Genomic DNA, 140,039 nt, shown 5'->3' on the forward strand with positions numbered 1-140,039 from the left:
GGCCAGCGGGGAGGGTGCCCAGGGCCAGCACTGACTTGGAGACCGGGGTTTTAAGCCTCCCACCCCTGAGCCATGAAACTTGCTGCATGGCTGGCCTACTGCGCAGAGTCGTTCTGAGCATAACTGCAGAGGAGGAGAACCAGGGAAGCTACTCTGAGGTCGCCAAAGGAACTGTGGAACAGAGCAAACTTTCTTGCACCAGGTCTTTGCTGTGCACTGGCAAGGCAATCTGGGGGAAAAGACAGAAATCTCATGTGCAAGGGCATTACTCTCCCATTCTGTAAAAACCCCGCTTGTGCCCTTGCTGTGGATCCTCTTTATCGGCACCAGAAGAACATGGTTGCCCCAAGAATGGCAGGAATGGTAGTATTCTCAGACTGAATTGATGTCCCAGTCTTTTAACACAACATGCACAAATATGACCTACCCTTCCAACGCTCTTCTGTTTTCCTCTCTGGAGGCATAGTGCCCTCCTTTACTGGGCAGAGCACAAGAGGCCTGCCATGCACCTAAACGAAGGCAAGCAAACAAAAGGGAGGTCTGCTGGAAAGGACCTGAGTGTGAGTGTGAGTGTGAGGGCGGTGGTGGGTGGCCCTCATTGTGGCCAGTGGGCTCATGGTATGCCAGTGCCAGCCGGCTGCACCCGAGCGTCCAGGCGTGCTTCCCATTTCTGGCCCTTTTAGGTCCGGGGCTGCCTCCCCCCTTCTGTTTTTCTTGGAGGATCTCTGTTCAGAAGAGGAGAACCTTTCCAAGGAATCCATCCCATTCAACCAGCCTCTCCTTGCTCACGCCCTGCTCTCTTACTCAGACGCCTCACCAGTTTTGACATGCCTCAACTGTGACTTCTTGCGTTGACACATATTCCTCCCCCCTCCTCCTTCTCTGGCTTTTCAGCCTGGGGGCATCTGTCTACCAGCTCTTTCTGTGCCCCAAATCCCTGTTACATAAAGAGCCCAGATCCGGCAACAGTAGCCGCCACCTCCGCCCGCCATGGGCTTGCCCAGCCTTGCCTCTGAGGCAAGGATCCAGGCAGTCCCTGGTGGCACAAAGAGGGGAGAAGGCAAAAAGTGGGTCAAGCTCCAGCCCATTCTTCTCATCAGGCCTTGGCAGTTTCCAGGGAAGCAGGGAAAGGGGAGAAGGGGGCAAAAGAGGCCTCTGGAAAACAACTCCAAGGGGATCTCTCATTTGGGTCTGTTGTGCTGAACACCCCCCACCTCAATCTACCCCCCCTTTGCCAGGGCACCCCACACTCTTCCCTCTCTCTTTCTCTCGCTCTGTACCCCAACTGCTTGAAGATCAGCCCCAAAGAGAGAATCAGCACATGGAGCTGCCTGGGGCCCTGTGAAGAAAATAGCCTCCCAAGTCTGCCTCCAGCCTTGTCATAGAATCATGGAATCATAGAGTTGGGAGAGACTGCAAGAGCCATCCTGTCCAACCTGCTTCTGCCATGTCTCTAAAGAAGTCTAGGGATTCTGGTTCCCAAAGAGAGCACTGCATGCTCTCAACAGAGTTTAGTTAATCAAAACCCATGTGTCCATTTAAAAAGGCCAAACGACTGAGGTGCACACCTCTTGACATCCATGAAGACTCCACAGCCTTGGAGCTCTGCTTTGTTGCTTTGGGCCTTCCAGTCCTTTCTGACTTATGGTGACGCTAAGCTAAGGTGATCTCATCATGGAGTTTTCTTGGCAAGAAGGCCTTTGCCATTGCCTTCCCTGAGGCTGAGAGCATGCGACATGCCCAAGGTCTCCCGGTGGGCTTTATGGCAGAGACACGCAAGCGGCTGCAGTGGCACAGGCTCAGGCGCAGAGGCACCCCTCCCTCGCTCAGTATTGCTACAAGAGCCATGGAGGCCTAAGCATCTCTGCCTTTAGCCCCAGGGAAACGGAAAGCCTTCTCCCCACCTGCTGGATCGGCTCATTCCTTCTCAGGACCTCATACAGACACCAGCACCAAGTCTGTTCCTCTCACCTCACTTTTGCCACACAAATAGACCTGGAGCGCTCACAAGCTCGCACCAAATCTGTGCCCAATAAAGGCGTCAGCCTGGTATAGCTTTGGAGATGCTTCTGGTGGAGCAAAGCAACACCCAGAGAGCATCTGAAAACCCATGAAGAAAAGGGCGACACATCTCAGGATGCTCAAAGAGGATGATGTCTCATAACTCAACAGCAAAAAGGCATTGCAGACCTCTTCTCTGCACCCCTTTGGCGGTGGGGACTTGTCTCTGAAGGGAAGGCACTGTTTGTGGAAGAGATGCCTGCGAAGGAAGCAGCCAGCAAGGCGTCTCTTGGGTGCTTGTCCTGCCCCAGTGGAGCCTTCCCCTTGCATGCATTTGGCTGCCCTTGCCTTGCAAGAACAGTAATGGCACTGCTCTTTGCCAGTCTCTGAGCAGCCAGCCCATTGACGCATGGGTCCTGACCCAGTGCACCCCTTTCCTTGGTTGCTCCTAGCAAATCCCCCTCTTTTTTGGGGAGACTCCCCACCCCAGCAGCCACAAGAGGACCACTTCTGTGCCAGTGCTGGGCAGTGGAAGAACCCACTGCCAGCCTGGCTGGAAGGGAAAGAGGGCTTCCCCCAGGGCCAACTTGGGAACACAAGGGCAGAGGGACGGGCATCCCTACCTGAGACGTGATATCGCAGTCTGCTTTGCGTAGCTTTAGGTAGACTGTGTAGCTACTCTGCAGAGAACCTCCCCCCCCGGACTGTTTGGGGATGCAGAGGTGCTGGGGCCGGTTGGGGAGACCCTCACCCTTCAGCAAAGGGGCTGCCCCATGTGCGGCTCCAGACAGTTCTGCTCCCACAAGATGAAGGGACCCCTGCCCCAATGGAGGTTGGGCTGTTGACCTCTATATCTTTTATTATTAACTGAAAGAGAGAAGTTGGCAGGATGAGCTTTCCTAGACTAAAATCTGCTTCCTCAGATGCATTTAGTCTCCAAGATCTCTCTCTCTTTGAATTCTATTTCCTCAGATGTATTTTATTATGTTTGTTGTTGTGTGCCTTTAAGTGGTTTCTGGAGAGGAGGAGCTACATTTAACCTTCTGTTCAGGAAGAAGGTCAAAATCTCCTGCATCCTGAGCATGACTGAGAAGCATGGATTTATATTAATGGTTTTTTGTAAATGTATTAATGTTTTTGGTATTTAGTTGGTCGTGTGGTCCATTTTTCTTGAATGTCCTACATTTTGTCCCAGTTTTGTGGAAGATTATGATGGGAACCCTAATTGTAGGGGAGAGAAATGGGGGAAGGCTACTGAGAGATGCCCTGCCCCCCCAACCACCTTCCTCTTCCTCTTCCTTCTCCTCCTCCTCTTCCTCTTCTCCTCCTCCTCCTCCTCCTCCTTTTCCTCCTCCTCCTCCTCTTCCTCCTCCTCCTCCTCTTCCTCCTTCTCCTCCTCCTCCTCTTCCTCCTCCTCCTTCTCCTCCTCCTCCTCCTCCTCCGTCACCTGGAGGTCCCTGTTCATCCCAGTGAAATTCCAGGGGCAGGCATGCAGGCCCTGTCTGGTCCTGGTTTCCTTCCTTGACTTGTCAAACAAGCTCCCTGGAAGAGAGGCTCCAGTCAGACTGGGTGTATCTCGTTCTATCATCCTCTCTAATTAATTAACTAATTAGGATTTTACTCTGGTGCCAATCTGTTCCCTCAGGCGCATTCTGGGAAAACATAAACATAAACCTCAAACTAAACATAAGTCAGCCTCAGCCTCTCCGAAAGGCCTGCCTGCCTCCTTTGCCCTGATCCAAAGAGCCTCTCTCCCTGCTTCCTGGCCCCTCCTGCGCCTGGCATCTGGGCATCTGCAGCAGGAGGCAGGGGCTGAGGGGCTATGCACCAAGTCCTTTGGGGGAACCCGAGGGGCCCCAGGCAGGCAAGAACTGTAGGGGCCACATGGAGGTTGTCCAGTCTCCCTCCTTGGAAAGAGGCACAGCTGTGTGTGGAAGCACAGCCCTTGGACGCTGCTTTAGGGTGCCTTGCAGGCCCTCTCTGGCCTCTGCTCCTGCCCTTCTCTTCCCTGGGAGGGTCGCCTGAGCCCCCTCCCTTAAAGCCACATGGAGGAGGGGGCTTCTGCTACTCCATGAGCCAGGCATTGAGGGGCTTCCTGAGTGGCACAGCCCCCTGACCCCAATTGGCGGCAGTGCTGTGGCACCCCTTGCTGGCCGTTCCTGGGTGGAATGGACAAAGGTCTCGCCATGCTTCCCTCTGCTCTCAGCTTTCTCTGCCTGGCATCCTCTGTCTTTCACTTTAAAGGCAGGCAGCACAAATGCATCAGGGATGCCTCCATGCCTGACCTTTGAAGCATCCTGGGAAAGATGCTGTTAGCAAGGCAGGTCATCCGAGGTCGTGGGTGTGTGGGGACACTGTTCTTCTTGGCATCAATGGCAAGAAATCAGCCCCCCGAAGAATCGCTGGAAGGGAGAAAGCTGGGCCCCATAGTGATCATGGTCTGGCTTACATGCCCTCTGGCCTCTCTTTTGCAACAATACACATGCCTCTGGCATTGTTGTGTACCCTTTGCTAAATTTCGCTTTCTTTTCCTTCCCACAAGGAGGAATCCTCGAAGGCATACGAAGGCAGTGTCCAGCATCCCCTTTTGCAATGAGTCCTGATGAATTGCTGCCACCACTGCTTTCTGCTTCATTTCCTTTTGCATTCAATACCTTACAGCCACTTGCTTATATGTGTGAGAGGAGCTATCACTACAGCAGGACTATGTGAGTAGTCCAAAGGGCTGTGTGTGTGTGTGTGTGTGTGTGTGTGTGTGTGTTGTATCCCTCCCCTCCCCATCCCGCCTCTTTTGCACTCCCAGCCTACATGCCCTGATCCTGGGCTTCCCCTTTCTTTGGAGCAGTCCAGAGTCTTGTCCTCTCCCTGGCAGCTTCTTGGTTTCTCTTCTGGTGCTGCATAAAAATAGCTGCTGAAGTTCCTCCAGAGGTGGATGCTCCTCAGGCCTTTCCAGGTGTGGCATCCTGATCTCCTCAGAAGTTTCTGGGATGCTTCTGTCTCCTCAGACCAAACTCCCCCCCCCCCAACAACTCTGATTTAATTTGGGGGTTGTGGGTCACAACTCGCCTGGCATGGCATAGACCACCTTGTGCCTTGGGGCTTTCCCCCCAGCCCTGCCTTTCCCCTTTCTTCTTTAGTCTCCATGTCAGCTGTTGAGGTGTGCTCTTGGGTGGAGATCTTTCTTGCTTTCCCTTTTGAGATTCTGCATTACTTTTCTTTCTTTCTTTCTTTCTTTCTTTCTTTCTTTCTAGCATGTTCTTATAGCACTATATATCTCTCAAACCACCAGAGCCCTTGAGGTGTTGGACATCAGGCAAAAATGTTACTTTAGGCATTAAATATGCAAATAACAACATTGCATAACAGACTGAAACGATTCCATTAAAAGAGTTCTGACCTGCAAACAATGATCCCCTGGAAAAGGTCAAAGGCTATTCTGCCTCTCCTGCCTTTCCCTGCTGGGAATCCCATGGGATCTCCCTCTTCCCCTGCTCCCTGCTGTTGGAGCCCTTGGGTCTCAGGGCAGAGCTTCCTCCATTTGGTCTTCCTGTCCTTTGAAACGCATGGCCATAAATACCTTTTGGGTACACAAGAAAGTGGGCCATGTGCCTGGGAAACCTCCTAGGGTCATTGGCCACAGAGTGCCCCACTGCCCCCTTCTCAGCCCCCCCGCTTTCCCATTTTTGTCTCCCTCGCCTTCCCTTCTCCATCAACAAGATCTGACTTAAAGCAACTTCTTTTGACCTAACCTTTTCATTAGCTACTCAGGATATGGGCTCTCCACAGGCATATATGTACATGTAAAAACCATTCATATTTCTTTTTCTACATTTTTACTTTGGAACTGCCTGTTTTTTTTAATTTTGAGTGAATTTCAGGGGAAGTCATGTCAGACTGAGGCATGTTTCATGTTTCTTGTTTTAGCTTTGATATTTTTTTCCCAAACTCTAACTTGCAACTCTCCCTTTCCTTTCCCCCTTCCCTTCTCCTCCTGTGTTTAGTCCTCTTCTTCTCTTTCTCCTCCATCGTGCCAAGAGGCAAAAGGGAGGCGATGCTAGGGCACTTCCCATAAACAGCCAGAGAAACCAGAAATGGAGGAATGCCTTCCTCCAGGGAGAAGCAAGAGCCACTTTGGTTTCCTGCAGCAGAGAGCGGCTGAAGCACCCTGATTTCCTTGCCATGGCTGCTTGCCAGCCGGCTGGCCATCGATAAGTCTGTGTCCAGACCGCCTGCCCACCCCTGGCCTAGCTTGGCTTCCCGAAGCCCCTCAGGAGAGGCTCAGCCATTACCCCAGTGTTTTTGGCAATGGGACCTAGAAGGCTTTTATTACAAATCTTAACAGGGCCTGGGGGGGGGATCTTCCTCAGGAGCTACTGCATCTGCATACCAGCCACAGGGGACTCTCAAAGTCTGGTGCCCACCGCCACTGCCATCAAAGTCTGGTGCCCACCACCACTTTGCCTGCTGCCACCAAATCTTTGAGTGGAGCTGCTGGAACTGCTCCAGAGGAGGCTCTCTTGGGCCCTCCAGGGAAGGCGGTGCAGCGTGGCGTGGCGTGGCGTGGCGTGGCGTGGCATGCCATGGCATGGTAGCCTGGGTCAGCCTGCCCTCCCCCCTCCAGGTGCCAGTCCTGCCTGAGGCCCCTTTGCTGCTGGTGGCCTCCGCGAGGTCTGAGGAGAAATAACTCACTGAGTAGGAGAGTTATCATCAAGTCTTAACATTTTTATTTCTTTACTGGGTTAAACAAGGAGTAGAGAAAACCCCTGGTCCAAAATACAACAGAACTGAAAGCATTACAGGTACAGAGACTATTGAAACACAGAGAGTAGGAGGATAATAGTTTAATACAACTGAATTATAGCATGGGGTTGTTGTTGTTGTTGTTGGGTTTTTTCTTCTTTTTTTGTCAAACCATCTTGGAAAATAAATGTAATAGGAACTAGTGCAAAAAAGTCCTAAACATGAAGCACAGTGTATAAAATGGCATAAGAAAACTGCCCCCTCAAAGGACACGGTCGCTTCCTTGTGACGGAAGGCAGGGAGGAGAAGAGGGGAAGAGAAGAAAGAGGGGAGAAAGAGGGAAAGAAACAGAAACCAGCGGTGGTGGGCTGGAGGGCGAGGGATAGAAAGGAGATGGAAAAGGCTGGCTCTGGCAATGGGCCCTCTGGCCTCCCCCTCACCACTGCTCCCCACTGCCCAGGAGGCCCCCACGAATCCTGGCCCCTGCATGCTCCAGTGTCCAGGGGGAACTGTCAGGCAAAGGCCATCGGATGTTTGTACCCCATGGAAGAAAGCTGGCGCCTCTGATACTGGGGGCGCCCGTGCCATGGCAGCATTGCGCAGGGCCATGCAAGGACCCCCTTGTGCCCATGAGGCCTTGGTCTCAAACGTCTCCCTCTCTGGACCATTAGTTTATGTCTTCAGACAGCATGGGAATGGGGGAGGTTTGCCCCATTGGAGTGGGGTCTGGTGGACTGAGCCCTAACCCTCCTCTATGGGGGGAAGAGGGGCTGGGGGGGGGCACCCACTCAGCAGAGGTGGGGGAACTGGGGCAGTGGGACTCCTGCTCTGAGACGCTGGGAAGAGGATCAGACCCCCCCCCCCATTCCCTCTGCTGTTCAGGTAATAACTGGCTTTAGATAAAGGCCTAAAACTGGACTTAGTTGGGCCTTAGCATCAGAGTCCAGGTCCAGGTCCATGGGGTGGGGCTCTGTGGGGATTTTCTTGTTCCTGTTTGCTGCTTAGGGGAGCCTGGGACTCTTCCTGAGCTCACAGGGGACTTCTCCTGCCATGGGGAGCAGTCAGAGGGGAAACGAAGTTTGGGTGCACAGAGCGTGGGTGGCCTTCTAACCTCTGACCCTCAAAACACTACAGAACCTGAGTGAACATGCCAAGCGCTGCTCAGGCCACTCCAGACATTGCAGACAGGCAAGCAAATAGGCCAGGCTGCAAACAGATGGGATCCCAGCAGCAGAAGCCCGGGGCCCCTGTGATCCTGGTGCAAAGGTGGGGACCCAGCTGCATTCGTGGAAGAGGTACAAGCTGTAACATGGTGGATGTAAAAATGGAGAAATGCCTGCTCTTTTTTGCAGAGGCAGTGTGTGTATGTATGTGTGTGTGCATATCAGTGTGCCCTATCCCTTCCTCTGCCCAACGGAAAAAGCTGGCCAAGATCTGCATCAAGTAACTTTATCCTCACCAAGTTATGGCTCAGTTGTGCAACACCACCTCATTACAAAGTTGTGTCACTACACAACCAAATACAGATTGCACATGGATGCACAATGTGCAAAGATGCACAACCATGAGCTCAATGGACATGCACAATGATGAACTCCAGCGCCATATGCATGACTCCACATTCATAACCTTCTATCAAATCTGGTTACAAGATGTCTGCATAGGGGAACTTTTGAACCCGCAAGGCATCAGCAGGAGGTGCTGGGCATGGAGTTCCAAAAATATATAAGTGCCAAACCAGAGGTAGGAGCTGCTCCCCACAATGAGACACCCTGCTCCTGCCTTACTACAGTCAAGCAGAGCAGATAAGCGGAAGGGCCTGATTTCTTCCAGGGTCACAGGCATCCCCTGCCAGGAACTGGAAAGGTCTGACCTGAACACCCCCCCAAGGCAACTGAGGACACCCCCACAAGGACTCAGCCTCAGCACAGCCTCCTTTCCATCACCACCACTATCACCAACGGGTGTGTATGTGGGCCCTTTGATGAAAAAGCAAAGGGGGGGGGGGAGGGAGAGGCTGGGGTGCAAACTGGTTTTTCCCCTGGGATCGTGACTGGGGGCCACTGGGCTGCCTGTGATGAGGATGGACCTCCTCAGCTCACAGCCTGCCTTTGAGACTTTGGGGACCTTTTCCCAAAGACCCCTGGGTTCACTGCCCACACATTCAGTGGCCTCTTTGGTCTGGAAAGGGTGAGGAGTGAAGGAGGCTGGGCATTTTGGGGAGGGGTAGTAGTGGGTAGGGCTCTGGGGATTTTACCTCTAGCCCAGCAAAATCACATACCACCTTCTGGGAAAAGTAACAAGGAGGCTCCTTCTGGGGCCTGAGGACATGCTTGGGTCAAGACTTTGCTGAACTCTGGCTGCATGACCTTTTGCTGAGGCTCAGGAAAGGCCACTGGCCCATCAGCCCCCAACCGCCCCCCTCTTGCTGTGCAAGTGGGCAATCTTTGTGCTCCTTTCCAGCCCCCCCCCTCACAGTCACCATGCACACAGCTGCATACTGGGCATGGGGACAGAACCATAGAGAGGCCAGGTCAGTTCTCCTGGAGCCATGGGGCATTGGGGGAAGGAGAAAAGGAGAGATGCACCTTATTCTACCTTTATGAAAAAGACCAAGCAAGTGGGGAGCTTTGCTGGCTGGGTGTGGGTTTTGTTGCCCAAGCCCTGGAACAAAGGAGGCATCTCCATGTCAGGAGGAGGGGGGCTGGTTGTCCGGGAGGGTGTGTCCCCTGGGTCCCTGCCAGGCTCTCCTTCTCCCAGGGGGGCTTACTGTCCCTGGGAAGCACTTAAGCACCACTTCCCCATGGATGCACATGCAAAGATGCACAACCATGAGCTCAGTGAACATGCACAATAACCCAAACTCTGCTCTGTCAGTTTTGCTGAGCAAGCGCCTCCCAGTTGGGGCAAAGGAATGGAAATGCCATTCAGAAGCATGTTGTTGTCAGCCCTGCCCCACTGCTTCTCAAGGACCCCATTGGTCTTCTGCTGTCCACTGATCTCAGCCAGCAGCTGCTGGGGAAGCAGGACCCCCTGTCCTAACTGAGACCCCCATAGAGTCACAGCAGCCAGTCAGGGGAGCTACAGCCACTAGGTAGTAGGAGAAAGAGCTACCTTGGCATCTCTCTCCCAGAGTCTTCATGCCAGGGACCTTTGCGCTTGTTCCTCCTTGAGGGGGAGGGTTGCTCTGAGGGTCAGTGCTGAAGGAGACCTGTGGCTCCCACCACACTCCAGGCATCTCAGTAAGGGGAGAAGGGCCTTGAAATGCCCTGGGGGGCTAGTGAGGAAGGTAGGACTAGGCAAAGGTGGAAGCTCACAGACACCCTCCAGGTAGGAACCAAACCAAACTGTCTAGAGAATCTGGGAGCACCTAGGATGCTCATCCAGAGAATTATGAAAATCTTGCAATATCACTTCATTAGTATTACGGGCCATACTGGACATCATGTCATAACCTTCCTTGCATTTAATGTGCACTTAAAAATGCAAATAGCAGCTGCAGGGGCAGGTGGGTGTCGGGGAAGATGGAGAGAGGGTTTTTAAAAACTCTGCTCCTGCAGCAGTCCTGGCAAACACTTCTTTGAAGCTGCTATTTGCACTGAAGGGAAAATTCCCCCAATGGCCAAGAATCTGTAAAGTGGGGTGAGGAACCAGGAACATAACCTAGAGTGAGCAGCAGAACCGAATCAGCTGCTTGCTGTCTGCTCAGGGGTTGGGGTGGGGTGGGGTGGGGTGGGTTGGGGGTCTCTCACACGGAGAGCCAACAGAGAAGACAGACTCCCTCTCTTCAGGAATTCAGCCCTTGGGGTAGCCAGGAGATCCAGGATGCCTAAGCCAGGTCTCAGAGCCCTTCTAGATCCTGACCCAGAGACTGGAGAGGCTGGTTCAGATATCTCAGTGAGGGAGGGTCCCCCTCAGGGCCTCAAATGTGGGGAGACAGAGAGTGATGGAGGGGCGGAGAGGAGGCGGAGAAGGAGAAGGGGCATTAAGTGGACTTGGTGGAGGGGAGGACACAAGAGAAGCCCCTCACTCCCTCCTTCCTGCCTTTTCTGTTGCCCCAAGGAAGGCAAGTCACCTGGTATGGGACTGCAGGTCATGGTTGCCCATAAAATCAAGCACAACAAGGAAAGCGGCCCTCCAGCTCATGTGCCACAGGCCACAGACTCTCCCAGAAGGCAGCCCCTCCTCTGCTGCCGTCGCCGCCACCGCGCTTCCCCTCCAGCCCCCTCCTCTTTGCCTTGGCCCCCTGGGCCCTTCCTGAGGCCGAGGGCTCTCCCAGGGCCCCTGTGGACCACAGCTCTTCGGTCCTTGCAAAGAGCTTTTTGGGGCCAGCCAGCCGGCCAGGTGGACTCCTGCTCCTGGCCTGGGCCGCCTCCCTCTGGAGATCTGGCACTTCGGCCCCCATGGGCCTCCCTGGCTGCATCTGGCACCATTGCCGCCACATTTTGGCGGGAGAAGAGCAGCAGGTGCCGCTGCTTGAGGATTTTCGCTGCCCCCTTGTGGGGGAGGACGCGTCTCTGTCACTCCTCTCGCACTCGGCTCTCCTCTGGGGCTGGCAGGGCCTCCAGGTTCAGTCCCCCGCTGGCTGCGGGCCCCCCGCCACCATGGATGCTTGAGAAGGACACCATGGTGTGCAGAAGCATCAGGACCAGGACACAGAGCCGGATCTTGCTGTGGCTGAGCCGGTACCCTGCGGAGACTGGCAGCAGGGAGGGGTGGGGGCTGTACTGGGGGTGGTGCTGCTGGGGGTGATGGTACAGGTGGTAGTGCTGCTGCTGCTGGTGGTGGCGGCGGTGAGGATGGCGGGGGATGTCCTGGCTTCCCTGGAAGGGCTCTGAGTCCATGGAGGATGCATTGTAGTCATGCGCCGGCTGGTGGCCACAGGAGTCCCATGGGATGTCGCAGCACCTGGCCTCCTGGTCGGGCACTTGGCTCTCCAGCAGCCCTGGGGCCAGGCAGCAGAGGAAACACAGGGGCAAAGGGATGGGGGTCAGAGCGTCAGATGGGGTGCTAGCCAGGGCCACAGCACACTTCCCCACAACCCCCCCCCAAAAGCCCCTGTCCCTTTGCTCATGGGCCTTGATCTTCTTCACTGCTCACTGAAGGGCTTAGGGGCTGCCCCAGTGGGTCATGCCCAGCCGGGCACAAATGGCTTCCTTTTCTGGGGGACAGCAGGACCAGGGGCCTTGCAGCTGGGTGTTCTTGGGACACTCCTTGTTGGGACAGCTGCCTGCTACTGAGGAAGGGAGGCCTGGCCCCACATTGGCAAGATCCCCCCTTTGGCCTCTGAGGCAGAAAGGCAGGCTGTCTGGCCCCAGGGGTGCAGCCCAGCTTCCTTGGTGGACTAGGACTGACAAAGCAGCTTTGTCCAAAGAGAGGCAGAGCGGGGTCCCATGGCTGCTGTGTTTTCCCCGTGCCCATGGGTGTGGGGCAGGTGGCACGTGCAGCCCTCCTGAAGTGCCCTCCTAGAGCCTGTTGTATTCCCATGAGGGCCCTCCAAGTACGTCCATCCCCCCCACCTGGCCCCCTCCCGCCTCCTGGGTCCTCACCTGTGCAGATGAAGCCCGGCAGCCCCCCGTAGATCAGCTCATCATTGTCGGGAAGGACGAAGGGGCACTTGGTCTGCACCTCCAGGCAGTATTGCTTGCAGGGAATCCGGCGAGGGCACTGCAGTTGTGTCACGTTAAAATACTCGGAGCACAGCCATGCCTTGTAGACAGCCTGGGAGAGAGGAGAAGACAGCAGTGCATCAGCAAACACCCCCAACAGTAGTAGCAATAGCAAGTACTTTTCTATACCGCTTATCAGTGCACTTAAGCACCCCTTAAGTGATTTACATGTGTAAGCTCATTGCCCCCAAGTTGGGTACTCATTTTAGTGTTCGCAGAAGGATGCCAATGATCCTGTGCCCCTGGCTGGTATTGAACTCACAACCTTGTGGTTTGTGAGTGTAGGCATTTAACCACTGCACCACCAGGGCTCCAAACTGACTCCTAGGCTGTTGCCATAGTGGAGCCCACCTTGCCAAAACTACAGCATGTCCAGTGACTTTTTTGGAATCACAGCATGAGCATTTGTACGCTGATGACACCCAAATATGCTTCTCTGTGTCTCCGACTGATGCAGCGACCAGGGATGGCATCTCTCCTCTAGATGCCTGTCTGGAGTCAGTAATGGGCTGTATGAGGGAAAACAGACTCAGACTGAATCCAAAGAAAACGGAAGTGCTTGTGATAGGTTCCCCGGGCCCAGGGATGGAGATTTGTCCACCTGTCCTGAATGGGGTCATGCTTCCCCTGAAGGACTCAGTTCGCAGTCTGGGGGTGCTTCTGGACTCGTCGCTCCACCTTACATCTCAGGTGGATGCGACAGTCAGGAACACCTGTTACCAGCTTCGGTTGATACGCCAGCTGCGACCCTTCCTGGGCCGGGGGGACCTTGAAACAGTGGTACACACTCTGGTAACCTCTCGGTTGGATTTCTGTAACGTGCTCTACATGGGGCAACCCTTGTACCACACCCGGAAGCTTCAATTAGTGCAGAACATGGCAGCCAGGCTGGTCACTGGATGTTCCAGGACCAGCCATATAACACCTGTTCTGCATGATCTACATTGGCTGCCTATTTGCTTCCGGGCGCAATACAACGTGTTGGTTATAACCTATAAAGCCCTAAATGGCTTGGGCCCAGGGTACTTGGAGGACCGCCTCTCCCCATATAATCCGCCCCCCACACTCAGGTCAGCCAGGAAGCAACTTTTGATGGTTCCACCTTCGAAACACTCTGTGACTGCACAGACGGCGTTTTCAATCTCAGCCCCGCAGTCATGGAACTTGCTTCCCAAAGAGCTCTGCTCGACCCCCTCCCTTGACCTTTTTAGGAAGAGACTCAAAACCTTTCTCTTCGAACTATCTTTCCCCCAATTGTTGTAATGCTTCCCTCCCCCCCCCCCCTTTGCACTTGCACTTTGGCTAGTTTTTGTATGGTTTTTAATTTGTGCTTTTAATTCTTGTTTTTTAATGTTGAATTGTTGTATATTGATGTTTATACTTATCGTTTGTTGTTATTAAGATGTTGATCTCAAGGAAAGGCGGGCTATAAATAAATGATTTATTAATTATTATTATTATTATTTGTGGCAAGAGCCAGGTGCTAAAATGTGAAAGCTCCTGCCTCCACTGATGGGTGGCTGCCTCAGGGGCCGCAGGCCCCGTATCACATGAAATCATGATGGAAATCCTGTGGTCTTGGTGTAAGCCCACACAACACAATGGCACTGACCCGGGTCAGCCTTTGCCAGAGTGTGCCCTCTCCCCCCCCCCCCCATGGGCCACATCCTGAAGAGGAAGGCTCTGGGCTAAGTCTACTGGGGCTTTCAGAGAGCTTTAAAGACATTTGCCTCCTGAGAAGCATCCAGTACTTTTAGAATTGCCCTTATCAAAGTCTGCCATGTGTTTTTGCTCAGAGGAAAAGGAACAGTGACAATCAATCAATGAAAATATTTTAATAACTACCAAATGCTTTCCCAGATGCCACCCCTAAGAGGCTGCCCAGGCACCAGGGGCAACAGGGCAGCGGTGCCCCTCCCACACTTGGGTTTTGGCGGATGTGGAAAACGCACACACAGACTCCCAAATGGTCATTTCTACACCCAAACTATTGACTGGTCAGTTGAGATGCTGGTCAGGAAGGGGCCTTCCCCACCGGACCCCCACCCCTTGTGCTCCATGGCTGGGGGGGGCAAGCATCACACATACCCCGACAGAGCAAGGAAGAGAGAGGGCGCTGCAGCCCCACACCAAGCCTGTTGGACCAGCTTGGGGTTTCTGCCAAGCCCCTCATTTCAGTGGCTGCCCTCACTCCTTGAGGAGAAACCTTGAGCGGCCCCTATCCTGCGTCCTGCTGCTGCAATTCCTGTGACAGAGTGACAGATTCATTTGCGGAAGAGGCTTTGGAAGATGAACCCCCAGCTTTAGAAAGTAAAGTGGAAGCTGCCCTCCGAGTACTTACTCACCAGGAACAGATGGCATGTCAAGAGAACTTTTTTACTCTACAGAGACAGAATCTACTCTAGTTCTGACTAAAACTGCCAACAGATGTGGAAAACAAAACAATGGCCCACAGATTGGCTGAATAGACATTGCAGTCCCCAAGAAAGGGGACACTGGGAACTGCAGTAACCCCAGGACCATTGCATTAATCTCCCATGCAAGCAAAGTGATGCTCAAAATTCTGCAACACATCTTTTCTCCCATATATGCAGCAAGAAGTGCCAGATGTCTAAGCTGGATTCAGGAAAGGAAAAGGCACTAGGGTCATGCAGCAAACATAGGTTGGATAACTAAAGAATTTCAAAAGAAAACCAGCCTGTAGCAAAGTCTTTGATTGTGCAGATCATGAAAAACGGTGGGTTGCTCTTAAAGACATGGATATGCCACAACATTCGATGGTCCCCATGTTCTAACCTGGAATGGTTACTGAAGAAAGTCACAGAAGAAAGTGCAAAGCCAGGTTTACAGTGGGGCATTAAGAAAACACAAATAATGACCAGAGATTACTTATGTAACTTTACATTAGACAACAGAGACCTTGAAATAGTTCAAGACCTTCCATATTCAGTCATTAGTCAGAATGCAGACTGCAGTTAAGAAATCAGGAAAAAACTAGGCCTGCCTGAATGTCCCTCCAAACTATCTGTACCAAGAACAGCAACATCTTATCAAATTGCAGCCCTATGACTAACGTAATTGATTCCGTGTATGAGTTTAACACCTTTACAAGATGAAGAAGCCAGTGGCATTTCGAAAGCTCGCAACATGTATTTTGTGCATTTGAGTGGCCCAATAAAGATATCACTGTTTTGTGGATTTTAGAAGTTATTACACTTTGCTCCCCGGCCGACACGGCTGCCTCTGGATATGTCCATTTGTATGGCTTCAGTATGGAACTGGTCATGTATGTGCAGGAAAGGGGGCAGGTGGCGAGGCTGGGGCTGGGGCAGAGCTTGCTAGGACCAGGCCCTGGGGGTGCTTTGCACCAGCAGACGGCCTCCAAATCCCGGGAGACTCTCCTGGATGGACATGACCCTCCCATCGGATAAAAGTGCTGGGGAAACTGCAACTAAAAAGGAAAACAACAACCGGTGTGTGTGTGTGTCAGTCACCTGCTGGTTACTCCTGGCATAGGGCTGTTCACCTGGGTGTCGGGTGCCACCGTGCGGCGGGTCTGCCCTAGGCTGCTGGCAATCGCTCAGGGAGAACCACCCCCAGGTTTGCAAAGCCTGAAACAATCACCTTCCTTTGTGGCCACAGGAGACACATCAGTCGGTGGGAAGAAGGTGTTTTTAAAAACAACACATCTCTTTCAACATCTTCATCAATGACTTGGATGACAAAATTGGGGGCATATTCATTTGCAGATGACACCAAATTAGGAGGAGTAGCTAATACTCCAGAGGAAAGGATCAACATTCAAAATGACTTGAATAGATTTGAAAGCTGGGCCAAAGCTAACAAAATGAAATTCAACACGGAGAAATATAAGGTACTGCACTTAGGGCAGAAAAATGAAATGCACAGATATAGTTTTATGGGGGACACCTGGCTGAATGAGACTAAATGTGAAAGGGATCTAGGAGTCCAAGTAGACCATAAGTTGAACATGAGTCAACAGTGCGATGCGGAAGCTAAAAAGGCCAATGCAATTTTAGGCTGCATCAATAGAAGTATAGGGTCTAGATCAAGAGAAGTAATAGTGCCACTGTATTCTGCTCTGGTCAGGCCCCACCTGGAATATTGTGTCCAGTTCTGGGCACCACAATTCAAAAAGGACGTTGAGAAACTGGAGCCATGTGTCCAAAGGAGGGCGACTGAAATGGTGAAAGGTCTGGAAACCATGAAATCCTATGAGGTACGACTCAGGGAGCTGGGGATGTTTAGCCTGGAGAAGAGAAGGCTAAGAGGTGATATGATGATAGCCCTGTTTAAATATTTGAAAGGATGTCATACTGAGGATGGAGCAAGCTTGTTTTCTGCTGCTCCAGAGACTAGGACCCAATGGAGTAATGGATGCAAGCTCCAGGAAAAGAGATTCCAGCTCAACATTCGGAGGAACTTCCTGAGAGTAAGGGCTCTTTGACAGAGGAATACACTCCTTCCTCAGAGATTATAGTGGAGTCTCCTTCCTTGGAGGTCTTCAAACGGAGGCTGGATGGCCATCTGTCAATGGGGATGCTTTGATTTGGATTTCCTGCATGGCAGAATGGGGTTGGACTGGATGGCCCTTGCGGTCTCTTCCAACTCTATGATTCTATGATTCCTAAACAATGCCCCATGCTGCTCCCAGTGTACTGGTAAAAACACACCAGCATAGTTCTACTGGATCTCACCATTGTGCAAGTGATGCTAAACTGCCCCCCCCCATTGCCTGATAGCCCTTTGCCCCCCAAGTCAAAAGTGAGGGGTGGGTGTGTGTGAGTGTCGGAGGGAAGAAAGGCTGCTCTGAGGAAGTATGCTTCCTTCCACAACTATCTTTACATCAGACTGGTGGCCCAGCAGGATCTGGACTGGTGGGCAACACAGGAACAGGATTGTGAATCCAGTTTGGGTCTGGGTCCACTCTGCCAAGGCACCGAGGGGGTCCAGGGCCTTGGCCCTCTTCCCTCACCCCCCATTTACTCATTGACTGTCCAGCTGTCAATGGCCGCTCTGAGGCCAGAGCACCAGGCTTCCACCACAAGGAAGAGCCGGTGGCCACAGGACCAGGCAGGTTGCCACAGTCACTCTGTTGGGGACGGGGGGGGGGGGGCTTTATGTTCCGTGTGGCTGGGGTCCCATGTGCATCTGGGCCGGGTTTTGGGTCATTGCACAAGACCTCATGCACAATCTATGATCGTATTTGTCCAGCTTGTAGGAAGAAAACATCATACAAAGAGCAGAAAAAACAGGAGCGAAGATATGAGGAAGAAACGTCAACAACTTAAGACATATGGACAGCACTGAAATACTAGCAGGAAACATCCAAGATCTGGAACACTATACTAAGGAAAGTCAAAGAAGAAAGTGCAAAGGCAGGCTTAATACTGAACAGAAAGAAAAGACAAAGAATGACCCCAGAGGATTCAATCTAGACAATGAGGAAACCGAAAGAGTAAAAGGATTCCTGTACCTTGGGTCAAACACAGATCAGAAAGAAGACTGCAGTCAAGAAATGAGAAGACTAGGGATGGGGAGGGCAGCAATGAAAGAACTAGAAAGACCCTAAAGCGTAAAGGCATACAATGGAGCCCTAAAGTCAGAAGCATCCAGGTACTCCCTTCGCCATCTGCGGATGTGAGAGCTGCAGAGTGAGGAAAGCGGATGGGAAGAAAACCAGTTCATTTGAGCCGAGAGGCTGGAGAAGAGGCTGAGGCAGAAAGAGGAGCAAATGGGCCCTTGAGCAGACCAAGCCCCAAACCTTCCTGGAGGCCAAGCTGGTGAAACGGAGGCTGTTGCACTTTGGCCACGTCAGGAGAAGGCATGAGTCCTTGGGGCTGTTCGACAGAGGAAGACTCTTCCTCCACCGAGAGTGGAGGAGCCTCCTTTCTTGGAGGGCCATCTCTCAATGGGATGCTTTGACTGAGAGTTCCTGCATGGCAGAAGGGGTTGGCCTGGGTCAGGGCTCTTCTTGGGGTCTCTTCCGACTCTATGATCCTATGACTCTACGAATAACGCTGGGAATTGTGGAGGGAAGTAGAAAGAGGGGCAGATGGACAGACTCCATCAGGGAGGCCATGGGCCTGAATTAGCAGGGCCTGAGCAGAGCAGCGGAGGACAAGGGCTTTTGGAGACGTTTCATGCCCAGGGTCTCTTTCCTTGAGCCAGGATCAACCGGAGGGCAGTCAACAACGACCAGGACCTCTCCAAGGTGCTGCTTTGCTAAGGGCTTTGGTCGCCTTGCGAGGCTTCCCTGGCAAAACCTGGGCTCACGGTCTGCAGGGGGCTTCCATGCTGGTCGCAGGGTTGGGAGGATGGGCAGGCGAGTGTGAACACTGGTGCAAACAGGGCCAGCCCCCCCCCCCCGGGGGCACACACGTCTCTTCAGTGCTTGCATCTCTGGTCAAGAGACACAGAGGCCTCTTGCAGGGGGCTGTCTTCCTCCTTCTGACACCCCTAGTAGTGGTAGTAGTAGTAGGAGGAGGAGCAGCAGCAGCGGATTCGTTGGAGTCAGAGGAGTGGCGGCAAGGACCCCCAGCCCCCCCCCCCCCCCCCACACACACCCCATAGGTTCCCACGCTTTCTGAACCAAGGCTCTGCCACACTAAGCCTTCCCTAGCTCAGAAAAGTATTCCCTCACCTGCCCTGACTTGGAAGGAAGCCCCATTGCCTACAAGTGCGGGGCTTTCTAGGCCGCGGGGTGGGAGGGGGTGTCCCAAGGGGCCCTCCCTCCTTCCCTGCTCCAGACTGCAGGGACACGCCTGAAGAGAGCCCCACGGAGCCCCCAGGACGCCCGCGCTTCCCGGCTGCTTAGCTGGGACCATTCCTGAGGGGCGCGGGGGAAGGGGGCGTTCAGCGGCGGCGGCGGCGGCTCTTCGGTCACTTCCTCTTCCCAGGGAACTCTGGGAGCTGTAGTTGGGGAGGGGGAGGATCGCCATGGCGCGGGAGGGGGCCGCGGAGGGGCTGAAGCAGGGGGCGCCTGCCTCGAGGGGGGAAGGCGGGGAAGGCGGGGTGGGGGGCGCCCCTTGCCCTCTCCTTGCTCCAAGGGGGAGGGTGGTCGTCGGGGGGGGGCAAGGCACGGGAGCCCCTGGTCCCCCCCTCTCTCTCTGTGCCCCTCTCCCCTTCTCCGTCCCTCCCTGGGGCCCTGCTTGCCTTGCACTGTCCGAGGCAGGAGCGGACGGAGTAGTCCTCGGCCTGCAGGTACTTGTCCAGGAGGAGCTCGAACTCGAGGTACTTCTCTCGGGCGTGTTGGTCCAGGCGCTGGAAGGCCTCCAGGCAGGAGCCGCAGGCCTCGCCGTGCCTGGCCGCCCAGTCCGCCCTCAGCCGCCCGAGACTGCAGTCCAGGCCCTCGGCCCCGGCCAGCCCCGCCACCAGGTCCCACAGCGAGTAGCCCCGGCAGAAGGGCAGCCGGAAGGCCGACAGGTGCTCCGAGGCCCAGGAGCCCCACGAGGAGGAAGAGGACCACGGGCCCAGCGCCACCGGACCCACCGCCGCCGCCGCCTCCGCCAGACCCCGACCCCCGCCGCCGCCGCCGCCGCACACCGCCTCGGCCTCCAGGGCGCCCGAGGGGGGCTCCCGGGGCTCCGGCCAGGGCCCAGCCAGGCTCCCGTTCCCTCCGGCCTCCTCCTGGCGATCCTCCCAGGCCCAGGCGGCCAGGGCCCTCCGCTTCCCTCTGGCCAGATGGGCTCCGGAGGCGGCGGCGGCGGGGCAGAGGTGGTCGGCCAGGAGGGCGGCGAGGAGGAGGAGGAGGAGGAAGAGGCGGCAGCGGGGCTCCTGGGAAGGGCTGGGCCGGGGGTCGGGGGGCATCTTCCTCCCGCTGCCTCCCCTCGGGCCCCCCTCGCCGGCAGGGTCACCTGCCCCCTCCGCCTCCCCTTCCTCTTCCTCGGCCTCTTCCTCTCCCTCCGGGCCGGAGGCGGAGGAGGCATGGCGGCGTCGGCCGGGGCCCGGGCCTGGGCCTGGGCCTGGGCAGCATGGCTCTCCCGGCGGGCCTCGGCGGGGTTTCCGCGTGGCCCGGGGCTGCCTCAGGGCCTGCTGGCCGCCCTCCTCCTCTTCCTCCTCCTCCTCCACCGCCGACCTTCCTCCGCAGGCGCTGGCGCCCAGCCTCCTCCTCCTCCTCGGCCTGCTCCCGCTCCTTCTGCTGCTGCTGCTGCTGCCTCGGCGGGGCTGCTAAGGGCTCCCGCTGTTATTGCTGCTGCTGCTGCTGCTGCTGCTGCTGCCTCCTCCTCCTCCGCCGAAGCCGGGCAGGGCATCGTGCTCCCCCGCCTCCGCCGCCGCCCCTCACCATGGCCGAGGGCCCAGGACAGGCCACGCCGCTCCCGCCACCATCCCCAGCTGGGCGGGCTCCTCCGGGGCGAGGGCGAGGGAGGCCTCGGCGGCCCTTCCTGCCTGCCTGCCTGCCTGTCTTCCTCCGGAGCCTGAGCCTGAGCCCCGGCGGAAGGGCAGCTGGGCCGAGCTCCGGCGCGCTCCCGACCCCCTCTCTGTCTCTGTCTCTCGGCGCAGCAAGGGCCGCTGGGCGCGCCTCTTCCTCCTCCTCTTCCTTCCTTCCTTCCTTCCTTCCTTCCTTCCTTCCTTCCTTCTTTCCTTCCTTCCTCCCTCCCTGGGCCTGAGGCCCTCCTCTTCCTGGAGGGGCCTCTGCGCGGCCAGAGGAGAAAGCGCGCCCCCGACCCTCCTCGCGCCCGGGAAGAGGAAGAGGAAGAGGAAGAGGAAGAGGAAGGAGCCCCGTCGGAGAGGAGGCCCGGCCAGGCCGGAGCAGGGCTGGGTGCTGAAGGACAGCTCCGGGAGGGTCCGGAGGAGCCTCGCTGGGCCCGGCTGCCCGCTGGCTCGCCTGCTGCTGGGCCCCCTCTGCCCTGCCCTGCCCTTCTCCCGCCCTGAGGCCGGAGGAAGGTTTAGGAAGAGCCCAAAGGCAGGGGGCGCCCCAAACCCCGGAGGCCCAGCGAGGCTCCCGAGGGGAAGCCGTGGGGCAGAGACCCAGAGGAAAGCTCCCGCGGCCCGGGCCCTTCCCCAGGGACTCTCGGCGGCTGCGAGGCCGCCCCTCTCCTCCGCAGAGGAAGGGCCGGGGCTTCCGGCGGAGCGGAGGGAGGGTCCGGGGGGGGCAGTGGCCGGAGTCCGGTCCCAGGGGCCTCAGGCGGAGGGCAGAACGACAGGGACCCGGCCCCGCCAGCCTCCCAAGCCCCAGAGTTGCAAGAGGGCCAAGGCCGCCCAGGCCAGCCCCTTCTGCCCCACCGAGGCCTCCCTCCTTCCCTGTCCCATCCCCATCATCCCTGAGGAAAGGGCAAGGGGACCAGCCCCCCCCCCCCCGACGCCTCCGGGCAGCGGGCAGCCTGCCAGCCTTCTCCGGGAAGCCTCCCAGGGACCCCCCTCGGTGGGCCGGTGAGGGGGGGCAGCTGGAGAAGGAGCGGGCGCGAGGGGGGCTTCCCTGCCCCCCTTCAGCCCTCCGGTTTCCCAGCTGGGCGACTCTATCCCGACGGGGGCGGGGGGGGGGCTTGGACTGAGTTGTCCTCTTCCAACCAGGTTTTATAACCATAAAGTATATTTCCCCAAAGGCCTTCCTGTTGATTTCCTCTTGTATCCTGCAATAGAGGCCATTTGACGCTAGAGGTCTTCAGATCCCATCAATGGATGGATGGATGGATGGATGGATGGAGAGTGACCTGAAGGCACTCCCTTGGGACCCTGGTGGCCTCCTCTGTGCCCTTGTCCGCCACCCAAACGGGGTTTAACCTCCATCCCAGACCTACAGAAGACTCAGCTGAGGCTGCAAGAGGCTCCTGCACGGTTGAGGAGCCCCTCAGCATTGCAGGGCATGCAGTTTGGCATTGCCAGGAAGGTCCTCATCCATGGGAAGGGGCAGCAGGAGGGAGGGGAGGGCTCTGGGCACGTTGCCTTGGAAAGGGACCAAGCGAAGGGGCACAAAGACCCTCCCCTTCTTGACCCACGACCCCCAGATCTCCCTCCAGTTCAACTACATGGATGGCCTCTGCTTAGGGGACATGAGGCAAAAAGGGGACCTGAAACAACTGTGGAGTTGGAGGAGGAGGAGGATGGCCTTTGCTATGGAAAATGGTTGATGGGACAGGGCTCTCCTTTTCCCAGCCAAGCCTTCTTGCTTCTACTTTAGAGGAGACTCTGGGGTTTCCATGTGGCCTGAGCTGCCCGGATGCCACTCTTCCTGAAAGGGAACTCAGACCAACCCCACCCTTAATTCTCTTAATTCTTTTTTTTTTCTCCTACAGATGTTTTCCTTTCATGGGGCATTTTTATTCTTACAGTGCCTTGAAGCATGGGAGAGCAGCCTGCAATTTGGGTCTCATTAAAAATGTTCATTATTATAACTTGGCCAGCATGGAAGAGGCCTTGAGAAATCCTTCCTGGAGGAGAATGAAAGTGCACAGACCTTGTCCTCATGCCTTGGCGATGGCACGTCCTCAGCCCTTTTGGCCAACACCTCCAAGAGGTAGCTTTTGGGTGGGTGGGTGGTGGCGAGGGGAGATGGCCACCCTGCTGTCAAGGGCCCATGCGGCACCCTTGCCATGAAGGCCTCTCTCGCTGTGTTTCTGTGTTTGTGGGGAGCAAAGGCCACTGGGCTTTTCAGACTCGGCTGGCTGTCCAATTGCTGCCCTCTTGGCCAAAGGACCTGAAGAGCTGGTCAAGGAAGGGTTTGGTTTTCCTGCTTATAAACAGTTGTCAGGCAACTGGAGCTGTTTGTGCGTCCCAGCCCCAGAGTTCGGCTGGAGGGAGTCCCCTCTGGAGTGGGGGTTGTGGGGAGAGGAAAGAGGACAGGCCCCGCGCCAAGGCTGACCGCTGAGTCAGGACCATTTCCAAACCCCACCGGTTCTTAAACACCCACACCCCTCCCACAGTCTTCAGCTGTGTTTGCAGAAGACCTGGGCGGCCTATAAACAATGGTTGCATGATGCAGGACGGAAGTGTAAACAGGACATCCGCAGCTGCGTGGTCCATGGGGGGGGGGCAGCTGGACCAGGCCCCAAAGGGCAGCCTTCTCGGGTGGTGCTCCTCTGAGCCAGGAAGGCCTTGTGGCCTCTCACAGGGAAATGGCAGCCAGGAGGAGGCAGAACTGTGTGGAGCTGAAGCTGACATGGTTAACTACCACCACCCCCCCCCCCCCCCCCAGTAATGAATACAGTAGATTCAAGGGAATGCCTAGAAAATATTTTTTCATCTTCTCTCTATTCATGCTCTTTCTTTTTCTGGCCAGAGGGAAAAATAAACAGTGCTAGAGGCAGGCCCACATTTTGTGGGGCTTGATCTGAAGGCCAGAGGCAGACCTGCCTCTCCATCACAGACTTTCCTCCTGGCCTGGATTCACCACCTGCGCCCGCAGACTGGCACCCATGGTCCTCTGAAGACTGAGCCAGCACCTGGCACTACTATGGCCAGTTCAGGGCAGCATAACCCAAGCCCTGCCCAGGACTTGAATTTGCCCTGGCATCAGGGTGGCCAGCTCTGGCCACAGAGTGCCCTCTCTGTCTGCCAAGGTGGGCCTGGAAGCCATTGGGCATGGAGGGGGGCAGGGGAGGCAGTACCAGGAAGGAGCCCCAGAGTAGGCTCAGGGCATTCATCAGACAGATGGGGGTTGCTTTAAGTGGCATCCTGATAAAAATGTCACTTGCAACATTGGCAACTGTGGCACAATAGTTTCAGGTCTCCTCCCCTTCTCCCTGGCATGCCCACAGATGCCATCCTGGTGCCACTTCCTCCACTCTCAGGCCATGTCTGCCCCCCCCCCCCCACCCAGACATGGGTGGCTTTGGGGCTTCTTGGTGAACTTTGGTGCACCTGGAAGGTCTTGAGCGGCCGGCCCTGGTGCTCCCAGCTGGGCAGGTGCTTTGAGGGGCTGGCCTGCCACCCCCCAGCAACTCACCCAGGTCCCACAACATCTGTGGGTGCCCAGACCCCATCCCAATGCAGGAACCCCACCAGTGTCATGGCTCTTTTGCTGCTTTGCTTGGCTGGTGCTGCTGTCGTTGGAGAGCTGGGTGTTGCTCTTGTTGTTGCTGAGAAAGAGATTGAGACAGGGAAAGAAAGGAGGAACCTCTGCCCATAAATCCACCCCCCAATGGCTCATCTGGAGAAATTTATTCTCTCAGAGAGGCCCTTTGCACTCTCTTATCCTTCCTTGTTAATACGAACCAGAGATTTTCTTTGGCTTAAGAAAGCTGGCTGCGTCCCCCTGCAAAGTTCTCTTTCCTGCTCACCCTGATTCTCCCTTTTTTGTGAGATGAGATAAAGGAAAGATTTATAAGGGAGAGGAGTGGGGTGCTGGGGAGCAGGGGGTCAAAGGCCTGCTTTTCCATTGGGGAGGGGGGCTGAGGGGGCCTTTGAAGATAAGTTTAGCTCCATCTTATCTATGGCTGGGAGGGGGGCCATCAGGAAAACCTTGACCTAGAGGAGGGGGTTTGCCCAGGGAGCAGAGACGGAGGCCTTAATCTTCTGTCTGGTCCAGCTCTGTCTCCCCCCCCCCCCAGCCCCCAGTCAGGCTGGGGAGAGTGGGTCATCGGTGCTTTGGCCAAGCAAGGGCCAGCAGCCCCTCCTGGGGAGTGGTTTTGGAGGCCCTTCTGCCTCCAGGCTGCTCTCATCCTCGAGAGGTGGGAGAAAGGGAGGGCCGTGGGGTGGGGGGTGGGAGGGCAGGCAGGGACCCCCCCCCCAAGGTAGGTATCCACAACTCCACCTGGGTGCCTTGCCCCTCACCTACCCACCTGGCAGCCGGCCAGGGCTCAGAGGGCCTTCTGTCTTGTCACAAATGGGCAGGAGGGCACCACAGATGATGCTCTGGTTGTTGAGAGAGTGGGCGAGGGTAGAATTAGTGGGTGGGGTGCCATGCCTGTGCCAGGCCCCTCTTGGTGGAGGTGTGTCCTTGCCCTGCATCACCTGCATCATCCATTCACCTGGGGTACTCCTGCTGCTGCTGCAAAACCCAAGGTGGCCTCCCTGGCAGGCAAGGCTGGTTCCCCTCCAGTCACCTGGCAAGGCTTCTCTGCCAGCCATGGGGCCAGAGCGTGGCACGGATCCTCATCTAGCCAGCCTTGGCCTCCCTTAGTTTATTCTCAGAGGGGAGAGCCATATATCAGCCAGAGGGCTATCTAGGAATTTCAGCCCAGCCTTGAATTTTTCCCTTATCTCTCTCTGCTGCTCTGAGCCCCTCTCCTCCTGGGAGCCTTGCTCCCTTCCAGCCCCCTCTTATCTTCAATGGAGCCACCCTCCTGGCACCACCAGACTCAGGCCCACAAGGCAATGGGTAGGGGTTGGTTGGTGAATGTCTTCATGGCAAGCCCAAATCCAAAGTGGCCTTTGAGCCCCCTCCTGCCTCTGTGTTTCCCCCACCCCCAGCCTCCCTCCTGCTGTTGGCATCACTCAGGCTGCCTGCGCATACACACACACACCCACTCTGCCCAAACCTCTGGGTCACCTCTGGATGATCTTCATAAGGGACTTGGGAGGAAGATGTGGGCAGGAGCATGGGGCGGGGGGATGTGGCCTTTCCTCCAGCAGAGCTCCTGGAGTTCCTGGCTAGGAGGGGCCAAGGGGTCCTGGATGAAACTAGGCCAAGGAGACCCCAGGCCAAGAGGAAAGTCAAAGGTCAGGAAGGGAGGCAGTGGGTTAAGGAAGGACAGAGGTTGGTTGGAAGAGTGGGGAGCCAAGAGCCAAGTGGGCAAGTGGACCTCCTTTTTCCCCCTGAGGCTATCAGAGATATGAAGCCTGAAAGATCACCAGCAGGAACTATCTGGGAAGCCAAGGAAGAGATAGAGGCTTTCCTCTCCTAGAGGATGCTGGGAAGGCTTCCCGACAGGTTCTGCTCTTTGCAGGTAATAAAAGTGCGCGGCTGTGATTGAGGCCAGGGAGATGAACCACCACAGGAAAGAAGACATCTTAGAGATAATTACACCTCGCCTGGGATTGCAGCCTTGGCCTAGAGGGGCTTAGGAGGGATTTAAGACAAAGCCCCTTGGCTGCAAGCAGATAGGATCTGTGGCTCTGAGCGCCTTTGCAGGCAGCTTCTGGCCAACAAGCCCCTGCCAGAGAGAGGCCTGGGTTGGCTAGGTCTGTCTGCCGGCGAGGCTGCCTCTTCCCTCCTCCAGACCCCTCCTGAAAACCCATCTTCTGAAAACACATCCCCAAGCCCCCCAAGGCGGCCCTTCCTCTGTCTGTGTCTTCATTCCTTTCCCTCCGAGGTTCCTCTGGAGCTAATTGTAGATTGTAAGCCCATTGGGGCAGGGACCATAAAGCACATGCGATGCACAGGTCCTTTGTGAAGGAACTGTATTCCTTCTGTGGGATTAAAAAAAAGCATTGGTGGGGATGCAACTGAGTGCAGAGCAAGGAGGGGGTTTGGCTGGCTTTGCACCATCAAACAGTCACAGCCCCAGAAAGGCAGGCAGGCACCCAGGGGAGGCAACATGGGGGAAGCATGGGAGGTGGAGAGGCAGAGGAAAGGAAAGTTGCAGTGGGTAGGGAAAGGTGGCACCTTTGTGCCTGCATTTAGCAATATCTGCACATGAAAGAAAGGTCCTCCAAATCTCACTGTATATATTTCTAAAATGTGCCCACACACACTGCAGTTAATGGGAGCATTAATGCATGCATTCAAAAAATGCATCTACAACCCCCCCCCCCCCCAGCACAGGATGGGCTTGGAAGTGGGGGAAGGAAGAAGTCTGTGGGGAAAAAAGGCTTGAGAGATCTGCCCATCCTTAGGTAACTCGCCATGTAAATATTTAACTATTGAGTAGACAGTGAAGAGCCAGAATGAAGGCACCACCTAACTTTTGCCTTGGAGAGTTTGGGGAGGCCCAGAGGATGGTTGCGGAAGGCAGTCTCTCGGCCTGATGGCTGCAAAGGGATTTGGGGCTGATCTGGAACAAGGCCTGGGACTTCCTCGTGTTCTGACTCTGCTGGGACTTTCGTGAGCAGAGTGGCCCTCACCCACCCCACTCACTTCATGCCTTTCAGGACACAAGACCCGGTGCCACGTGGCACTTTCTTCTCCCTGTGAGAGATCAGGTTGTCAGCAGGGCTAAATGCTGGTCTCTGGTAGGCGGCCCCTGGCTGGGCCCTCCAGATAGCCATCTTGCCATGGACAACAAGGAGGGATGAGGAAGGACAAGAAGAAGAAGAGGAGGAAGAGGAAGAATGGAAGAGAAAAGGCAGTCAGAGGAAAAGGATAAGGCAGGGAAGGAGCTCAAGCAGAATGGAGCTGGGTGAGAGGAAATGTGTGTGTGTGTGCGCACAGCCCCCAGGGACCCTAATCGGACTTTCCTCTGGTTCAGATTCATAGATGACCACAGAGGGCTGGGTCTCCCTGTGAGTGATGGGGCAGGGGTGGCAGTCTCTGGGCAAATGCCAGTAAAAACTGGAGGGTGCCCTGTTTGTGTGTGCCACCCGCCCGCCCTCCATGAGCTCAGGGAGGGAGATGTTTGCCCAGAGGCCAGACTGGAACCAGCCCAGCCCAGTTCAGTCCAGCCAGTGGTCAGGAGGCAAAGCGTCAGACCTCAGGAGGAGTAAGTACACAAAGCCCCTGAGATCACATCTCCCCTGCCAGAAATAAAGCCAAGCAATGCCTGGATGCGAGCCCCCCACTCCCACCATGTCTCCCCTCCCTCTCTGGAAGCCCCCTGCCCCACTCTGCCATCATCACAGTAGCCCCTTTCTTTGGGCTCCAGAGCAACGCAGGTGACCTCAGGATGGGTCCTGGCACCCCTGAAAGAAGAGCCCCCTGCCCAAATCTCCCCCCAATGGGGATAGGCATTTGGGAGGGTACTCTTTCCTCCAGATCCCAGCTTTTAAAAATGTTGAGCTTTCAAAACCCACACTCCCCAAACTCATCCATGGATTGAAATCATAGAATCCTAGAGTTGGAAGAGACCGCAAGGGCCATCCAGTCCTTGATTCCCTTTGGGGTCCTGAACCCCCAAGAGGTCTTGCCTGTCCTCCATGTCCTCCTCCGCCTCCTCCTGGGGTGCATTCCTCCCAAAGGGCAGGCGGGTAATTCTTTATGGCTCAGGTGCCCTTCCAGCCCTGCTCCCACCAGAGGTGCTTTATGTCTTTTCTTATCACTGTGGAAGATAACTCAGGCGCAGACATCCAACAACCGAGGAGGACATAAAGGACCAGCCAGATAAGCCTGGACTCCATTTGACATCTTCATCAGATCCATCCTTCTTCACATAATAAACTAGCCCTTCAGAGGCCACAAGAAGAGTTGTGTGTGGATTCCTCCTCTTCTGCATGGGGCATGATCTATTATTAGGCGTGGTATTCCCTTCCCTTTTCCCTGTTGAGTCTCTCATTTTCAGCTGCAAGGCCAGGTCTCACTCGGCCCCATTAGCCAAACCCCTTGGGTCCCACATGTTTGCAACCCAGCCTCCTGCGTCCTCCATGCTGCAACGTGGCTACTCCCAAGGGCCACATGCTCAACACATGCAGCACTTAGGCCACCTCGGCCTGTCCGTCTGTCTGTCTGTCCATCCTTGTATCCGTCCGTGATCTACCTCTAGCCTTTCTCCGAAGAGGGAGCCCAAGGCAGCTTGCAATGAAGTTAGATACAGTTAAAACCTGCTGATGCAAAAAATGGAGAGCCCAGGCCCTGCCCAGCCAAGGTCCAGTGTCCCAGCCACCAAGGCCAGCAAACCCGTTTGGAAGCCGGGCTGGGAAGGGCCTGAGGGGAGCAGGGGCAGTCCTGCCAGCCTCCCTCCCTCCCTCCCTCCCTCCCTCCCTCCCTCGAGCAGAACCAGGAGACCGGCTTCCCCGAGGGCTCCCGGGGCTGCGCCTTCTGCTGGGAGGCCCTTGGGGCAAAGGCCAGGAGGAGCTTCCCATCTCCAGTTTGCAGCTCCAGGAGAGGCTCAGGAGAGGGGCTGCTTTGGGCCAAGGAAGGCCTTGGGCTCCTGAGCATCAGCTGAGAGGGAGGGCCACCAAAATAAAGCTTCCTGGGAAGAAGCCGCTGCTTCCTTCCTAAGAGGAGGCCCAGAAGCAGAGGAGGAGCCCCCCACTGAGCAGGAGGGCTGCTGCCACCTGCCCTTCCCTCGCTCCCCTCCTGAGTTTGGGGGGCATTGGCTGGGCCCAGCACCCCCCCCCCCCGCCTCGGGAAGAGGGGACTGACTGGGCAAACCCTGGGCTTCCTTTGCCCTTCTCAGCAAGGCAGATGTTTTCACTCTGCAGGCTGACAAGCTGCTCCTTATCGGGGAGGCCACCTTTGGCGCACATTCACACCCACATCCCCCCCAATGTTTCCAGAGGAAAGCAGAGGAAACTTCATTAAGCTTCCCCCTGAGCCCTCCCTCCTCCCGGCCAGCTGGGGAAAGGGAAAGGCCTCCAACCAGCCCACGCTGCTGCCTCTCTCTCTGTCTGTCTGTCTGTCTGTCTGTCTGTGGGGCTGCGCTGCGGAATAGAAGGGGCCCTGATCCCAAGGTAAGCTTCCTCCAGTGTTTGCTGCAGGTCTTCCGGCAGGAGCCCCTTTCCTTTGCGGGCACTGCTTCCCAGCCAGGGCTCATCCTCTTCATCGTGATGGCAAGGGCATGGGCCTCCGCCGGGCGGGGAGCCAAGGGCAGCAGCCCCGCAGCCAGAGGCAGGCCTGGGGCGAGAGAGCCTCGGCTCCGCAGAGAACCCCAGGACCCTCCAGGGAGGAGGAGGAGGCGCTGCCGCGCCCGTTCTGGCCGGCAGGGGGCAGCATTGCACCGTCTTTGGTGCGAGGGAGAGAGAGAGGGCGGGGCGGGGCGGGGAAGGGGCGGGGAACAGAATAGACACGCCCAAAACGGGGAAAGGAGGAGCAGAAGGAGAAGAGTCTTTCCTCTTCCGGAGGCGTCCGCTGAGTCTCACCTGCGGAGACGAGGAGAAGGAGGAGGAGAAATGGGCGTGGCTACAGGCTCCGCCCACCCGTCGGGCGAGGACCCCTGTGTCTGCGCTGCCATTGGCCGCCGGGCCGGGGCTGTCCTGCGCGAACGCCTGCGCGGGGAGTAGAGGGCGCGCCGCCCCCGGAGGAGCCTCACTCGGAGCCCGGACGCCGCCGAGGAAGGAGCGGGAGCGGCGGGAGCGGCAGTGGCGGCGGCGGGAATCGGAGGCTGAGGAGGAAGGACGGACGGACGGAGGGAAACCCTGGGGATTGTCGGCCGGAGGAGGAGCGCGCCGAGGGCAGCGAGCGAGCGAGGGAGGCAGGCCCCGCGGGATGGGCGCCCCGTGAAGCGGCGGCGGCGGCGGCGGACGGAGCCCGGGACCGTGGCCGTGGATTAAGCGGGCGCGAGGGGCGCCTTCTTCGGGCGCCGGGCCCCGCCTTCTTCGCCTTCAGGAGCAGGAGGAGGATGGCGGCGGCGGCGGCGGAGGAGGCGGAGGCGGAGGCGTCGTGGTCGTGGTCGTGGTGGTGGTGGGCGTCCGGCCGCAGGGTCCCGGCCGTGCCTCCGTGCCGGCTGCTGCCGGTGCTGCTGGCCCTGTGCCGCCTGGCCACTCCGCTGGCGGCCAAGAGCCTGGAGCCCGTCGCCTGGAGCGCCAGCAACGCCAAGTACGTCCGCGGGAGCTGCTCTTCTCCCCGGGGCACCGAGGAGGAGGAGGAGGCCTCCCTGGCAGGGGCCCTCGGGGGAGGGAGGGAGGGGGCTCCTTTGGGGCGGCGGCCCCTTTGCACAACGGCCCTGCCAGGGAGGCCCTTCGGCCTGGGCAGCGGGACTTGGCCGGCCCCTTTCTCCCAGGGACTCAGGGGAGCTCCGTTCCTCCTGGCTCTGGAAGAGGGTCCGAGAGGAGAGAGACCCTCCGAAGCAAGGAAGCAGGGGAACCGGCAGGGTCTGCGGCTAGCGGCCCCGGGCCACCCTCCCTCCCTCCCTCTGTCTCTCTTTCGGAAGCAGAGCTGTGGGCTCCAAAAGTAAACCCCGGAAAGAGGCAGAGCCCGGGGGAGAGGCGGCCGGCGCTGGCCCTTCCTCGCTGGCGCTCAAGTGCTCAATCACGCCATTGGCAGCCTGGCGCCGAGCCTTGTTCCGGGGCTGCCTTGGGGCTGCCACCCTCATCCTCTGCCCTGGCTGACGCTGCTCAGACCCACGGAGCCGGAGGGCGCCGGTTCCTCCTCCTCCTCCTCCTCCTCCTCCTCCTCCTCCGGTGATGGAAATGCCATGCCCCAGGGTCCTTTGCGGGGGGCGGGGGGCTGGTGCCACTCGGCCCAAACCCACAGGACTCTGCATGCCCCCCCCCCCCCCCGTGTTTCCGCCACACGGAGGTCGGGGAGCAAACCCACCCGGCGGCACCGTCTTTCTTTCGTGTTGGGGCTGCTGGGCAGGGATGCTTCAGAGAGCAGGGGGTGGGGGTTGTTGATTGGGGGGCTCAGCGTCTGTGGGGTGCCTCTTGGTCAGGCACTGTGGCTTATGCGCCCCCCAGCTGCTCCTTGGAAGAAGGAGGGCTGCTTGGGTCGGGTGGGCAATGCCAGCGTGCCCCCTCCAGGCGCCAAGCACCAGTCCCTCAAAGGTCAAAGGTGTTTCAAGAGACCCCTGTGCCAAAACCTTGGGCCAGCCTCCTGGAAATCCCTTTCCCTTGATCCATTGGCCAGAAGAAGGTCTTCTGGGCTGGAGCAGCGCATTCCATGCTGGCCTCCTGCCCTCCGGAGAGGGTTCACTTGGGCTGCCCTGCCTTCCTGGGGCGCTTTGTCTTTTGCCTCTGCCTGCTTCCAGTTCTTAGTTTTTGCGGCTGGTAGTTTGTCCCGTGAAAGGAGACCCATTTGGCAGCCTCTTCCTCTGGTTCGGTGCCACAGCGAGGCCTTGGACCAGGCGCCCACAGACCTCCCTGCCTTGGCCTTGTTGCCAGCTCTGTCTGTCTATGAGGGGAGCCAGGCAGCAGCTGCAAAAGTCTTCTGGGCCCCTCTTGCTCCCATCATCCCCGGTTCCTCGCCCTGCTTGTCCCAAGATGGAGCCAAGGGATCCAGGCACTGGGGCCTGGTCTTCTCCTGGGCCTCCTTCCAGAGCCCTGCTTTCCTCTCAGTCCGGCCTTCTCACTCAGGGAGCCCTCGGGGGACAGCCGTCCTTTTCGGTTGGGGGATGGATGGTTGTGGGCTGGAGGTGCCAGCTTCCCTTGCCCTGCGTGGAAGTCAGAACGCACGCAGGGTGTTTGCGGCTGGCATCTCCGTTGGCTGCCCCTCTTGCCTGGGTGCCCTCCCTGGGAGCCCCTCTGCAGACCCTTGTCCCACCCGCGGCAGCAGCAGCGGAGAAGGAGAAGCGCCCCTTGGCCCTCCGAAACACGCCTGAAAAACCCACTGCCAGGCTGCGCAGTTTCCAGCAGGGCAAGGCTGATTTGGGGAGCTCTGGCTTTCTGGTAGAGATTTATGGGTAAGGAAAAACAATCAGAACCCCCCCCCCCTTTTTCTGGAGTTGGCCTGGTTTGAGCGCTTTCTTTGTGAAATGGATCCCTACCTTGCTGGCTGGGGTTTATGGGAGTTGTAGTCTAAAAGATCTGGACACGGGACAGACGTTTGTTTGGCTTTTGGGCTGGAGGTGGCGGGGGGGGGGGGGGCTGAAGCCAAAGAAATGGTTTCCATAACTCCCCTGTATTTTTGCTCAAGAGCCCAGAAGAGTTTGGAGAGCCAGCTCTGCAGTTAATGCTGGGTTTGTGTTTAAACTGAGTTTTGTGCAGGTTTGTTAAGCGCAGGGTTGCCTAAAGCAGGCTTGGTTTCCCTTCTTGGGCCAAAAGGCCAGCTTGTGTCCTGTGGGTCAGAGGGAGCTTTGCAGGCGAAAAAACCTCCTCTCCTATTTGGGGGAATTGAGCACAATGCAGGGATGTCGTTTTGCTCATTCTTCCTGGCGTGGCTAGGAGTGGGGGGATGTCACCTCCGTGGGTCCCTGGGGCCCCAGGATTGCAGGGCGGCATGTGTCCTGGTCCTCCATACTCTGCTCCAAGAAGGCTTCCCTACGGATTGCAAAGCCGCTGGGCCTGGAACAAAAGGGACAGCCGCCCCCTTCTAGAAGGGTACCATCATAGAGTTGGAAGAGACCCCAAGGGCCATCCACTCCAGCCCCCTTCTGCCATGCAGGAACTCACCAACCAAAGCGCTCCCTGTGGCAGATGGCCAGCCAGCCTCTCCTTTGCCTACTTTTTGCAGCTCGGTGCAAGAACTTGTTCTGGCCGCCTCCCCAGGACTGCCCTTCCTGTGCCCCCTTTCTTTCTAGGCGACCCCCTGGAATAACTGTCTGCCTTGAATACCTTTCCTCTCACTCTCTCTTGTTTCTCAAAGGAATTGCCAGGGCTGGCTCCCCGTCTTCCAAAGTGGTCTTGGCTTTCTTCTGAGTTAATGTTTTTGGGGAGTGACCACCTTCCAGGCTCCGTTTGCTGCAGAATTGGCCCCTGAAATTGTGGAGTGTGTTTCCAGTTGTTTAAAGGGCCAGGGGACAATCCTGGAGTGTGTTTCTCAGGCAGGAAGGAAAAGGGGAGCCCCTCCATCGGAGGCTCAGCCTGAGCAGATCAGCAGGAATCCCCATAGAAGCTTTCTGGAAGCAAGGCTCCTGTGCATTTCCGCACAGAAAGTCAAGTGTGGTTTTCTAAGTAAAAGGCCCTCTCTAGTCTGTGTGTGTCTGGGTTTTTCTTGCAGGATAAATCCTGAACAGCAAGGAGTTTTCAAGGATTGCTTTTTTTGAGGGGGGGCAGCTGGGAGAAAAAATAACAATATTGGTTATAGTTGGCAGGGTTAACATTGATGCAGACTTGCAACCCACCCCCTCCCAGCCCAGGACTGTTTGTGGGGCAAGGCAGCCGTGGGGCCTTTGGCGCTCTGGGTTTAGCATTTCTTTCCTAATGATCTGCAAAATGGGGCCGTCCTTTCTCTCGGCTTCAGCAGCCGCTGGCTTTCCTCCTCCCAGAAGTCTCCCTCCTTGACGGTCGGAGGTGGATTTGAGGAGCCACAGAGGCTGCGTTTGTGTCTGTCTGTGTAAGAGGCTGTGTGTCCGTATGGGTCAGAAGACCCTGCAATTTGTGTTTTTCCTATCTATCTATTGGGTTTATAGCTGGCTTTTCTCCCAAGATGGGCTACAAGGAGACTTTTTGTCTTTGCTGTGTGTCTTCAAGTCATTTCTGGCTCATTGTGACCCTAAGGAGTTTATCACACGGGGGACAATTGGAAGTATACCCAGTGATTAACCCGCGATAATCCCGTAATTGCGCTGATGGTTTTCACCCGATGTCAAGATGAAATGTGATTAAAGTGCCATTATCCCATGAATAACCAGGCAAGAAACAGCAGCAAATACTTCTCGGGACTTTCCCCTGAATGACTTTTTTGCTGTTTATTGCCTGGCTATTCATGGGATAATGGCTCTTGTGTTAATCTCATTTGAATCACATTTTAATGTCATTGTGCGATTTTCACTGTTTAAGCTCCACATTTCCCCCTTGTGATAAACTCATTAGGCTTATCATGGGGTTTTCTTGGCAGGATTTGTTCAGAGGAGGTTTGCTGCCATGGCCTTCCCCTGAGGCTGAGAGAGTGTGACTTGGCCAGCCAGGGAGTCGAATCCTGGCCTCCAGAGCCATAGGATCGTAGAGTTGGAAGAGACCATGGGTGCCATCCAGTCCAGCCCCCGCCATGCAGGAACTCCCAATCAAAGCATCCCCATTGACAGAGGGCCGTCCAGCCGTCCCATTCCAGCACTCAAACCACTATGGCAAGCGGGCTCCTTACAGTTACAACAATTTAAAAAACTGGGCTGAAACAGTTGGTTGACAAAAGTTGAAAAAGAAACACTGTGTATAATGTATAAATCTAGAAATTTAGGGGTGTGTGTGTGTGTGTGTGTATATATATATGATGAAAGGCCAGAGTTTAATCTGCCCTGGAAGCACTCTCTCATCCATCCAGCCTTTAGTATCTGCACTAATAGTTATGTCTGCTGGAATTATGCATGTTCTTAGGCATTGTTTTCCTTTGCTTCGTCCTTTGCATCTTTCATTGGATGTGCCTGAGTCTTACCCTCGATTTATCCACAGGTCAAATCACAATCCATAATTTTGGCCCCAAAACTTCCCCTCGACTTATATATGAGGTCGACTTATAGTTGAGTATATATGGTAAACAGTAATATTATTTTAAAAGCATAATTGAAACAAGTTTAAAACAGTAAAACCTATTTAGAACACATGGCAAGTATTCAATAACGTTGCAACTACTTCATTTCCTTAATTGGAGAAGTTAGAGTCCCCAAACCTGGCCGGCTTTCCCCTCAGTGCCTCCTCCCCATTGTGGATCCTTCTTCAGTTACTGATAAAGATACATACATACATACATACGTATGTATATATATATATTGGGGGAAGCAAAGCAAGAGTTCATTTTGGTTTTGATTTCAGTTTGTTTGTATTGCGCTGGTTGCATTTTAGCAAACGTTTGCAAAGATGTGATTGAAATCCCGTCTGCCTTTGGCTTTTTGCGTGGATCGAAAGCCACTCTGAGCTCTTGCGAGGAAGTGCCAAGTTTACCTTAAAATAAACAACAAGGAAGGACAACAACAACAAGAAGAGTAAGCTGACATTGAATAGACCATGGCTGGTTTCTGGCTGACCCATTCCTTTGGGAGGAGAGAAAAGCCCCTTTGCCCCCTGCAAATAGGTTCATTGCGGTGGCTCTGAATCTGAAAGACTCCTAAAACCTGCATTCTTGGGGGGGGGGGGGGGCTGAAGGGTGTTTATGGGGAGAAGAGCATGCTGGGCCCCGGAGACAAAGGTGTTTTAGGCAGAGTCCTCTTCCCTGACTGCAAAGGGACCCCCCCCCCCAAAAAGAGGGAGGGGAGGGGGTGGCCCACATCCTGCTGGGGCTGGGGGGTCTCCAGCCAGCCAGCCTCCCCTCCCTCTGCCTTCCTTCCTTCTTTCCTGGGGGGCTTGGCAGCGGTGGCGGCAGCATGTCCTCCTCAACCCCCCCAGGAGGATCACTCCCCCTTCCCCTTCTTGTTCTGCATTCCCTCCTTGCATCCTCCTTGCAAAGTGGGGGGGGGGGGGGGCTTTGTTCTGTGTGGTGGTGGCTGCTTCTGTCCATCCGTGGGTCCACCAGGGGGCGCCAGGGGGCCGGTCTGTGGCTGCATCCCCTCCCCTCCCTCCTCAGCCCCCCAGAGGACCCTCACCCCACACTCCCCCTCCCAAAGTGGTCACTGTGCCAGGCCAAGGGGGCAGGAGGCCCGGTGCATGGCTTCCCTCTGCACCTTGTTTAGTTTGGGGGGGAAGGCTGGGGTTGGGGGGGCACTGCTGTGTTTTCTATCCTTGGGTATAGATGGCTGGTTGCAGCCCTTTGGCAGCGCAGACAGTGGGGGGGGGGGGACTGGCATTTGGGGGGAGAGAGGGAAGAAGAGGGGCCACCTTTGGCCACTTGGTTTGCTGGATTTGCAGCCCCATTAGCCAGCAAGGCAAGCAAGCAGCCTGGGCTGTAGTAGTATGCTGCACACATCTGCCCTTAAAGGAACAAGGAGTGGAGGGTTTTGGGGGGAGGGGTCTGCATTCGACCCCCTTTTCTGCTGCCCAGCCTCCATCTACTGGAATTCTGGGATTGGTAGCGTTCAAAGGCATGAGTCTGAAAAATCAGGATGCAAAGCAGGGGCAGAGTTGCCTGTTGTGTGTGTGAGTGTGGAGGGGAGAGGCAGCCCCCAGACTCTCCCGGGGGTCCTGGCTGGGCCCCTGCCCTTCCACAGCCCCCTTCCCAATCCCCCCCCCCCCCGCCATGGGCTGCCTTCCTGTGGGCCTGAGAAGACACTCGAATCCTGCTGCTGGTTTGGAGTTTGGCCTTGCTTGTTTTTAAATTACGATCTCCCCCCTCAAAGCCCCCCTTGTTTTGTTCTAATTAGTGTTTGGGGGGAGTGCTGCTGGGAGGGTTGACTTGTCAAAGAAGCTGCTGCTAAGCCTTTGGGATCTGCAGCAGAGAGGTCCCTTTCTGGAGAGGGCTCTTCCTCCTCCTCCTTATGGCTGAGTCGGTTCTCTTCCTGCCCCATCTGCCCCCCTGCCAGCCTTCAGGCCCATGGAGCCTTTCTCCAGGTGTGGGGCCAGGAGGGAAGGGAAGGTGCCTGACTGGCTTTGTGTGGGGCAGTGGAGCGTATGTGTGCACCTGCCTATGAGGCTCTGGGGGGGGGGCGTGGGAGCTTTCGTGGCCAAGCCCTTCCCCACACATTGGGAGGGGGCATTGCTTGTGCTTCCCAGACCTAGAGATCTGTGGACCTGTTTTGTGCAAGTGTGTCCAGACCTCTTTCTCTCTCCAGTTGTTTTAAGCAGAACTTCAGGGAAATGGTCCAGAGAAACGACATAATAATTATTGTATTACAAATTGTTTCCCTTTAATGGCTCCTGTTGGATCACTTAGTCTGAAGCTGAAGACCCCCCCCCCCCCCCCCGAAATCCATGCAAGTTTTTCCAACTGCTTCATATTTCTGCTTAAGAACTTAAACCCTTCTGGAAAACAGGCCATGGTCTGGCCAGCCTCTTTTGGAGTTTCCTCCCCATCCCTTGCACAGGGATGTGGGGCTTCTGGGGGGGGGGGATGAAGGACAGCGTTTAAGAATGGGGAGGGGCACATGTAAGTGGGGCAGGGGCCTTTGGGGGTCCCTTGAGACTCTAGTTTCTGAGTCTGGTCTTTGTAGACGTGTTTTTCGTGCCGGAGGGAGCCTGGAAGCCTCTCCTGAGGCTGGAGGCTGGAGGCTGGGATGGAGCCAACGCTGCCTCACTGGTTTCAGAAGCATAAATTAATAACTTGGAGTATGGTCTTTAATTTGAGATGGGGGGAGGAGTGCCTGGGCAGCCCCTCAAATGGGGATCAGCTTATGGGGGCTTCCTGCGAAAAGGGGCCTGGGCCTGGCTCAGCGGCTGAGACGGTGGGAACAGCCCTGCGAGGTCCTGGGGGCTTAATTGGGAATTAGTGGGTTTGTCGTCATTTCTTTGTTTCCGGTTGTAAAGGCATTTTTGTTTCATCTGCTCTTTAACTAATGTGTCTTTGTTTCAGTTTAGTAATGTATATAAGTACCTCACAATATTTTTTTATACATATGTGTGTGTGTGTGTGTGTGTACACATCTTATTATCATGCTGAGCATATAGAGTGGAATAGGTAGTAAAAAAGTGGATGGGGGGCTTTCTTTTTAAATAGCAGAGACCAGTTTCCGCTTAAAGCAGGTGGTGGTCCCCCTCTCCCTCCGAGGGCCCACTTTGCCACCCAGGGCCTACTAGCCAGCCATGTGCTTATGGGGCTGGGGAGTTGGCTGTTTGAGCTTCCAGGGGGTGCCTGGGATCGGTTCAAGGTGGAGGCTGGGAAGAGTCGGCATTTCCCTCCAGATGCAAAGTACGAATGATAGGACAATGGCCCCCTTAGAGCAGCCCCCCTTGAAACCTGTGAGGAAAGCCAAGGGGGAAGGGGGCTTTCTTCCCCGGAGCCCCCAGAGCACTTTCCCGGCCTGCTTTCCCTCTTGACTTCTTCAGCTGCCTTCTTTCTGCTCTATTTCTTCAACTCAAGGCAGCCGCTTCCTCTTCTCTGCAGAGAAAGAAAGTCTAAAGGCATTTCGGGGGGGGGGGCTTCCCCAGCAAATGGTGGGCAGGTTTTTGTTTTTATTTTATTTCACCTGCTGAGTTGGGCCTCAGGGTCCACTTGGCCTGGATCCAGCATGTCTCCTGGGGGGGGGGGGGGGCTTTAGAGATCTGCCCCAACAGAGCGAGGGCTTGGCTCTGGGGCCTCTATCTGGGGTCTCAGCAAAGGAGGAGACAAACTGTGTGGGAAATGCAAGGGAAGCCAAACCAGTTTGTGTCATGGAATGGGCTGGGGGTGCAGGAGGCAAGCCGGTGGGATTGCAGGGTGTGTGTGTGTCCGTCTCTGTCCCCCCCCCCCACCGCTGGTTGTGGCCCCTGCGTCCACCCCTGACTTCCCCCCATCGCACCATACTGGGGATGCTGGGAGGAGAGCGGAGGCAGCCTCCCTCTTTTGTGGCTTTTTTGTAGAGTCTCTGGACTCCTAGAGAGACTGGATGTCTTCGCAAGGACCAAAAGCAGAGGAAGGAGGGGAGGTGTCATTGCACAAAGGAGACCTTGTGACCCTTCCTGGGCCATGCCTCCACTCAGTGGGCCCTGGCAGGGAAGGTCTCCTTCTGCCACGGGCTGCCCAGCAGCCTCCTGGGAGGACAGCTCTTTTGGAGCCTCTGCACCCCCTTCCTGCCTTCACCTGTGCAAACTGAGCCTTGTGAACATCCACCTGTGTGTTTGGGGGGTGGGTTCCAGAAAGCACTGGGACATGGAGGGCAAGGGGGCAGCCATCTCAGCCTTTACTGGTTGGTTTTTGGGGTACCCTGTTTCCTGAGTTGGTATCCTCCACAGATCTCCTAAATGAGCTTAATTTCTTTTGTTATCTGCACCCCCTAAGATAATTGGGCAAAGGGAGGGGGGTATATGGATACCACCCCTGCTTGTTCCCTGCCTCACTCTGACCCGCTTCCCACGCTGGTGGGTCTCCCAAAAGCTGCCAGCGTTCTTGTGGACTGCAACCCCACCCTCCCCACCAGCATGGCAGGGGGCCAGGGCTGATGGGGGGTGCTGGGTTGGTGCATGGCTCAGCCAAGACAGCCAGGCCCTGTGGCATCAGACGCAAGGACCCCCTGTGCCCCCAAATGCCAGTCTTGATTCCAGGCCTGCCGCGTAAAGCGTGCCTTCCCTCCTCCTGCTCTTCCTCCTCCTCCCCCCATGGGGCCTGAGTTGCTGGGGCATGCAAGGTGCCTGCCCCACCTGCCCACCCCCTTCCAGGTGCCAAACTACTCCTGGGTATGGCGGAGGCGGAGGCGGAGGCTCCTTGCTTCCTTTCTGCCTTTTATGGCCTTCCTTCTCACCTGGAGCAGTAATCAGGTGCCAGGAGAGCCTGAGTCACCCTCACAGGGCCTGGCTGTCTTGGCTGAGCCATGCGCCAACCCAGCATCCCCCATCGGCCCTGGCCCCCTGCCATGCTGGTGGGGAGGGTGGGGTTGCAGTCCACAAGAACGCTGGCAGCTTTTGGGAGAAGGGTGGCACTCTGGATCAGAAGCTATTTGGCCACAGGCTGGGATTTTAGACCCCTGTGGTTGCTTAAAGCAGCATTAAGGGGTGAAGGGGGGGGGGGGGACTCTGGGAGCCTTCTGAAAATTAGGTCAAGACACAAGTGGCAATTTCCCCCCAGGAGCGCCCTTTGAGAGCCTTTGTTGCCAGGACCACCGGGCACCACAGGAGGGCAGCTTGGGGGCTGGATTTGGGGTAAAAAGGAGGAAGAGTTCTCCTTGCTTAGGTTTATGCATGGAACCTTATTGGTGGGGTCCCATTTGCAGCGGGGTGGTGGGGGGTGGTGGGGCCCTTCTCCCTTGGAAGCCAGTCTGTGTGGCTCAGACGGAAGTGAGACATCTCTGGGTTTCCCCTATTTGGGGGGGGGGGAGTTGGCTGCCGTCTCCCTCCCAGCCTCCCTCCCTACAGAATCGGGCTGAGCTGCTGGGGCTGCTGGTGCCAAAGTCATTCTTTACTTTGGACCCTGGAAAGGCATCTCCTCCCACCCTCCACTGGGCTTCTGGGGGAGGAAGGTGGGAGGCCTGGGAGCCCCTCTGGACCCCTCCTTCACCCCCCAGCACAAAGGGGGAGCCAGGCCCCCTCCCTGGGAAACCAATCCTTTTCTTGCTGGGCTGGCAGGGCAGGGCCTCTGTGTTCCCAATCAAAATAGCCAAGCCGGCCAAGGCTGGGAACTCAATCTGCCTCTTATGGGTCATGCAATAACCTTGGCAGCAGGAGGGTTGGGCCTCCCCTGGCCGGGAGAGAAAGTTTTTGCCTGGCTGGGGTCAGAGCAGCCCCCCCCAGAGCTCCCACAGCCGGAGGGAGGGAGGGGGAGATTCCACAGGATGAGACCCCACACAGAGGGCCAGAGTCTGAGGGTGTTGTGTGTATGCGTGCATGTGTATGCATGCATGCAAGGAGAGTTCAGGGTGATGGGGGCTTCAAGGGGGGGCTCATAGCTGTTGATGACAGGCTTTGCCATTGCTCACTGGGCAGCTCCTTCCTGAGGCAAAGATCCAGGTCTCCTCATCCTGGGCTTCTGGTGTTGTTGTTGTTGTTGTTGTTATTATTATTATTAGCTTTATTTATAAAGCACCGTAAATCTACATGGTGCTGTACAAAACCAAGTAAAATCAAGAATATAAAAGCCTGCCTATGGCGTACAATCTAAAAGTTAAAGTAACAAATTAAAAACATCATGGTGTTGTTGGGTGGGGGGGGGCCTCCCTCTCCCCATCCTGCCCCCAGAAACTGAGCCTAGTTCTCTCGTGGCTTCTCCATTTGGAGGCCAATCGGAGCACACTGTGGCTCCCCTGGGGTATTTGTCTGGATGTCTGTCAGCCCTTGCAAGCCTGGCATCACAGGTGGGCACACTGGCCAGCCTTGGCCATCTTGAACTTCCCTGGCTGGCAGTGAAGAGGTGCCCTAGTTGCCGTGGCCGATGGTGCTGTAGAAGCCACTTCCTTCCAGGTGGTTCTGGCCTCCTCTCGATGCTGCTTTCTTGGAGAGGCTCCGTGGCCGGAGGGGTTCTGCAGGGCTTCCCTGAGCTTCTTGGCTTCTCCTTCAGGGAGAGCAACAGACTCACCACTCAGTCCTCTTGGGGTCTGGAGTTAAGGGCAGGGGGACTTGTGCAAACTTCAGAGCTGAGATTCCTGCCCGGGTGGAGTGCAGTGGGATGGGTCGGGGCGGGGGTGCTTCTTTAGCTCCACAGAGAGCTACCCCAGGTTTTCTTGGGAAACATTCAATTTTGGGGGCAGGCACTGGGGAGGCAGAGTCAGGCTGGCTTCCCTCTGAATCTGCAAATGGGAAGCTCCCCTTGGTGGGTTTGGCGGCTGAAGCGCAAGAGGTGCGCCAGGCCTTGGGCCTTGCTTGCGTCTCTCTTAAGGCGCAGGGGAGAGGCTGGCTTGGGAATCCTTCCTGGCTGTAAGCATTGGGCGTCCATCTGTCCGTCCTCCGTAGGACGCGGCCCCAGGGTGTTTTCAGTGAGCACTTCACATTGAGATGTGGATCTGCCTGGATCTGCCAGGGAAGGTGTGTCTGCACACTTCCCAGGAATGTGGGTTTCTCTCTTATGCGCGTGCGTTGGACAGAAATGCTGAGAGATCACAGGGCTTGTGAATCATGACCAAAGCCTGGGAACAGAGAGGAACCTCTTTGCCAACTCTGAGGCTCCCTTTCAAGTCAGTTGCAAACGTGTGGTGAGGGGGGCATGGGGACGAATTCTGCTGCTTCTCTGGCAGAGTTTGGTTGCCTCAGCTTTGCTGAGGCCTCTGTTAAGAGTGACCCCCACAAAACGCCTCTGTGTGTGTTGCAGTCATGACCAGGGCAGCAGCTGCCATGGAGTGGGGACTGGCATAGCGAGGGCCAGGTTGGGATGTGGACTGGTTAGTGGCTGGTCCCATTGACCAGGGACCATGGGCCTAATGCTCAGAGGCAGCGCCCCCTTGGTCCTCTTCCCATGGGACTTCCTCTCCTTTATCCCACGCTGCCGTCTGCCATCACAGTCACGCCTTTGCTCCGCTTCCAAGGCAGCTGATTGTGTTATGTAAACAACAGTAACAAAGCAACACCCAGAAACCTACAGCCAGCTATGCTTAGGATTAATGACCAACAGAAGTTTTTGGACCTCTTATAACAGCACTTGTGGTGTGATGCAGTGCGTGGAACTGCCAGGGTTTCTGTGACCCATTGGCACACCTGCTGCTTCTTTGTGAGCCTACCCCACAGGGTGGGTGTGCAGCGGTTGACGTGGGGTGATTGGGCCTTTCCCCCATCCCAGCACACAGCCCTGGAGGTTCTCTTCTCCATCTTTGGTCCAAGGATTCGTCTTCGGTCCAAGAACTGAGAACTGGTGGGTCAGAACTGCAGACTAGGGCGCGTTACAGACCCCCAAAAGCGGCGGTCTGCCGGTGCTGCTGGTTGCTCTGTGAGGGAGCCGCAGCGGCCAAACCGCGTGGCTCCCGCGCGGAGCAAAAAAGAAGCCCCAAAATGGCGCTTCTTCCCACAGCGCGGTTATGACGCGTGAGGCGCCAGTGGTGCACTCGCGACGTCCAGACGCTATGTGTCCGGAACGTAATAATGGCGCTGCCTGTGTGTATAGGGTGCCGCCATTATTACGCCCCCATCACGTGCTAGGGGTGAGGCTGGTGTGGATGCTAGGTCCCCGGCCAACCCCTAGCATGTGATGGGGGCGCCTCAAGAGCCCGTCTGTAACGGCCTATGGCTGGATTGCAGGAAGATGCAGAGTGCTCTCTCTCTCTCAATCTCTCTCTCTCAGTCTCTCTTTCTTTTTCCCATTCTGGGGTGGTTGTTGCTTCCAGCTGTTGCCTCCAGACATTTTAGGATGCTGGCCTGGGAGTCTTGGCAGTTTTAGGACCCAGCCTTAGGTCACATTTGTGGACATCTCGGGGCTGTTACGCTAGAACAAATCAATACCAAAAAAACAAAAAAGAGCTGGGGTTAAACGTCTCCTCATTTCTGGAGGCCAGGTTGTTTCTGATGGGAGGGCTTAGGAGGAGACACTTGCTCCTCTTGTACCTCTTGTCTTCCTTAAACCGCAGGTGCCAACTTGGGGAGCAATCAGACTTCCCAGCTTCTCTGGGAAACTCTTAGACCCTCCCCTCCCTCCCTGCTTGCTGCTGGCAGAAGAATGGAAATGGGACCCCCCCTTCCTTGCTGTCTTTATTTCAGCTCAGAATCCCAGTCCCATCAGTGCCTTTCTGGGGAAGGGATGAAAGGTGGGAGCAGTGTCCCAGGGAAAGATTGCAGGTGGAGGAGACCTGGTGGCACAGCGGTTAAATGCCTGTACTGCAGCCACTCACTCAAAACCATAAGGTTGCGAGTTCAGTACCAGCCAGGGCTCAAGCTCGACTCAGGCTTGCATCCTTCCAAGGTGGCTAAAATGAGTCCCCAGCTCCATGGGGACAATTAGCTTACAGTTGTAAACTGCTTAGAGACTGCTTAGGTATTATGAAACGGTATATAAATGCTGCTGCTATTGCTATTGGAGAACCTACATGGTCTCCTCAAGTGGGTGCTGGGCCCATCCCCAAACCAACCTCTGGCACAAGGAGGTCCCTTTCTGCTAGTCAGGAATCTGTCTTTTGCCCCACAGGTACCAGGGGGCATGGCTTTGGGTCAAGCCACCTGGGTCTGCCCCTTGGCACAGTCTCTGAATAATCACAGTTTCAAGAACAAAGAAACAGAGCTCATGGTGTGTGTTTTGGGCTGGGGAAAATGTGCCATTGGCTGCTAGTTGGGCCACAGATAGGGCAGGTAGCTGGGAGGCCAGGTGCCCACATGGCCCACCACAAGCATCACCGCCTCAGCCTCAGCCTCAGTGCCTGCGTTTCCAAGAGAAAGGGCTGGATTTGTGTGGCTTTGCCCTTGTGGAAAACACTGAGAGAGAAGAAGGAAACCTCTTTGGGAAATGGGAATTGGCAGGGCACATGTATGGAGCGATCCAGCGATGAGGAGGCTTTGCTGCTGGGATCCGGAGCTCCTGCTCCCCTCTTTTCCTCTGGCGAGGCAGGGGCTTCGGCCCTAGGGGCCACTGCGCCATTAAAGTGGGATGGCTGCTCCCCCCTCTGCCCTCTCCTTCCTGCCCCCATGCACCCTCTCACTGACATCGGGGTGGTGGTGGTGGTTCTGGGGGTCCCCCCTTTCTCACCCTCCAAGGGTTGTCTGTGGGGTGAGTGGGGAGGAGCAAAGAACGGTTCTAGTAGGTTTTGACTTCTTTTCCTGAGGCCCCTTTGAACAGACAGGGCAGAATGAAAATGGATGGATGGACGGAGGGTTGTTGGTTTAATGAAGTTACAAAATGGCAGCTGTGAGGAGGAGGAGGAGGAAGAGGAGGGTGTCCATGTCTCCCCCCCCTTGGATTGTGGGGAGGGGGCTTGCAGGGCCCTGGGGTTAACTGTGGCGTAAGGCTTTCTTCCTGAAAAGAAAAAGGAAAAAAGAAATCTGGGGAGATTTCCAAATTCCAAACCATTTTGTGTTTAAGAGGAGGAGGGGGCTGATTTTTTGGGGGGCTTAGGTTACCATGGCAACTGCCTGGGCCCCACATTGATGCATCGCGTGTAAATCCCTTCAGAAAGGCGAAGGGTCCTTTGTCTTTTGGAGCCTTGAATGGGACTCATTAAAACCAAAATGTTAAGAGGGGGAAAAAGACTATGAAGGAGAAGGGAGACCTCCCCCCCCCCCCCGCAATGCAGCCACCCTTTAAAAAGTGTGTGTGTGTGAGTGTGTGTGTGTGTTTGGGGAGGGTTTGAGTGGGGCAGAGTGGCAGTGGGGGGGCAGGCAGGGCGCAGCCAGGCAAAAGCCCCCCCCCCCATTACTCCTTTTCTCCTGGGGTTTGTTAAGAGAGGCCTGAACTCCCAGCCGCTGAGGATGGGCAGAGGAAGGAGGACTTGGCATCTTCTCGGTCCTGGCACAGAAGTTGCCTAACCTTTTGGTCATATGGGGGTGGGGACCTCTTGGCTGGAGGGGGCAGCTGGCACTGTGTGTGTCTGTGTGGGTATCTCCTGCCCTTGATCCTTGGCACCTTCTGCCCCAGAGAGCCCTACAGTGGTGGTGGTGGAGGTCAGCTGGTGGTTATTCTTCTGGGGGATGCTGGCCCTCTTCTCCCATCCAAGTGGTCCCCACCAGTGTGGCCTTTCTTTGCTCCCTCTGCACCAAAGAAAGCTTTCCAGGGTCCAGATCCACAAAGAGAGAGGTGGACCCACAGAACTTTCCCCCCTTTTCCCCATAGCACTGACTATGGGGACCTGTTTCTCTCAAAGGGCAAGTCCAGGCTTAGAGAAGGATGATCTTTCTTAGGCAAGGGAGTCTCTCAGGAAGGGCCCCTGACTTCCACTTACTGGAATTTGCAGCTCTGGGGACTTACTAGTTGTTGTTCTCATTGCTGTGAAGACATAAAACCTGTGAGGTGTGGCGACTGTGATAAATGTGAAAATGAGGGAAGTAAGAGTGTGTGTGTCGTTCATGCTCAGTCTGCAGAGAGGATGCTGGGGAGGGAGGGGGGCAGGCTCTTTTCCATTAGAGAAGCTTGAAGACTCATTCTCGCCCCCCCCCCCCCCGCCACGGACTATGGTAAATAGGCCTGGTTAATATTCATGGGCTGATTGCAAGCGCATAATCACCTGCTGGGTAATTGTGGTCTTGGACTTATTTCTGGGGAAGTTGACACCTTAAAAAAGGGTTTTTATTAAAGTGGGACTGAGTAAGTCACTGTCCTAGCAGGGAGGATAGAGCATTTGCAGAAGCTGGCTTAAAGAAACAAGGAGCCTTCCCTAGTAATTGCACTAATTCTTTATCTGATAATATCATTGTCACTTGCTCCAACATCCCATTAAAGCAAAATGTTGTTAGGCCAAAATCATGAAGAAACTTTTGCTAGAAGACTTGAAAAAGTGGGACTGGAAGGTTGACGCTGCAGAGTCCTGGTTGGCTTCAGCGGCAGAATCATGTGCCAGGAAGCTGCTGCTGTTGCTGCTGCTGCCGCCGCCATATGCTTCCAAGGGGTTTTCTGGCTTGCTTGGCCAGCAGTGCCCCATTCCGAGGGGGCTTCCCTCCGAGGCTCCTGAGAGACTTGCCCAGGGTCACTGGAGGGAGGGTTTGCCTGGTCCCCCGGAGTCTCTGCCCAACCCTCAGGCCACTGTCACAGCGATGGGCAACTGCGCAGCAGGTGGGGGCCGTTTTTCTTCGTTGCACTCACCCAGTGGGTTGCAACCCCACATTTTAATGTGCTGAAGTGACATAATGCAATTTTGGCTTTGGGGACCAAACCATTACATTTCTAGGTTATGGTTTGGGTTAGTTTGGCTGGTTCGGGGGCAAAAAATCACCCTGAATTAATAATAATAATGTGTTGTTGGATTTCTGGATGGTCCCCACAGCTGCACTTAAGGGTCCCAAGGGTCACATTTTGGGGGCCGTACTTTGCCCACCTTGTGCCTTGTAACATGGGAGTTGCTTGTGCTGAAATTTGGTCTTGTCTTGTGGTGTGATGGTTTCTCTTTGCAACCTGGACTCGCCTTTGGACTTCTGGGATGGAGAAACAAAGATTGGCCGAACCTCCCTCCATCCAAAGGAGGATCCCTGGGTGCAATAAGGACTGGCCGAGGATGCAGTTCTTAACTGGCTTTTGGGGAGCATGGGCTCTCTTGACTTAAGCATAGTGCTGCACTTCAGCATTGTATGTGTGTGGGGCTTGGGCCTTCTTAAATGTTTTGCGATAAGAAGGGAAGGAAGAGGAGTCCTGTGGCACCCTAAAGGCTACCCAGTTTGTTTCAGAACAAAATCCCCGTGGACAGAAGCCGCATCCTTAGACACAAGGGTGGGCTTTGCCCCCAAAATGGTGCTGAAATAAATGGGTTGGTCTCAGAGCTGCCCTGTGACCTTCCCTTTTCCTGCTGAAACAGACCAATATGGCTGTCCCTTGAACCGTTTTTTAAAATAGGCGTCTCATTAAAGAAATGGGATGGAGGAAGAGAGGAGAGGGTCAAACTCTGTAGCCTTTTGCCCAATGGGCTGGGACACATTTTCCTCTCTATCTGGGACCCTCCCTCCCCAAACAAATCTTGCCAGTAAAACTCCCAGACCCATGATAGGCTGGCCTTTGGGCTGCCATAAGTCAGAAACAACTTGAAGGCACAACAAACAACGGACCTGTAATGAGTAATCCTGTGGTTTCTGCAGGGGAAGAACAGGTGGTGTGCGTGCAGCAGATCATGTGGTCCAAAGTTTAAGCTGAAATCATTAATTTGTTATTCTTTAAGGCGCCACGGGACACTTGGGGGGGTGGGTTGTTGCAGCAAAACTGCAGAGCTGCCCTGTTGGAAAACCTGCTGCTGGTGGGGGCTGTGTTTTTAGGGCCACTGTGTAATTGTGAGAGGGCAGTCTGTATGTGCAAGGCCACAGGCAAGGTGTGCAAGGCACTTGTGCGAAGAGTGAAGCCACGATTCTCATTGTGTTTTGGTTCATCTGCCTCCTCTCCTGGAGTATTGCAAATTAGTTTTTTATTTCCCTTTACTCTGATTCAAGCGCGCAGGCCTTGGCTGAGTCCTGGGAATGCGCAGAGCCTCCATGGGGCCCAGTGGGGCTGCCTGGGTCAGTCAGGGTTGGCTGGGGGGCAGCCCTCATGCTCAGAGACCTATGGGTCGCTCCCCTGCCTGCAGCTCTCGAAGGGTTTGCCTTTCCCGGCTCAGCACTTTCTTTTCTTCCCAAACCAGTTTCAGCCTTCTGGAGCTGGGATGGCTCTCAGTGTGAGGGGTGTGTGTGTGTGTTTGTGGTGCTTGGGAGCCATCCGGATTATCAGGCCAGATGTGGCACTTATCCCATAAGATCAGGTTCCCCGTAAGCCTTTTGGGAATCCTAAGCCTCTGTGTGGAGTGAGTGGGGATTAAGGCGAGATTGCTCAGCCCCTCGAGAGCTTCTGAGCCCCCCCCCCACGGGAAGGAAGCCATGGAGGAGAAGCCCCCCACACCACCCCATTCGCCAGCCCCAGTTGCCTCATCCTTCGGGGGCCACTCACAGGACCGGAAGAAGCTTGTGGGGATAGCTCTTTCCCCAGAGCCCCTTTTGGCAAGTAGGGATCCCCCAACCCATGGAGCCCTAGTTGAGCTGAGCTCCTTCCTTCCTCCGTGCATGATGCCCCCTTGTTCCTTGGCAGTGCAGCCGGCCCCTAAACAGCAGCAGGGCTTGTTGGTGGCTCAGTGCCTGAGTGAGTGGCATGGGGGGGGGGGTCTGCCATTGGTGACTACTGGCCTGGTCTTTGCCTGGAGGGGGAGAGGGGTTTCTTTGGGCTCTGCTGAGCACCAAGAGGGGCTTCTGGGGGTGGGGAGGGGAGGGGGCACCTTGCAGGCTAGCTCTTGGCATTCATGCATGGCGTTTTTGGGGGGAGCATGGCGCACAGTGGGTTTGTTGAGGGTGGCTGGGAGGCAGTGGCTGGGGAGGAAGCCTTGGGCCCTGCTTGGGGGGGCTGGTTTTCAGAGCCTTCCCAGGACCCCCACCTTTGCCCCTCCCTTTCCAGCAAGAAAAGGAGCTGGGCTTCGGTTTCCCCCTGTTCCCCAGAAGGGCATCTCTGGTGCCCCCCAGCCACCCCCCCCCCGCCCAGGCAAAGAGAGCTCTCCTTGTTTACCCAACCGGGAGGAGTCGGTTTACATGCCACACAAGTCCCCTTTTCACCTTTCCCATCAGAAAACACCTCTTGAAACAACCAGGAAATGGGACCTAGGGCCACCTGATCGCTCCCAAGGAATGGCCGGCCGGCAGAGAATGGATGTGGGGGGGGGGGAGGATATGGGGCAACAAAGAGGGGCTTCTGTGTGGGGGAGCCTCCTTTGTTCCTCTTGCACATTGAAGGATGGAGGGATGGACGGATGGCTTGCTGGGGCTTTATTGCGTGGCTCCAGGGAGCACAAGTAGGAGGAAGAGCAGCTTTTGGAGGAAGGGGAGCTGTAGCCCATTAGGGGCAATCTTAGCCAAATGGGGCTGAGGACGGGACCCCTTTCTCAGGACATCAAAATGAGGCTGCTTGCTTCTATCCTCTTGTTGGGGCAAATGCTGATGCAAGTGTGTCTCCAACCTTGTTGTCAGCTGCTCTTGGGAAGACTCCAGTCTTTAGCCAAAACCTGAAAACAGTCAGCCAGCCGGGCTCAGAGGTGGCTGCTGCCATGGCCTGGGTGCCATGTTTGTGTTTGTGTGTGTGAGGGTGACGGGGCATTCCCAGGGGAGCGTTTCCCGCTGGGCTGCTGGTTTCCAGGCCAAGGGTAGATCCCTGGACATGTTTTGGTCTCACTTGGATGCCTTTTGCATCTTTCTGAGAGATCAGTATGATCTTTGACCTTCCAGGGGAGGGAGGAAGGGCACCTGTCATTGTTGTTGGGTATTTTTCTGAATGGCAGAGAGGGCTGCTCCTGCTGATAGGTTTCTAGAAAAAGGGCACTGGCAAAGTGGCACCCTTTTAGTTGGCAGAGTGGTCCCAGCTTCCACTTGCGCATGGGGTGGTTGGGGCCTGTCCAGGAGCATATGGGGGGTGGGAAGAGACATTCCTGCCTGAGGCACAGGTCTTCTGTATCTCAGCCACCTTTGAGCCAGGTGTGTCTCTGTGTATGTAGCAGCCATGTTTGCTTTGTGGCTTTCCCCTTTCATTCGAGGAAGGCGGAGGAGGAGGGCTGTGGGTCAGATCTGTGAGAGGAGCAGTGGTGTGCGCAGCGCAAGGGAAACGGTGCCCAAAGGGCTTATGGCCACAGGGAAGTGGCTGTGAAGGACCTCGGCATGCCAGCCTGAGAAAGTGGCTCACGAGGAGCTGACAAACTGGCCTGGTTGCCCTGCTGGGTAAATGAGCAGCTGGAGCGACCAACGTCTGCTTGTTTCATTTTTATGCCACCTTTCTCCCAGAAAGGGACCCTAGGTGACTCACAAATAGAAACATTTTTAAAAACTTGATACAATTAATAAACAATTAAAAATATAAAAATAAAAACAGTATAAAATTATATTCATACTACAACACATGCCCCATACAAAAGATTAGAGGAGTCTCTAAAAAAAGGTTATGGTTCCATGGATAAAGATCCCCCCATCCCCATAACTGCAAGAAGTGTGCAGGTCACCGGACCTTTCCATCTGCCAAGGGCCAGGCCTCCCAGTCCCAGTCCCAGGGGCTGGGCAGCCTGTGCTGCAGACGGAGCCTCAGAGGGGGTTCCTGGCGCGGAGTCACAGGACCAGGCCCACTTGTGCGGAGTCATAGGAGCAGACCCACATGCTCCTCAGCTGCCAGAGAGGCAGCCGTTGGCCCTTAAGTCTTTGGTAGGGGCAGGGGGGCACAGAAGGCTCTCTGTCTGTCCGTGAGACCAGAGGGAGGAGTGGAATTAGTGGGGCTCTGTGGGGAGATTGCAGCTGGCTTCCTTAAAACAGAGCCATCGGCATGGATTCCCATCAGAGCCCCCTGAGCGCTTTTGATCTGACCCTTGGGTTTCTCTGTGAGATGGATCTCTGTGGAGAAGGAGAAACTCCTTTGAGGACCCCTTGGGAGCCCAATGTCTGCTTCCTTCTGTGGAAAGGAAGGACTTTGCTGTGGGGGGGTGTGTGTGTGCTGGGATGCCATGGAAGGAGTCGGCGCAGCTCTGCTGGAATCTGCCTTTGGGATCCTTGATTTGACAAAAACTGGCCAGAAATTTTGGGGTTGGCGGGAGATGGTGAGGTGTATTGTAGTGTCTGGGTCTGCCTTGGGGTCTGCTTTCTCTACCTCCGTCCTCCTTCTTTGGGGCTGGGGCAAGGGCAGCCTGTCTCAAGGGCTGCTTGCATGAACAAAGAGAGCATGGGGAGGTATGGCGGACGTCCTGCGTTGCAAGCGCTTTCATGGCAACTGTGTTTGCACAGTCTGCCGGCTGAATTCCTTGGAAGACGGTTATGGAAACCATTGAGGGAAGGGGTGGGGTGATAGAAAAGAGTCCACCTGTTCCCAGTGGCCCCAATAAGATCCGTGACCAGAACTGGTGAATAAGGCCTGGGAGTGGGAGAGATCCGTAGGGCAGGGAGTGGGGGAGCCTTTGTGTTCCTGAGACATCCTGCAATTCAAGAGCCATTCTCTTTGCAGAGACGGAGGAGGAGCCGGGTTCTGTGTGCTTCCACTCAGTTGTGGGGCTGCTGCTTTGATCCCATCCCTTCTTCTCCCAAGGAAGGCTGAGGAGGAGGAGAGCGGCCTAAATAATGCTGCCTTGGTTCCTCTTCCAAGACAAGCCTGGGGCTGAAAGGGAAGTTTTGCTTTAGAAGGGAGATCCCAAAAGAAAGGCTGCTTTTAGGGAAGCCCAGGGTCTCCTCTGCCATCCCCACAGTCTGCATCTGGGGTGAAGGTGGTGGCCACTCCCTCCTCCCTTGCTCTGCGAGTCCAGCTCGCCACACTGGGCCTGGGCTTGGCCACGTCTTCCCCGGCTCTGCCCCTGGCAAAGGCTGGCGCAGAACCAGCTCCAGCGGGAAAGGGCACCCAGATGGCCAGGAGGCCATCTGAAGCCAGTCCAGGAGGCTGGGTCAGTCCAGTTTGCCCTTCTGTTGTGTTCATATGTTCTTCCTTTGTCATGGTTTCAGCAAAAGCATCCTAGTGTCGTGAAGAGAGCGACATTGCACACCATAAGTGGGCACTGATTGGGTCCTTTGATTCTCCCTCTATGGGTTCCCACTGGGGCATTTCAGGAGGGACTCTGTGAAAAGGGGGCTGCATTTATGGCTCTGTGAGTCAGGGCTGGAGAATGTGCTGCTCCTTCCCTTTCCTCTTGGCTCACCTGGCTTCTCTTGCTGGAATTCGTGTGGGTGGGAAGGGTGGGGCAGGGAGAGGCAGGTTTCCCTTGTAATCTAGGGCAGGAATGAATGGCCAATGTGGCCCCAAGAGTGGTTCTGATCTGCCCCACCCAGCCATCCAAATACATTTTTAAACACATGTAAGGAAACAAGTGCTCCAGAATGGTTGGGAGAGTGTTCTTGCGTTCTTTTTTGGATTTGGGAGGTCTTTTAGAAAGCATCCACTGCCCCCCACCCCCAAATCCCCTGGTCCCCATAGCTTTGGTGCATTCAAGAGCTTGGTCAGCTGGCAAGGTGGCATTCTGCCTGGCGCCCCATGAAGCTGGTGCCCCATTCATTGTACAGTCAGCCCTCTGTATCCACAGATTCTGCATTCACAGATTCAACTATCCACGGATTGAAAATATTATACCCCCTTCCTCCAAAGGTTCCAAAGATGCAAACTTTGATTTTCTTATTTTATATATATTTTATATTTTATACTACCCACTTGTATATAATGGCAGTTGAGCATCCATGAATTTTGGGCTCCACAGGGGGTCCTGGAACTCAACTGCAGAGGATACCAAGGGCCCGCTGTGCCTCAGGGACGTGGGGCATGGGGCCATTCCTGTTTTCTGGGGTGTGAGCCTGAGACTGGGGGGGTCCCATGTGACAGATGCGTGGGGCCGTCCATGGCTGTGTGACAGCGCCTGCTCTCTTGTGGTCTGCCAGGGACCTGGCTACAGGAAGGGATGGTTTATTCCCCTTCCCCGTCCCATGACTCTTGGGAGGCATTGAGGGAAGGCAGCAGCAGCTGACAGGGAAGAAAGCAGGGCCGGGTTGGCCCAGTTTGCGTCTCAGCGCCAAGGGGCCTCATTTGCCTCTGAACGAAGAAGGCACTGGGTTTAGAGGCCCTCCTTTCGTGGGTAATTTTAGAAAGGAAAGCAGAAAATTCCCAGGGGAAAATTAGACAACTCTTAGAATGAAATGGAATTAAAAGATGAAATTACGTGTTGGCACGCCAGTGCAAGATCGTTAAGAGAGTGCTGTAATTACCTCTCCTGCTGCTGCCACTGCTTTCCTTTTTGTAAGGCCTTCTAAGAGGAGGGAACACAAAAGAGGGACAAAGGCAGTGGAGGAGGGGAGAAGAGAGGCTTTGCAAAATTGCAAAGGGGGGGGGTGCCGGCAAACCCCTCCGCCCTAACTTCAGGCTGTCCCACGGCCGGAATCAGGCCTTCACGTGGTCAGGCACTTGCTTGGGCCCCTGAGTGACCCCATCACTTCCATCCCCTGCCTCTGCCCTTCCATTGGAGTGCCTCCGAAGGGTGCCCTCCCTGTCCTTTCTCTCTCTCTCTGGGAAATTGTGTGGATCCAGACCCAAGGGCAGAGCGGTTGGGGGGCAGGTGGTGGTGCCCCCACCAGAAGGGGGGACCACTGGGACACCTGACCCCATCCTGTGCCTGCGGGTGGCGGCTTTTGTGTGATAAGGACAACAGAGAGCCGCCTTCCAGGGCACTGGGCACCCCAGGGGCACTGCTCCCCTGACCTCATCAGTGATTTTCCAGGGCATCAGGGAAAACAAGGCCTGGGCTTGCAGTGGAGGGATAGCCCAGCTGCCCTCTCCACCCCAGGAGGAGGAACCAGCATCCCTGGGCTGGTGCCTGGGTATTTTTGGGAACCCCATGGACCTGTCCAGGTTGGTCCCTGATGCAAGGGAAGTGAGAGGGAAGGCCAGAGCCCAGGCTCAGGCTCCCAGGGTGTGGGTGCGTTGCAGGGATGTCTGGGCCTTGAAAGCAGTGGGTTTTTGGGTGGTGGCGCAGGAGAGGGAGGAGAGGGAGGGATGCCCAACAGAGCTGGCTTTGTTGTCCTTGGAAGGAGGGCTTGGTTCAGCAGCTGTTTCTGGCTGGAACAGGCGGATGGCTCTTCCCTCCAGCAGCCTTCACGAGGAAGCCGCTCCTTGGCCTCTTTCTCTTCTTCCAAATGGCTTCCAAAGGGCTTCACAGTCATCTCCGTTTGTGTGAGTGTGTGTCTTCCAAAAAACCTTTCTCAGGCGAGATCTGTGTGCTGTTAGGATCCCATTTGGAGGTTTGCTAGACCAGCTGATGGCCGAGTGTGGCCTGGCTCTGGGGGCTCCCTGGCCTGTGCTCCGGCCAGCTCTTCACAGGCACCTTCTGAGGCAGGGGAGACAGATGGACAGATGGATGGACAGACAAGGGTGGATTGGCAGAGTTGGAGCAGAGGCTCAGGGGATGCCAATCTGAGTGAGGTGGAGCCTGCCAAGCAGGGACTGCACTCCAGTAGTATTGGCCCAGGACCCTCCTTGCTACCCCCACTTTTGGGGCTGCTCTTACCCACACACTTTCTAGGTTCTTCCCACTAGGCAGAGGCTTCCTCCATCCAGAGGCCTTTGGGCTGTGAGAACCTCCCCAGAAGAGTCCCTGTGTCCCGAGCCTCCATGTCACTGCCGCTTCATCCCAGCCTTTCTCATCATACCGTGTGTGGAGCTGGTGCAACTGGGTGAGCTGCTGGCCTTTGGAGGTCCATAGGGATGCAGGGCTCTCCCCTTCCCTTCTTCCCAAGGCCATAGCTTGTCCATTGGGGATGTGGGGCTCCCCTGGGCTGAGTGTCCCATTGCTCCCCATAGAGGAGGAGGGGAGCTGGCTAGCCTCCCTTCTTCCTCCAGGCAGCTGCTGCCCATGTGAGTTTTGGGGGGCAGACCTGGCTGCCCCCAGAGCCAGAGAAGGAGCCTCTCAGCTGGGCCTTTGCCGCAGGCTTTCTAGTTTCCATAGAGGACCCAGCCTGTTTCGAGGGAATTGTGGTTGCCTTGCAGCCAAGATAGTTTGGCATTAACATCCATTCCCAGGTTCTCTTTCATCAGGAGCAGATTATGCTGCTTAGCCCAAGTGGAGGGTTGCCTTCTCCTCCTCCTCCTCTTTCATGTGGTCCCTCTAATTCTTGTTGCTCACAAAGGCTCCCAAGTGATTGCCTTGGAATGACAATGGGGCTGCCTGAGCGTTAATCGTCTCCCTGGTACCTGCCAGCCTTCCCTGGCTTCCCATCTACGGATGCCCACCCTCCATCCAGGGAGACTGCCCTGCCCACTGCGTGGCACCCTGCCTTGTCAAGCGGCACCCATCTGCTTTCCCACTCCCAACACACAAACTCTTTTTGGGAATTGTCTCCCTGAGTGGGGTATGTGTGTTGTTAATAATAATAATAATAATAATAATAATAATATTTATTTGTATTCCACTTTTTCACAAAGGAATCAAAGCGGATTCCAACAGTATAAATAAAACATCAAACAATTAAAAATTACTAAGTTAAAACCCCCAAACCCAACCCCTCCCCCAATCATAAAAACAGCGATCAACCCCTAAAAAAAGATTAAACATCAAAAAATTTAAAACTGTCCAATAGGAATACGGTACACTAAAATTTTGGTCAGATTAGCACTAGAAATGAGTCTTCCTCTAGAGAAGGGGGGACTGCCCCCCACCAGGAAGGCAAGGCTGGAAAAAGTGGGGAGTATGTGGTCCCCCAGGTTTAATCCCCAGGGCCTCCACCTGAAATACTGGTGAAGTCCCCCGCCTGAGACCTTGGAGCTCATGGGGGATGGCAGAGAGGCTTTGTGTCAGGGGGCCTGCTTGGCATGGAGAAGGGTCCCAGAGAGCAGATGGCCCGAGGCCAGTGGGCTGATGCAATGGAGGAAAGGCTGGTATGGAGGGAGAGGTCCATGTGCCCAGCCCTGTTAGAGTGGTGCCCTCCTCACCTGTCTAGGTGAACATCAAGGGCCATCCTGTCCATGTAGGTTTTGAGACTGAGATGCCCCTCCATCCATCCTCTGCCTGCGTGCTTGCCACCCCAGACAACTCCAGGGGTGGGTCTGGGGTCCTTTTCAACACTCTTGGCACTGCATTTTCTATGACTGTTCTCCAAAGTTGTCTAGAGGTCTCTTGAGGATGGGGGTCTTGGTGGTTGGTTGTCTGTATTGCTCTGATTCCAGAAGGACTGTCCAATGGACCCGTTAGCTTGATACCATGAGTGCCACCCTGTTATGCCGACATGCGCGTTCCCCACCGGTGGGTTTTCATGCCAAGAGTGGGCCAGACATGCCTCGTTCGTGTAAGGGCTGTGCACTGATCTGGGGCAGAGAGGGACTGACCTCCTGTGGGCTGAGCTAACATCATTTCTCCCCCTCCTTCCAGATTCGTGCCTGGGAAGGGGCTGGTCATCTACCCAGAAATCGGGGACAAGTTGGACATCATCTGTCCGAAGGCGGAGCCGTCCAGGCCCTATGAGTACTACAAGCTGTACCTGGTGAAGCGGGACCAGGCGGACTCCTGCAGCACTGTCATGGACCCAAACGTGCTGGTGACCTGCAACCGGCCTGAGCAGGAGATCCGCTTTACCATCAAGTTCCAGGAGTTCAGCCCCAATTACATGGGCCTTGAGTTCAAGCCGGGGCAGGACTACTTCATCACCTGTGAGTACCCGCATCCCCCACCAACTAGCTCTGTGGCACCTCTGGAACCTCTGCCCATGGCTGGCGTGGGCCCCAGTCGCTTCTGCTACCAGCCAGCCATAGGCTTTCCTTCCGAGAAGGAGCCTTCCAGACCAGGGCTTGGGTGCAGCTTCATGCCTGTGACTCCAGGACACCTTTGCTTTGGCAGCTTCATCATGTTTTGTCCTTTTAAAAGGCTTCCATAGAGATTTAGAGATGGAAGAGACACCCAGGGTCCACCTGGTCCAGTAGGCATGAAGCATCCTGGGAGATGCCCATGTCCAGCCTCTGTTTAGAGTCCTCCAAAGGAAATGTAAGGCAGCTCTTGCAGTAAAGCCACTCTGCCTCAGGCTTGGAGGGAATGGCTCTCTTTGCACGGATCTTCCTGAGAAATCTCGTAATTAGAAGGTGTTGTTTTGTGTACTCAACTGAACCTTTGCCAGGTTTTTGTCTTGTGAAGGTTCGGGAACGTTTCCTGTTTGGGTTACAGTGCTTAGAAGGCAGAGTGGCGGGTGTACCTAGCTGTCCCAGGGCATTTTGCTGCCTGAGGGGAGAAGCAAACCAGTGGGGTTGCCCCACAGTGCCCACTTGGAGCTAGTGTATGGATGAGTGTGAGGGGGGCTTGTGGAGTCCTCGGTGTGGGGCAGTTCCTGCCAGGGGAAGGGAAAGGGGGTCCAGGGGGGAGCTGGTATGGTGTCTTTTGAAGGTCCTTTCGTCCCAGTTCTCCTCCTCCTCCTCCTCCTCCTGATGCCCACTCTCTTATTCTGGAGGTTTGAGACTCCTTCTGACTTTTCCTGTTAGCCCCTCCAACTGCCGTTCCCTTTCAACACCATCCCCTTTGGCTTCTGGATGGTGGGCTGGCTGTGCACTGAACTTTGGCTTTTGGCCTGGCCAGAGACCACCACCACCACCACCACCTCCTTTCCTCTCCTCTCCTCTTGGTCTGGCTCTCTTATCTTGCCTCCCTCTTGCCAAGGCATGAAATTGCCATTGCTGGAAAAGCCGCCCCCCCTCGGCCACCCACATTTTACCTCCCTTCCCGCAAAAGAAGCCCCTTGCATTAAGGAGCTTGCCAGCCCTAAGCTTTTCTGTCCCCCTTTATCTTCCCCAGCAGCGGATTTAAGACCTCAAGAGGCGGGGGGGGGGGGGAGCAGCCAAGGGGATTTCTTCCTATTTCTTCCTTTCTCTTTTTGGCTGGGGGGAGGCAGGCATGCAGATGTGTCCTCTGCTTTGGGCCAGGACTCCTGGGGCCCTTTCTCAGGCGTCCTCAGCTCCCCATCCTCCCCATAGACAGCTGCCTTGCAAGGGAGCAGTTGTTTAGAGTCCCCCTTCTCCCCACTCTTCCTTGGGGAGGGGGGTCTCTTTCATGGCTGGAGCTGAAGATTTATCTTTCTGAGCCTTTGGAAGCCAGAGCTCTGCCTCCTTCTCTCCATCCCTTTGGGTTTCTGAATACTAAAAGCCTTCTGTGAAAAGGGTCTTCCCTCCAAGGGGTCAGGCTGGCTGGGGAGGGGTCTTTTTTCTCCTCCTTCATTGTTTTCTCGGAATGTTTTTCTCCTTTGTGCTTTTTTTTTAAAGGAAGCACCCGTGTCCTGGCGTGTGATTTGCGTGTGTCTGTGTTGGGCGAGGGGCTCTTGGAGATCTAAGGGATCAGTGGGGCCCACAGCCAGTTCCTCTCACGAGGGACAACCCTGCCGAACACACACTGCCGCTGTTTGGCCTCCCTGGAAGTTGCGTTTGCTGGCTGGGACTTCCTGCCCCCCCGCCTCAGTTGGCTGCAGAGGGAAGCATGGTCAAGGCAGCCATGGTCAAGGCAGCCATGCTGTGTGCTTGAGCATCACTGGTGGTGTGGGAGACGTAGCTTGTGGGATGCTTGGAGAGAGGCTGGAAGAGTGCTGGGGAGGGACCTGGAAGTCCAGGTCCCCCCAAGGTTGCCTCCCCCCCAAGTGTGCTCCAGGTGTGGCACACACATAGCCAGCGGAAGAAGGTGGTTTGGCGTGGCATTACTGAGCCAAGGTGGGCCTGCCCCAATGGGGATTGCTTCTCCCAGAAACAAAGTGGGGCCAGAGGAGTTTTGAGGGGCTGCCAGGATTGCGATGGAACGCCCAATGTGTCTCAGGCAGAGACCTCTGAACACCTCACCAAACTGCAAATCCCGGAGTGCCTTGGGATGGAGCCATGGTGATTCCAGTGGGGCCCTTGCCCCATAGTTGTGTGGTGTGCAGGAGACCTGAGGCTAAATGTTGCTTGAAGGCAGGTTTTCCTGCACCATCTCTGTAGCTGTTTTCTTGAGATTCTGGGATCAGCTGCAGCCCATCAGGAGCATCATGGGAGGAGATGGCAGAAGAGCATTAGGGGAAGAAAGGGGCAGCCTGCCCACCCCACCCCACAGCCAAGTCTGGCTGAACCGGGGTTTCAGGGGGCAGAGCTGGGTATCTCCTGTGTGTGAGAGACTTTCCCTTTCCCAAAGCCCCAGAGATCAACCCTCCTTCATTCTATGGCTGTACAATCCTCAGCCCCGAGGCCTTTCTTGGGGGTCAGGAACACTGGGGAAGCCCAGCGGCCGTCCCTTTGGATTCAGTGATTCTGGTTTGTTGGGGTGAGTGCTGGGGGGGGGGTAGTTTCCATGCAAATGGCTTCCAAGCTCATGGGGTTCAGGAGCTTCCAGTCTCCATCTGAAGAACTTAGGTATGGGACTGCCTGGAGGGACCTGCAAATCTACCCTGTGACATTTACGGGGTCTCCATACGTCAGTGGGTGACATGAAGGCGCGCGCGCGCACGCACACACACAGAAGGACCCTCTGGGAAGTTTCTGGGTGGGGTGTGTGGGGAGCTCTCATTTTGGGGCCATTCCTTCTCCTCCTCTTTGGAGTGTTTTTGGTGGTGAAGCTGGAGGGTTTTTTCTCTGGCCCCCTTTGCTCTCCTCATATGAAATGTAGGGCAGCCCCCTTCCCTTTCCCCTCCTATTCTTCCTCCTTGGTTCCTTGGGGCAGGGCTGCCTCTGGTGTTCCCTCCCAGGGCTTTCAAGCCCCTGAATGGACTGTGCAAGCCCTCCAAAGAATAGCCATTGTGCAACACACGGCTTTTTGTCTCGGAAGCTTGTCTGAAGACCATGACCAGAGTAAATGTGATTTCGTCGCTGAGCCTGCCTCCCACCCTCTGTCTTTCTTCCTTTCTTCCTCCCTGTCTCCCTCCTTCCCTTGCTGCTGCCTTTTACATCCCTCCTCCTCCGGCCTGACCTTTGTCGTTGGTTGATTTTCCTGGCTCCTGGCAGCTGGTTTTGAGGCGCAACCTTTTCAGGCCTCTCATCCCTCTCAGAAAGGATGGCAGCCCCCCAGCCAGGACACCACACACACACACACACAAAGACACACAACAGAGTGGGGTTGGCTTGGAGGAGCAGAAAGGAGCTTTTGAAAGCCAAGAGATCTCTCCATGACATTAGTACTGCTGCAGATGCAGTTTCTCCATCCCACACTCAGCAGGGGCTGCTGGGTTTTGCAGTGGTGCACCATAACTCTGTCCATTTCTTCTCCCTCCTTGATTATTCTGATGGCACAATCTGGTCCTTGGCTGGTGAGGCAGTAGCGGCACCAAAGTCGGCTGGCTGGCCAGTTTCCCTGCCTGCCTGCCTGCCTGCCTACCCTGGGGGCTTCCTAGTCCTGAATCGACCCTTTGGCTCCCTTGTTTGGGGGCTCAGGTTAAGAGCCAACAGAGCCTGTCTTGGGAATTTCAAAGGGCCACCTGTAGCTCCGTGGCCAAGTAAGCCTTTTCATGGAGAGGGATGCAGTCTCAGTCCTGGGGTGCCCTGGCCCAGAAGGAAGAGCCCCTTGATGGAGACCCCACAAAAGCGTTGCCTGCCAGTTAGTGTTGACCAGGACAGTCCCAGCTGACCACTGGTGCTCTGGTCAGGGTGGTAGAGGGCAGCTGCTGCTGTTTCTAAGCGATCTGTGTTAAGGACTCTGGGTTAAATGTAGATTCACACTTGGAGAGGGAATGCATCTTTCTGCCTGTGGATCAAGGTGGCCTTTGTGTGTTTTGGGCCTGACCTCTGTGAAGCCTCAGCACTAAGTCAGAGTGGTCAGCTTCTGACCCACTGAAGCAAACTTTGCAGGGAACTTCTTTGCATGGGGTTGTCCACACATGCGCATAGGCACACATGTACATGTCAAGCGGTGTTCAGGGATATCTGATGTTGTGCCGGTCCTATCAGCACATCAGGCTGTTCTTCTTAAGTCCTGCTTGTATGCGTGTGGGAGAAAGAGAGAGAATGAGAGAGAGAATAGGAGTGCATACGTTCCAGAATTTAATCTACCCAGTTTGTTCTCTGTGGAAGGAAGGAGTCTCCTGTGCAGAAATGAGTCTTAGATGGTTTGGCTGCATCCTTGCCTTAATGGTGTGCTTGTGCTGTGTGATGAGTGTGGCCTTTGATCCTGCCTGCAAGCGCAGAGCTGGTGTTAACGCAACTAATTCAGTCCCCCTCATTGCATCACTGCCGACGCACAGACTGGCTCCCCCAGAAGCTCTTGCCATCTAGTATTGAGAACGGCCAGGCTGTGTGTGGGGTGGGGGGGGTGGGGTTTTTAGCATCTTCTGTTGTTTCCCCCTCCCCAAGAGGGACTTGGAAAGCCCAGGGCTGGCAGGGGACGTGGCCCCGTGGCCCCTCCGGCAGCCTTGGCCTGGGCAGTTTCTCAGTGGCTCCTCTGAGCACTGGGCCCTCCAAGGGGCTGTGGAGGTTGGCTTGGGGCTGGGAAGGAGCCCCCCTGCTCCAGGCCCCAGAAGGGGGGCAGAGAGGAGGAAGCCCACCTCTTAAAGGGCACAGGGTCTGGGGACAATCAGCACTCATGACCTGTCCATCTGTTGGCCCAGTGGGCTCTCAGTACAAGCCCTCATGATGTGGGGAGCACCGTGGGACCCTCCTTTCCTGACCCACAGGTCAAGAGAGGAGTGAGGAGCAGTTTGTTACTTTGCTGCCGTCCAAGGCTGCAGGGCAGGGGTGAGGAGCTTGTCTTGCAAGGGAACACCAGTGTTTGTCCAGACAGTGAAATGCAGCTTTCATCTCGGGGAAGTGTGTTGTTCCATGCGCAGCGGAGGTCTTGGGCACAACCATGATCAGCTGGTTTTATTTTTTCTCTCTGAGAACACTGGTCAGACCTGGCCTGACATGACATAGTCTTTGCTGCCACCTTCCATGTTGAAGCAGGGAGCTTTGTCCCCTTTTTCTCTTTGGGAAATTTGGCAGTCCTGAATTGTTAGGTTTTTGTGAATGGTATCCTTCTTTGAATGGTCTGCTCTTCCTTCTTGCTCTTTTGGAAGCTGTGGTTCATTTGGCAAAACCCAGAGGTCCAGCAGTTGGTGGCTGAAGGGGCAAGGAAGGGAGGACTGGGGTACAGGGTCCCCTCTCTCTGCCAAGCCTGGCACAGACCCTCCCTGCCCCAGGCGGCAGAATGTCCCCATCATGGGGGTGCGCCTCTCCTTAATTCCCTGCCATCTGCCCTAGCCACGTTTCACACCTGGGCCATGGGTCCAACTCATTTTGCGGGTAATACACTGGATTTGGTTTTTGTACGGATGCGGAAAATCCGTGGGCGGAAATAACCAATATTTCCCCCCTGTCATGGACGGATCATTTCCTCGTGGAGGTAAAAATCAAGGCCTCTACCCAGATCCCCCCCGGGGGTGGTGGACCCTCGAAGGCTGATGGAACCCAAAAGGTTCCAAGAAGCCTTAGAGGGGAACATGGTTGGAAATGACGGCGACTCTGTTGATGCCCTGACTGGTATCTGGAATACCGGCCTTTCCAGGGCTATACACAGTATCGCTCCCAAGCGCCCTCTCAGGCCCGCTTCCAAACATAAGCCCTGGTATACGGAAGACCTCCGGGCAAGGAAGCGGGTCCTGCAACGGCTAGAGCACCGCTGGCGGAAACACCTACGCTTAGCCGACAAGGCTCTCCTAGACCGCCTTTTGGAGGACTATGGAGAGGCGATACAAGCAGCTAAGAACTCGTTCTATGGTGCTCGTGTCGCGTCCGCGGAGTCACGTCCAGCAGAGTTGTTCAGGGTGGTCAGGGAGCTAACTCAGCTCCCTCCCACCCTGAACCAGATCCTTGAACCTTCTAAGGCCTGCTGTGACCAATTTAACAACTTCTTCGCGGATAAAACCTCTCGGATAAGCGAAGGTCTTAACGCTGGCATTAGGGCAGAACCAAGGGTAGAGGCATCCAGAGCCTCCGTGGACTCCATTAAACTGGATCAGTTTGAGTTGGTCAGTACCGATGATGTGGACAAGATCCTTGGAAGCGTTCGGAAGATAACCTGCTCTCTCGATCCCTGTCCCTCATGGCTAGCGGCTCAGGGGGGACCGGTGGTAACCTCGTTGTTACACCGGATTATTAATACATCTCTGAGGGATGGGCAATTTCCATCCAGCTTGAAATTGGCCACTATAAAACCGCTGTTAAAAAAGCCCTCCCTTGACCCCCTTCCATTTCTAGGGAAGGTGATCGAGAGGGCGGTTGCAATCCAGCTTCAATCGGTCTTGGATGAAACGGATTATCTGGACCCATTTCAAACCGGCTTTCGGGCGGGCTACGGGGTTGAGACGGCCATGGTCGCCTTGGTCGATGATCTCCGTCTGGGCATCGACAGGGGAAGCGTGTCCCTGCTGGTGCTCTTGGACATCTCAGCGGCTTTCGATACCATAGACCATGGTATCCTTCTGGAGCGCCTGGCAGAGGTGGGAATCGGGGGCACTGTGCTCCAGTGGCTCCGATCCTACCTCTCTGGGAGGTCCCAGATGGTGCAGCTGGGAGACGTGTGCTCCGATAAGAGGGCCCTCACAACTGGGGTCCCTCAAGGAGCCAGTCTGTCTCCCATGCTATTTAACATTTACATGAAACCGCTGGGAGAGATCATCCGGAGACATGGGGCGCGGGGTTATCAGTACGCTGATGACACCCAAATAGTTTTCTCTATGTCTCCGACTGATGCAGTGACTGAGGATGGCGTCTCTCCTCTCGTGGCTTCTCTGAAGTCGGTAATGGGCTGGATGAGGGAAAACCGACTCAGTCTAAATCCAGAGAAAACGGAGGTACTTGTGATAGGTTCCCCTGGTCCAGGAATGGCGGTGGTTCCACCTGTCCTGAACGGGATCACGCTTCCTGTGAAGGACTCCGTGCGCAGTCTGGGGGTGCTTCTTGATTCGTCCCTTCACCTTACAGCTCAGGTGAATGCGACGGTCAAGAGCACCTGTTACCAGCTTTGGCTTATTCGCCAGCTGCGCCCATACCTGGCCCAGAGGGACCTTGAAACAGTGGTACACGCTCTGGTAACTTCTTGATTGGATTTCTGCAATGAGCTCTACATGGGGCAACCCTTGTACCATACCCGGAAGCTACAAATGGTCCAGAATATGGCAGCCAGACTGGTCACTGGCACGTCCAGGACCAGTCATATTACACCGGTACTTAAAAATCTGCATTGGTTACCCATTCGCTTCCGGGCACAATACAAGGTGTTGGTTATAACCTATAAAGCCCTACATGGCTTGGGCCCAGGATACCTTGAGGACCGCCTCTCCCCATACATTCCGCCCCGCACCCTCAGAACATCTGGGCAGCAACTACTGAGGGTTCCAGGGGCCAGATTAGTCTCCACAACAAGGAGATCATATTCCATCGTCGCCCCAACCCTCTGGAATACGCTGCCCACTGAGCTCCGCTCGGCCACCTCCCTGGCCCAGTTCAGGAAGGAGCTGAAAACCTTCCTGTTCCAATCAGCATTCCCCAATACAAGTTCAGCTAGTCCCCCTCACTGACAGCAAGGGTAGCTGGCTTAAGGGGTTTTAATATTGGTTTTAATAGTTGTATTGCACTTGTATTGTTTGTTTGTTTTGATATGTAAATGATATTGTATTGTTTTATCCTGTTGTTCACCGCCCTGATCATGGGAAGGGCGGTATACAAATAAAATTTTTATTATTATTATTATTATTATTATTATTATTATTATTATTATTATTATCCATGGGCAGGCCCTGGGCACCCATACCCCCTCCAAGTCCAGGTGGCTCCTTACCTTTAAGTCTGTTTCCCTCTTGCAGAGGCTGCCCTAAGCTCCCTCTGCCCCTTCCCATGTCCTCGGGTGCCCAGTCTTGCGCACTCTCTGGGTGTCTTCCCACCCTGCTTTGGATTGTGAGGAGGGGCCTGGTCTTAGCCTGGTCTTAGCTGGCCAGCCAGCCGAGTGAGTGATGGCTTTGCTCTTAATCCCCGCTTGCCAATCCCCTTGGAAACCTCTTGCGCAGCCGAGTGAACAAATGTTCCTGATCTGATGGAAGGAGCATTAGCATGATGCCCTTCAGGGCCAGAGGCAGCAGTGGCAAGCAGGGGGGGGGGTATGTCGGATGTATGTGTTGGAGCACACAGAAGCACAAATTGTCCGGTGATGGCTGTCCATTTGCCCCGAAGCAGAAAAGGCAGAAGTCAGGGCACTGCGGGGGGGGGGGGGGGGGGGCTCTGCTTTTGGGTTGGAAAGAAAGGTGGCCATATGTGTGTGGGGACTTTTGCACCGGCAGGCATTAGCGTGTGTGTGTGTGTGTGTGTGTGTGTGTACAGAGAGAGAGACACACACACACACACAGAGATCTTCCAGGCAGGTGGTTCTCTTGCTCTCCCTCCCTCCCTCCCTCTCTCCCCATGCGCCCTTTCAGTGTGCATGAGTGGCTCTGCCTCCTCTGACCTAGAATGAGAGGAGAGGCTGGGTTTTTGCAGATCAGTGGTGGCCTCTATCTCAGAAATGGAGACTTAAATCCTGTGCAGTCCTTTGGCCGCTGTCCCACTCCACTCCATATATATGATCTCCTTTGCGTAAGGGCTGAAGCCACATGCACATGGTGTGTGTGTGCTTAAATGCAAGAGTTGCATTTCTCTGTTTTCTCCCCCCCCCACCCCCCTCCCTGCTCTGCCAGGCCCCAATCCTCAGGTAGGCACATATGTAGAGTGGGTCATTGAGGACTTGGAATGGATTGAGACCAGGAGCATATGGGCAGCTGGTGCAGCTCCTTTAAGGCCGGGTTTCTGTGCTGTCCATGCGGCACTCGGGTCAGCAGTCTGGCGCCTGCATTTTGCACCAGCTGCAGCTTCCAAGTTGTTGTCTTCAAGGGCAACCCCACGTACAGTGCATTGCACCTGTCAACTCAGTGCATGGACTGCTGTGGTTAGGCTATCTCTGTGCAGGAAGGGCCACAGCTGGCACACTAGGGGCCACTGGCACCAAGCCCTCCAAGTGGGCCTTGGACTCCACTGTGAGGCGAGTAGCCTCTCCCGGGCCACTGGGAGCTTGGGAAGAGCCACAGCAGCGTCCATCCACCAGCTCTCCCTCCCGGGAGCCCAGACCACTTGCCCTCCCCAATGCTTGACCAGCAAGGCCCAGGGTTGGGAGCACATGGTCATCTTTTTTAATCCCCCCCCCCCCCCCAGGATAATGATGATGATATTGACTTATTTGCTTCCTGCCTTTTCCCCAGTTTAGGACTTAAGATGCTTCATAGTAGTTAAAAATATTTAGTGAAATATTTAGTTAATTAGTTAAACACACCATACAAAAGTTAAAAAGCAATGAAACGCCCAAAAGCATTTAAAACATGAACCATTAAAACAACAGCAACACAGGGTGACCAGATGACCCTCTTTTTCAGGACATGTCCTACATTTCAACCTTCTATCCAGGAAGAATTCCAAAATGTCCTCTGTTTCAAGCATGAATAAGAAGCATGAATTTATATTTACGTATATGAGTGCTTTTAGCTTTTATTTGGTCATGTCCTACATTTTGAAGTGTCTTGCCCTCCTTTGCATTTATGACATCTGGCCATCCTACAGCCACAGCAACAAGAAATGAAAGTCCGACACCTTCTGCAAGGACTGTTTCCAGGGACCTACCAAGAAGGCCTCGCCCGTCCGCCTGTCCGCCCGCCCACCTGTCCGCAGCCCGTCGGCCCGCTGGGTTCCCACCAGAGGCTCCTGAAAGTGGTGGGATGGAGCTGGGGAGGTTCTTTTGGGGTCAATGAAGCTCTTCAAATAATCTGGGTCTGAGCCATAGAGGGCCGAATAGGGCTTCAGAGGTCATCATCACCAGTGCTTTGAATTGCGCCTGGGAGCTCAGTGCTGCTCAAAACAGAGTCGGCTCTTGGCTCAAAAGCAAAGCTGGGCCTTAAAAAAGTAACTGAAAAGGAAGCTGGGGGAAAATGTCAGCAGTTTTGGCTCTGTCTCCTACCTGCCTCTTTCTGCCTTTGGCAGCACCTGGTCTTGGCTGTTTTTGCACAGATGGAAGAGCCATTAGGAACAATAAAAGATGCGCAGCTTGGACTTGCAACAGTCTCCTCGCATGTTAATTGCGCATTGGGGCCTCAACCATAACAGAGACCTGCTACAGGGAGGCTGGGAGGGAGCTCAGGCATTTTGATTTCGGCCAAAGCCGACTGTTTAAGAGACCTCCCCGGCATTTATCTTTCGCCAGGCAGGCGCTCCTAATCTTCTGTCCTGCCAAAGTCATACTCTGCTTGAAAAATTAAAACGTAAATCAAGGACTGCTGTGGTTGCATGTGGAGGTTTTTTTCAGGGGAACGCCTGGCCAGCTCAGCCCTTGTGGGATGGGGGTCTTTCTATATATCTCATGAAACTCCAAATCCCAGGATGCCATAGGACAGGGAAGCTGCGGTGGTTCAAGTGTGATCAGAGGGCTGTCAAGGTTTAGAGCAGAAGAGGCCAAGGACTGGCCCATCTTTGTGCCCATCGGCCACAGCAGTGTCCTAGGTTCCTGCAAATTCTCCGGGGGCTGCTTGGGGAGCATCAGTCTAGGGACCCCCCCCCCCATGTTGAGGTGTGATGTTTTTGCATAAAAACATGGCTGTTGACGAAAGCCTTTAGGCCTGATGACTGGTTTACTTCAAAGTGCTTACACACTTGGTTTTAAACGCTTTTAAGCTTCCCAACCTGTTTTAACTTGTTAAGGTGTTTAATATGCGTTTAGTCTATTTTAAGTGTTTGTATTGTTTTAATTTGTTTTAACCTGTTCATATTGACTTGACTTGTACACAGCCCTGAGATCTTTTGATAGAGATAACAACAACGACAACAACAACAACAAGCACAAGAGATTCCTTTGCCTTTTCCTAAACCATGCATGCCACTTCCTGGCTGTGTTTTAATTCTGCTGAAGTGAAACCCGTTTCAAGGAACTGGACATCTGCCCTTATGGCAGTGGATCTGGCCCTGTTGCTCTTCATGCACTGCAAGAGCTGCAGCTTCTGCCCCATTTGCAAATCCCCCCAGAAGGAGCTTCCCCCACCCTCATAGAAGGGCCAGGTGCCCACCTCGCTTGCGGTGGGGAGGGCTTGCCTGCTGGGCTGCTTTTGGGATGCCAACGTGAACTTTGTGGGTTGAGGGCACCCTCCTGCACTTCTGCTTTGCAGCCCTGGCTCTCCCCTCCCTTGCTTCCTCCTCATTTCCAGGGGGTTGCAAGTAGGGAAAGAGAGTGGTGTGGGTTTGGGCAGCCAAAGAGAAAGCAAGTCACCCCCAGAGTTTGTCTACACACACATAGTCTGGATGTGCATCCGGCTGGCTTGGGAAGCCCTTGGCCTCCCTTGATGTGGGGAAGTTTCTGCCTTTCTGGAGAGATGGTGGGCAGTGCCTGTGACCCCTCTTCCTTCTCCTCCCCAGGAAGAAGCCCATCCAAATGGCTGCTCTCCTTTTAGAGCGGGGAGGCTGCTTCCCTGGCCACACGGGTATCATTTTTCACCTCCTCCTCCTCCTGCGACCCCTCTGTCCGTCAGTCCGCAGGAGGTCTGTTCTCTGTGGGGTGGCTATGGCTCCCTCCAGTCTGACCCAGAATGGGAGAGGGTTTAAAATACAATAAAGCAAACCCTGCCGAGGCTGGAGCACTTGGGTTGCAGGGGCTGAAATTAAAGGGAGTTCAGCCAGCATTTGCCCTGCAATTACAGCTGTTTCAGAAGACTGAGTTTACGTTAATCAGCAACACAAAAGTCGTGTGTGATTGTGGGTAATTGCATGGTAGACAGTGCGGAGAGGGGAGAGCCACTCCTCTTGTCTGGTGTGTGTGTGTTTGGGGGAGAGTTCTGGGCTGGTTAGCCTCCCCCCCAAAAAGCCATGGGACCTCTTGGCTTGCTGGCCTCCTGCGGTGTGTGTGCGTGCATGCGTGCGTGTGTGTGTGGCAGTGGCAACCTTTTGAGAGAGAGGGTGTCCCAGGGTGGCAAGGGGGCATCAGGTCTGGCCTCCTTCGCTCTCAGGGCAGCTACAGAAAGAAGGGGGTGAAGCCCCATCCTCTCTCTATCCCTCTCTTCCTGCTTAGGTACAAGATTTGTTTACGAATATATTTACTAGTTTTATATGTTGATCAACGATTCATTGCTCCAGATGCACAGTCAAGGGCAAAATAGGAAATAACATTAAAGCAATAAGCTACAGTGTCATTATTTAACGGAACATATTTTTTCCCAGCTCGGAGGGGGGCTAAACCATAAAGCCCGATGAGGAGAGCCTTAGGGAGCTGAGTATGTTTAGGCTAGAGAAGAGAAGGTTAAGGGTTGACATGATAGCCCTGTTTAAATGTTTGAAGGGATGTCTTGTTGAGCAAGATTGTTTTTGCTGCTCCAGAGAGTAGGACTCACAGTCTCAGTGGTCGCAAGCGACAGGAAAACAAATTCCATCTAAACCTTAGGAAGAACCTTCCGACAGTAAGAGCTGTTTGACAGTGGAATACGCTGCTACCTCAGACCATAATGAAGTCTTCTTCTTTGGAGGCTGTTCTAAAGCAGAGGATGGAAGGCCATTTGTCACAGGGAGGGTTTTGATGGTGTCTTCCTGCATGGCAGAAGGGGGCTGCAGTGGATGGCCCCAGGGATCTCTTCCAACTCTATGACTCTGTCACTGACCCCAGTCTCTCTGTGTGATTGATATCTGAGTGTGGCTTCCAGGGGCATTGCACCTCTGGATGCCCTGTGTTTTGCCCTGCCCTGCCAGTGCCATCAGCCAACCAGGCACACATCCTAGTGTCATGGGTGCCCAGTGCCAGCCCCATCCTCTGCTGTGTCCACTTCCTTTCACTCTCACCCTGGTTTTCTTCTGGCCCCTCTTGCATGGACACCGTGACCTTCTGAGCAGCCCACCTGGTCCCAGTGTGGTCCCATGCCCCTCGTCCCGGCTGTGACGCCTGTTCTGTGTCCTCTTCTTTTTCAGCCACGTCCAACAGCTCCCTGGACGGCCTGGAGAACAGAGAAGGAGGGGTCTGCCACACGCGCTCCATGAAGATCATCATGAAAGTGGGCCAGGGTGAGTCTGGGCAGCTGTGGGGCAGAGGACTTTCCTGGGGGTGTGAGGAGGCTGGGCCTGTGAGGAGTCAGAGGAGGAAGGTTTCCCAGGGCTAAATGTGCAAGGACGACCAGGGAAGGCTGCGAATCCCGTTACTGCCTCCCTCGGAGGAGCTCCATCTCCAAGGTGCAGAGGCTCCGGCCTTTTCCTCTGTCTGCAGATTCTGGGAGCCCAGAGGTCCTTCCTCTCCCTGCCCTCCTGCCAATGGAAGGTGTGTGGCCTCGTGGACCTCCTCCCATTCTCCCTGTATCCTTAAAATAACCCAGAAGTGCTCCACAGGTTTTGGACCAGCTTTTTCAGGTGCATCCATCCCCCTGAAGCCCTCTTGTCCCATTGAACCTGGGGGGCTACAGGTGCTCAGTGTCCCCTCCCTCCAGGCCCCCTGGCACCTAAGGATCCTGCGCTGCCCTGTCCTGCAAGGGCATCCACTGAGCCCTCTGCAGCGGGAAGGGTCTGGCTTACCACTCCTGCCCTCGGATACCATGAGCCTCTGCCCCTAAGTGTCGCATTCCCTCCACTGAATGTGGCTCTTCATTGGGCTTAGAGGCAGGTGGAAGATCAACCTCCTGGGTCCACCAAAGTCCCTAGTTGTTGGCTTTCATTTTCCTTCTGGGTTGAATTCAGCCACAGATGGCCTCCCAGGGCAAGGGGCCTGAAAGGTGGCTGGCACCTTTTATGTTCTGGCCTGTTTTCTGGTGACTCTGTCTTGTGGAAAAGATGGACAGGTGGCCCTGGAAGTTGTGGGAACCAGAAGATGGGATTAGTGTTGACTAGCACTTCCTTGGATCCGTTTGGTGGTCTGCATGCAAGTGACATCTTGGACCAGCTGAGCGTTCAGCCTCCTTGAGATAGGGAGCATTTTGCTCCACAGTCAGGCTGGCCTCTACTGGAGTTTCCCCAGGATAAGGCCCTTTTCCTGCCAAAAGTTTGTCTTCATCAGGGCATTGTGCAGCCCAGACCTATGGGGAAGCACCCCCCCCCCCGCGACATCTGGACGTCTGCCTTGCTTGGATGTCCATACGACTTTGACACACTGTCTTTATGTAGCTGCACCAGCATTTTTCTGCTTTGCAATGACTACTTCAAGGATGACCTGTTCCCCCCCCCAAAGATTTGCAGAATGGGCAGTGGCCTCTGCATTGAATCTTCAGTGGACATCCCATGTGGCACTTTGGTGGGAGAGAAGAAGTGCTTCTGGGAGGGCCAGGGACCATTTGCTCCTCTGGTGCCAGTGAAAACGGCTTGGCTTCCATTGTCCTGCCCACCCCAGCAGTTCTGTGGATTCCCCTTCTTGCCCGTGGAGCACACGCTGCCTGCCTGATCTGTACCTCCCTGGCAATGCCACATCAGCTTGCTCCTTGCATGCGCCTCAGCTGACAGGACACTGTGGCCCAGCAAAAGCCAATGTCTTGCCCACCAGGACTGCCCTCCTCCTTGTCCTTCTGCTGATCTCTCATCCTGAGCATTTCATGCCTTTTGTGCCCCCAGGTCCCAATACAACGCATGATCAACTGGCCACCAGCCGGCCCAGCAAGGAGTCGGACAAGTCGGTCAAGATCGCCACCCAGAGCCCCCGCCACAGACACCCACCGGTGGTGGAAGACCCCGGGAAGCCAGGTAGAGTGCTGTGCGGAACCAGGGCGCCACTTCCCTGAGAATCCTTTCCTCGCTTCAGAAAACAGGGAAATTAAAGGTCAAAGAATTCGGCACTCGGGGGACTAGAAAGAGGCATCCAGCCCTGCTTGTGCCCTGGGCATCCCTTACTCTCTGAAAGCCACAGCTGTTGGTAATCGGGTGATGATGGCAGCCCCTCAAGGGCCTGGCATTGGGGGGTCCGGGCCAGGCCGGGTCTGTCCAATGCTCATGGAAATCAAAGTCTGTCACAAGGAGAGGCTGGGCTTTGTGTCCATCAAGGTACAGTTTTGCTGTCGCTGTCATGGTTGCTGTCGCCGCCACTGCCACTCCTTGCTAGCCACTTACTAGCCACTTGCTTGTCCATAAGCACCCTGCCAGCAGCCATTCCATGCATGCTTCTAAACTCATCTGGATAGTCTGAAGGACTAAAATTGTCTTTAAAAAAAAGAAAATGGAGATACTGCAGAGGATTTGGTGCAGTGTGAAATTCTTGTTGTGCGCTAGGAGATTGTGGCACAGCCAGTAGGGCAGAGCCAGGAAGATTGAAGGCCTTGCCTGCCAGTCTGGACCTGTGGCTGGAAAGGAGGGTCACCCTTGGTCCCCCAGAATAGCCACTCTCCTTGTGTAAGAAAGGCCTTTTAAGGTGGCTTCCTCAGCTCCTGACCCTGATGGGAGAAATGTGAAATCCACCAAAATTTGGGATAGGGTGGGGGGTGGGGGTGGGATGCAGAGGGGAAGGGTGTGGGAGTGGGAGGGGGGGCTGCTGCTTTCTCTGCCATGATGACAGACAGGCAACCCTCCCCTAAAGCCTGACTCAGGGACTAGGGGCTGACTGGCACAGCAAGGTTGCCCCTTCTTCTCTGGCTCGGCTGTGGCAGAGAGAAGGGCTCCTGGGCTCCAGACAGACCAGAGAGCAGCATTTTCCAAGTTTGAGGGAGACCCTGCCGCCCACGTTGACACCAATGCCAGGCAGCCACTGTGCTGTACAGTGGACCCTTGTTATACGCTGGGGTTTGGTTCCAAGATCCTCCATGTATAACAAAATCCGTGTATGCTCAAGTCCCGTTAAATATAATGACATAGCAAAATGGTGTCCCTTATAAAAAATGGAAAATCAAGGTAAATTTATACTTTTTTGGAACATTTTCAAACCGTGTATGCTTGAATCCGTGTATAAAAAATCCGTGTATAAGAAGGGCCGACTGTACTTTCCTAGGAGAGGGGTCTGTCTGCAACTTGGTCAGGAGCTCCCCCATTTGCAAACAAAGAGATGCTCCCTCTTCCCTCAGAGGGGCAGAAGAAGGTGGAGGAGGACTAGGGAGGGAAGGGAAGGAGCGTGGGCAAGTCCCTGGCCATAGGGGCTGGCCCAAGTGGATGCTGAGATGGCCAGGACTGGGGCTCCAGGCCACAGGGCTTTCCTTGACCAGACCTTTCTTGTCACCCCTCTCCTTCTATCCCACCTTTGCTGCTCTCCAGTGGCGAAATTCTTGTTATTTATATGGTGATTGCGTGCCTTCATTTCCAACTTATTGTAACCTTAAGGTGAACCTATCACAGGGTTTTCTTGGCAAGATTTGTTTGTTGTTATTATTATTATTATTATTAACCTTTATTTATGAAGCGCTGTAAATTTACACAGCGCTGTACATGCAATCTTTTTAGTTAGAGGGTTCCCTGCCCTTGGGCTTACAATCTAAAAAGACATGACACAGAAGGAGAAGGGAGTGGTGGAGGGAAAGGGTCAGAGGTCCAGCAGTTCCTCTCTGCCTCCAAGGCCTGGACCAAGGCAGATGGACTGGAGGGAGGGCTTGGCTTCAAAATGGAAGGTTAATCTTCATCCAGGGAAAATACATACTCTCAAGTAGGATAATACATATACAGTACATAGCAATACTGGAAATGGTTCGATAAACAGGCAACAAAAGAACATCAGATAGTAAGCGACAATTATGCAATGCCTGGGAAGGCTTCTCTGAACAGGATGGTTTTCAACTCCGTTTTGAAGCTAGTTAAAGAAGTGATGGCTCTTGCTTGTGGGGGAAGAAGGTTCCAGGAGTGAGGGGTTGCAAGTGAAAAGGGGCGAATCTGGGATGGGGCAGAGGAAATCCTGGGCTGTGACAGGAACCCTTGACTACCAGAACGGAGGGAACAACGGAGTGGGAAGGAGAGGAGAAAGAAGGTCTGATAAGTAAGGAGGGGCCAGTCCATGGAGGGCTTTGAATGTCGACAGCAGGAGCTTATACTGAATGCGGAAAGGGAGAGGGAGCCAGTGAAGGGATGCCAACACAGGAGAGATGTGGTCAGAGCGGTGGGTGGAAGTGATAATGCGTGCAGCTGAATGCTGGACAGAGATTAAAGGACGGAGGTGAGAAAGAGGAAGCCCAGCCAGGAGGACATTACAGTAATCCATTCGTGAGATCACTAGGGCATGGACCAGGATCTTGGCAGTAGAGGCGGAGAGGGGTCTTCATCTGAGGCTGAGAGAGTGAGATTTGCCCAAGGTCACCCAGGGGTTTCTGTGGCTGAGCAGGGGTTCGAACCTTGATCTCCGGAGTCCTAGTCTAACACTCAGACCTGGAGCACCACACTGGCTCTCAATGTGTATGACCTGAGCCATTCTTCTTCTCCTCCCCCAGATCCCGTGAATCAGGACGGGGGCCAGGATGCGCAGAGCCCCACGGACAGCTTCTTCAACTCCAAGGTGGCTGTCTTTGCAGCCATTGGGGCCGGCTGTGTGATCTTCATCCTCATCATCATCTTCTTGGTGGTCTTCCTGATCAAGGTCCGGAAGCGGCACCGCAAGCACACCCAGCAGCGGGCGGCTGCTCTCTCACTCAGCACTCTGGCCAGTCCCAAGGGCAGTGGCAACGCCGGCTCTGAGCCCAGTGACATAATCATCCCCTTGCGGACTACAGAGAACAACTACTGCCCGCACTATGAGAAGGTCAGCGGGGACTATGGGCACCCGGTTTACATTGTCCAGGAGATGCCCCCACAGAGCCCGGCCAACATCTACTACAAGGTCTGACTGGGGTGGCCGGGTTCAGAGGAGACACAGAGGATGGAGAGGGGGGAAGGAGCACAGAGGGCCTGCGTAGTAGGTGGGGGTGACACCCTTGCCAGCCCCTGCCTGCCTGCCTGTCTGCCTGCCTACCTAGGGTGTGGGCGCTTGCACTGCAGAGGGGCCCACGGCGGAGCTCCCTGGCAAGAAGACCAGGACAGAGCGGGAGCACCCTCCAGCCGCCCCAGCCTTCCCCCCAACTCCAAGTATTTAGTTTTGTAGTCTGGAACTTTTGTAATCCCAAGACTTGAGGAGGGAGAAAGAGATGGAGGAGTCGAGACAAAGATGGAGACGGAGGGGAGGGGGAGCCGGCGTGCCCCCTTTGCCCCCTCTGCCGCCCGCGCTTGGTCAATCTCTGAGGTTGCCAACCTCGCTGCCACCCTCCTCTTCCTCTCCCGCCCCCCAGCACGTTCCGTGGCCCCCTTGTGAGGGCTTGGTGCCTTTCCTCACACTCGGACACGCCTGGTGGTTGCCCCCCAGGGGACATCCCACCTCCACCACCATCATCACCCACCATTGCCATCACCACCGCCACCGTCTTGGCTGGCTTTCCTTGGGGCCCTATGCTGCCTTCCTACCTGCCTTTGTTATTATAGATTCAGATATTTGCGTGGGAGGGGAGGGGGTGGACCATGTTTGGTTGGGGTGCCATCATGGGAAAGGAGCTGGCCACCTGCCCCAGATACACAGAAATGTGGCGCCTGGAGGAGGACAAGGAGGACAATGGCAAAGGCAACAGAGACGAGGAAGCGGTCCAGCTCACCTTCTTCCTGTTACAATTTTAAAATATTTTTTGTATTTTTTATAATTGGGGAGCACTAGGGGACCCATCAGGTCCTCCCTCTCCCCTTCCCTGTCCCACGGGGGGAGGGGGCTGGGATTGTTGGGGGTGGTTGGGGGGCACCCCCCAATGACCCCAAAGGTCTCCCAAGGTCCATTCTTCGTTCAGAGCAGCAGATTTTTGGGCTTCAGCCGGGCTCCGTTTCCATTTTACTTTTATTTTATAAGGAAGGGAATGGAAAAACAGAGTCCACCATGGCGAGAAAACCTTCCTTTCTGTAACTGACCAGACGACTCTGGAGCAGAGTGGGAAGCTGGCAGGTGTGGCCCCTTGGGACTCCCAACAGGTGCCTGGTCTTCCTCATAGCTGGCAGATGGGACCCCGGTGTGGGGAGGCCTGTTGGGACAGTGTCTGTCCGCCAGAGGACCAGGTACAGGGGCTTTTCCCCTTTGGCCAGCCTGGATGTGCTGTCCGCAAGGTCCTCAGCAGGCATTTGATAGAGGGCAGGGGGACTGCCTCTGCATTGCCCCCAGGACCTCTTTAGTGCTGGGTCTCTCTGCGGGAGGCAGTACAGTGCCAGCCCTTAAGCGCTCCTGGATGGCCTCCTTTCACTTGCACAGCCGCCTCCTCCCATCTGCGGTCAGTCTGAGGTGGGCAGGGGAGCCCACAGCCTCCGAGGCCAGTAGCTTTTTTCTGCCAGTGTGACTGAGAGATGAGGGATGGAGAAGGCCCTGGCCAGGGATTCCTCCATCTAGGAAGTCCAGCAGCTTTCCCGGGGGCTTATGGAGTGCGGATGGGGGAGAGGCCCAGGTGTGATTACTTGCAAGGGCCAGGCACTGGGGGAAATGCTGGCAGCGGCCATGGTGCCCATGGGTTTCCCCAGAGGAGCCCAGGCAGAGCAATGGGGGCTGGTGTCAGTGCACATGGAGGCAGCAAAAACATCTTCTGTCCCACGCCAGTCACTGCCCCCCAAACACATTGGGAGGTGGGAGTTCATTGCCCCCCCTCCAAGTAACATTGCATATGCGATGCCAGAAGCCTTATGAAGAGGAGGTGGAGGGTGGCTGCGCCTGGACCAAGGCCAAAGCATGGCTGACCCACTCCCCCTCCCTGCCCCACGGGGAGGGGAGGGGGCTGTGCACTTCGAGGCATTGGGGGGCTCAGTGGCCAAGGGGGTGCACTTTCTCAGGGCTCCACGGGATTTTTGAAAATCAAAAATCCATATTTAAAATGGTTGGTTTTGATTGACTGTTAAGAGTCAACACATTTTAAGAGAACCTCCCCCCCACCCCCACCACCCGAAACTGTCTTGTTACCAGAGTTGTAGAAACTAATTCAAGTTACTCGAAATATGTTTTGGGGGTGGGTGACGAGAGCAACTTCCTTCTGCCCTGGTTCTCTGCAGATGGCGTTGCTCTTTGCTGGACCTTTCGGGCTTTGCTCCCAAGCGATCCAGTTTGGGGATGGCTTTTGCAGCATCTCTACCGTAGTCTGGTTTTGCCCTGAAGTGTGTGTGTTTGTGTGTGTGTGTGTGTATGTATGTATGGGGGGAGTCTGTACATGTGTGGTTTTGCTCACCATCCCTCAGCAGTCAAAGGAAAGTGACTTGTCTGGGATATCCATCCTTAAACAAACCTCCTGAATGTCAGAATAGGTTAGTCTGCAGTTCTGAAAAACTACAGGCGGCCGAACTTGGATGGGCTCCTTGTGTGTATAAGGAGGGAGCCGAAAGGGCCCAGGAGAATCCAGGGGAACCAGGTGTCAATGGGAGGCTGCACAAGCTTGGCCAGAATGGCGCTGTTTTTAACAGCCCTGGCTCTGCCCCCAAGGAATCATGGGACTTGTAGTTGGGATGTGTGCTACATGATGGCTGGCTGGCTGGCAATACCGAACTGCCCTTCCTACAGCCTCAGGATGCATATCTTAAAAGTTTTAATCTATTTTTCCAGGGGAAAAGGAGCATAGCCCACCATGGTTTGGCCAAGAACTGCTGGCATGGGCTTCTCCAGAAGCTGTTAAATAAGGGCAGCAAGGATATATAAAACATAATACTCCAGAGGAAAGGATCAAAATTCAAAATGACCTTAATAGATTAGAAAGCTGGGCCAAAACTAACAAAATGCATTCCAACAGAGAGAAATGTAAGGTACTGCACTTAGAGAAAATAAAATGCACACACACACACACACACACACACACACACACACACACAGGATGGGGGACCCCTGGCTTAGTGAGAGTTGTAGTGTGAAAGGGATCTAGGAGCACTAGCAGACCACAAGTTGAACATGAGTCAACAGTGTGATATGGCAGCTAAAAAAGCCCATGGATGTTCAAGTCCCATTAAATACAATGGTGTAGTAAAATGATGTCCCTTGTATAAAATGGCAAAATCAAGGTTACTCTTTGGAATGTATTTTTGGGAATATTTTCAAGACATGGCTAAAGAATCCATGGATAACAAAAATCTGTGGAAATGGAGGTCTGCAGTCCCATAGTGGATATTTCTTGGGGGAAATGCACTGGACTGTTTCAAGGAATGTATATATCTGCAGAACAAGAGAGAGAGAGGAGCAAGTTCCCCATGCTCCCTGGCAGACTGCCCCTCCTTGACATCTGGACTCCTTCTCCATCACATAATGGTGGGAGAAGCCCAAGTGGGTCTGGCTGGCCAGAGAGAGACCCAGGGGCAGGAGATTGGCACAGGTTTTGCCAGGTATGTGCCAGTCCATGTGTGTTTCTGTGCAGGACAATTCTCCTGAAACAATTGCAGGTGTGCAAATACGAAGCAGTGACTGCCTGGCAGCACATGCTTTCTCCTGCAGGAGTGTGGGGCAGGAGGGAGTGCGCAGGCCCCCTTTTCCTTCATGCATCTCATACTACTTACTCACACACTACTCACAAGCAAGGGCTTCACAGTTTTCCCCACTTGAAATTATCTCTGGGGAGGGGGTTTCTGCCTTGCTGCCTCCACCACAGTGGCGTCTGCCATCTTTCCCCCTTTGCTGGACACCCGTGGTTATCCAGGGTGGGTCCGGAGGCTTTGAGGATGAGGGGAGCCCCCTGTGTCCAGGCGAAAGGGTGTGTGTGTGTGTGTGTGTGTGTGTGTGTGTATGTGTGATCCCCAGCATGAAGGGAGTGCAACCCCTGGGCTTTGGCAAAGAGACCCCTGGAATGGGCTGGTGGAGAGGAGGGGGACAGGTGTCCATCCAGGTTGTTGGTCTCTCCTTGTTTTTGTTATTTTGCAAATGCATCTCCATCTGTTGCTCCTCAAGCAGTTTCATTCCCTTTTTTTACTCCATCAAAAAGATACTTCCCTTGCTCCCCATTTTTGGAGTTTTTATTTTGTGTAAATAACTGGTCTTTTTTGGAAGATAAATGTAAAGATGTTTTGTATAAACTCTGGTTTATTATAAGAACCTTTTTAAAAACACAAGAAAAACAAACCCAAACTGAACCGCCTTTGCAAGAAAGAGCGTGTGTGACGATGCGTTTGCCATTCTGCAGCTTTTCCAATGACAAAAGTGTGTGTGTCTGTGTGTGTGTGTGTGTGTTGGAAAGAGGCTGTCTTGAGGACCAGGCTGGGAATCCAAGGAGAAAGCTGACCCCACAACCCACCTTGGGAGCAAAGATTGGGGTAGAACCTCAGCCTGCCGAGAATGGGAAGGAAAGGCAGCTTTGCACTCGCCTGAGTGTCTGGCATTCACGGCAGGGCTGACCACGCAGGGTCAAAACTGGCTCGGGGGGGGGGGGGCATGGGAACCATTGGGAACACTCTGCCCCCCCCCCCCCCCCCGAATCTCTCTGTCTAACTGTCCCGTTTCCTAAAGAGCCTTGCAAAGCCTCTGCTGTGCCACCTCCGCCTTCCTGGCCACGGATGGGTGCCCAGAGTTCCCTGGACGGAACCAATGTTCCTTCCCTCCTGCAGCTCAAAGGCATCAAGGTGTTGTTACTGGGGGCTCTCTTGGTATGGATGGATGGCAACCCCCATCATTAGCCCTCCTGGCTAAAGGTGGATGGGAGTCACAGTCTGCCAACATCTGGCTGAAAGTTGCCCCCTTCCAGACCAGTGCCAGAAATGTGCTCCAGGCGGAGACCGTGCCCCTGCTGTCCTTCGAGGAGTCCAGTCCTCCATTGCATTTGCCACCCCTGGCCACTGATGCTGCCAGCTAGTGCCAAATTGGCAGAACCCCCTTGATTAACGCCATCCCTCCAGGGTGGGTCCTGTGTGCCCAAGAGAGCTGTGGGTCAAACCCAGCTGCCTTCACTTCTAGCCCTCTGTGTGCCCACTCTTCTGCTCTTGCAGCCTCCAGCTCTCTGGCCTTAGGGTTGGGTAGCCTTGTTTAGGAGGGGTGCCCTGCTGCCCACGCACACACATACACTCCTGAGAGAACTCCCTTTCCTCCCCTCCTTCCATCCCAAAGGCCCCCCCTCATGGTGATTCTGCCATGGGGCGACTGAGACAATCCTGAGAACTGAGCCCCCTCCCCAGCCAGAGGCCAGCCACCAAGATTTTTTTTGGGGGGGGATGACTGGGTTTCACATTTGGTTTCCACCCCACAGTCACATCTCTGCCCCCTCCTTAGGGCACTTCACCTGCGAACCCCCTTCTCTTCCTCCTGCCCCCAAAGTGTCTTACCTGGTCCCCCCCCCCCTCCCCGTGGACTGCATTTGGCCATTGTGGGCGGAGGCGTCCAGTGTCCGGCCGGGGCCCCTGTGGCGGCTGCCAGTCACATCCATCCGCGTTTGCTTTTGACGTTCGCCAAGGGCTCAGGGCGCCAGGTGCCCTTCGGGGGATGCTGGGTCTGCCAGAACACTGTCATGTTTTTTATTTCCATTTTGGCCATCCTGTCACTTTCCAGCGGTTGCTTTCAGCCTTTCTGTACACAGCCTTCACCCAGTTCCCATATCATCATTGTCATCAGTAGTCGATAATACGGGATTTGCGTTCCCTGGAGCCATGATGGAACCTGATATATTGTTAAATAAATGATTTTTTCCTATGGAATTGGACTGCCTGGCCTGTACTTCTCTCTCCCTTTCTTCTTCTCTTCAGACCAGGCTTTGAGAAATGGATGCCAGCCTCCTGGGAGGTGAGTGGTGCTGCCATGATAACAGTAATAATTTGCACACGTAATTAGCACTTGGAGAGCTTTGCCTTCCCTCTCTGACCCTTACCAGATCCTTGTATTTTAAATGTAGTATAAGTGGCCTCACCTTGACAGTTCGACAGTATCCCTGGGAGCAAAGAGAGGGATGGCAAACCAGGTGAGAGGGAGGCAGGGAGGGAGGGGTCCTAGGTGCCTCGGGGGTCCTTCAGGGCACATTGATCTCCAAAAGTGTTGGGGGGGGGGCAATGCATCCCCTTTGCCCTTTGGCCCAGGCCTGCTAGGAACTGTCCAAGGTTCTGGGCTGTATCACCCCCCGCCCCCCGAAACAGTTCTTTTAAAGTTCAGTCCAAAACCCTGAGCAGACTCACTCCCCCCCAGCACCCCTGCTGCCAGGAAGGCCATTTTCTGCTAGGGGAGCAGCCTGCCTGGGACCCCCAAGAGCCCTTTGGACCACAGCTGGACTGGGCTGTGGGGGAGAGTCTAGGATTTCAGCCGTGTTTTTCCTCCCCTAATTCTTGGAGGCCGCTGTATTCCCCCCAGAGCAAGCCCAGTGCCAGGTTCTTGCTGAAACTTGGCTCTCGGCTCATGGATCCAGGGTTTCTCTGAGGTTTCTCAGCCAGAAAAGCTGGGAGAAACTTTGCTTCAAAGGAAGCCGGGCTGAGGAGGCTCCAAACTCCTTGGCTGGGGTCAGTTTTGGGGCTGGATGGAGGCATCCTTCTGGGCTGCTGCAATGCCTCAGGCCCTGCTTGAGGCTGGTCCAGTCCCTGCTGCTGCTGCTGCCGCCGCCATAGCATCTCCCTCCTGCCTCCATCTGGGAAAGGAGAGCTGGCCGACTCCATCCGCCTTCCTTTGTGGGAACGAGTCCAGGCTCCCAGGCTCCATTGCTCTAGGGGTCCAGTGCTCCAGATTGGCCCTCCAGACAGGCATCTTTCCAAGGAAGAAAGCAACCATTCCGTCACTCTTTTCAAAAGTGACATTAATTCCTTCAGCACATGGAAGTGAGGGTTGGATAGGAGTTGCTCTTCCCTCCAGTCAGGGTTTCCTTACTCAGGACTCTTTGACTTGCAATTTGAACGGTCCACAAACCTTTCCCCCTTGCATGAGTCCACTCTGTGGGCATCTTGAATGTGTTGGTATGCATCCTCACGCACAAGCATCCTGGGCAGCAGAGTTAATGCGAAGGAGGAGAAAAGGCAGGTCGCAAGATGCTACAAAGATGGGCTTTCATTTGATAAAGGAACAACCCAAGGTGCAGCTGGACTGTCCTCCCTGGATGTTCCCCATCCAGGCAATTGCTTCTCCTGACACACCAAAAAAAACCATGCAACTCCCTTCCTTGCAAAACAAGGGAGGGAGGCGGCTGCTCTTGGTAGATGGAAACCAATGGGGCTGCTTCCTTAAGGTCTTTTTGGACTCCTGTGCATTTTTTTGGGTAAGCATAGCCATGCAACCTCATGGATACCTTCCTGGGAAGAGAACCTGAGGAGGAGGAGGGGAAAAGGGAAAGGCATTGCAGAAATGATTCATAAGTGCTAACAAAAGAAAAACATCCAAAAACTCTTGAGTATTGTTTGATGGACCATTCTCTCCATCGTTATTGTTGTGTGCCTTCAAGTTGCTTCCGACTTATGGTGACTCTTAAGATGAACCTGTCACAGGGGGTTCTGAGGCTGAGAGTGTCTCACTTGCCCAAGATCACCCAGTGGGTTTCCATGGCCAAAGGGGGAACTGGCAGGACAACAGAGGCAAATCCCCAGAGGTGCCGGGGGTCCAGCTGTAGGAGACCCTCCGAGGGGAAGCAGGACCAGCCTCTGTCCCTTGGAGGGCCCTGGGCTGGCATTGGGCCCCAGCAGCTCTTTGGGGCCTCTGGGTCCCCAAGGCTGGCAAAGAGGGTGGGAGGCTCCCAGCCGCTCAAGGGGCACTTGCGGGGAGAATTGCTGTGGGGAGAGAGGGAAAGAAGGGTCTGATTCCACCTTTTATTAGGAGGAATTATCTTTGTTAGTTCAGGAAAGGATCCAGGGCTATTTGTGAAGCTCATTTCCTCTTGACCCCTGGGCCTGGGGAGCCCACTTCCAGGGGGAGAGGGTCTGCCAATGGCTCAGACAGGCCTGCCTTTGTTCTGCCCGGCGGAGGCGGGTGGCCCTTGCGGGTGGGGTCTCCCCTTTCTTCCCAAATGCTCCTGGGGCCAAGGGAAGCCGTGTCTGAATGTGTGTGTGTCTGGAGGCCAATGTGCGAGAGGGAGGTCTGGCCCCCAGCTTCAGGAGCTCCCTGGGCCTGGGGCCCAAGGGGCTGCCTCCCACACCTGGCCTGGTGTGATGAATGTGACTGTGATTGTGAAGAAACGGTTGTTGCCTGAAGAGAAACCTTGTCTGGAGGAGCAACTGGGGGAACTGGCCCTGCAGACAGTCCACCTGCTCTCAGCAGCACCTGGGGCTCAACAGGCCTTGTCCCCCGACTTTCCATGGCACACCTTTAGGGCTGTTCTCATCCCACTGTTCCTGTATGCCTCTCCCCTGTCCTTGCCTTGCTGCAGTTACCACTCCATCTGCCTTCAGACTGGAGACACAGAATCACAGTCGGAAGGGACCACAAACAGTCCCTGTCTGCTTCCCAAAATCCCACCGCCTTCTTTTCTCCCTTGAAATCCATCCTGAAACCCCACCTTGGTCTCAAGGCGCCAGCATCCATCCCTCTGCTGACCAATCCCTCTGCGGACACATCCTGCACATTGTTGTCTTTCTCACTCAGTTATCCTTGTGGGCTCCTTGTGGGCAGGGACCTGTGTTGTGTGTGTGTGTGTGTGTTTTTGTTTGTTTACATGGCTGTGCCCTGTTCCCTGCTCTTGCAAAGCCACTGAAGGAAGGGCCCTGAGTGTGCCTCTCCCCTTCCTCTGCAAAGGCTGCAGCTGGCCACCCAGTCCTCTGGTGCTGATGCTGCTTCTGCTGCCATTCCTGTGCGTTGTGGTGCTCACACACATGGCTGCCAGCTGCCCCAGCCGGGTGTCACAGGCAGGCCTGGGAATCTGCGCATGAAACGGCGCCAGGCAGGGCTGAGCCAAGCCCTCGGGCGGCACACAGAGCGGGTTTATTTACTTCCTTTCCATGTTTTACAAGTGAGACGCTGCGTGGTGTCTTGTTTGCAAAGGATCTCAGCTCTCCTGGCCCCGAGGCGCCCTGGCTCTCTTGTTCTTCCCCGGCTCCTGTGGACCAGCTCCTTCCCACCAGGTGGAAAACAGATGCTCCCTCTCTCCCTCCCAACATCCCACCATCTCCTTTGCCAAAGGACCGGAAGCAGTGGAAGGGATCAGACCCACATGTGCATGCCCACACATGCCCTCACACACATGTGGCCCACGGTCACAGGGGCCAGGATGTGCACCCAGCCTGCCCAGACCTGAGAAGCCCCACAGGGCCGCCTCAGCCATACAGAGATGGAGGAACCCCATAAGTGTGCACCCTGGACTTCCCCACATCAGCTCACAGCTGAGGAAATGCCTGTAGAGGGCAAAGGGAGGCAGGTGAGTGCTTTGTGTGCCAGGTGGGGTTGCACTCTGACGCCCTCCTGAAGAACGAGGGGAGAAAGTGGGCCATGGCTCTGTGTGGGTTGAGGGGCTCCCCAGATGCCACTTTCCTGCTTGATGCCCAGGTGGCAGTTGGGGGTTGGTTGCCTGGTTGGGCCAACATGCCATTTTTCTCCAACTGGAATTTGGCATGGCACCGGTTGCCCCCCCCCCATACCCTCCTTGTAAAGTCTGGCTTCCATGCCCAGAGAGAGGCTCATTTGTCCAAGTCCTCGGTGACACAAAGGAGCAGGAGATGAAGGCTGAGCAAAGGGAGGTAGGCTGGGAGCATGGATGGTGGAGGGGAGGCAAGGCAAGGCTGCCCCCCCAGAAGCCGAAGCAGAAGGAAAGGGGAAGGAGAAGCTACTCCCCCCCCCCCTTCATCTTCCTGGGTACCTTGAGGTCTGCCCTCACACAGACTGCCCTCACACAGACTGCCCTACGGCCGTGTCCAGCTGACGGTGGTGTAAGGGGAGTTGTGCCCATGGGGCTACTGTATGTGTGGCAGTGCATTGAAGTAGGCAGAGTAGCATCTGAAGGCTCCTTCTCTCCAGGCGTTGCTGCTGCACATTGTCAGCCTTGCTCCTTGGTCACTGGTCCATGCACCTTGTGCTCCATTGACACTCAGCGTAAGGATGGCGTAATGTAACTGTGCTGGTGGATCTCTACCTTATGGTGAAGCAATGTTAAGGTCTTAGTCACTCTGTAGCCTTTCACACGCGCGTGCGTGCGCGCACACACACACACACAGACACACACACACACACACACACACACACCAAGCTCCCAGATTCCAGCCTGAATCGTTCCATAGAGGCAGCCACAGTCAGGGTGCATCATCCTTTCCCTGGCACCCCTGTGCCCCTCTGCAGCCACTTCCCACCATTTGCAGCTCCTGCAGCCATCCCTGCCATTTGAATCCTGTGCCGGTGGGATGACCTTTTGCAGGATTATTGCAGGAGCTTTAACCTCATCCCATCTTCCGTCCCAGAGACTACCTGGTTCAGAACTGGTCCCTTGGCACGAGGTGGTGATGATAGTGAGCGGGCATGTGCTCCCATGTGTGTGCAAGTGTGTGTGCATATCCGTCCAGTGATGCACAGCTGTGGAGACGAGGAGGCAGTGGCTCCACCGGCCTTTTCATCGCTTTGCCTGGAAGGTAGCGCTAAAAATACCTGCCTGACCTTTTTTGTCTAGCCATCATTTTCAGGAACCAAATAAGAGGTGAGCAGCTGCGGGTGGAGATCAAGACACAGCGACTCCCTCTCTCTCCCTCTCCTTCTGTGTGGGTCTGGCTCAAAGGTCTGTGGGGCTTGTCTCTCTTGCCCAGAAGGGGCCATGTGTGGAAGAGCAGCAGCAGGAGGAGGATCTGGCCACTGGACACAGAGACTCTCACAGACAGACCCATCCTGGAATTTCTGGGGTCCTTAGAGTGCCTTTGGTTGTGGTGGGGATGGTTGCATTTCCCTCCTGCCCTTCCTTGGAGAGAGTCCCAGAATCCCTCTCAAAGACCCCCCTCCAGGTGCTGAAGACCCCTGCCTCCACCTGTATTTTGGGAAGGTGGGACCTGGCCCATCTCTCTCTCTCTCTTTCTCTCTCTCTCTTGAGTTGCAGCATCTGTCCAGATGTGTGAGCCTCAAGTGGAAAATGCCTCTGCCACCAGACTCCTGCCTGACTCATGTGTGTTTCACTGTTGGGAAACTCCAGCATCCTCTCACTCCCTGCTAAGAAACAGCCAGGAGACAAAAGGAAAACAGTCACATTGGTTGCATTAATACTACTATTGCATACTCTATCCTGCCTTTTCTCAGAGATTGAGACTCAAGGTGGCTTGCAAAAGTAGTACTTTCTGCATTTCATTTTCCTTCTGCCTCCCCTTTTACTCACTTCCCCAAATATGTCTGGGTAAACCCCCCCCCCCACATCTGATGATATAAAAACCCATGTTCCTCCTGAAGGTGCCACAGAGCTGTCTCTCTGTGGTTGTTGCAACCGACTCACACAGTGGCCCCTTTGGACACCTGCGTGAAAATGCCACTGGAATTGGCACAACTGATTCGGGTCACACAACGATTCAGCCTGGCTTGCCTTGGCAAAGAACGGGGCTTTCTGAATGCAAAACACGGCTCGAAACACTGCCCTCGGCACTGAACCTGAAACTGGGGAAGTCCAAAAGCCTAGCCAAATATGCGCTTCATTATATCTCATGTAAATGCAAACAAGTGGCAAAATGGCAGAGCTTTTGAATACTGAAGATCCTCACATTGAAGGTTTGGGAAGAAACTCTTTGAGTGACTGTTTTCAAAACTACAACTTACATCTTGAGGAAATCTCAGTCACTAATGCTAAATATCAAGTTGCTAAGTTGCATTTACATTCCTTCCAGTCTTTAAAAAAAGCTGCAGAAATCCCAACAACATAAATAATGCCAAATGTTGAACAGGAATATGAAATCAAATAAAACTAGGTTAATCTGAATTTGGATGTTCAAAGAGAGAGCAGCCCTGTTTGTCTCTTCCAGCAAGAAACAAAGAAATCTTGTGGCAACAAATCTTTGAGGCCAACAGATTTATTTTAACACCTGCTTTTGGGGAAGAAGCTCATGTTAAAACAAATCTGATGGTCTTAAAGGTGCCGCAAGACTTTTCTGGCTTATGGCAACCCAAAGGCAAAAGTATCTCAGGGCTCTCTTGGTGAGATTTGTTCAGAAGGAGTTTACCTTTGCCATCCTCTGAAGCTGAGGGAGTGTGACTTTCCTAGGGTCACCCAGGCGGTTTCCATGGCCAAGCATGGCCAAGCATGGACCCTGGTCTCCAGAGTCCACCACCCAAACCACTATACCATGCAGTTACTACCACTGCTACTACTGCTATTCCTCCTGTTGTTGTTATTGTTAGTATTTCTTCAGGAGGTTTGCCTGAGAATACCTGCCCACAAGTCCCTCTCCATGATGCCATGTCTTCACAAGGACAAGCTGAGCAAGGGCTAAGCCTCACAATCTCTGACTCCAAAGGTGGACAGGGATGCCACCTGCCCTTTCTTTGGAGACGGACAGGGCTCCTCTGGTCCAGAGGGACAGTGAGAGACCCAGGCCCTTCCTGGGGGCCTTGCCTGCCCTTGATGCTCCAGGCCCAGCCTCGCTCAGCCCCTCTGGAAGAGCCAAGGCATTCCTCAGCACTTGCCTATTCCACGGTGATGAAAGGGCCACTCAGCAAGTGTCAAGCAGGAGACAAGGACCTTGTGTCTCCTCTGTAGGCCTCCAGAAATGGCAGCTGAAAGACAGGGCCAAGGGCAGCTGCTCCTGCCGGCAGCAGCCTCATCACCGGGGCAGAAACAGGTTTACCTGTCAGCACTTGCACCCAGGCCCCTTGGAGAAGAAGGAGGAGGAGGAGGAGGAGGCGCTGATGGGGAGGAAGAGTTCAGGGGATGGAGAGTGAGCAGGAAAGAGCTGAAGGGCACTGGGGAGACCCAGCGGCTGGGCAGCATCCTCTCCTGGCACCCTTCCGGCTCCCTCCCCACTCTGGGGGCCTCAGGGGAATCCAAGCCCACCCTGGATCCCCTACATGGCCAGCCCCAGGCTTTGGGTCTTGGGGGCAGCAGCCCATCGGAGGCCTCTGTCTTCCAACGCCTCTGTTTGTGGGAGAGTAAAGGGTGTGCAGAGCTTCTGTCGCACCTGGTTTCTCTCCGATGCTCTTGCTCAGTTGCTCAATGTTATTTGGCTTGAGAAAAGCAGGATGAAACTGCCCTCAGTTCTTAGGTAAAAGCATTATAGTTAGCGAAAAGCCCTGCAAGGTGGACATGCTTAGTTTTATTTCTTGGACTTTCTGCTCTGCAAAACTGCTTCCCAGGGTTCCTTCTTCTGGCCCTTGAAGACATGCCATAGAGCAGCCGGTCAGCCTTGTGGGTGACCTGCCCAGAGTCTTGGAGGGGGCAGCCAGGGGGTCCCATTTCATGACTGTGGGGACTGGAGGTGGAGTGGAGGAGTTTGGCTGCGTGGAAGAGCCTGGCCCAAGAGACCCTGGAGGCATATCTCTGGGAGGGTCCTTTTGCATGAAAACATTGCCTCAGTGCCCAGGTGACCCCCCCCCATAGGCCAGCATCCTCCTTGTACTCCGGTGCATGCTCTCTTATGTACCCAGTTGCACTTTTTTGTACAATGGACATAGTCTGTTTACAGCTGTGCAGGTGGAGCTCTGCAAAGGCAACCACAGCTGGCACAGTGGCGGAAGAGACACAACCACTTCCACAACGTTCAGTATCCAGCTGAAGGATGGTGCAGCACAACTAGTGTGTCACACAACATGGGCACAGGGTTACTCTATCTGAGCATGATGAAGCACCCCGAAGTTTATGGTATAGCTCTCTGGAGACCAGCATGCACATGTGATTCAACACACACACACACACACACACAAGTTATGTGGTGACTGCTGAGTCTTTTGCAGCCAGCTCTAAAGCCTTTTTGTGAGCAGAGCTGCTGTTTGCACAACGTGACCTCATTCCTGGCTAGCAGTTTGGCCCGGGGCCCGGGGGCAAGGGTTGGGCTTTGCCCACAGGCTGGGGCCACAAAGCCCACTCCCCAGCATGTGTGTGTGGCTTCTCTCTCTGGGGCTGTCAGACTCCCCCCCCCCCTTTGAGCAGAAGCCCAGATGGACTTTCACGCACGATGAAGGCCCCCCAAGAACCCCCAAATGCTGTTTTCAATAAAAGCTCTCTTCAAAGAGTTACCACAACTCCAGAGATAAAATAAGAACCCAGCTGCCTGTAACCATTTTAAATCCATCAGTGGAGATTAAATTCTAAAGGGATTTTAGCTTTCAATATACACAGCCGAGTCTTAAGTACCTCTTCATTTTCTGCATGGGGGGGGGGGGGCAGAGGGAAGGGGAATGGCACAGAACAAGGCCCAAATCCGTCAAACTCTGTCTCTCAGTCTCTCAGTCTCTCTCCATTCTTCCAGACATCTCTCTACCAAATGCAGCCAAAAGCCTTTGTGATTTGGATAAATGTGGGGGGATAGGGAAGGAGCCCCCCACCCAACAGGGAGGACCCCGAAGTTTATGGTATAGCTCTCTGGAGACCTTTGCACCCAACTGAGTGCCCTATAGACCCAAGAAGTGGAGGGTGGCATGGGCCTTTCCTTCTGTTTCTGAGGCAGCCAAGGGAGAGACTTGGGAAAGTTACTTGCAGAGTCTACAAGAGCCAGAACTCCCAGTGGTGATACTGGGGATCTCCCAGTGCCCAGGTTGTGAGATTGATCCTGGGACCACCATTCAGGAAAACATCTTTCTCAAGCAGTGGCTAAGAGGCCAGTGTTCTTGGGTGGCCACCTGTGTCCTCCTTTGGGCTACATGGGATTTTGCAGGATCCAAGGAAAGCCTCCACATCCGCAGCATCTCAGCCTCAAGACTTCAAGAGCTGAACCCAGAGACATAGGAGTGGACCCTAGTGATGGTCAGGGGAGGACAGGTGGACACAGCCCCCCAACAGCCTGCAGCAGCCTTTCCAAAGCAGTCTACACAGCGCCACCAGCGCACAGCCATTTGTGTGCATATAGACATGCACCCCACTTTATCAAGGCAGCACCCTCACCTTGAGATTCCTCCTCCTCCTCCTCCTCCTCACCCTGAGGAACAGAGAAGACCTGGGCACCTGAGTCAGGCAGAGGGTCCCCAGGAGGGGCTGCCTTGAGGCAACGGGCAGAGATTCAAGCCGACTCCAGCGGCAAGGCTTCCAAGGAGCATCATGCGCAGCCAGAACCAGGACTGGGAGCACCCATTCATCCAGTTTGGGAGGAGGAGACAGATGCCTGGAAGGGAAAGGTAGTAGCAAGGCTCCCAGCCAAGGAGGAATCCACATGCATGGCAGTTTTCACATGCACACGATTGGCCTGGGAGTGGGCTGGGGGTGAGGGGAGATGGCCTGGACCTCCTACTTCATGGGAATGATGGTACTTGCAGAGGAATCCTGCCTGGGGTGAAGTCGTGTCCCCAAAACCTCACTACCTCATCCTGATCTGGAACGCCAGGGATGCTGCCCACAGGCAATCTGGCACTCCTGGTTCTTGCTGGGAAATTTCCCCAGCTGTTGTGCCGCTCCTCTTGGCTGGCACCAGGCCCCTCCAGATGAATGGGGCTGCGCTTTGGGCAGAATTCCCTCCACGGTGCTGTGTCTCCATTGGGCGTGGCATGGTCTGGGAAGCGTGGCACTGGGTGGGACACCTCCGCCGCCGTCTCCTTTGTGGCTCCGTTCTCTCAGACTGCGTCTGTTGCATCTCTTCTTTTCCTTGCCTCTGGCTGTGCTCTCATGCGACGGTGGGGGAGACGTGGGGTAGTGGGGAGGTCATACGTTCCTCTAGAACAGTGATGTCCAGACTCTGGCCCTCCAGGTGTTTTGAGCTTCAGCTCCCAGCATCTCCCAAAGGCCCAGGTGGCTGGGCCTTTGGGAGATGAAGTCCAAAACGCCTGGAGGGCCAGGGTTTGGACATCACTGCTCTAGAAAGTGTCAGCCAAGGATCTCAGACCTTCCAGCCCAGCAATGGAGGCACTGCCTGAAGCCCCCTTCCCGTTATTCCTGGGCTGTCTGCTTCCAGGCCTCTCTCCCTCCACTCCAGGCCCAGCCAGGCCGGCCTCTTCCAACTCTGATTCTATGAGTCTATGATGGCCAGAGGGCCAGGCTCACGTGGAAAGGGCTCGGCTCACTTGGCCCAGTTCAGCGGACACCCAAGAGTCACATCAGCCATGCCAACTCAAGGGGTGTGTGAGAGAGTTGTGGGAGGGGCACAGGCTTTGCGTTGTCCTCAGGATCCTGAAAGCCAATCCCCTTCTCCCCACCCGCGCAATGGTCCTTCTGGTCCTGCCTGCTCCTAGTTTTGCCATCCCAGTGTCCCCTCCACTTCCAGGTCTCCTGCCACCGGCTCCTCCTCCACTCTGCAGCATCTGACTCTGAATGCTGGCAGTGCTGCCTCTGCCCTCCTTGCCCTCTCTGCCCAGTGGCACAATTTCTTCTCTTCAGGAGGCTTGCAGCCCCCCTGAATTTGTCTTTGGGGGGCAGTGGGGGGAGTGATTAGCTGGACAGACAGAGGGCCCACCATCCTCTCATGTCTGCAAGAGAAGGCCGTGATCTTCGGGGCCCTTCTGTGTCCTTTGCAACACTTTTGGGAAGTGTTCTTCCAACAGATTTTCTGGTCTGTTGCAAAGACCTGGGACCTGCTTGGGAAGCTGAATGAGCAGGAAAGGGGGCAGCCAGCCACCTCTTGAAGCAGCAGCATGTGCTGCTGGCTATAAATAGCTTGGCTGGTTCTAACTGAGGAGGAGGAGGAGGAGGAGGAGGAGGCATAAGAAGCAGAAGCAGAAGCGCCGCTGGAGCCGTTTTCCCTGTCACCTCATGGAGCCCTTTGTTCATTCACTTGACAAGTGTAGCCAAGCTTTCGTAATTTATGATTGCACTTGGGAAGGTGTTCACACATGTTCTGAAACATTTTTGAAAATTAAAACTAAAATTAATAAACAAATGGTGACAGGGGCGTGCCTCACCTGGGCATCCCCAGCCATCCTGGGCAGGAGCGAGCGAGTCGGGGGGTGGGATGTCGGTGGGGTTTGGGGGGCCGGGAGTGACAGGGCTTCCATGGTCACCTTTGGATGATGGAGCTGAAAGAAAGGCTCGGCTGTGCGCTGGGAGCGCAGGTGAGACGAGGCGGCTTTGGTCCCTGTTGCTTCTCTTCACAAAGGCTGGGAGTTCTGAATTATTAAGGTGAGGCTTCCAAAATAAACACATACCCAGACAATTACTTCCACTCCGCTTGAAATTCCCCTGCTCCAATAATTCCTGTGCCCTGACGCCTCTTTTGGGGTTGCTGTCTCTGGCTCTCAAAATGGGGTGACCCTGCTCTGCCCCTTCTTTGCTGGGATTGGTTTCTTCCCCAAAGAGGGCAGCCAAGGGGAGCTCCTTGGGCCTCACCTCTGAAGAGGCATTTGGGGACACAAATGGGGACTTCTTTGGTTAAGCAACCCCAGAGTGTGGTCAAAAGGTATTAATGGGGAAGCCCAGGGCAGCCAGGAGAGGCTGCAGGTGTGTGTTTTCGCCTATTGACAAAGGGAAGACTCCTTTCTCCCTTCTCCCTCCTGAGGCAATGGAGCTCAAACCACTTTTGCTTTTATACTCAGTTTGCAGCATCTGAAGTAAACCGAGGGAACAAAAAAGGAAAGTGGGAGGAGGAGAGATAAACTGGGACATTTTAAAAGGAGCCAAGAAAGTGGGATGGCACGCCAACGTCTGGTATTGCTTCCAACTAGAAAGGGGAAGTTCAGCTCAGCTCATTTGGGGAAATGAAGTAAATGTGAATTACATGGCCATTCTCCTCCAATGCAACATTTCATCTCCATCTCTCCCCCCACACCACCATTTATCACCTAAAAATACACGCTTCTGAAAACTGATGCCAATGTTGTAACCTTTTCCCTTTTTTCAACACCTGCCAATAAGATACCTTTTACAAGTGGTGAGTCAACAGAGTCTCTTTAACCAAGCATGATGCTTTTTTAAAGAAGGAAACACCAACATGAATATGCATTTCATCCCATGAATAGTTTACTTCTGGAATGTGAAGGAAAAGCGCTGGTGATGATGAAAGTGTTTTGAGAAGGAGTTATCCAGGAAGGGATTGCACAGCAAGAGCTGCAGCAGAACAGCTGAAGAGATTTCAAGAATCTGCTGGCTTTGTTCATGTTGGGAGACAGCTACTCTCCGCAAAAGCACAGTGCCATTTCTGGGTTCCTGCACCCCATTGGCTTTCCCAAGAGCCTGTCATGCTGCCAATGCCCAGAGCCATGGGACCAAACGACAAATAAGCACAGGGGTCTGTCCAGACAGTGGAGCTTATCACACAGCTTTAAAAATTGACTTACTGTTCCCAGATTGAAGTCTAATTTGGGCTGCTTCCTGGCTTTGCAAATCGCTGGCTGCACTCGGATTTTGTCTGAAAGTTACACAGGCTGCATCCCGTCCGGCGGCATTGGCAGCAAAAGTCCATGCGACGGGATCCAGATGCAGCCCTAATGAGAATTCAGTTCAGGAGTGGTAAGTCAGTTTTGAAAGCTGTGCGATAAGCCCAGGGTCTGCTTCCCCTCTGAGCCCTCCTCCCTCCAGGCTCCCGCTTTGGGCCTCTGTCTCTTTCAATGGAAGGCTCATGGTCAATGTGGTCAGTTCCAGGATATTGGCGAGGAGATGGCTGAATCCCCAAAAGAAGGTCTATGGGGGGGAGGATGGCACACAAGCAACCTATATCTTGTGAAGACAGAGGCCAGGGTGCCCCAGGCTTTGCATAGGGCTGTTGTGGGGCATGTTGGCAGCCTGCAGAGGAAAAATAAGGCAATGCCCCAGGGATGCCCTCCATCAAGAACAAGGGTGCCCACACCTTCAGGGGCAGGAATATCACATGAGCAATGATGCAGACAGCCTTGTTTGCTGAACAGAATCTCTTCAATAGGAAAAGGGGGGTCCAGAGTCTCAGAGAAGACGGTATTGAAATCCCAGGTGGAAATGTGGCTCGCTTGCCCCAGCAGGTGAGCGTCTGGGTTCCCCAGGGCCTGCTCCTCCTGGGCCTCTCCAGAAGACCCCCGCTGGCCTTGATCCGGTCCCTGATCCGGTCCCTGGACACAGCAGCAGAGCGCCTTCGGAAAGAGGTTGGCTCCTTAGTGCCCTGCTTCCTGGGCCTATAGATCTGTCATAGTCCTTTAGTCTTCTGCTGGCATACTCCTCCTCTACGGCAGAATCACAACTTGTTAGTGTGTTGTTCAAAAGGATATTTGTTGTTTATTATAAAGAGAAACTCATCTCAACACTTCTGTTTTAAACCTGTGCATCTTCACATTAACATGAACACTTGCTGGGTTTGTTTTTGGTTAGAAAATGAAGAAGTCAGAAAAAGAAATGACTCCATTGCTGATCTCCTTCACAGTCTGGGGTTCTTGTTCTGCCACTCTGTCCTCCCCTCCATTGCGTCCTGAAGCACGAAGGTGGGTCTGTCCACTAGCCCCCCATTCGCCCCTTTCCATGCTCCTGTCCCTTTGGGCTGCCAAGTGTTCCTTCTGGGAGCTGGCTGAACAAGAAATGCACCTCCACCCAACAGGACCAGAAAATGCAACTGGACTCAGAGGCAACAATGCACAGCCCTGGCTGGACTTGTTGCCTCCTTAATGCACCTTCTTCAGGGAGTCCATGATTTCTGCAACGCTGGCAGCCGGAGCGGCTTTAAGGCTCCCCTTCCCCTTGTAGCTCTTCCAATGGACCTTGGCTGAAGAAGGGCCTCAAACCAGAATGGTTCTATAAATGTCATGGATTGAGTTATGCTGCGTGGGCTCCAGTTCCCTCATAAATGTACTGTGAGCTGCTGTGTGTATTCACATGTGGTTTTTGCACCCTTTTTGAAAGCTCAAATTGGCAGCCTCCTCTCCTTGTTGTTGCTTCCCCTAAACTCTTGTCCTTCATCCCCTGTAGCAAATGAATCTCTGCTATGACCTTTCAGCCCCGCTTTTGGGAATGCATCTTTATTCCTCCCCGAAAGAGGCCGCCCTCCATGCATGATCCTGGGCAGGTTCTCACTCCCCGATGAGCCGTTTTGGAGCTCCATGTGCCTTGTCTCACCCTCTTCTGCCGCCTCCAGCCCTGCTCCCACCCCTTGTTGCCTTCGCAGGCAATCTGAATTAAAAATGCAAGTCTTGGGCATAAAAATAAGACGTTGGCGTCTGTGCCAGTTGATGAAATTCCTTCATGCATATGTACCTCTTTCATCATGGGTAGTGGCAGTGATGAATGCCTCTGCATCCCTGACAGTAGACACACAGGCCTCCGGGCAGAAAGCCTTGCCTCGGATGCTGTTTTAATGGCTCCCTTTAACAGGGATGGGGGAGAGGCATCCATATGCGTGCGCACCAGGCCATCTTCAGCCCAACATGCCTGCGGTCGGAACTAGTTCTGAGTGACATTGCACACTTATTCTTCAGGCCAACATTTGTACACCAAATTACCATGTGCATGAGAGAGAATGAGAGAGTGAGCAAGAACACACACGCATGAAAAAGCCATGGCGTTGTGTACTGGTATGTTCCATATTCTTGGGTGCATGCTTTAGAAGGGATCCCCATGCAATAGGCATGTGCATCCATTCATCTCTGGTGTGCCTTCTCCTTTTTGTTGGTCAGCCTGTCAGATAAAAGCCCCAGCAGCAATGTCAGCAGGGTTTATTTTGGGGGAGAGTGGCATTGAGAGGGGCAAAGTGAGAAGCCCCAGGGAGGCTGGTGGTTATGCCAGGCGTGGCGGCCGCCTGCAGCCCAGCCACTGGTCCCTTGCCGGCAGGAGGCTGGTGGCGGTTGCTATGGTCATTACTGCTACTATTTTACTCATTTACATCCTGCCCTTTCCCCAAGAATGGGAAGCAACAAATTGAAACAAGCACAGGTTCAAAACTATACAAAAACAATGTGTGTGTGTGTGTGTGTGTAGGCAAGAACACATCATTGTATGCTTTTTCATTGCTGCGAGAAAGTCCTCAAAAACTGTGTTGCTTTCAAGAAGTACGTATTAGGAGTTTGGGACTGCTTTCCCCCCAAAACGTTCACGGCTGTTTTGCGCAGAGAACAGAACTTTCTATACAGAAATGCCTTTCTTATTGGGGGGGGGGGACTGGTTTCCTTTGCAAGAGACTGGCTTTATATACAGAACACACAGTCTTTTGCCCCAAGAGCCCAGGTGCATTTTTCTGTGCAGAGCAAGCCCCAAACGGCGAAGGTCTCCATCCCTCCAGCCTTCTCCTCATCTGGGTTCCGGTCTCAGGAGCACATCTTTTGCCTCCCAATGGGCTGAGATGGAGTGGGGCTTGGCTGCCTCCATGCGCTGCCTCCGCCACCAGCTGCTGGTAGTTATGTTTCCTTCTGGCTAAATTAGTTTCCTAAGCCTTATTAAATAAACACGCAGTTATTGCGAGCTCCAGGTCCAGCCTCCTGGCCACAGTCAGCGGAGGGCGAGGGCAGTGGGGCAGCCCCCCGGGAGGGAAGGCGCCGGCACTTTCGGGGAGGGGGCTCAGGGGTCGGGGGTCCGGGTGCTTCTGGGGCCTTGGGCCAGAATTCCAGGTTCTGTCCAGCAACAGCATACAAAGGCCCAGTTCAGACGGTGAAAATAATCCAGGATCAATCTGGTTAAATCTTTGTTGTTCACAGGCATTTTGAACACATCCAATTAAGTCATTTTTTTGGAGGGGCTGCTAAAAACTCCATTTAACCCGGGATAATCAATATTAATCCTCCCCCATTGTATAAAAAAGATTTGCTTTGCCGGCAGAGTGAATAACCGATGCGCCAGCAACAAAATGGCTGGTGGGGGTCCCAGGTTGGGAAGTTGTCAAGGGAGGAAGAGAATACCAGCCTCCACAAGAAGGAGATGGACTTTCACTGGCTGTGTTTGTGTCACTAGAACAACGGTTCCCAACCTTTGTTGGGCCGCAACCCCCATTGGGGATGAAAGTCTTGCCCGTTGGGAGGCCAGGAAGGGGCGGGATTTTCGGCTACATACAAGCCCCAGCAGGCTTTGTGGCAGGAAGTCCCGCCCCTTCCCAGCCTCCCAACCAATTAGGGAGGCCACCAGGGGAGAAGGGGCGGGACTTCCAGAAGCAAAGGCCTCTGGGGCTTGTAGTCCTGTCCCCTTCTCCCCGTGGTTGCCTGGCAGCCGCGGGGAGAAGAGAAGAAGCAGCCCCCACCGTCCCTTCCTCCCCGCGGCTGTCTGGCACCCGCGGGAAGGGAGGGAAAGAGGAGGAGGGACCCCCGCCCTTCCCTGCCTCCCCGTGGGTGCCTGCACCTGCGGGAAGGCAGGGAGAGGAGCAGGCGGCCCCGCCTCCGCCTGCGCCAGTGCGGGCACTCGCAGGGAGAAGGGACAGGAGGGAGCGCCGCCCCCTTCCCCTTCTCCCTGCGCGATGTCTGCTCCAGCGCCGGCACCCGCGGGGAGAAGGGGAGGGGGAGGCGGGGGGAATTCGCTACCTGGCGACCCCCAGGTTGGGAACCCCTGCACTAGAAGGACGTGGGCCGACATCTCCGTCCCCCAGATGGGAGCTCCCCAGAGGGACCCGAGAAGGCAATGGCAAGGAGGAGACCCTTCCTCTCCCACAATGGAGGAGACCCCCTTCGCACACTTTGGCTGCAGCGACAACGCCTGCTGTTGTTGTGTCTTGTGCCCTTTGGCAAAGGCTGGGGCAGTTTTTAGAGCAGGTCTTCTTAGCTGCAGCCTTTGCTCAGCAAACCGCACTTTGAAGGGAAGCCAGTCTGTTTTCTTAAACCCTGTGAATCCTGAAATGAGGTTCAGAAATTCCTGTAAGATTTGCATCATCTTCACCAAAAGCCTGTTAGCGCTGGGACCGTGTGGCTGCCAACAATTGCCTCACGAAGCCAAAATGCAACCACAAAAGAGGCAGCGCTGATTAGGAAAAAGGCTGCCCCTTCCCTCTCCCCCCATCTGCCTCTGGATCCCACGAAATGCCCCCCAAGTGCCTCTGTGTGGTCCTGCCCTCCCCCAGTTCGGCGCAGCCTGAGAACGGCCCTCCTGGCCCAGCGGTTTGGGCCCCAGCTCCAACCAAGGAAGATCCTGCCTGGTTTTGATAGACTGTCATTATTTTTAGAGTCAAAGGTGCAATTGACAACTGAATCCTGCCGATCGCAAAAAGGCAGCCGGGAAAGCGAGACCTTGCTGTTCTTGGACCTTCTCCAGGCATCGGCTGGGCCAGATAGTGTGCTGGAGATGTCGCATTAGCCGCAGCCACATCTTGGGCACCGAGACGGTGCATGGCCTCCTCTGTTTTGGATCAAGACCAAAGGCTTTCCAGCCTTGGCAACTGCCAGCCTCTCAACTCCAGAAGGAAACCATTTGGGCCTCTCCAAGCGTAATGGAAGCCGACCTACATGTGGATCTCTCTGTGCGCATGGGTTTGTGGAGGGCAGGAGGCGCACGGGGGACTTGTTTCTGTTGGAAATTGCAGCACCCGTGCCGAGACCAGTAACCTGAACCTGGAGTGACGAAAAATGTACACTTATAACATTGGTGGCTTTTTGCAGCAACCAATGTGAACTTTGGTCTTGTTGAGAAAAAAAAGGAAGCCGCAGGATGTGATTAATTTTGTTTTATACACATTAAGAGTTTGTTTTATTCTTTTAAAAAATATAGTCTGTTGAACTGCAGCAGTTAAGAACTGTGTATATTATGTAGAGCTGCATTATGCATTTTGGTTTTTATTTTTGGTGTCTGGAGGTGGGTTGACACCAAAACGGGCCGGTCCTTTTGCCTCTGCATTGATGCCCCATGCGCTTTCCAGCTTGCCACATTCAGGGCTCCAGAGAAAACAGCACTGAGGCCTCCAGCAAAGGAGGAAGAAGGTCTTTGGCTCTTATTGTCTCTGCTTGGAAGGGCCAACGTTTCCCCTCGTTTCCCCCCCCCCCCCGCTGCGTGAGAAAACAAATATCTCCAAACACTTTTCAAGCAGTATCCACATGTCTCAGACTGTTTTGAGAGATTATTCTGTACCGATGCACCAAATGGGCTTCTTTTGTACAAAAAGTCACATGTGTCCATGCAGAATAGTTTCCTAAAACACTTTGGGATGAATGAATATTGGGCAGGAACTGCTTAAAAAGCCGGGCAAAATTCTCACCTCTGTGTTATGCTTCCCAACAGTGTTGCCAAGTGTCAGGAAGGAGCAGACGACCCAGGAGGGCCCCAGGGGCTCTGGGACCACTTTGGTGGCGGCCCTTTGGCTCTCCCAAGCCGGCCTCTTGGCCCAACTAGCCCAGGTCTTCCCCCAGTTCCAAGCCTTTTTAGGGGTTCCATCTCAGGCAAAAATGTGCCTTTTCCCAGGACTTTTTTCTTTTTAAGAACTCACGAAAACACTTAAAATAAAAGTTTAAGCAAGGGCTGTGCAAACTCTGCTTTGGAGGAGGGTGGTACTTTCTGGCTGTGCCTGCAAGTGGGCTTCTCCTGGTTTTCAACGGCAGCCACAACATTGCCAGGCCATGGAGGTGCCCACCGCGATTGCACCCAGCGTTGTCTCTTCTGCAGAGACCAGAGCAACGGCTGCCGGGTTCCTCCCTTCTCTACTGTTAAGCAAAGAGGGGAAGCCTTGTGCCAGCCTGGACATGGCACGGAGAAGGTGGGTGTTGCCACATGGGGAATGGGGTCCGTGGCCACTTGCCACGGGAACCGGCTAAGAGCAAAGCAGGGCGTCAGGAGGAACCACCATCGCGGCCGGAAGCAGCAGAAGCAGCGGCTCAGGGTCTGATTATTCCCAGTAAGCCGCTTGTTAACTGCAAAAACAAATGTATTAGATGAAGACCTAATCCCAAACCCATTGGAATAACTTCTTTATAGATTGGGCTCAAAATTATTTTGGACCACGAACTGATAATCTGCTCACAGTTTATTCAAAAGCAATAAAAAAGGAGGGACGTGGGCTCCAGGGAGCCTCCCCAGCCTAGATCAAGGGCGACCCACAGATTGTGCAAAGGAGGCTCGTGCCTCCATTTTGCCCACCTACAGCCTCAGCAATAAGGGAGGCAGTAGTGCCCCCAATGCCAAGGGGGCTTGATTTACAGAAGTCCAGGAGCACGGCCGATCCCTACCCAGAGGGGCTTACAGGGCGCACTTCAGAGGAGGGTCCATCAGAGCAGGGGGTGGATGGCACGGTGGCGCAGCTGGTGTCCGTGGGGCAGGAGGCAGGCAGGATGTCCATCAGCCGCTGGTCAAGTCATAAAAGCCAAAGAGCCTGCCTTGACTCTCCAGATGCCCCAGAGGTGGAGAGATGCTATTAAAAGCCATATATTTTTATGGCTGCTCTTTAATGCCACACATTAAAGCCCACAAATCTAGAGATGCTGTTAAATTGTCCTGAAAATAAAATAAAATATGTCTTGCAATTGTGGCCAATGCGGTTAAAGGCCGGGAAGGCTGCCTTGCTCCGAAGTCATGCGCCGGCTTTTCCTGGGGACTCTTCTAAATGCTGCCAAGAGTCCTCCCCCAAAGTGCCATAGAAAAAGCTTAAGTGTGTGGGGGGCTGTTTTTTTTGGGGGGAGAAGAAAACCCCTCCGTGACTCCTTTTGTACTTGGGCACAATTGCATCGGCTGGGGATTTGGAAGTTTGGAGAAAACTAGTTCCCAAAAGGAAAGGGCCCTTGTGCGGATGCTCTTTGGGGAGAGGGATCTGGCCCAGGGAGACCCAGAGACATGGGCTCCAGGAAAGGGCTCCAGGGAAAGCTGGCTCAGGCCAAACCCTTTCCTCAAGAAAACCAGGCCGCGCAGATCGCTCTGCGCTTGCGAGTTGTGTAATAGGAAGCTGGTGTCACCGAGTCTGACCCAAGACCCATCTGGAGGCAATTCTGCTTCAACATCTGAAAAACCCATACATATTTCTCGGCTGCCATCAGATATAAAGGGGTCCCTTTCACTCTCCTCTCCCCGTGGCACATGCGCGGGAGGCTTTTGTTCATCTCTCTCCCTCCCAAACAAGCCGTAATAAGGTTTTGCCAGAGAGAGAAAGAGAGCTCCTCCTTTAAGGCTTTCACTCTTAAAGAGTTGGGAAATTGCTCTTGCATTTACTGAAGTTGTCTTTATTGTGTCCTAAAACCGGAGTGAGTGAATTAATAAGAGTGAGTGAAAGGCTCTGATTAAAAGCAAGGGGAGGTTTCACCTCTTCGCTTGGCAATCCCCCCTTTTCAGCTGGGACTCATCCTGCCACTCTTTGCCTCTTGCACAAAAGTGTTGCGTGGCATTCTGGGCGCTCCCCTCCACCCCAAAACCCTTTCCTTTTGTTTGCCATCTTGCCTGACGGAGAGTTCTTAAGAGTCCCCAAATGGGTCACTGCTCTGTGAATTGGCTCAATGAGGAAGACAGCTAGCCTGGCTTGGAGGGAGGCAGAGCCATACCAGCTTTCAGACAGATCTGTTTAATGTCACCATTTTGAACACTTCCTCACATTCTCTGCTGATGCCCTAGACATTGCTGGGTTGCAACTCCCATCAGCCATAGGCCAGCCTAGCCTGCAGCGAGGGATCAGGGAAGTGGGAGTGAGGCACCCCATCCATCCCCATCTCAAAACCAGCAGCAAAAGACGGGAGGCCTCCTTGGCCCCAGCTTCACCCGCCATGCCAGTCACCAACTGAATGTCAAGCCTGACCCTCTTTGGCAGCGCATGAAAACAATGTTCTACCTCATTGGTCCTCACTTGAGTGGACTTGAGTGGTGCCAGAGCCAGTTGCCACCAGCCATCAGCACTGGTCCAAGAAGGCGGCTTCCTTCCTTCTACTCTTCATTAGAGAGATGTCTTTAGCCATTAGCTCTGCAAAAGCCTGGAGGAGGGTCTCTCTTTTCTTGGCACAAGGCCACAAGCTGATCCTTGCCATGCACATCTAATTCAGTAAGAGCAACTACCATTGATTGCCACTCCACATACTAATAATACACGCAGGCCCAGAGGCAGGTTAGTCCCAACTAGGATAAGCCTAGTTTGTCATGACTTGACTTATAAAGCCCATTGGGGTTGGGACCAATGAAGAGGACCGAGGCCATGACCTGCGTGGCCTTTGAACTACGAACGTTCCAGGTCCCCCCCAGCGCTGGGCTGACTCCCCAGGGACTCTGCTGGGGGTGGCAGGGGCAAATCAGGCCATCCTTGGCTGGCGGAGTCCCAGGTTCAGATCCGCTGGTCTGTGTCTGAGGGTGGCCCCTCGTTTCCTTCGTTTCTCCCTCCTCCCTTTTGCTGCTCCAAGCAGAAGATCTCAGGCAGAAAAGGAGAGCTTCCCGCCTGTATCCCAACTCAAACAGGAAGATTCATTAGCTGTAAAAATACACATTGCCTGGACCCCCCTCCAAAATCCAACAATTTGTTTTACTCCAGGGCAGCCAAACTGAGATGAATACACTGAGATGAATGGAGATTTCCAAGGGGAGCTCAGGCAGAAGAACGGGGAAAGAGCTGGTCTGGTCCAGGAGGGCTGTAGGGAACCCAGAGCCAGAGAAAGGAAGGAAGGAAGGAAGGAAGGAAGGAAGGAAGGAAGGAAGGAAGGAAGGGCTTTGGCCCAGGACACAAGGAAGCGGACCCTGAGGATTGGGCCCTGGGAAGACCCCAAATGGAGACATGGGCTGACCAAGTGGCTCTGCCAAAAGCCAGGGATGAGAGAGAGGTAAATCCTTTTTGCACGCCCTGAAATGGAAAGGAGGCACTTGTGCAAAAACCGCTGCAGCCTTTGATCCAATTCTGTTGTGTAGAGTTCCCTCGGAGGGAGGGAGAGAAGCACTTGGCCATTGGCAGTCTCAGGTATTTCCCTTGGAAAACATTTCCCAGGTGTGTTTTCAAGGGCTTACTCTCTGGTAAATCAGCGCAGAACTGGAGCCTGCGAGAAAGGAAAATGAATTTTTAATAATGTAGCAAGGATCAAATGCATTGGGAAAATGTGTTTTTCTTCTCAGAAGCGGAGAACACTGCCATGGAGCTGAGGCTGCAAAATCGACTTCCCTGCAAAGTGTTTTGGAAGACAGAGGAACTATCCTGTTGGTCTGGAGCCACTGTGACTGGAGGAAGAAGCAAGCGTTTCTCAGCCAAAGGAACAGCTAGAAAGTGTGTGTTTAACCTCAGAAAGAGGCAAATGGGCCTGAATTTGGAGGGCCTTCGCCCCAAGCATTGCCACCCCACACATTCTCTCACTTCCTTGCACACATGCGCACACACTCTTGCCAAAGAGGCAGCCTTGTTAGTCTGTTAGAATAAGGGAAGGGAAGCTGAAATAAAGTCACTTTGTGGCCCTTTATGGCTCATTTCAGCGCCAGCTCCCATGGCTCCCATGTTAGGAGCCCACTTTCTCAGATGCGGATGAGAAGCTTCTGTGGACCCTTTCCTTTGCTATGAATGCCCTGCAGCCCACAGCATTTGCCAGGCTTTATAATGCCACAAGACACACACCTGCCTTGTTGCTTCTGCTGTTGCATTAGTGACTCCAAGGAACAAAATGACAAACAACTGTTCTCTGAAATAGATCCCAAGCATCTGGTGTTCACTGGTGGTCTCCCATCCAAGTACTCACCCTGCTTAGCTTCTGAGATCAGGCAAGATCTGGTGATTCAGGGTCTTCAAGTTGCCTGTCCACTTATGGCAACCCTATGGGGAATTTCAGAGGGTTTTCTTAGGCAAGGAATAACCAGAGGTTCCTTGCTCTGAAATAGAGCCCCCAGCATCTCAGATTCATCATTGGTCTCCCATCCAAGTACTCACCAGGTCTCCACCCTGCATTTAGTTCCTGAGATCAGGTGAGATCCAGTGCTTTCAGGGCATTTTGCCCTCCTGGGATCTACTCTAGTTGGGAGTAAAGAACAGGATCCCAGCCACGAGTCAAACAATGGCCACAGTGACACTGGGACTAGAAATGTCTGGCTGGTTTACACAAGTGTGTAAGTTGCTGTACAGAAGCAGAGGAGGTGTTTCTCCAGTGTGGATCAATTATGGCCACCTCCTTAGACCAATTTAAGAAGGGGCTGAAAACACACTTTTTCGAGCAGGCATACCCCTGACACCTGACTTCTGTATGCTCTCCCTCCCCTCCTGACAGCACTGCTGAGCTGGCATGAGATATGGTTTTGTTATTTGTATATGGGGGGATTTTTAATATATTCATGTTTTAATATTTATATTGTATGTTATATATGCTGTTAAACTGCTTTGATCAATGGAAAAGCGGTATATAAATAAAATTTTATTATTATTTATTATGTGTTCCATTATGCCTTCCTTGTGCCACTACACAACCCTTCTGTTGAATGCCAGCATTGCATAAATGAACCAAGATATGTACAACTGAATGCAAAGCTAAGCATGTGATACCATTGTGTGTGCAGATTTGCATTGCTCATGGATGGTCAGTGCGCATAGATATGCATGCCCCTTTGGTTGTGTATTTGATTGCACGCTGGGTGTCTTGGTTCAGCTGCTCAACGCTTCTATTCAACCCAAGGTTTGCATAGCACACTGAACACATAACCCCATATAAGGACATCTATGCTACACAATTCCAATGTGCAGTGTGTGTGTGTGTGCATGTGGGGGGGAGGAGGAAGGGCTTTTTGTGCCGAAACCCTCCTGTGTGTTGTTGCAGCCCCAGGGGATGCACAGCTGCCTGACCCGCACTTGAAAAACAATCTGTGCTCCAAAGTGCGCAGCAGCCGAGAGAACATGGCAGACAGGGGCAGGAAGCGGAGGAGACAACGGTCCAAAAGAAATGGCAGCGCAGGGTGGGGTGGGCTGCGGGAGGGAGCTAGAATTGCAAACTGGAAGCCGGCCAGAAAACTGGGATAACCTTTAAATGTTTGCAGGAGGGAGGGGCACTGGGTCCTTCTCGGGGTGCCTTTGCTGTGACTTGAGGGTTGCCCAGGCTGTGAACGAAAACAACAACGTATGCACACACATGCACACTCACAGACTGACACAAGACACCCCTCTCCAGAAGGAAATCACAGCTGAGAGGGGGCCTGCCTTCTTGGCTTACTCCCCGGCTGCCTTTGGGGCTCAGGATGAAATGCTTGGAATACCTCTCTGGGCTCAAAGCCCCTCCGTTTGGGCCAAGAGCCCCCTCCCCAGCCAGCAGGAAAATCTGAACCGTCTCCATTTGCTGAGTGTAAGAGGGGAGCCGGGGGTTCATCTGGTTAATAGGCAGCGGTGGAAATGGTTAGTGACGGCAAATCAAGATATAAAATACAATATGAATGAAAGAACCACCTGTTTTACTTATTTTGTGTAAGGATTTTTATTTTCAACGAGTCCTTTCAGCTCACCTCCCCAAACCTTGCCAGGGTCCTCCATCCCAAGGGAACCGATCCCACATTCGCCACCTTCGAAATCAGCCAAGGAACTGCTGTTCCTTCCCGGCATTTTCCTGGACTTTTCATTTCTCTCACAACCCCCTGAATTTTGTATCATCCGAAGACTTCTGGCGTCCTCGATGATGCTTGTACTCTGACCCACCAAAAGTATTGCACAGCTCTAGGCATGAGCAGAATGCCCACCGAAAAAAGGGGTGCGTTGACCCTCGAGACGCTCACCCCTCGGAGGAAAAGGGAAATTGGTGCAAAACTGCAGGTGGTTTTCCCATGCAGAAAACCTGATTTTTGCAAAGAAAGCTTGTATTTTGTGCTAGATTTGCACAGAAAAAAACCCCAACACACAGAAAAAATGTTTTTCTGCAAACTGTGCAAAGTTTAGGTGCTGTTTGCAGCTTCATTCAATCTATCCAAATACACAGATTCATGCGCAGAAAAAAACCCCACATGTAGTTTGAAAGCAAAAGAATTGTTTTTGTACAGGAACCAGGACATTTTGCACAAAACACATGCATTCTGCAGGAAAAGACATTTCCTGTGCCAGAAAAACTGCATGAATGTTTGCCCGTTTCTTCCCATAAAGTCCCCAAGTATGAGCGGCGCTCAGAAGTCGTCTTTGTATTCTCCCAGCGCAGAAGGAAGAATATTTACAAGATGATTCATTCTTGCTGAAGGGAGAGAAATGAGAGAAGAGGCGATTTCCTGCACAGCTCTGGATGTATATATATGCCCAGATATTTCTGCAGATATTCATCTTTCCAGAGGTGTCCCAAAACCTGTCACTGGCTTCCGTTCCCTTCTGTTCTTACTGGCAACCCTTTTGAAATCTTCCATCACTTCCCCATGGCTCTCCACCCACCCACCCACCCACCCACATTTCTTTCTTTCTTTCTTTCTTTCTTTCTTTCTTTCTTTCTTTCTTTCCTTCCGACTACTTTCCGGGATTAGAAACCCTCTCTGCCTCCGTATCCCTTCCTGGTCTTGCACCTGCTTTTCACATCTCACCTCTCCGGCTGATGGCTTTTTAATCTCTCCCGCAGTTGTTGTAACTTGTCCGGTGGATGTTTATTTTATGCCCCTTGGTGCCTCCTTTGGTTGTTATCTATGGGTTTATTTCTAATGTATGAGCTAATTAATTCCCTAGCAGAAGCATTCAATTTTTCTCCCCAGGAAATAAAAGGAGAAACCATTTATTGGACTTCCCTTAAAGGAAGCCAGACTTTACAGGTGTGTAGCACAGGACTCTTGCATCTCTTTGCTGCAGTTTGGCCAGTGGAGTCCTGCCTTGAGGGTCTATAGAGCCCATTGATTTAATCCAGTTCAGACAAAGTTATAGCTGTTTTTGGATATCTCTGGTAGCCAGTGGGAGGCAAGGATCTTTGACTTGGGATGTGAGCTGACTCAGTCTGGCTCCAAATCAAACCTAGCAGAAACCTAGCATCCTGAGAAGGGAGGTCTGCAGAGTCTGGGGGCAGCCACTGAAAAGCCCCTCTCTCGCTCAAAACCTGATCTTCATGAGGCTTCTGAGAAACGGAAAAGGCAAAAATGATGGGACAACAACAACGATGATATTTATATTTATTGATCTCCAACCTTTTTCCCAGTCTGGGATTCAAGGTGGCTTGCAGCAGCTATAACAAACATAGCTAAAAATTACACCTAACACAAAAGTTGCGCAAAGTATTCTGTTTTCAGCCGCATAAGAGGAGTTTTGCAGGCTCCTCCATTTCTCACAGGCCTGAATCCAATGGTTGGCCTCAACTAGTGTAGATCAATTGACTCAATTAGATGTAGCTATGTATTGATTCATCAGTCAATAATTGATTGAATTTGGAACTAACTAACCCACAGAATTCCAGCCCTGCAATTGCTCCTTCTCAGGTGGTGTTCAACTCTTTGTTGCCCCACATGCTTCCCTGGGCTGCAAGGTAGGGCAAGAAGCATGGGCAGAGTCACAATCAATGGAGGAGGTGGGGCAGCGCGACCCCCGTGGAATGGCGTGAGAGTTGACTGGCACCACACAAGCACAAGGGAGGCTCTTGGCCCGTGGGGCCTGGTGGGTGCCTCTGGAGCCAGTGCCTGGGGAGGGGGAGTGTGGATGGAGTGAGGGTCTCAAAGACAAAGGGCAGCCCAAGAAGCCTGAAGGTAGGTGGGTGGTGGGACGCAGGGCAGAGGGAGAGAAAGTGGGGTGCTTCTCCTAAACTGAATTGCCCCTTGTCTCTGCAAAACATCCTTCCTGCTGAGCTGCTGGAGGAAGCAGCCACAAAACGGCCCGAAAACAGTGTTTTATTTTCTCTGGGGCTAATGGGAACCTTGTTAGATAATTGGGGTGTCCAAATGTAACCCTGTCCTCACGAAAGAGAGACCTGCTAATAGGAACCAGGTGGTGAGGACGCCCCTCAAGGGCTGACCTCCTGGGATCCTCCCAAACACCGGGGCCACCTTGACCTTGCCTGGAGGATGAAAGGGGCTCCGAGCTTCCTCCGTGTGTCACCCCAAAAGCTCTGTGTCACGCAGACAGGTGTGGGAAGGTCAGAGCCATCCCAGGCCTAGCAAGGGCTCCCTGGAGCCCAGACCCCAACCTCTCTGGGACCTCTCTCCTCCCGAGGAGGCCTCCTCTGCGCAGCCCCTAATTGACTCCAGGAGAGGCAGGGCTGGCAGGAGGGTCAAGGGGAGAAGGGGGAGCGCAGGGCTGGAATGCCAAGGCCCATGGAGACGGACAGATGGTCTGTGTCAGTCACAGCAGGCAAAGGAAGGGATGGAAAAAAGGACGGGAGGAGAAGGGAAAGGGGAAGGGAGGGGGCTCCTGCTGCCCCCCCCACTTGTGCCTCCTTCCTCTCCTTCCCACCCCAAGTCCCCAAGGCAGCTCCAGAAATGGAGTCCTGTCTCACGCCTGCGCACGACTTGCTGACCATGGAGGCACACCAAGGGCTGGAATCCTATGCTCAGCACCAGAAAGCCATTTCTAGAACCAATCTTTGGAGAATCCTTCCTTAAATCTGAGTGGGTCATGGGGCTTCCGTGGTGAAAAGGTAATAATCCACCAGTGTCCCCAGGACCAGCTCCACCATCCCCTGGGCCACCATGGCACTGGTGCAGGAAATCCCTGGGGAAGCATCCCTGATGGATGGCCAGTCACCCTTCGCTGGAAAGGCCCTCTCCTGGGCTCCTCTCCAGCCTCAGAGGAGTCTCTCAGCATCTGGAACAGGAACCTGGGAAAGGCCAAGGCGAAATGCAAGCGGGGAGCTGGGGGGCGGTCAGTTGCAGGGAAGCAGAGGATATGCCCCTTCTCCTATCCAAGGATGAAGGATTGCCAAAGCTGTATCCCCAATGGGAGAGATGACAAGAGTCCTAACACGCCTTTTAAAATGGGGTTTTCCCACACTTTGTGACTTTTGGGTGAAAAATTCATTTGTGCACAATTTGTTCAGAAAATAGTGTATCCTGCACATAAAATAAATGCATCTGTACAAAATATGTGATTGTAGGTCACCCAGAAGGTTTCCAGGTCTGAGCAGAGGGGATCCAAACCCGGATCTCGGGGAACTAGTCCAAATTTCAGCCCTGGGCACCATTCTGGTTCTTGGTGTCCAACTCCATTTTGCGCCACTTTGAGAAGGCAGTAAAGCAACCTTGGTGGCAGAAGAGAGGGGCCAGGGAAGTATCTTTGTGCACTGGCAGTTCTGCCCACGGTCGGTGCTGCCCACCCTCCATGCCACTGAGGAGGGGACACGTGTGCCCACCCCGGCTGTGCCGCCTCCCCCTCTTCTGCCAGATTGCCTCACAAGTAGCTTTGCTAAAGCTGCAAGCTGATCTCATGGAGGGAAATTGAATTGTTCTTGGGGAGGGGGCTTTATCCCCCCAAACTCCCCTTTGATTACAGCGACAGCTTTGGGTGAGAGGTCACCCTTAAACCCCCTGATCGTGCCGGATCTCATCAGGGGAAAGTGTGTCACCAGCATCACTGCTAGAGATCCCCCCCCCATGGGGACAGAGGGGTGCCGGGGGTCAGGGAGGATTAGCCGGGGGCTCAGTGGTGTGGAGAGGGGCTGGTGGCCAGGACCCCGGCCTGGGAAGCCCTACTGCAACACCAGCAGCAGCCCTACAAGTGGTTTCTGAGGAAAGGCACTATTGTCTGGAGGACTGTTCCTACCCAGAATACCCCAAGGAGGAATGTTGGCAGGAGACAATGAGCAAAGCGGTCCCATTAGCGATACACACATGTGCATGCAGGCACACAAACACACTGGAAAGGGGAGTTTAATGTGCTCATGCTATTACCAAAGGCTGGACCAAAGGCTAGAACCCTGAGGCTTTGCCTGCCACCTCCCAAAGGTGTGCAAATGCAGAGTGCCCATGGGACACCTCCACATGTTTAGGGACAGGCCCCAAGGGGCTCCAAGGCCCCCCTCTGAGTAACCCTGAAGCCACCTCCTTCTCCTTCTCCTCCTCCGGCTGCGTTTGCAAAGGCCCATGGCTGGAGGGGAGGAAGCCCCACTCCAGGGAGGCCACTCGCTCTGTGCCCTTTCCACAGACACTCCCTTAGGGATGGCACAGCCAGCTGCAGGGCCCTCCTCAGACGCTGCTCCAGCTGCACAGCTGCCCGACAGATGCCCGCTTGGCTGAGAGGCCACATTGTCCTTGCCTGGTTGTCCCCACACAGCCCCGTGTGTGTGTGTGTGTGTGTGTGTGTGTGTGTGTGTGTGTCCAGCTGCTGAGGACATCTGCATCCAGGCCTTGGAGGGTCAGGGAGGGTTTCAGTCAAGGGGAGGCCATTGTTCTCCTCAGAAGATGGGCTGATGGTGGTGGTTCGCTCATTTCGGAGTCCCTCCTGGACCCAGGCAGAATCTTGTCCCACTTCAGATCAGCGCCTGTGTCCACACCAAACGCCTTCTTCATCCTAGGGCTAGAACTGCTCATGCAATGGGTACACCAGCAAAGCAGAGCATGCACAACCCCTTATTGTGTTTTCTTACTCTCAAGTACGTATGCATGCTCTTCCATGGATCAAGGCCAGAGCACACCGGGGGTGAAGGTTTAAATGCTCTGATTTATTTCTAAGCCCACCTCCTCTCTCACACAAAAAGACAAATCCTATGTGTATTTCTGTGCAGAATTGTTTCTCAAAACACTAGGGATGGGTGCATACCTGGCAACAACTAGGCAGAACTATGCACTTTCTCCCCCAGTGTGTGTGTGTGTGTTGAGGGGGTTGTGATGAATTTGGACCCTCCATGTGAGGGCAAAATGGCTGAAGATTTGTGACTCAGGAACCTTCTTCCTGCAGAAGAAAGGAAGGAAGGAGGGCCGGCCAGCTGGCCGGCCAGCAGGGCACTGCTCCGTCTCTTGCCCAGTGGCTCCTTGCTTCTCCATGGGGCACTGGAGCCGCTTGGCTTTATGGCCGCCATCTGAGGGCTGCACTTCAAAGGGGCTGCTTTTAATGGGCACCAAAGGAGCCTTTGGGCCTTTGGGATGTCCCTCCAACCTTGGCTTTCTCCTCTGGCCCAGAGGCACTTGGGCCCTCATTAAACTCTGCACGGCATTCCTTTCCTGTTGCACCTCATAAATGGGGGGACCCACGGAAAACGCCCTGCTTGCGGAGAGGATGAGGGGGAGCCAGGCTGGGTCGGCTGCACCATGCGCTCAGCTGGGCCACTGGGATTCCTCTCTCCCTCCCCGGCTTCGCAAGAGCAAAGGAAGCGTGGCCCTTCGATGCCAATGTGACACAGAGCCATGTTTTTCAGGTTTCTCATGCTGGGCATGAGGTCATGCGTAAATAATGCTGCAATCCCCTAAAAGGGCCCTTTGTGCAAAATGGCTGAAGTGACCACCTTGGAGGCAGAGAGGCAGGACAGGGCACACGAGGGAAAGAAAACAAGACGGAGGACAGTCTTGGGCCAGCACCAAAGCATCCTGCAGCTGGAAGGGATTGCAAGGGCACCTAGTCAAACCCCTGCAAGGACCCACAGCAATCCTTCTGCAGGACCCCTTCCTCAGAGATGGGTCTGCTGGAAATTAGACTGACAAATGCTGTCCATGTTTACCATTCAATGACCTGTCACCAAAGAAAGCACAATAAATGCAAAGTACGTAGCTGAGAAAGTCCACAGCACAAGGAACATCGCTGTCTTTTGGAGAGCATTGGCCCACATGCAAAGTGGGCAGCCACTTGCCCAAGGCTCTTTCTCTCCTGACCAAGCAAAGGCCTGTCCCTTTAGGCTCTCTTTGGGCATCTAGGCTTAGCTGTGGCTGGAGGGGGTCCCACTGGCTGGGCGCTTTCCTTCCTTTTTACCAGCGTGGAATTTATGGGGGCTAAGTTCTGGCTGGTGGGATGATTTCTTTTTCTTTATTTTTCACACTTTAAGGTGTGGTTTCTTTAAAAATCTGTATTTCTGTTTTGGCAGGATTTGTTTTTTGCTGAAGTTTATTATGGCACCTTCATGCCAGTTTGTGGCAGAAAGGTGAAGTATACATCTAAGGAAGAAGGAAAGAAAGAAAGGAAGAAAGGAAGGGGATCCCAGGGCTGTCTGTGTGCTTTGGAAGAGCCAGCGGAGCCTGTTCTCCAAACCCATTTGTGCTGCACCTGAATCTCCCCGCATCCAACCGGACCCAAAGAGGAAGCAGAAAGAGGAACAGTCTCCAGTCCTTTGATATTTCTGAGCTAAAGTACAGATAATCTTTTGGGAAAACTCATTGGACCAATTAAGTTTTGGCCAGTTGGATGGAGTGTGATGAACACTGATGGATTTTTTAGTAGCTGTGAGGTTATGAGTGAACATCTGTTGCAAAGGAGGCTATAAGGAAAACAAGACGTTGGGCTGTAAGTGGGATTTGAACCCAGGGCTTGGGCCGTCAGGCTCTGCCAGGCATGAGCAGCTGTGGGTTGCCTGACATTTGATACTTCCTTTCCACCTGGTCTAGGCTGAGCTTGGATTTTCTGGCCGTAAATCGAGTGTTTCCAAAGCCTCTGGCAAAGGCTCCAGAATCAAGCGGCTTCAAGCCTTTAGTTTACACGAAAGAGAAAGAGGGACAGAGAGGAGCAGATTCAGGGCAGAAGGGATTAAAGGCTGCCAAGGCTCCCCTTTCCCCAAGTTCTCTCTAAAGGGGATGGAGAGCCGGAGGGAGCATTCTCCAGACCAGAGAGAGGCAGCTCCACTTTTAATTAGCTTTTAAAGGATTTCCAATGGTTTTTCTCAACTACTCTGACTAATTCCACATAAAAATAGGTTTCTGATAAGTCAGTGGAGCACTGCCATAAATGTCCTGCAATGAAGGACTGGTTGTGTGTGTGTCTCTTCTGTGTTTATGTCTTTGCTGGAGTTGCAATCGCAAGGGAAGCTCTGGGCTGAGAAAGGTAGATGCAGAGGCTGCAAGGAGCCAAGATTAAGTTACCTGTCGGCTGAGCCAAGGCTACTCCTTGGTGAATTTAGACATGGTGCAACCAAGTCCACACCTGTATACACAACACAAAAGGCACAGCAGGCACTTACATAAGCAATGCACACTTTGAAAGGAACAATGGGACCACAGGCGAAACTCTGCTGCTGTTAATTTGAGCCAATGTGGACTATTATATGGAGCGTTGGATGACAACTTTGGAGACCAGAGTTCGATTCCCAGCTCGGCCATGAAGCCCAGTGGCGACCTTGGGCAAGTCATGCTCTCTCAGCCTCAAAGGCAATGGCCAACCTCCTCTGAACAAATCTTGCCAAGAAATCCCTGTGACAGGTTTGTCTTAGGGTCGCCGTAAGTTGGAAATGACTTGAAGCCACAACAACAACAACAAAACCTGAGCCAACGTCCCATGAGTGCTACTCAGGCCTTGATCTCTTTTGCTGGCTGCCTTGCCATTGTTGCTGCCGTTGCCGCTGCCATTGCTGTCTTTGCTTCTCCCACCAGCAAGGAAAGAGGGAATGTCCTCCCCATTTTTGTCCTCCCCCTCCCTCCCCTCCATGCCCCAAAGGTGCCCCTCCCCTCGGGTGTGTTGTGAAGGGCTCACAATGGCCTGATTGACAAGATTAGAAGGGACCTGGCCCCCCTTCTTCTTCCTCCTCCTCCTCCCTGGTTGCTCCTGCTGCCTCTTCTAAGGTTTCGGCCGCTCAGGCTCAGTGTGAAATTCCCTTCGCCGGAGCTCATTAAATGGGTCAGTGGACCCCTTCCAACTTCTCTGCAGTTCACAAAGGGTTGTGTCTCTGGCCCCCCCCGGCCCCCGCCGCCCCAAACTCAGTTTCTCCCAGGCTGTTGACGAGTAAATGCTTCCATATGGCTCACCTCAGCATCTCCTGCAGAAAGATAACACAGAGCCAGAGAAAGGAAGAGAGAGAGAGAGAGAGAGAGAGCAAGAGGGAGCCGGACTAATGGCTTGCAGATCCCTCCAGCACTCCTCCTCCTCCTCCTCCTCCTCCTCCTCATTGCTGCTCACTGCTCATAGCTCAGCATAGAGGCTGCAGGGAAGGACTCCCAGGCCTGGCCGGGTTGGCTGCCATTGCAGATGACTGGCACAGCCCAGGAGGAAGGGTGGGCACAGATGGCCAGATGCCAGCGCCTGGGCCCTGCCAGCAAGCATGAGAGCCTGCACAGCCAATGGCCAGGGATGCTGGGAAATGCACTCCAGGGAGGGTCGCACCCTTCCCATCTGGGTGGTGTGCAGCAGACTATTAACAAGTTTCTGAATTTCAGCCATTGAAAGCGGCAAATGAAGACAGAGGGATGCTTGGATTTGGGGTGCCCCGTCTCTTTCTCTCTGTGTTTGTGTGACTTTGGAGAATTGCTGGACTTGGAGGTCTTACATTCCAGGCGTGTGTTTTTGGCACATGGCTCCAACTGGTGGATCTTGGGGTCCCAGTAAAAGAACAAAGCAGGTCCTGTAAGCCTGATGTCTCCCCACATTTTGGGGAGATGATGTTGGAAAAGGGCAGCCCAGCCCCGTCTGCAGGCCGAGAGGCATCCGAGAGACACAGAGTTTGAAGAGTTACTCTGGAAAAAGGAAGCAGCTGCTGTGATGATGCCAAGCACTGATCCACAAAGCAACTAGGTGCCATTATCATTACAGGGTATTCAGAGTAACATGTGGGTTTCCAGTCTCCCAGAAGCAACGTAAAACTCTTACCTGTAACAAGACTAAAAGTAACTTAAATAGTGGCCTTTAAAAGATGTGGATGGTCCAAAACAGGCAATCCTCCTCTCCACATTTTCATTCTGTTGACACTCACAACAGAGCGCAAGGCAGCTATTTCTTACACATCCCCATCACTAGCAGAGAAACCTTAAAAAATGACCCTTGCACTGCAAAAGGAATGACATTATTTTCTGTCATGTTAAAATAGTCATTTTTCTCACTGGGGAAAAAAGAGAGCAAACTGCAAATGATTCGTAACCATCTTCTTCTACCCTCTTTTAGCTCTCTTTCACCCTAAGAGCCAAATGGCTGCAGTCTTCTGCCTGCCTTCCTTCCCCTGCAGAAGCCACTGGAGGCCTTTGGTCCGGCGCAAAATGTCCACTTCCAGCTTAGGACAGAGTCACGCATGGGGTGCTGCGGCACATGGCTGCATATTGTGTTGTGTGCATAAGCGCACCTGCAGATTGGGCTGTGCATCCTCGTCTCCTGGTTCAGTAACACTGTTGTAGGGCCCACTCCATGCCTTGACTTCTATGAAGATTTATGGGATGGGCCTTGATCTTGGTCCATGGCTCCTTTGTTCGTGGCCTCCTTTCCATCAAGGTCCCGATCCTCTTGGGGGCTGGAGTGGTGGAAGCCCACCATGAATGGGGCAAGCGTCAAACATAGGGAAGGCCAGCGCCTCATCTCCCTCTCTCTTTCTCTCTTTCTCTGCCAGCCGCTTTTCCTGCTTTCCTCTCTTTCTGGCACCCAGGATGGAAAAGGCGACACGGACGGCGTTGGCGGAGTTTTATAAACTGGATAAAAGCTGTCTGAGGAATCACGGAGTAGTTACGCTCTGCTTAGGCTCTAATTCCTCTCCATGGCTGGCGGACAGGAAATAAATTATTCAAAGCATATGCAAATGACCTTGCTTTCCATAATTATTCCAGGCATAAAACCTGACTTTACTGACACATGGTTGGGACATTTCCCTTCTTTAACAGCCTAAAATACACACTTTTTTGGGGGGGGTGGGGAGGGGGATAAGAGACACTGGTCCGCAGCTAATGGTCTCTTGGGGACTTGGGCTGAAGAGGATGGCCACCTCTGACTGAATGTGGACAGAGCTGGAGCTGGAGACTTGGGAAATGGGAAGGAAGAAGAGTGCCCTGGGCAACTCCAGGGCTGGGTCCCTCTTTGCACCCAAAAGGGGCTCCCAAAAATGCCACTTTCCTTGGAAACCTGCGCAATCCTTGCTTCTTTCCTCTGGCAGGGCATCTGTTCAACAGGTGAAGTTTCCAGACTGGGAAAGCCTTACCTCTTGGGTTTCTGGCTACTGAGCAGAGCGCTTCTGCCAGGAAGGGGAGGCGATTGGAAGCTGTACGCCAACAACACCTTGCTTCTCCGCCTCGCCTCCCATTTGCCTTGCCGGCATGTGCTTCCAGCCACAGTGACACAATGTCCTTAATTGTATTTGGGGGCCTGAAATTATTTCTTCTCAGCCTCATTTCCCATGAAGCAGCTTGCCTGAGCATGAGAGCCTTCAAATATTGGAAGTCACACTCTGCTGCAAGCGCGCAGCGTCGCTCACCTGCTGGATCCGGATTGGGGAGCCGAGTGGCGCACTGGCGCACGGTGCACTCCATCTGCCAGTCAAAGGCACAGGGAGAAATTTGCTGTTGTTGGATGTTTGAAGTTTAAAATTGGATTTTAATGATTGGAAAGTCAGAGGAGTGAAATTTATTCACGCAGCTCAGGAACGAAGGGGCATGGTCAGATCCAAGCCTCCGTTCAGATTTCCTGCCAGAGTCAGAGAAACCGGGCTGCTCTCTCCTCACACTGAACCTAGCCATACAAAAACCCTAAAGGGCCTCCAGGCAGAGCAAGTGTGCGAGTGGCACCAGGAAAAGGGGATGGTGGTGAACGTGATTCACAAGCATTCCCACGCCCCCCCCCCAAACACCCTCCTCTTGCTGGCTCCCCATGCCCCACATCTGTGCCCCTCCATGGCAGTTTCCTTGGCCTGTTGGCAACCCCAGAAAGCCACTGGGCTGCAACAGGAGGTGGGCTGCGTGTGCGTGTGCATGTGCGGGAAGGATGGAATTGAACATCGGTGAGGTCACAACTGAAAATATATATAGATTTGGTGAGGTGGAAACACTAAAGACGGAAGAGAAGGCGGTGGGCATCACACAGACACACCCAGCCACTGGCCATTTCCCGTGATTTGGTAAGGAAGGACAGAAGGTTTGCAAACATCTTTAAAATGGCCAAAACCCATGTTTTTCCAGTGCTGAGAAATGCGGATGACAAGTATCTGGACTGATGAGAATATTCGCAGTGCAAGATTTATTTTGTGCAAAATTTGCATATGGATATTTATTTATTTATTTACACAAGAAACTGTTTTTCAGCCCAGGCAACTGCACTTTCTGTACAGAAAATAGCATTTCTGTGTAGGAAACGCTGTTTGGCAAATTTCAGACATTGCAAGTAGTCCTCAAAAACCGCACGGTGTTTGAAGATTGTCTTGCAGAGGAAGACAATTGCTGCAATCGCTCATTGCTTCCTTGGAGAACAAAATCAGTGAAGAACTGCATCCTTCTGAAGCGGCCACTCTGCCTCCCAGATGGCAAAGGCAAGGGGCAGCAGAGGAAGGGCTGGGCAAGGGGCTGCCGCCTTTGAAGGCAACCCAGAAGCTGAAGCCATTGCCAAACGTGGCAGAAAAAAGGTTGCTGCCCAGAGCAACATACAGACAATGGATACCACTGGTCTCAAAGGAGCTCTGTTGGCTGCCAGTTCACTTCTGGTATGAATTCAAGGCACTGGGGAGATGGCATTTCAAGCCCTGATCAGCTTGGCTCCCCAGTGCTTGAAGGAAGCCCTCTCCCTAAATCTACCCAAGGATGGGGGTCTGCAGGATGGGCCCTTCTTGGTGTCCTGGCTTCCAGTTCCCAATTTCCCAAAGGGCAGCCACCGAGACCCATCCTGCTCCTGGCCACCTGCCTTTCCTAGGCCTGCTTCATGGTGCCAATGGGCTGTGTTTTGGGAAGGAAGGCTGAGGAAAGGCTTCCTGCCAACCCTCCTTCCACAGCCAGGTCTGTTCTTGCAGAGGCCCCACTGGCTCCAACCCCCCCAGCCCCATAGCCCACCCCACATTTCCTTTCAGCCCCCCTTCTGAAAAGCTGATCAGCCCCTTGTCTATTTAGGGATCACAAGAACAAGTGCAATTACCTTTAATTGTCCTCATTAGGTGTCTTGAGGATGTCAGCCTGAAAGGCCATATTTAGGCAAGCCAAGTCCCTGGCCCTCTTGCCCTCCCTTCCCTCCTTGCCATAAGGTGTCCATTGTTCCCAAAGACCACATGGGAGGACCACCGCTTCCCAGCCACTGAGAGCTGAAACCCACATTTCCCCCCATATTAAAAGTGGGGAGGGGGCTCTTTAGGAGACCTCCCAATGTTGGCTCTTGGAGTCTTTTAGGGCAAGAGAAACCTCCGTAGGAGAGCTCTGCCTCCTCCTTACTGGGAAAAGTGGCCCACGCAGGGATGTGGCAGCCAGCCACATTGGTCCATAGAGAGAGAGGTGGCCCTCCTGGGAAGGTCCCACCGGAGGTCAGGCGGGAGTGACACCGATGCAGCCGGGCCTCTTGGAGAGGAGCATGGAGACACGTCCGCTGTCAAATGGAATCTATTAACAGGGATTAGAGGCTTTTTCATCAATAGCCCTGTGACACCGGGATGGGCAGAAATTGCTGTAAAAACATCATTATTAAAAATGGGGGCTATTAGCATGAGAGCGGACAGAAGCGCTTCGCTCCTTTTAATTCCCAGTCCCTGCAGTCCTGCTCAGGAAGGAAAGTGGAATCCAGCCCCCCAACGCCTCAGAGAGAGAAATTGGATGCAGGAATGGGGCAGGTGGGGGGCAGGAGGAGGGGAGCTGGCGGCTGCAGAAGAGGAGGGGAACGATCCGGGGAGGGATCCTGGCTAGCTGGGCCTTCCCTGGACCAACCAAAGGGATGTTGGTCCAGAAAGATCTGCTCTGGGGTCGAGCCCCACATGGGGAGACCCACTGGCCTGAAGGGTGGTCAGTCAACACTTAGGTCAATGCCATTGATTCCAGGAGTCTACTTTAGTCTGATGTTGGTGAAGCTCAGTCAGGATAAACCCATGAAATCCATTGCTGAATATGGATATGCAGTATATATTCCTTTGAAACTATCCTGCTGTATACGTGTTTAAAGGGATTGTTGAATTACATTTTAAGAATAACTGGGGAGGACAAGTCCACCTGTAAGTGCCTGGATAAAAAGCTCTCACATCAGGCTTGGAGAGGAGTGCTTGCATTGTGGAAATGGCCCTCCTGCTACTGTTTTGGAAGGCTAGCTGCATTTAGGCACAAAATAGGGGGCATGAAGGTTTCATTAAAAGTCCGACTGCCTTTCCCCCATCATTAAATAATATCAGAACTGAAAATCTGCATTCCTCAAATTAAGGAGAAAGCCCTTCTGTTTGATGGAAAACACACAAGGACCCCCCCCCCCCCAAAAAAAAACCCTTCTCTGTGGACTGTCCTCCCTTTCCAGGGATGGGTGAGTGCAAGGCCAGCTCTTGAAAAAGCCTCTGGTTCTAACTAGCTGAGATGTAAAATATAAACTCACTCTGTTAAATTGGCTTACTTCATTCTGAGTTTGATTAATCCATTTAGTCTGAGTTTGGACTCTGCATACATTAAAAGCCACTCAGCCAAAGCCCATTGCCTTGCGCAGAAAGAGGGAGAGCGCATGAGAGAGAGCCATCGTGTCGGCCAACCGCAAGTCAAACAAAATTACTGAATTAGCAGAGGAATCTTCTTAATGAACCAATTAATCCACAAATGAATATCAAATAGGATATATAAGTTTGGAGAGAAACTGGCAATTCTTTTGCAAAGTTCATTTGCAAGACTCTTAACAAGAAGGCACAAGTTGTTGATATATATTAGTTTACAAAACTGGACCTGAACATTTGGCAAAGAGTTGAATCCCTCCAAGTATGAGTTCAAACCCCACTCCAAAGCGATCTTGGGCACGTCTGCATGCCAGGGTCTGCCAGTTTGCAGACTGAGTTGTGACTGGATGAAGGTGTGGCAGAGAGAGAGGTGGAGCCCATGAGGGTCAGCCTGCCCTGGCAAAGAGGCAGGCACTTGGGCAACTGGGCCGGTGCTTAGGCTGGCCGCTTAGCAGAGTAGGACTGCTTTTGGGAATTGCTTAACTTTTGGAGAGTGTGTTGCTCTCCATGTTACTGGGAAGTACGTTTTTTCTCCTTGCTAGGGAAGTGTAGTACTGCAGCATGCAGGAAGTTATGTTATACTGATATATTTTTGGATTGTGTATACTTGTACTTAGCCACATTGCTATACTTTTTTGCTTTGCTTATTTTGTTCTACACTCTACTGAGAGAGGCGTGTTACAGACCGCTGGATTGTGGTGGTCTGCTGCCGCCGCCGGTTGCTGCGTCTGGGAACCGCAGCAGCCAAACAGTGTGGTTCCCGGACGCAGCAAAGAAGGAGCGCAAAAATCGTGCTCCTTCCTGGGTCCCGGATGTGATGTCGCGAGGCGCTAGTCGTGCACTCGCGGCGTCATATCCGGGGCGCAGTGTGCGGACGCAGAGCATCCGCTACATAAAGATGGCGGCCACCATGTGGACAGGCAGCACCATCTGTTACGCGCTCCGCGCGTACTAGGGTTGGGGGCCATGAGGAAGAGATGGCTCTTCCTAACCCTAGTACGCTCAGAGCGCGTACTATGTGCGCGTTTGTAACGCGCCTAAAGCTCTATTTTGTTGACATTTCTCCATGACTCTGCATGGGCCAAACATTGGGCTGTCCCAATGAGATGATTCAGGCTCAATCTGGACCTTAGTTTTGCAGTTGCAGTGACCAACGTGATGCACATCTGTACACAATCTTCACTGGGGTTCCACATACCCCCCAATGGGGCCCAAGACCCCATGACAAAATGAGCAGAGGCCCATTGCAGGGTGCCTGCGTCCTACCTGATGCTTCATGGACTGGTCTTCTGACAGTGCCACATGAAGGCATACGTTGACTCACAGCTACTATATATATATATATATATATATATATATATATAGTTTTGGTCAAAGTGGAGGTCAATATTCTCTCTGCAGTGACCAACTGCTGCAGTGGGTCACAAGAACTGGGCTGCTGAGAGGCCCACCATGGGACCTCCCTCCAGACGGCAAAGCCTGGTGGAGCCCCTTGACTCCTGGGGAGTTCCCAGCTCAAAACGCTGCCCCTGGAGATGTTTGTGGAGTGGGCAGAGACCACAGGCTTCTGGGTGCCTCCAAGAGGGGTGAATGGTTCCCCCAATGGGGACCAAGGGGCGCTTTCCGGATCTGTGATGGATTCGACCCAGGGAAGGTCTGGAGATGACTCTGTTGAGACAATTCAACTCACCTATGGACTCGTGTGTACAAAGCTCCGAATTAAACTCTGAACCAAATCTCGAGGCCAATGCACCCCCACCTCCCACCCCCAAGGGATAGTCCTTGGGAAAATATTCATCTTGACTCCTAAGGGCCCTCTGTCCTGATGTGGCTCTGGCAGGGCATAGGAGCAAGAGGGGCATCTCCTCCGTTGCCCAGGACCCCCGGGCCTCCTTCCCCTCCTTGCCTCCTTCAGTTTCTGGCAGGGAGCGCATGGTCCTGAGCTGCCGATTCCCGTAATTTGCACCCGGACATTTGCAGCCTTTGTTTGTTTGCATTTCCCAGTTGCTCTTTCATTTGGAGCATTAATTAGGTAATTTCCCACAAGACTCAGCCCGGCTGGAGGAGGCTCAGGCCAGAGAGGGGCCCAGGCCCAGTACACGCGACCCACAGCCCTCCCTTCCGTTCTCTCTCTCCACCCCTTCCTTCCTTCCTTCCTTCCTTCCTTCCTTCCTTCCTTCCTTCCTCATTTACTGACTTCTAAACTACTAATTTAGCCACTCTAGTGCCTTTTCTCTGTCCTCCCTGATTTTGTTTTTTGTTTAATACTAGCTTTGAACAGTGGCCATGGTGGAGCAGTGATCTGCAACTTGGACCCAGGGAAACCAGGGTTCAAATCCCTATTCAGCTGACAGCAAGAGCTGAGAAAGCTAGTATGGAGCATTTCCCCCCACCTTTTGGTTGGCAAAATACAGGTATCTTTTTGTTTCATGGTCCACATGGCTGCCCCTGTCATTGTCCTATAGACTGTGCAGAGACCATAGGAAAGGACTTAGGCATTTTTGTCGCTGTTGCAAATTTCCTAAAGCATGACCTTTGTGGTTCAGCCTCTGTTCTTCACCCAGATGGTGATGGAGTGGAGCCTGCAATGGGCCACGCTGACCCTGCAGAGCTGCCCTCAAGACATCTTCTCCTTCGTGTTTTGGCCGGAGGAGACCTCCCTCGTGGCTGACCACCCCAAAGAACTGCCTTCTCCTTGGGATCCTTTGGGTGGTCTCTGTTTCCTCAGCTCTTCTTGGGAGATCCTCTCTGTCTCTTCCCCAAGAGGAGAACATGGCTTTGGGAACGTCTTGGAAGGGAAGGAAGAGGGCAAAGGTGGCCCAGGGGAATGGGCCTTTTAAATAGCCATCCGGCCGGCTGGAATGGTGGACGGTCCATCGCCATGGTGACCTGGAGCCAATCCCCGAAGGGCTCCATCCAGCTGGCATCTTTGCTGGATGGCAAAGTTTCAGGACCTGCTTTTAATGGGCTTCGGCTCACTTCGTGGAAATAATTACATGCTCCATTTTCCATGTAGTTGCTGAACAATGGATTAAATGGAAGCAATTGAGGAGGCAGCTTCCCAAGGAGGGGGCGGGAAAGAGGGGGCCAAGGACCCAAGGGGGGGTCTGGATCCCCCTTGGAGGCTGAGAAGCCCAGCTCACAACCCCAATCCAGCTGTGGATGATGGGCAGCACAACCCAGCCCTTCTTCCCAGGCCTTCTGCCCTGCCTGCATTTTAGCAGAGGCAGCCCTGGAACTTGGTTCAATTCAGACCTGGGCTGCCTCAGCAGAGCTTTCTCCAACCTTGTGATGTTGTGAAGGCTGCTTCTGTCTTTGCCTATTATTGCTGTTGTTGTTGTTGTTGTTGTTGTTACCAACTGAGAGCTTCAGTTCAAAGTGTGGTGAAGCCCACAGGAAGGAATGGGTGTGGAGCAGGAGTGCAGAAGCTAGGAACCCATTGATTCCCATCTTCCAAAGTTCTTCAAATGGGATCCATGCTGATGAAGTAAAGGAGCCCCACCCCTCCTCATCCAAATGGCAGCTGTCCAAGTGAAAGCAATCTCCCATCAAACACCTGGCAGGATGGGCCACCAGCTCTAGCTGCAAAGGATGGAAGCATGCGCCGACATGTTGGCGCTGAGTGAGCGCCTCTGGAAATTCTCTCCTGCTCACTTGTGTCCTTCAGGGACTCCTTCGGTTTTCCGTTCCTTGGCTTGGAGGCCTCCCTGTTCCCTCTGGATTGGCAGATTCCTCGGCCATCTCTGTGGCCCATCTTCAACAGTCAGTTCCTGAAAATACATTAAAAATGGGATAGAACTATTTAAAATAGGAGACGGTCGGTTGTACTTGCAGGAAAACTGAGCAGCCACTTTCACAGGACGAGAAGAGAAGCAAGCGAGGAGGCCTTTGAGCAACAAGGAGCAGAGAAACCTCTGAGGAGGAGGAGGAGCCACAGTCCAGAGAAAGGGCTTCCTAAGGATTTTGGGACACGCTGCCAAACAATGTTTGGTGTTTCAGGCCACTGCCTGGGGCTTCCTTACACTTTAAGTATTGCACCTGGAGACAATAGTTAAACGTAAACGTACTCAGTGCCGTTTCATTGTAATATTACTGAACACACAGGAGAGAACCGACTGCTGTTCTCTGATGGAGTGATCTCACGGAAACGGAGAGATAACTGGGGTTTTGGAGGGGAAGGAAGAGGGCTAAGAATTGTTTTCTTGAATTCTTTTCTTTGGGTCTTTCCCGTTATTTCGGGAGCATTATTTCAAGACCTTGCAAGAGTCTTGGACACATGGATCATCTCTTCCCACCGGCCTCCGACCGATGGACAGATGGACAGATGGAAATATCTGTGCCTTTAAATAACGTCTGATACAAGAAAAGTGCAACTTCAGCCAGTTTTCATATCTGACAGTATGGAAGTTTACCTTACAATCTTTCAATTTTTCATAATGGCATCGGTGACTTCAGCTTTGTTTAAAAATTTCCCTAAAGAACCAATTTATAAAATTATTATTATTTTAAAGCTGGTGAGGTGAAAAAGAAAAGAGATGATGTTTATCCAGGGCATTAAAAATATCTCCGAAAGCTGATTTCTTTGGCAGAGGAGTGGAAGCCATGTTTGTTTTTCTCTATGATAAATGCCCCTTTTGGCACTTCAGCCTCGCCACAAATTAAGCTGCTGTTTAATTCCAGGTCCGTTCGTTAAGAAATGACGTCTTCCAAGCAGACTTAACATTAGATTAATTTTTTAAACCAACAAGGCAATCTGGTTCATAAGATAAATATTTTACCAGCCATATTATAAATATTGTGGCCCTAACAAAAAGGGGGTGGAAAAAAGAGCATAACATTCCTGGTTAAAAGTTCAGACGATCTGTTATTTAAATGAATATACTGACCCCCCCCCCCCCCCCCCATTTTATGTTTTTGCAAGAAGAGGAAATTTGAATGGAAGAAAAGTGTTGAGACATTTTAGGAAGATATTCTCCCAACAGAAAACAAAATGCCACCCTCCTCTCCCAGTGCAGCTGAAAAGTAAAAAAGGGGAGCCACATTCTGGCCCATCACCATCACCATCATCATCATCATCATCATCATCATCATCATCACCATTATCATTATCATCATCAACATCATCATCACCACCACCACCACCATCACCACCACCACCACCATTAACATCATCATCACCATCATCATCATAATCACCACCATCACCACCACCACCGTCATCATCACCATCACCATCGTCATTATCATCACCACCATCACCATCATCACCATTATCATTATCATCATCATCACCACCACCACCACCACCATCATCATCATCATCATCATCACCACCACCACCATCGTCATCATCACCATCATCATCACCATCACCATTATCATCAACATCATTATCATTATCATCATCATCACCATCACCATTATCATCATCATCATCACCACCACCATCACCACCATCACCATCATCTCGTAGTTCCCCTGTCCCAGGCTCAAGGTAGCTTACAAAATATAAAACAGAAACTCCTGCTTTCTGCCAACCAAGAGAATGCCACCCAAATCCCTCCCTGCATTTAACATGTTCTCAATCTGCAAGACTAGAGGCTTCCCTTTTGAGCACCATTTGGATGAGAAAATGGACGCCGCCCATAACAACGTTGTCCAGAAAGGCCTTGGCTGTAGAATCAGCCTCAATGCCTGCCAACGGGGATTTCACAGACACAAATCCCTGTGTGTGTCTGTGTGTGTGTGTGTGTGTTTCCAATAAAACCCATGGGCTTAAGGTGGCATCTGTAGATGAGAGAGAGATGGGGAAGAAGGGAGGGTCAGAGGGACTTTGCAGCCAAGACACCCATCTGTCCGGATGAAAAAAATGGTGCTGCTTTGGTCCTAGTGGCTTGTGCAGACCATCAGCATCTGCCCCTTCCTTCCTTCCTTCCTTCCTTCCTTCCTTCCTTCCTTCCCTTGCTTCGCTCTCTTCTCCCCTGTTAAGATGCCTCTCTGGCCTTATCTGCCTCCATTCAGTCCCACTTCTCCAGCAAGAAACTGAACCACACAAATAGACAATTAGCCAGCCAGGGAAAGACGAATTGTGTCAGCTGTGCAACATGTGTGGATTGTTGTGTGCTTTCTTGCTGTGCATCATGTAATTTGGTTATGTGTCTCACATGGAGAAGCAAAGGGCTGTGTTCCCAATCATGGGGGAGCCTGCTCAGTTGTCTCTTCCTCCCATGTGCAACACCCCTCTTTGCTCCAGGCAATGTTCACATGTCTCCAAGCATCTGCACAGGATGAAAAACTGGGTGCAAATAATGGCAGCCGCAGCCAAGCACAGCAATGGAGAGGCTCAGGACGTTGCACCCCACTTGCATCTGGAGGACAAACGCTTGGCTCGCTCGTGTTTCTGGTGGATCCCAACCACAGGATCCCCTGGATGTGATCCCCTCCTGCAATCTGCATTCCTGTAGAGTCACAGGGCTGTCAGGGCAGGTCCTGGCCCTTGTGCAAAGGGTGGGACTTGGATGGGGAACCATCCTCCATGATAGCCCCAGCCGTTCTGGAGGGACAGCCTCCTCCATCCCACGCAAACACACCCAAGATGTATGGGAAAGCAATGGTGCTGCCATCACAAGGGGTTTTCTCCTCTCCCAGGCCGTCTGGAGAAGGCCTCATTGGTGCAAGGAGTTAGTCTTCTGGGCTAACGGAAGGGAGGCATGCCTGAGGCTTGCTGGGCCGTTTCTGTGTGAAAGTGGGGCAAACGTACAACACACACACACACACACACACACACACACACACACACACAGAGCCAGCCCTCTGAGGATGGGAGAGATTTCGTTGGAGGAGCAGCAGTTTGGAACTGTCACTTTCAAACAAACAGGAAGCGGCATCAAACAAGCACAGCCCTCTTGTTAAGGGAGGATAATCCCTCCATTCAGATGTTAACATTTAGGAGTTATAACAGGGCTTTAGCTGTTTTCTCTTTCAGAGGAGGCAGAGTAATTCCCTAAGTACATCTTGGGAAGCATTCCAAGGGCTTGGGGAGGTGACAGTAATAAGGCCAGACAGGCGGCCTCCGAAGGACAAGGCCTGCAAGGTTGGCCGGCCGGGGGCCATCTACCCTGCAGCTGAGCGGCCATTGCCTCTCCTTGTCTCCCTCGCCCCAGAACCTTTCTAGGATGGACCAGGATGAAGGAAAGGGATGCCGGATGTTGCAGCCTTCCAGATGTGGCTGGACTGCATCCCCCAGCATCCTTCACCACTAGCTCTGCTGGCCATCAGGGCTGTGGGAGCTGCAGGCCAACCAACATTGGGAGGGCGTAGTGGGGAAAGGCAAGGAAGGAGGAGCATGAGAACAGTTAATAGAGATCACAACCATTGTGGAGGCAACAGAAATTTCCTCCCCCCCCTCTCTCTTGTGTGTGTGTATATGTGTGTGTGAGAGAGAAATATGGAGCTGCATGGTGGGAGACATTCAAGACAGGTGAAAGGGTGGACCTCAGCCAGCACTATGGAGCTGCATGGCATTGAACTGTGGAGGTGCCTGGAATTATTTTATGGCGCTCCATGAGGTTAAGCTAAGGACCAGCATGGAGTGAAACCATGAAACTGACTGGAACTGCCGTGTAGGAGCCAGGGAAGCCCACACCTTGTGTGCCGTGGAGACTGCAGAGCTCATACAGCACAGGAGGAGACATCTTGGGCACCTGGGGAGACGTACCTTTGGCTACTTTCATGTCCCTGCCAAAGCTTTAATTCTGCTGCTCTACGCATCTCTCCATTTGCTCAGCAGACTGCCCAACTACAAGACCCAGCATTCATTGTGCAGAGCCACCCCCCGGAGACAACGCCATGATATGTGTATGATGTGCCCACAATCTCCGTCTTCCAGATGTCTCCAAGGCTTCCCTGCCTCACCCCGGAGCGACCCTTCCCTGTTATCTCCCCATGCAGCAGAACTAAGCCCTCGCCTCCATCTAGGTATCAATAAACAAAGCTGCCACGGAAGGCCACGGCTGACGCATCGCAGGGCTCCTCATGTTAAGCCTAAATTATAGGTCCCAGCGCACTGGATCTGTAAATTTAAGAATTTAATGGGGTTTTAGGCAGGCTATTTTTACAACTTTAATGCACTTAGCACTAATTTGGGGGAAGTTTAATGCAAAACACATAAATGTTGGATGGGAGAGGGCTGAGGTGTTTTATGGCCTCTGGGAATTACACCAAGTATGTGGAGCTCATTTCGACTTCTGATATCACTCAGCACAAAATTACCTTTGCCTGGCCCTGTGCCAAGGAGACCCCAGCCGTGGCCAGTGGGTGCGAGGCATTACAATGTCACTTTCATAGCTGGGGCCGTGTGCGGATCTCGAACTGAGGCCCATTCAAGGACTCAAAGCCCTGCTAATGCCTTCCCTAATCTGCCAGGATCAAATTCACCCACTCCACTCTCAGCCACTCCTTCGCCCCCTCCTTGGGGTTTGGGAGGTTTCTGCTTTTATGGCGTGTGTCGTTGGCACGGGGGACCCAAATGTCCCTCGGTTCCTGGGCATGGCTTCTCTTGCCAGGGCTGCCTTTGGAGTGGACAAGACGGTCTTGGACATGGATGGTGTTGTCCGTCTTTGGCTGAGCCAGTCAGCGGAAGGAGATCCAAAGTAGTGGGTCTTCATGTGGCTTGACCCCTGGCGCTGGTCAGCAAGCTGGTCTGGTGAGGGAAGAGGGCCTCCATCCAGGGAAGGACCGAGTGGCTTGCTGGGGGTCACCCCCAACAGAAGGCCAGTTTTCAGTAGAGATGCCCTGCCTGCTTCCAAGAAATCCAAAGTCACCCATTGACTCTCCTGCAGAGGAATGAGCAGGGAATGGGGCTTTAATTGTTTTGGAGGGAAGTGGAGATGGTGATCCAGATGGGAAGGGAGGGCTCCTTCCTGCCATTTTGACAAGCCCTATATAGTCAATTAACGGAGGAGAGATAATAAATGCTAATTGAAAAGGCGCTGAGTTGCAGACCTTGGCTGCTTCTGCTGCCGTGGAACAGCTTGCAAAGAAGTGAGCAGGTGCTTGATTTCCCCAGGAAAATGGCCACTGCCTCCAGGCCAGGCTCAGCCCTGGAAGGTCACCCTGCCTCTCTGGATCCAAGGCTCTGGCTGGAGTCAGAGGAGAAAATGCCCCGCGTGCGAATGGAGGGGAATGAGGGCGTCAGGACTCCACTTCTGGAAACAAGCTTCCCAAATCCTCTGAGAAAGGAGGGGACAGCAAGGAGGAGGACGAGGACGCTGTTCGCTGGATTTCTGAAGCAGTCTAAAGGCTCCATCAGGTCCCACTTGATCTTGGAAGCTAAGCAGGGCCAGCCCTGTTAGTCCTTGGATGGGAGACCACCAATGAAGGCCAGATGGCAGGGCTCAATTTCAGAGGAAGGAACTGGCAAAACCACCTCTGAGGATTCCTTGTCTGAGAAAACCCTATGAAGAAGGTTGACAGGTGACCCGAAGCCCCATAGAGACACACAGACACACTCCTCCCTGCCTTGGCACCATTGGAGGGGGATTTGGGGGCCGGGGGGGGGTCATGTAAATTCCAGAGGCAAAAGGTGTTTCTATGGTTGCTGAATCCAGATACAGTACATGACTTGTGTAAATCATAGTGTTGCTAACTTTACTTCCACCCAGCCTTTTCTTCTCGGCTGAGACTCAAGGGAGCGCATAAGTTAGAATGACTACGCTATAGCTAAAAACACAGGGAAGCTCAACATTAAAATAGAAGCAAACTAGTCATAATATTAAAATGAATTAAAACATACCCTTAAACATGGTAAAGAGCATTTTCACAAAGCACAGTTACTCCCCCCCAAAAAACCCCCCACTTTAAAGCCTTCAGTTCTCCAAAGCCTGTCCGAATGCTCGTAACAAAGAGGCATTATTTGCCTGATGATGGGAGGGCAGCCAGGAAAGGGCCCTTCCTTGGGAAAGGCCTTCCTGAGCCTGGGGTGGCCGCCAGAGAGACCCTGCCCCGCGTCCCACCGGAGGCACCTGTGGCCACACCTGTGGGGCAGGGAGGAGGGCCTCCCCTGCGGACCTTGGGGTCTGGGCAAATGCCCTCCCTAGACAGCCCTGCATTGCTGAGGTCTCTGGGAATGACAGAAAACAGCTTTAGGGGCCACATGGGGCCTCAAACCCACACTTTCCCCAACCTAAACCCTTGCTGAATGGTCCAATACAGATGTCCAGGAAGGGCCATGGGTACATCTAGCTGCAGAACATGCACGGAGTGGGGTCTGCATAGATAACCCCCCAATAAAGCTGTTCTCTGGGGGCTGTCATTGGGCCCTGTGTTTATCCAGCAAACTGTGAACTCTGGATGGAGAGAAGTGAGACAAAGGGAGTGAGGGACACAGCATCACAACACACTTTCCTCTTGTTGAAGAAGCAGCCGTAAGAGGAAAGGGGTGGAGGAAAGGGCTCTGGTGGTAACTGATGTCATGCCCCTGCCCCCAGGAAAGAAAGAAAGAAAGAAAGACAGACAGACAGACAGACCGACCGACCGACCGACCGACCGACCGACCGACCGACCGACCGAGCGAGCTGTCTGTCTTTCTGGCACAATCATTGGTATATCCAAACATCTCCCAAGTGGCCAGAGGTGCATTTCCTGGCTTGCCTTGGTTAGATGCATTTGCCTTTCCTTTTGTGTGCACATATGCACACACACACACACACACACACACACACACACACACACACCCTCTTTTTGGAATAATTGCACTGGGAAAACACCCACAAATTTAGCTCCCTTTTCTGCACATGTTTTGTCTGTTTGCCAGCAAAGAGGCAGCTTCCCTTGGAAGGGGATAAGACAGAATTGCGTAGTGCGGCCATTACAAGGCAATGCTGCAGGGGTCATGTGTGAAGCTCACTGGGGAAGGTATGCGTGTGTGTGTTTGTGGGCTGAGTTTGGCACATCATGCAAAGAGGAGGAACTCAAGAGGCACATCAGAAGTGGAAGACTTCACAGCCACCCCCATTTCCTTGGTTGTTTCACCTGCCAAAGCCAGTTAAGGAGTTCAGGACTGATGGGGGGCTCAGCATCTACAGCTAGAAATGGCATTTTCTCACTCTGGGGCTCAACTGTCACATTTCGCTGAGAAGAAGGCTGCCTTTCTCTGTGGGGCTGAGGCTGGCTCTTGGAAAGCAAAGGTGAATGAGAGAAAGAGAGAGCAGAGGAGAGAGAAAGAGGGAAAAGGAGGTGTTCAGGATCCTCCCTTCTCTCCGCATTTGTCCCATCTTAGGTCCCAGTTACAGGGAGGGCCACATTCTCCCATAGAAACCTGCCCTGTTTTCAAATCTTCTGACGCGCCCTTCTTCTCTCCATCTGCCCCACCTGGGACCTTTTGGAAGGCAGAAGAAGGGGTCACCCTTTTGCCTTCCGCTGAAGGGACACAGCTGGACTCTCCATGGCTGCCCTCTTGTCCTCTCACTAAATGGCCATCTCAGGAGGGGCTTCTGCTTGTGGGGGGAGAGGGGGCAGTTGTTTTGGAGGCTCTCATCCACAAGACCCACGGAGGACCTTGCCAATGCAGACAGACAGCAGACGCTCCTCTCTGAAGGAAGCCAGACTGGGAAAAGGCCCACGGAAATACATTGCCTGATCTGGCCGAAGGAGAACTGCCATCTCCAGGCCCATTTCTTTGCTTAATCCATACTCCTCTCAAGGTCTTTCTCCAGCCAGAAGCTCAGTTGTACTGGATTGTGTGTGTGTGTGTGCGCATGTGTGCAGAGGTCCAGCACCTTTTTTCCCCTTCATGCAAGAACAGCAACTATTTTGGGGGGAAAGTGTTTCAGATCGCATCAGTTCAAGCCCTTCTCTGAAAGCATTGCTCTTGAGCTCTTCAGAGCAGGCCTTTCAAAGGGATTCATGTGTGAGAGAGAGACTCTGAAATTATGGAGCAGCCAGTGAATAGCCCTTGGAAAGTTGGCCAAAGCGATTGCCCCATTTCCAAAAGGACAAAGGTCTGTGAGGAGGGACACTGCTGGATGCTGCGGCCAGAAGGCCGGTTGCCTCCCTGAGCTTCGAACAGTTGGTCAAGCGCTTTGGGGTATTTTTCTTCATATTTCATTGCTGATGTTCTCAGTGTACTTAATGTGGGCCACCTTGAGGTCTCCCCCTGAGCATAATGGCACTATAGACTCTGGATGAATAAAAGGATGGATGGATGAATGAACAAATGAATGAACGGACGGACAAATGAATGGAGACCGAGTGCCCAGAATCTCTGTTGGCTTCAGCTGCTGCCAGATCTGAAGGAGGACCTGCTTCCCTCCATCAGACTTTTGGCAAAAGCTCCACTTGAGCTGAGTCACAACCAAGAGGCAACAAATGCGTCCAGAGCCTCTTGATTTGGGGGTGGGAATGGCATTGGCCTAGGAAGGGGGTGGCACATGCCCAGCCCGCCATGCCCTCCTTAGGGCTCTTCCCCAAAGCACCCAGCTGCCTCTCATTAGCCCATATCCTGCATATTAGGATGCCTCTTTTCTTCTTGCTCCTTAAAAAATGGGGTGGCAGAGGTGCATGCCCAGCTCCCAGCTTTCCTGGGCCGCCTTGAATCCATGGGGTGCTCTGCCCATCTTGCGCCAGCCCTCCTTCCTTGGCATGCACAGGAAGTGCGTCTGCACTTGGCTCGCCGGGGCATCTCACCTCTGGGTGATTAATTATCCCCTGAGCATGCTGGCTTTTTCACCTCCAGATATAATTCAAAGTGGCTACACAAATCTGTGTTTTTCTTCTCCCTGTACCATTTAATTAGTTACACATGTCTATAGACCTTGTCTTGGTCCTTGCTTTCTTTTGCAAGGACAGGACTTTCATGACCTTCCCAGAGATCCTCTGTTGTGCTATTCCTTCCTTCCTTCCTTCCTTCCTTCCTTCCTTCCTTCCTTCCTTCCTTCCTTCCTATCTCCAGCCTGGCTATTGAAGCAACTCCACAGAAATTAAAGATGTTCTTGGTCCAACACCGTTTCCACCTGGAGATTTATTTCCTGTGATATCCATTTCTGGAAGAAACATCACTGCCAAGGGAGCAGTGGCACAAGTTGCCAGCCCTGTGGGTCCTTTGCCAAAAGGATGACTTGAAGATTTGCAGAAAGATCCCACTTGCCTGAGAAGTTCCTAGGTTTTTCTTTTTAAAGAGAGGTCTAAATCCAGTTATTTCGCCACAGAAACTCAGCCCTCAGTTGCTGAAAGAGCCCTAAGGAATTTCGCCTCCGCAAACAACCCCCCTCTGCATTTTGATCTATGCACTTTTCAAAATTTAGACAACTGTGCATAAAACCACCTCTCTTAGAGACACACTGTTTGCAAAGAACCAAACAAGCCAGACAGGATAATGGCTCAAAGGAGACCTGCCCCATTTGCTTGTAATGCCAGGACTCCTTCTTTCGGAGGCTGAGGTGCCCACCTCCTTGGTTGGCTTTTGCCAGCTCTTTCCCTGCTGCCAAGACCCTGGATGCCCTCTTCCCACCCTCCGGTGCCAAAAGGCATAACACAGACAGCGGGGGACGGATGGACGGACGGACAGATGGATGGCGGGATGGACGGAGAGGGGGCCATAGGAATGCTGCTGGTGGCCTCCCAGCTGTGCTGCCAGAGCGAGTGCTGCAAATCCCTCCATTTAGAACTTCTTCTCTTCTTCTTTTCCAGTCTACCATAAAGCCAAGAATTCATTCTGTTCAGGCGAAAGGTTTACAAAAGTCTCTGGGAGGATAAAAATTCACTCTTTGTATTCCAAGAGCTGTTCTCTGCCACCCTTCGTTCCCACTCTGCTTTTGGAACCAGGCAGCATTTGCCAAGGGATGGTCTGGCACCAGGGGCAAGGGCAGCATGTGTGAGCCTTTCATCCACCGGTTGCACCTCTCTCAGGCCAAAAGGGCACCAGAGGGGCAAGCATGACCCCCAGGAGAAGGGAAATGGAGCTGAAACAGCCGCAAAAAATAGGGGCTACAGGTGCTTCAGATATATTTCCAGAAAAGGGTTTGGATCCTTTTACCTGGCTGCACTCAACAGGTGTGTCTCTCTCTGTGGCAGGTATGGAGAGAGGAAACAGATAACGTTTTAAATGATTCACGCAGGGCTCCAAAATGTCTGGGGCGCGGGTGTTTGTCCATCCCAGCTCTTACTCCTGAGCAAACAGTGGCTTCCTCCAGCAAAGCCTGTTGGCTTCTCCCTCCCAGCGTAGCCACTGCCTGGGGCTACCAGAATATTTATTAGGCTTGTAAAACCTTCAGGACTTTGGCCTAATTGTCTACCCCTCCCCACCTCCTCCTCTGCGGCCCCCGTCCCCAAGGGAAGCATTGGATTTAAGCTCCCTTTCCAAGCTGGCGCTGCAAGGCAAATTGGCAATTTCTGGAGGGCCAAAGGATAATTGCAGCCTCCAATGTCTGGAGGCCTGGGTTCCGAGGGGCATTTTATGTCTTGATGGAGAGGCAACCATCGGCCATGAGGACAGCTCTCTCACACCTGTCCCCTACTGTTCTTCTTTTCTTTTGGCTGGAGCATGGCAGTTTGAGGACTCAGCTTCTGCATTTCCTTCAATAACTAGTGTCCAAGTGAATGCCACTTCATTCAGGACCCTGCATAGCTGTGGCCCCAGTTTCTCAGGGACTGGGGCCAGTGTTCCTCCTGAACCTCAGGAAGGCCTCCCAGATGAAGCAGGTGCAGGCCAGGAGTCGCCCATCTCTGTCCCCAGGAAAGCCAAAGGCGAGGGAAGAGAAATATTAGGAAGACAGATTTTGGCAGAGGGTTATGACAGTCCAAAGGGGGGAGATGATCCAGGAAAGTCTGGAACTTCTGCTGACTGAGGTGATTTGCCAGAGAATGGAAATGCTCACCAGAGTATGAATCGGACGCCAAAGTGCTGTTTATTACATGCAAAAAACCTGCAGCACCAGGTAATGTGAAAGAAAGTGGAAGAGTGCTGTCAAAGACTGTCTGAATAGGAAGGTTTTCACTGTCTGAAGGAAAGGCAAGGGAGAGGAGACCTTCCTGGCCTCCCAGAGAGGGAGTTCCAGCCCCAGGAGCTGCTGCAGAGAAGGACATTTTCCTCCGGACCCCAGAAAATAAGGGCTTGACGCCTGCAATTCCATAAATAGCAGCAGCAGGAGTAATGTCCATTGGCTTCGCCGCCTTTGTCCGGTGGGTCTGGCAAGTGGTCAGGCAGTTTGACAGCCAGGCTTTCTTTACCAAAGGAAAATCCATTTCCACGTAACATAACTCAGTCCTGTCATTAATTTTCTACTTGAAAATGTATGATTTCATTGAACAGATTTCCCCCAAACGCAGAGCTCACATTCATCAACACCTTTTTAAAGCCTGCTCTCTCTCTCTCTCTCTATCCTCTCTCTCTCTCAGCAACCACAAATTCCCATGAAGTGTGTTCTGAGTTAAGTGTTGTTGTTGTGACGCCTGGCTGTTCTGGTGGACGTGGGTTGGACCGTTCCTTCTCCCTGGAAAAATGCTCTGTGCACATGATCTTCCCTCCCAGGTGCATGCGCTGAATTTCCACCTGTCCCTCCAGAAAACCTTCTGGGGTGTTGACCACTCATAGCTTACTGGGCTCTGCTAAGCCAGAGATGCCAGGAAAGCCTTTGCTGTGTGTGTGTTCAGAGGGGATGCTTGCAGCAAAGTGCTTATAGAAATATGGGCTGCAGTCCTGTTGCTGTCCTACACCTGTGCAAATTCCCTGACACATGCAATTGTACTTTTGGCTGTTGTGCAATAGACACATATGCGCTGCTCACGGTTGGGTTAAGTGGAGTTCTACAAGGGTCACCATTTCACCGCTATTGTTAGTCCTGACAGCTATTCAACCAAGGGGATTTTTTGTCTACATGTTGAGTCAGCATTCATTGGTTGATCCATTGGGCCTAGTCTGTTTGGGATTAACCAACAGCGCATCAGCCACACGGCTGCACATTCTTGGACAGTGAGAGGCTGCTCTCACTATGTGCCCCTTGATCCCCTGGGATTGCAGAAACAGCCCCTGTGCATTATTCCCATTGCCCATGGGACAATGAGTAGATACACAATGTTTGTATTCAGCAGAAGGGTGGTGTAACAGAACCACTGTGTGTATGTATGTGTGGGTAGATTTGCCCTTTGTGAGCATGGATGAAGATCCTGGCTGTGATTTGGAGAGACAGAGAGAAAATAGCGTTTCTGGAACTCAGGTGAAGTTGGTGAGCTTTTGTAGCAGGAGAGGTCAAATACAAAGGGAGAGGAAGGGGTCCTGTGGTTTGTGCATCGACCATAGGACTCTCCCCATCTTTTATGCTTCCTCCCTCTCTTCCCCATCCATTTTCATGGCATTCCTCCCAGCCCCACTGATCAGTAGGTTGGAGCCTCATCACCCATTCTCCTCTGAGCCAAGTAGCACACTAGTGCCGAATCCGATGGAGCAGCTTTTGTGTGTGTGTGTGTGTGCGCGCACACACACAGGCATTTGTCTGACCCATTGACTGGAAAAACCATCTTGAGCTCCCTAAATCCCAGCTGCTTTTCTGACGGCTCATGGAAGCTTCACACTGTCTGTTTAGCCAGCCAGGGCTTTTTGGTGTGCGCGCATGTGTACGTATGTGTGTGAGAGAGATTATTTCCACCATTCAGGCTGAGATAGAGGGAGGTCAATGGAGAGGTGCACATTGGCAGAGGCCCTCCATCCAACTCCATCCATATCCCAGTCACCTGCATTCTCTGCAGATTTCTTTGCTTCAGGGAGACTTCATCACAGAAAGTGACCAGTTCCTGGGCTCTGCTTTGAGGCTGGTCAGTCAGAGGGAAGCACTGGCTGAACATGGCTCTGTCCTCCTGTCTGGAAACCAAATTTTGCCTTAGCATGGAGAACCTCAATTTCCACAAGCGAGATGGAGTATCCTGGTGTGCGGTGGGCTCCTCGGTGGAGCTGGAGCCGGGTCCCCCATCATGGCATCTCCTGCACACAAAAGCTGAGATCAGGCATAAAGTAGGGAGAGTGTAAAGGCGCCCTCTCCATTTCATTGCCCACCACTCATGTAGGTATGGGGTTCAAGGGGATGTCCCCAAATCCTTTGCGCCCCATCCAATGTTCCTACCCCACAGCTGTCAAGCCCCGGGATGGACTGCCGCTGGAGGGCAGGGACCAGGAGGAGGTTCAGATGGGGACACTATTTCTGCTCCAGCCTCAGAGGGAAGGAGGAGATGGGCACATGCCCAGGGATGTCACCCCTTCCCATCTCTTCCCCTTGGAGCCACATCGATTGATTTTCTCTTGGCCACTCCAGGACTTGACCAATGGTGACGTGTAGCATGGTGACTATATGTGAAGGACAGGATCAAGCGGCCTGGGCAGAAAGGCTCTTATGCCATCATAGAATCATACAGTCATAGAAGTGTTGGAAGAGACCCCAAGGTTCATCCTGTGCAACCCCCTTCTGCCATGCAGGAAGACACACCATCCAACACTTCCAGCTCTTTTTTGATCCCATGACTACTTTCTTTAAAGTCTGGATTAGGCCTGGAGTGGGTTCAGGGCACCACCAGCATGGCAGCCGCCCTCCGCTCCTGCCGATGGGTCACTGCAGCATCTGAGGTCCACCTGGCAGCTGGGGAAGGACTGGCGTTTTCACTAATCTGCACTCTAAGCCGTGTTAAGAGGCAAAGCCATATTTCCAGGCCCACAGAAACCCAGATGCTACACATGGAAGCACGGCCTGGGATTTTCTTTATGGCGGCTGCCTCCTCCACATCTGCTCCAAACACCAATGCTTAGATGGGAGGATGGGATGGAAAAGGAGGAAGAGGGAAAGATACATAGAAAGATAGAGAGAGAGACACACTGGGCAGCCATGGATTGTTTTCTGTATCAAAAAGCTGGGAGTGCCAAGACTGTGCCTTGTCTGCTATTTACAGACGAAGAAAAGGTCCAGGTGTTAATTGCAGCTGTCCAATGAAGCTCATGACTGGCTGGGTTTTTAGTGGAGTCCTGTGGGTCTGGGGAGCCAGGACCAGCCCTGAAAGATCCCAGCAGTCGGGTGCCAAGAGGGTGAGTGATAGAGAAGGAGAAGCATCCGTTGCCTCCCTCCTTCCCTTCCTGCAGAAAGGGTCTCCTCTGAGTGACAGAGACCATCTCTCTTCCCCTCAGACCAGGCTGGGATGATGGGAGTTGTTGCACTTCACCTCAGGCTGTAACTCACCACCAAGTTAATGAAGCTGAGCTGACCAGTTTTGGCCAGTGGTTATTGCTTTCTTCCAAAGCAGCAGAGTTTCTGAGAATAAGCTGAAGACCCTGACAAACCTCTTCAGGCTTTCTCACTCTTCTTCCTCCGATGTCTCCAACACCATCAGGATTTGCTGGCTCTTGTTGTTTTCACTCAAGACACCAAACGACTTTGTAGTCTTAAACAAAAGTACTATTTTATTCTACTATACACTATATACAGTTACAATTCTTGCTCTCAGAATATGCCCAACTATCCTACCACAATTCTACCAATCAACCACAACCATCCACAACAACGAGCATCACATTAACAAAACTGGCAATTATTATAGCTATTGTTAGCTGCCACCCAGTGGGTGTGTACATTCACATGATTGGTTGACTTTGTTCACCCCAGACGCAAGTCCAACCCACGAATATGATCTGATTATCTTGTCCATGAAACAAGTCTCAGGTGTTGCCAATATTCATTCCAAAATTTGTCCTTGGCTCCCAAGACTTCCAAATTAGATCACCTTTTACACCTATGTGATTTCTCTGTCTATACATGCTTAGTCATTTTGCTTCTCACATTCATATTTTATTTCTATAACTGCATATCCCATGTTGCATTTCTTGACAGTTGCGTGAAATGGATCCAGGCAATCCATCTGACCCAGGAGGGCTGTGGAAATGGCTCACTCCGATTTCGCCCCAGCAGAGGACAGGTATTTGCAACCGACAGGTGAGTGATCACACTCTTGGGTCCAGAGGAAGGTCTTCTGGATAGACCTCACTCGCTTTCCAGAACAGCTTGTGAGCAGCGCCAGAACCACAGTCTCCTAGCAGACATGTCTAGCATGCTCTCCATGGGTCTCATTCTCCTGAACGAAAGCCCTGAGTGAAAGCTGAGTTGCCTTCTGCTCACTTGGGATGGGATGTGCTCCTTTGCTCCTTCCTCCAGCTGTGAAGAGGGAAGTGGTGCTCCCACCTCCACCTTCGTGGCCATAAAACTGTGGCTTTCCCTCCATCCTCTGAGATCTCCAGAAGAGACTAATGGAGCCACAGGTCAGACATTAATACTCTCAGCATAAATCAGCATGATTCATCCAATTCGTCTGGCAAGGATTTTGTTTCTGTAGATCTGCTCAAGCTTTGAAGTCCTGAAAGATCATGTCATGGCAGCATCTGAGGCTCATGGAGAGCCTTGCCTGCTTCAGTGGGGCTGGGCTATGGGAAATTCACAGGATTATAGGGCTGGAAGGGGCCACAGAGGCCACCTGGTCCAAGCCTTGCCAGGCCTCAATTACAGAATCCCACAGGATTTTAAAACCCACAACTTTAGGAAATTGTATCTGCGGTTCCATTGCTTGTCTCCAGAAGAGTCTTGGAAAGCTGACCAGGGGCTGCCTATCAAGGCCATTCATTTGGCTTCTGGTGGCAATGCTGTGTGTGTGTGTGTTTTAAATTCTTCCAGAGAATGGTAGGAAATACCATTAATTGGATGCAGCTCATGTGCATTCCTCTGAAGAGGGCATTCTGAGAGGATCTGTGAATGAAGGGGCAATTATCCAAGCCCTCAGAACGGGAGAAGGGAAAAGGGGAGAAGAGTGGGGAGGGACCCATGCCATGGAGCCAGGAAGGCAAGGGACGGCGTTCTCCATCAGCCCTAAGAGCCTGGCCTGGAGGAAGATGGACGGAGGAATTTCAAGAGGGACAAGGTCTGAACCATTAAGTGCCTCATTAGCTGAAAGTTAACAGGTCTCAGCAAAGTTGGAAGTAATGGAGGAGGAGGAGGAGGAGGAGGAGGAGGAGGAGGAGGAGGAGGAGGGTTCCAGCTAAGGTTAATTGTCAAAGTGATGGCTCACTGTTAGACACAGAAAGGGAACAAAATGGACAAAGGAAGACCCTCTGCAGCCCTCTCACAAAGAGTCCTGTCCTGCACATGATCTGAGCCCTTCGGTGCCCATATTTCTAGCATTGCAAAGAGGGAGACCTTGGAAATTGCTCACATCTAGAATCCTGCTTCTGTTTTGGCTGTGTCTGCCTCCTCTGGGTCACTTTGCCTGCCCCACTTCCTAGGATGCCTAAACTCTGTTTGCAAGTGCTCACCTGAGCTACACAGCTACACAAAGACAAGGCAGAAGTCCCAGGTGTGAACACTGCGGTCGGTGGAGGTGGGCACATACCTGGAAGCTGCCAGCTGCCCTTGCAGTCAAGTTGGTTTGGGGGCCCTCCTTCCGCAGCACTTACTTTGGGCTCATGCTGGCATCTCTCATAGCCCCAAACCAGAGTCCTCCAGGTCCTCCATGTTTGCAGAGAAGG

At 53.6% G+C, this 140,039-nt stretch overlaps 2 protein-coding genes across 2 annotated transcripts; one reads left to right on the plus strand and one right to left on the minus strand.

Annotated features, from left to right (window-relative positions):
* Nucleotides 1-6,715: 6,715 nt before the first annotated feature.
* Nucleotides 6,716-21,002, minus strand: LOC149308731 (NALCN channel auxiliary factor 2-like). The gene is made up of 3 exons (XM_089536376.1): nucleotides 19,587-21,002; nucleotides 12,291-12,462; nucleotides 6,716-11,686 (listed from the first exon to the last, which is right to left on the minus strand). The coding sequence occupies exons 1-3, from the start codon at nucleotides 20,238-20,240 to the stop codon at nucleotides 11,262-11,264; spliced, it is 1,251 nt and encodes a 416-aa protein (XP_089392502.1). The 5' UTR covers nucleotides 20,241-21,002; the 3' UTR covers nucleotides 6,716-11,261.
* An 8,960-nt stretch (nucleotides 21,003-29,962) lies between these two features.
* LOC149308732 (ephrin-B1-like) lies at nucleotides 29,963-81,062 on the plus strand. The gene is made up of 6 exons (XM_089537138.1): nucleotides 29,963-30,130; nucleotides 30,272-30,939; nucleotides 56,909-57,186; nucleotides 70,459-70,551; nucleotides 72,079-72,207; nucleotides 74,862-81,062. Exons 1-6 carry the CDS (start codon nucleotides 29,963-29,965, stop codon nucleotides 75,251-75,253), a joined length of 1,728 nt encoding a protein of 575 aa, XP_089393264.1. The 3' UTR covers nucleotides 75,254-81,062.
* Nucleotides 81,063-140,039: the final 58,977 nt, after the last annotated feature.

Source organism: Sceloporus occidentalis, unplaced genomic scaffold (assembly GCF_023333645.1).
Source record: "Sceloporus occidentalis isolate IW3139 unplaced genomic scaffold, rSceOcc1.0.p SCAF_8, whole genome shotgun sequence".
In the NCBI taxonomy this organism is placed as follows: Eukaryota; Metazoa; Chordata; class Lepidosauria; order Squamata; family Phrynosomatidae; genus Sceloporus; species Sceloporus occidentalis.

What these genes read in the sequence shown, in the direction of transcription:
- LOC149308731 (XM_089536376.1), bottom strand. Translation starts at nt 20,240, where the DNA reads ATGCCCCCCGACCCCCGGCCCAGCCCTTCCCAGGAGCCCCGCTGCCGC. An exon ending in CCTGCCTCGGACAGTGCAAG is followed by an intron (nt 12,463 to 19,586) that starts GCAAGCAGGGCC and finishes CCTCTCTCCCAG; the next exon opens with GCTGTCTACAAGGCATGGCT. An exon ending in GCCGGGCTTCATCTGCACAG is followed by an intron (nt 11,687 to 12,290) that starts GTGAGGACCCAG and finishes GCCTGGCCCCAG; the next exon opens with GGCTGCTGGAGAGCCAAGTG.
- LOC149308732 (XM_089537138.1), top strand. Translation starts at nt 29,963, where the DNA reads ATGGGCCTCCGCCGGGCGGGGAGCCAAGGGCAGCAGCCCCGCAGCCAG. An exon ending in TGGAGCGCCAGCAACGCCAA is followed by an intron (nt 30,940 to 56,908) that starts GTACGTCCGCGG and finishes CCCTCCTTCCAG; the next exon opens with ATTCGTGCCTGGGAAGGGGC. An exon ending in GCAGGACTACTTCATCACCT is followed by an intron (nt 57,187 to 70,458) that starts GTGAGTACCCGC and finishes CTTCTTTTTCAG; the next exon opens with CCACGTCCAACAGCTCCCTG.